This window comes from Ursus arctos, unplaced genomic scaffold, assembly GCF_023065955.2.
Source record: "Ursus arctos isolate Adak ecotype North America unplaced genomic scaffold, UrsArc2.0 scaffold_19, whole genome shotgun sequence".
In the NCBI taxonomy this organism is placed as follows: domain Eukaryota; kingdom Metazoa; phylum Chordata; class Mammalia; order Carnivora; family Ursidae; genus Ursus; species Ursus arctos.
This window is the reverse complement of record NW_026622863.1, coordinates 36,040,292-36,181,901: the sequence shown is the minus strand read 5'-3', so window position 1 is coordinate 36,181,901 and position 141,610 is coordinate 36,040,292. Positions and strand designations below refer to the sequence as shown.

The window sequence follows — 141,610 nt, the reverse complement described above, 5'->3', positions numbered from 1 at the left end:
CCACGGTCACGCGAACGCCCGCACCGTCCCTCAGTGGCAGCGTGTCTCTGTGCTACAGGGCTAGACACACTCCTGGTTACGTGGATATTTCCAGATCACCGACGAGGGTGGGAGATGGAGTAGCTACCTGAGCCAGTTCTGGCCCCTTTTTGGGGTGGGAGATGGAGTAGCTACCCGAGCCAGTTCTGGCCCCTTTTTGGATACACCCTAAATGGTCTTTGTGTGCCTTTCCACACAGGGATCCCTGCTGCTCTCCCCGGGGGCACAGCAGCTGCTGGCACGCGCCCCCAGCCCTGAACAGAAAGTCCCTTCCATCCATTTCCCCATAGTTTCAATCTCAGCTGTGGACTCCCAGCTCCCAGTGTCCTCTCCAGGGCAGACCTTCCCCTGAACATCTTCATTCATCCAGCTGCCACTGCACACAGCCGCCCACACGTCCAGTAGGCGTCACAACCTTTCCATACCCAAAACCAGTCCGCCTCCTCACTTCAGCCCCTGCCCTGTGTTCCCCAGCTCCGTTCATGGTACCAGCGTTTACCCTGGTCGTTCAGGCCAAAAACCTGGGTGGGATCACGTTTCTTCTTCCCAGTCTGTCAGCACGTGCACGCCCCCGAATCCAAGTCACCACCATCTCCCCTGGATTCCTGGAGAAGCTGCCTAACCCTCTCCCTGCTGACGCACTGCTTATCCCCCAACCGGCCAGCCAGAGGGAAGGTCTTATACCAAACCTCGGGCCATGTTTGTCTTCTGCTTCCTTACTGTGATCAGAAGGCCTCTCCGACTCTGCTGAGCACCAGGTCTGACCACATCGGCCTGCTTTCTGCTTCTCGCACATCAGGCTTGAACCCACCTCGGGGCCTTTGATTTATTCCTTCCCTCTGCCCAGAGTTCTGTGTGTTCACAGACTGACGGCTTCTCAGTATTCAGGTCCCTACTCAGATGTCACTTCCCCCGAGGGCCTGCCATCACTGAAAGTGACCTTCCCCCCCATTATCTTGTGTTTTTTCTTCTTAACAGTTACCACTATCAGAAAATGCAGTCATCTGATTTGGTACACATTCCCCTCCTACTGTTAGAACATCAGCTCCTTGAGAGCAGAACCTAGAACAGTCTTGTTCACTCCCGTGCCTGGCACTGACCTCGGACAGTGCCAGGCACATAGCAGGTGCTCAGTGAATGTCTACAGGACACACGGGGGCATGGGTCAGGATTGCTGAGGGGCCGTTCGTCCCACTCACTGCTCCACAGCCTGTAGCAAGATTCCATTCTGGCCAGAGTTTGGGAGGTCATGGGAAGGCCATGGTGGACAGGTGTTCCTTCAGATCCCATCCGTGAGACTTGGCCCGGTGCCAGCAACTTGTGAGTCTTGGTGGTACTGGATATACACGTGATCTTGGCTCTGTAGTCCTTCCCAAGACCCCAGTGGCTGCAGGCCCTCCAAAGGACACCTTGTCAGAGCAGCCCAGAGGCTATAAAGCCACAGGCAGGGGATTGGGACCTTGAGTTCTCATGCACTTTGGTCCCTGGCCAGCTGAGGAGCCCCTCCCCCCTGCCCCCACCTAGCTAGCTGTGCGGCCCCCAGCACCACTGAGGCTGAGGCCTTGAATGCCCTTTTCCTTTGCAGTCACAAAATCCAAATGCCCCTCCTATGTGGGTGTTACAGGAATCCTTCTACAGGAAACAAAGCACGTCTTCAAAATCCTCACCAAAGAAGACCACCTGAAAGGTGTGTAACCGTGTCTCGGTGTTGTGGCCTGCGGCCTACCCGGCTTTGTCAGCCCTCTCCTCGTGGCTTCAGCGGCTCAGTTTGGTCTCTCACATCAGCAGAGATTGCAGATGCCTGCTGACCGTACATTCCATGCCTGCCCAGAACACCCTCTGCCCCCACGGCTCTCCCAAAGGCAGCATGGAGCCCAGCCAGCAGTCACAGCCAGATATGACAGGAGGAAGGGCTGCGTGGCTACGCTTGCAGATACTTGGGTCTGTTTCCATGCCTGAGGCCTCCCCTGCCCCAAAGCCGCTGCTCTCCAGAGCAGTCGACAGGACAGACAAGGGAGCTAGGGTAGTGCCTGTCCCTGGAGTTCCAGGATCTTGCCCTTTCTGCTGACCCTTGGGGTTCCAGGAACGCAAGTGCGGGCTCACCCTCTGGGTGGGCCAGAGCTCATTGTTCTAGCAGAGACGAGCGTACGCAGCCGGTCTGTCGAGATTTCCATACCCCTTGCCTGCAAATCTGAGATTGCGAAACCACAGTGGGAGGTTTTTGTTCCTTTAGTTTTGGAGTTTGGTTTTTCTTGCTGCTTCCTTCCGTTTCCCTGTATATTCTTGTCTCATTTTAAACCTCAGAAAGAGGTGTCTAGGTGTCCTCACTGAGTGTAAAGCCATGAGTCTGTCTGAAAATTATATGGGAAGACCTGTTTCTAGCACTTTTTCTGGGAGTTTGGCTTAGAGCCTTTGACCCTGAAAATTAGGTGTTGAGTTATATTTAAAATCTGAATAAATCGGTCATATGGCAGAATAATACCCTGTAATCCCGGTGCTGCTAAGCTTTGTGGATCCCCGTTTCTTACTAGCTTATGTTCTAATACAGATATTCTAGGAATAGTATTATGCATCAATGTGAACTTAAGGATTTTTTCCTTGTCCTTTTTCTCCTGGGTTTTTTGGTTTGGTTTTTTTTTTTTTTTTTAATTATCCCCAAGCTAAACTGTGTGTTCACAGTGGAAATTGATGGCTTCATTTCCTACATTTATGGAAGCAAATTCCAGGTTCGGTCAAGTGAGTGATCTGTCAAGAAGTTCAAAGCCAAGGGAACAGTTGACCTGTGAGCTGTTTGCCGTGGACCCAACTGTTTTGACCCCAAGCATCAGGAACACCTGAGTGCCCACATGTCAGCGAACAGATGGCCGGGTCGGTTCTGGTTCTAGAGCCCCCCCCAGCCCATTAGCACCAGAGTTAGGAACAATTCAGCGTCCGTATTGAGCAAAGAAGGCCGGGAACAGAGGGATGTATGTTTTTAGGTGATGACGGGCGTGTTCTGCTCCCGTGAGAGGAAACCCTGGCAGGATACACACAGGTTGCCCTGACTGGTGCCAGTGTGAGGTTTTTATTTTTTCCTCATCCTCCTCTGTGTCTCCTGAACGTTCTGTGATGAATCCGTGGCTTATGTAATAATAAAACACACGTGTCGGTGTAAGAGGCTCCTGGCGAAGGCCCGAGCCCTGCGGCAGAGCCAGGCCGGAAGGGAAGCGGCCCGAGGCTGAGCCTGGCGGGGGGCCCCACTTCTGCCCTGTAGACAGAACTTACCAAGGGCAGGGGCTCGGCCCATCTGAGGTGTTGCTTTACATCACGACCCCTGTGGAACTCTGGGACCGAACGGCGGTCTCCTGTACTGTCACAGGAAAGTGCGGAGTGAGCAGTGAGGTCGCAGAGGGGCTTTGGGCTCATGGGCTCTGGAATGAGCACTGGGACGGGCCTGGAGGCAGGCTGCCCGGTCAGGTGCTGCTCCCCATGGGCGTTCGGTACGCGGAGCTTGGACGACAGAGCCTTCTTGATCCTGTGGCTCTTGGGCTCCAGGGCAGGTCAGCTGACGGGGAACAAGACTGCAGCTCTTTCCAAGCGCTCACATCCTAGGAGAGCCTGAGTCCCCAGCAGTGGCAGCTCCGCTGGTCCCTACTGCCCCCTGCCGCCAGAAGCCTTGGCTCTTGGGTCTGAGTCAGCCCACGTGGCATGTGCCTATGGGCCACTAGGGGAGGGGCTCGCAAGCAGCCCTGAATGGGGATGGGGCTTCCAGTCTGTGGTGGTTGGAAAGCCGCATGGCTCAGAGGGACCGACGGCTCTGTTCCTTTGAGAAGTTAGTGTCTGCCTACCGGCCAGGTGAGGCAGAAACGCTGCTGGGAACAAACCGGCTGCAAATCCGTGAGCTTTTTCTTTTGCTCCAGGAGAAGCAGCAGCGCAGGACACTGGCCTCTGTCCGTGTGTCCCGCTGGCCCGCACTGGAGGAGAAGAGCCCTGGGCCAGGAATGTAAACTCTGACTCTGACGGGGGCACAGGAAGGCCGCGCTGGGTGCCGCTGCGCCTCCCAGAGCCTGGGGCTGCACCCGCGTCCCTCCGTGCGGGCTCCATGGCTCGTCAGGTTGGTCCAGGGCCGGCTCGGATGCGCTCCTGCTGCCGCCGTCACGGCCTGTGCTGCAGGTCTCAGATCCCAGCCCCACCGGGGACAGGGCAGCGGGCCCGGCCACCGAGCCCTGTACTCTGACAGCCTGGTTTTGCCACAGTGGACAGCCTCAGTGCTCACTCCGCCCAGGGCCTCACCACCTCTCAGTGCCCGCATGGAGGAGCTCTCTCCCACTCATGCCAGGAGGTGCCAGGGATGGGCAGTGTAGCAGGCTCATGCCCGTGGGCAATGGAAAACCAGCTAGACACACTCTGGGCCCCTGCATGTGGGGTTCGGAAGGAGCAGGGCCACCCCTCCCGGCCTGGCAAGCAGGAGGAGAGCAGGGGCCGGGGGCAGTATTCGTGGGATTCTGTTCCTCAGACTCATGTGTACGTGGGCATATGGAAATCGGGCTGGGACAGACATCCCCAAAGATACCAGCATCAGGATGATGGGCGGGGAGAACTCTCCTTGTCTATGACATTCATTGTTTTGCCTGGAGAATGTCTTTATAAATAATTTAATCCACTCGCCACAGCTGAATTCCAGCTGGGGCTGCTCCCTTTTTTTATCGCTTATATCCTGGGAGTCCAGAAAGAGCCCTGAGGTCCCGGTCACCCCATCATGGAGTCTTGGGCCCCAGATGCATGGAGGAGGGTTTTGGTGAGAAGGGTTGGGAAGAGGTAGAGCCAGTTATGGCACAGACACAGATGTGCCCTGGAGGTTGGACCTCTATTTTTCTCTCACCTGGGTCATATTCCAGCCCTTGAATAGAGCACCCCCACCACCAAGGGGCAGAAAAGTTGACACCTGTACCTTGGTTTGGGAAAGGGGGTCTACCTGTCCTGGTTTCTGAGCTCCCACAGTTATAGCCATAGGGGGCACTGCTCCAGAACATTCTGACTGTCCTCTGCAGAGACTGGGATGGCCGACCTGGGTGGAACTTGGCCTGCTCAGGGTGACTGCCCTGAGGAAGTGCCCCGCCTGACCCCGGAGGAATATTTGGAGACTATCAGACACGTCAACGCAAGTTCTGATGACTCTGACACCTTTCCTTCCCGCTACATGAAAGGTGGTGTGGATGTTTGAATCAAGAATGCCTCATCGTCGGATTTCCCCTGGCTAACATCTAGTTTAATCTAGTGGTGTAAAACACTGGGAAAGGAGCTCATCCGGCAGACCTGTAAGCAGAACTCCCAATTAACCAGCACTTCTGCGTGTCCACACGACTGTGAACGGCCTCGTGACCCCAGAGATCAGCCCGCTCTTGGAGCATCAGCTGAATTATCAGCAAAATATTCTAAAAATTCCATCTGTGTTCAGTCAGCTGTTGCTTATATCACTGGTTGGTCGGTTTGTTTCTGGAAATGGTTGCACAGTCCAGATCCCCTTGTGTTGTGTTAACATGGCAGCCGTGAGTGCCCCGAGCTGCTCCTTCGGGGAGACGTGTGCGGGAAGGTGTCCTCGAAGTGTGCTCTCGTATTCCCAGCACTCCAGGACTGCGAATCGTGGCTGCTGACCGGAAGGGACCTTAGGTTCCTATTTGACAAACAAAGACACGCGTCGATTCGTGGCGATGAGTTCATCGATCCAACCATGAATAAGAATCGAGAGATGGCCTGAAACAGGCCTGATCCCAACGTCCAGTTAGAATGGAGAGGGGCGTGTGTGTGTGTAAGGGGTGTGTGTGTGTGTGTGTGTGTGTGTGTGTGTGGAAGGTTCAGTGGGAGTTTGGGGTCTCTGAGTGTGTGTGTAAGGGGGTCATTGTTGTGGGTTGATGCATGGACACGTGGTCACTGTATGACTCACCCCAGGTCGCCATGCCACCACGCACAGAGTGGCTTAAACAACAGACATTTCTTTTTTTTTTTTTTTTTTTTTAAAGATTTTATTTATTTATTTATTTGACAGACATAGAGACAGCCAGTGAGAGAGGGAACACAAGCAGGGGGAGTGGAAGAGGAAGAAGCAGGCTCATAGCAGAGGAGCCTGATGTGGGGCTCGATCCCATAACGCCGGGATCACGCCCTGAGCCGAAGGCAGACGCTTAACCGCTGTGCCACCCAGGCGCCCCAACAACAGACATTTCTGTCCTCACAGTTCTGGAGGCTGGAAGTCTGCAGTCAGGCACGTGGTCGCTCCTCGGTGCACACACGTCCCTGGTGTGTCTGTCTCTGTGACCTAATCTCATCTTGTAAGGACACCAGTCAGATTGGATTAGGGCCCCCAGTGGCCTCAGTGTAACTTAATCATCTCTTTATGAAAGGCCCTGTCTCCACACACAGTCACATTCGGAGGTACTTGGGGGTAAGGCTTCAGGGGAAATGGATGGAGGTACCCCAGGTCCATTCAGGCCTTCAGGGTTCTAAATCAGGACCTGGACGTAAGGGCCTCTTACAGAATGTGTTTGGTTAGGAACCAGATCAGCAAACTCCCTCCTAACATATTGGATGGAATTTATCTAGATAGACCTCCTCCAAATAAAAGGAAACACAGGCCATCCCCGTCAAAGGGGACAGAGTCTCTATCTCACTGTTCCTCCTAATAGATGTGGGGACTTCACCCTCATTTCCCAGGTTAATGGGAATAACTGGAGCCAACTGTGGTTCTTCTCCCTCAGGACAGGGACTTAAGGAATATTCCCAAGTAGCTGCCGAAACTCCCTTTGTTTCAGGGACATTCCTTGTCTTCTCTGGACTGACATGGATTCATAATTCCACTTGTTGGGGGGAAACTAAAAACCCCAAACCTGCGTCTGCTCCTCTGGCAGAGCTGGCATACTTGGGGATTGGGAGACCTCTTTCTCTGCCCTCTGTGGATTTTTACCCGCCTCCATCCTTCCATGGGACACCTCATCTCTTATGCCTGCCCCTCCCCCACTTCCTCTTTCTGCACCCCCTTGGGTGCAGCCTGTTTACCTGGCGGCTATACAATCCTCAGTACCTCTGGCACCATTGAAGCTTCCTCCTCCCCTTCCTGTCAAGGAGCTCAAAGCACCCCCGGGACTTCATACCACTCACTTCGGTTTCCCCATGTGTCCCAGGTAAAAAAAATTGACTGTGGGGAACAAATCGGTTATCTTTTAAGTGGACCTAGGTGAAACATGTGGCATGTAAACTAATTTAAGTTTGTTGGTTTAAGATAGACCCATTTTCAGCATTAAATATGAAACATTTATTCTACCTAGGTTTGCTGAAGGTCAAATAAGGCCGTGTTATCTCTTGGAATGTGTCAATAATGGTGGGCAATTTTATCTGTCTCAGAGTTTTCATGGGTCATTGCTAGGCTAGCTTTCAAGGTCTTTGGTAACCTGAAACTTTAAAGTTTTGATTGGATGATCAATGGGATTGAATTCATTGGACATCTAGGTCTTTTCCAAATAGAATGGAGTGCTTAAGCTTTGACTACTGAAAGTAGGTTTGTGGTTTTGGCTGATTATTACAGAGAACGTAAGGATGTTCAAGTCTTGGAAAACATGATCTGTGCTTAATTGATTCATTAGTTTGCCATCTAAAGAGTTCTGGCATATCAGTTCACAATTGGTTCCTACTTGTTTTCACTGGAGACTAAGGTTTCTAAGAGTTAAAATTCTGCTAAATGTAATAAGGGAAGCAACTCTGTAGGTATTAAGAAAGATGTAAGGAATGGAAATACATTTTTGTTGAAGGAAAAAAGAAAGTAATTTTGTCCTAAAATGAGACTGGCTGTTCAGAGAGAAATGGCTTGGGACAAAATCTGAATGCAAGGAAAGTAGTAGAAGGTTTTGTGAAGGGAAATGTTTGGAAAGGAACTTTATATGCCATCAGGATGGACTAAAGTTGAAATGAATGGATTTTTAAAATACACTGGTATAAGTTTAAAATTCTGCTTTTCTCTCTGTTCAGAAGTCAAGTTTCATGGATTGTTGGTCTGCTCTTGATGAGAAAATGTAAACAAAGGTTTTTTTCTCCCTCTGCTTAGGAAAACCAGTTTCTACGTTTTGTCTTTATCAGGTTTTGATTACTTAGTTAACACTTCTCCATATTAAGGGAGCTAAGTTTTGCTAACAACTATAGAACCCTAACTATTTGCTTTAGAATCTCTTATTGTCACCTTGCTTAAATAAATAATTAAGTTTTAAGTTTTGTATCATCGGTAATCCTATTTAGGCTTGTGCTTTAAAAACTTTCTAAGGATTTTTTTAAAACTTCCTGGATTTAAATTGTAAATGAAGTGTTTTTGACGAGCTGGGCTTGTTTATTTGGTATGCTAAGTTACTTGGAGAGCACTGTCAAACAAATAATAAGCCCTCAGTTCTGTTTGGCTAAATGCTTTAAGTATTCTAGAGAATATATGCAATTCCTGAAGTTTTAACATGTTCTGGCATAGGGTCATCAGTTGATATTCTAATTATTGAAGTGTTGTGAGCCACGGAGATAACTGAATTTCCTTGCCAGCTATATTGTAGCCTCTCATCAGATCTTTAACCGTGTCCATTTTTAAGTCTTTTTCTGTTTATAATTATTGTTCTTATTCTTTTGCTAAATGTGTTTCATCTTCAAGGAGATTCTTAAAAGAACTTAAAAAAATATATAGATATTTGATACCTTTAAAATCATTCAACTAAAACTGATAATTTCTGGTGAGCCTAGACTGGAGACCAGGGAACAGTGACCTTCTAGGAACTGGGAGCCTGGTCCATGGGGGACAGGCTGAGAGCTGCCTGAGGGACCGTGGTCTAGAGCTTGCCTGGAAGGACGCAGACAAGGCTGGGCCATCAGGAGTGAGTCTTTCTGGACAGGAAAGGTGGGGGGTGAGTCTCAGGGAATCTTTGGAACCTGGAAAGACTCTGAGGTCCTGAGTCCTGCCCAGCAGAGGCCCTGAGGCTGGTGATCAGAGGTGACCCATTTGCTGGGCCCACCTGTTGAATCAGACCATCTGTTCATGGAGAACCAGGAGGCATATGAGAGCCTCCATTCCCTCCCCAAACTCCCAGGTCTCTCCTAAGAACACAGCACTACACCACACATCGGGCAAAGCAAGCAGACCCGATCCTCAAACACCTTGGTATCTGGTGACATTGACAACCCTGTACAAGAGAAAGATACATGTCAGCCTGTCCTAGGCCCTGTGCCGGCTTTGGGGGGGTGACACACCTTTTTCAAGCCGTACCCAGTCCCTGCCCCCAAAGTAGGCTCCGTGTCTGGGGTAGATGAACAGACTGTCAGTGACAAGGTGGGAACATCTGTGACACAAGCCAGCTGTTGTCAAGTGCTGGGGAGGCCAGAACACTTCTTTGAAACCTTCATCCAAACCTTCTTCCTATGACCTTGAAGCCACGCCCACAGTAGGTGTTTCCAATGTTTTGTTTCAATGTTCGCATGTTGAGTGCCAGGCAGACCCAGCGAGGCAGGCAGGGTGGGGGTGGCATCCCTGCGGCACAAATGTGCAAAGAGGGACACGGTAAGAGCCATGTAGCACCACCTGCAAAGCGCCCCCGGCCCAGCTGCCCAGCCTCGGCCTGAGGACTCCAGCCACTGCCGGGGGGGCGGGGGGCAGCCTCCATATTGCTTCCAGGTGGCCCGGGACAAGGCCTGGTGACCTGCTGCTGGGCCTCCCTGGGCTGCTCCTGCCTTCCCACAGCCACCGCGGCCAAGAGCGCCAGAGCCTCGGAGTCCTGGGCCCGAGGACCGTGTGAGCCACAGAGTGGCTGGCTTCCTGTCCATGCCGTGAGGGCCCCCGGTGTGCGGTGCTTTAAAGCTTCCAGCAGGTTCTGCTCCGTAAATGTGTGCCTCCAAACACCAGACACGTTACAATTACCATTAATACAAAAAGGATTTGTCTTGGTCTCTGTTCTCCCCACCGCCTGAGCAGAAACTACTTTCAAGCCCGGGACAGTCACATTCTCTCCTCAAGTCGGAGAATTGGCAAGACTCCCAGGGTCCTGCCCTGTCCTGCTATGGATTTAAACGGGATGTTCTGGGTAAGAAATAACGAACTACCAACTTGACAACTCTGCAGTGCTTTATTGTTGGTTTGCTTTCAATTCTCCTTTCTTGAGAGAGGTAAGATGGCAGAGGAGTAGGGGACCCTAATTTCATCTGGTCCCTGGAATTGAGCTAGATAGCTATCAAATCATTCTGAACACCTGCGAACTCAACCAGAGATCTAAGAAAAGAATCGCTGCAATTCTACAAATAGAAAAGTGAGTACTTTTTGCAAGGAGGAGGTGTGGAGAGGTGAATCTGAGGCTATGTATTACAAGATAATACATAGGAGCCGCAGGGAGAGGGAGCCTCTGAAAGCCAGGTGATACAAGCAGCAGAGTCCAGAACTGGGACTTTGAGAAGTCTGTTCCGGTGGGGGAGGTCCCTGCCTGAAAGGCGCTCGGGTGGTGAAGCTGGACGGAATCCCAGGTGGGACAGTGTGGTCTCAGGATCCCCCAGGTCACAAAAAGAATGTTGGTGCCTGAGTGCAGCAGTGTCCCCAGGCATTGGAGCAGGGATGCTGGCTGCACAAGGAGACCCCAGGTGTGAGCTTTCTGCTGGTGTTACCACAAACTGTGAGTCGCTGCACAGCTGGGCAGCTGCTCTCCAAGCAGGGGCCTAGCAAGTGGCAGAACCCCGGCAAGGCCCCTCCCACCCTCCCCTGGGAAGAATGGTAGGAATCCATGACTCAGGAGTCTGTAAAGTTTGGAGACTCAAGACGGGGGTCTCGTGCCTGACATAACAGCTCTCGGTCACAGGCTGGGTGAACAGAGTGTGGAAGGAAATAGGGAGAAAACAGTGATTGACTGCTTTTCTGTGAGGGCTCACTGAAGAGTGGAGGGCAAGAACTTTCAGCTCTGGGTCTGGAGATTGGGGCGCTGCCATTTTCATCCCCCAAATCGGTGCTGAAAGCCTTCAGGGAACAAAAGCCACATAGAGGAATCCAAGGCTGCTTCCACTGAACCCAGCACCCTGACAAGGGTGGTGCAACTCAGCAAAGACAACTGAGAATCAGTGAACAGCCCCCCCCCCCCCAAGACCAGCAGGAATATCCAGCTAAGACCAAGTTTACCGATGACACAGAAGTGCAAAACTCCAGCACTCGGGGAAAATAGTGTATAATATTCCTGGTTTTTCTCATGATTCTTTAGTCTTTCAGTTTTAATTTTTTTTCCTTTTCAGCTATTTCTTGTCATATAAACTCTTTTATTTAAGTCTTTTTTAATTTTTGTGTTTACACATACGTTATATCTTTTTTTCATTTTTCTTTCATTGTATTCAATTTTATTTTTGTATAAGTTTTTCTTTCCTTACAATTTTGCGGTCTAGTTTCTTCCAACAAAGTGACCCAAATACACCCAGGATCTAGTTTATTGTTCTGTTCTGAACACCTTCTGTTTGATTCTATTCTTTTTCTTTCTTTTTTTCTCTTTTGGTTTCTGATTTCTTGTTTTGTTTAGTGTATATATTTCTGGAGTCATTTTTGCTATTTTTATATTTTGTTCTCTCATCTATTCTCCTCTGGACATAATCACAAGATGGAAGAACTCACACCCCCCCCCCCAAAAAAAAGAACAAGAGGCATTAATGACTGCCAGGGATTTAATCAGTATGGATATAAGTAAGATTAGTCAGAACTAGATTTAAAAACGTTGATTGTTTTTCAAGTCCAGCTGGTATCTGGCTGGATGTGAAAAAAGCATAGAAGACACTAGAGAATCCCTTTCTGGGGAAATAAAATCCAATCAGGTCAAAATCAAAAAGTCTATTACTGACAGGCAGTTAAAAAATGGAGGCTCTAACTGTTAGGACATATGAGGCAGAAGATAGAGTCAGTGATACAGAAAACAAAATGATAGTGAATAAAGACACTGAAAAAAAGAGAAAGGATCATGAGGGAACAATTAGAGAGATAAGTGATACCATAAAGTGAAACAACATTAGAATAATTGGGATCTCAAAGGAAGGGGGGGGACAGAAGGTTTATTTGAGTAAATTATAGCTGAGAACTTCCTAGATCTGGGGAAGAATTTCGGCATTCAAGTCCAGGAGGCACAGAGAACGCCCACAAAATCAATAAAAATAGGTCAACACCTTTACATATAAGAGTAAAGCTTGCAACTTTCAGAGACAAACGGAAAATCTGAAAGCGCCTCAGGACAAGAGGTTCTTAACCTACAAGGGTAGAAACATAGGGCTGGCAGCAGACCACCCACAGTGACCTGGCAGAACAGGAAGGATTGGCATGATATATTCAGGGTGAAAAATGGGAAAAATAGGGAGCCAAGAATACTTTGTCCAGCAAGGCTGTCATTCAAAATAGAATGGAGGGGAGATAAAGACCTTCCAGGACAAACAGAAACTACAAGAATTTGTGATCACTAAACCAGCCCTGCAAGAAATATTAAAAGGGATCCTGTAAGTGAAGAGAGAGCCCTAAAGTAACATAGACCAGAAAGGAACAGAGACAATACACAGAAACAGTGATTTTACAGGTAATACAATGGCACTAAATTCATATCTTTTGATAGTTACTTTGAATGTCAGTGGGCTAAATGATCCAATCAAAAGACACAGGATATCAGATTGGATTTAAAGAACAAGACTTATTGATATGCTGTCTACTAAAGACTAATTTTAGACCCAAAGACCCTTCCCAATTGAAAGTGAGAGAGTGGAGAACCATGTATCATGAAAATGGACATCAAAAGAAAGCTGGGGTAGCAAACCTTATATCACACAAATTAGATTTAAAAGCAGAGACAATAATAAGTGATGAAAAAGGACACTCTTATCACAAAGGGTCTATCCGATAAGAAGATCTAACAATTGTAAATGTGTATGTCCCTAACTTGGGAGCAGCCAAATATATAAACAAATTAACAACAAAATTAAAGAAACACAGGGATTACAATAAGAGTAAGGGACTTTAACACCCCACTCACATCAAGGGACAGATCATCTAAGCAGAACATTAACGAGGAAACAAGGACATGGAATGACACACTGGACCAGAGGGACCACACAGTTATATTCAAAACATTTCATTCTAAAGAAAAGAACACACCTTCTTCTCCAGGGCACATGGAACACTCTCCAGATTAGATCTGGGTCACAAATCAGGTTTCAACTGATACCAAAAGATTGGGATTATTCCTGCATATTTTCAGACCACAAGGCTTTGAAACTGGAACTCAAGCACAAGAGGAAAGTTGGAAAGAACATAAATACATGGAGGTTAAAGAGCATCCTACTGAAGACTGAACAGTTCAACCAGAAATTAAAGAAGAAGTGAAAAATTCATGGAAACAAAAGCAAATGAACACACAACTGTTCAAAACCTTTGAGATCAGCAAAGGTGGTCCTAAGAGGGAAGTACATAACAATGCAAGCCTTTCTCAAGAAACAAGAAAAATCACAAATACACAACCTAACCTTACACCAAAGGAGCTGAAGAAAGAACAGCAAGTAAAGCCTAAATCCAGCAGGAGAAGAGAATTAATAAAGATTAGAGCAGAAATCAATGAAATAGAAACCAAGAGAACAGTAGAACAGATCAACAAACCTAGAAGCTGGTTCTTTGAAAGAATTAATAAGATTGATAAACCCCTTGTTAGACTTAGCAAAAAGAAAAGAGAAAGGACTCAAATTAATAAAATCATGAGTGAAAAAGGAGAGATCACAACCAACATCGGGGAAATACAAAGAATTATAGGAATATATTATGAGCAACTATATGCCAACAAATTGGGCAATCTGGAAGATAAAATGCATTCCTGGAAACTTATAACCTTCCAAAATTGAAAAAGGAAGAAATAGAAAATCTGAACAGACCTATAACCAGAAAGTTGTTAAAAATCTCCCAAAAACAAGAGTCCAAGGCCAGATAGCTTCCCAGGGGAATTCTACCAAACATTTAAAGAAATAATACCTATACTTCTGAAGCTGTTTCAAAAAATAGAAATGGAAGGAAAACTTCCATAATCGTTCCATGAGGCCAGCATTACCTTGATCCCAAAACCAAACAAAATCCTACCAAAAAGGAGAATTGCACACCAATATCCCTGATGAACGTGGACACAAAAATTCTCACCAAGATACTAGCGAATAGGATCCAATGGTGCCTTAAACAGATTATTCACCACGACCAAGTGGGATTTATTCCTGGGCTGAAAGGATGGTTCAGCAATCACCAATCCATGTGATACACTATATTAATAAAAGAAAGGAAAAGAATCATATAATCCTCTCAATTGCTACAGAAAAAGCATTTGACAAAAGACTGCATTCTTTCTTTTTTTTTTTTAAGATTTTATTTATTTATGTGACAGAGAGACAGCCAGCGAGAGAGGGAACACAGCAGGCGAGTGAGAGAGGAAGAAGCAGGCTCCCAGCGGAGGAGCCCAATGTGGGATTCGATCCCGGAGCACCGGGATCACGCCCTGAGCTGAAGGCAGACGCTTTAACGACTGCACTACCCAGGCACCCCAAGACTGCATCCTTTCTTGATGAAAACACTCCATAATGTAGGAATAGAAGGAACATACCTCAATATCATAAAAACCATCTATGAAAAGCCCACAGTGAATATCATTCTCAATGGGGAAAAACTGAGAGCTTTCCCCCCAGGTTAGGAACAGGACAGGAATGCCCACTGTCGCCACTGCTATCAACATAGTACTAGAAGTCCTAGCCTCAGCAATCAGACACCAAAAAGAAATAAAAGGCATTCAAACTGGCAGAGAAGAAATCAAACACTCACTCTTCACAGATGTCACAATTCTCTATGAGGAAAACCCAAAAGACTCCGTTCTAAAAGTGCTAGAACTCATACAGCAATTCAGCAACGTGGCAGGATACACAATCAATGCACAAAAATCATTGCATTGCTATGCACTAACAACGTGACTGAAGAAAGAGAAATTAAGGAACGGATCCCCTTTATAATAGCACCAAACCCCATAAGATACCTAGGAAAAACCCCAACCAAAGAGGTAAAGGATGTGTACTGTAAAAACTACAAAACACTTATGAAAGAAATTGAGGAAGACACGAAGAAATAAAAACATTCCATGCTCGTGGATTGGAAAAATAAATATTGTTAAAATGTCTACGCTGTCCAGAACAATCTATACATTGAATGCAATCCCTATCAAAATACCTTCGACTTTTTTCACAGAGCTGGAACAAATAATCCTAAAATTTGTATAGAACCAGAAAAGACCCCGAATAGCCAGAGGATATTGAAAAAGAAAAACAAAGCTGGGGACATCACAGTGCCTGACTTCAAGCCCTATTACAAAGCCGTGATCATCAAGACAGCATGGAACTGGCACAAAAACAGACACACAGATCAAAGGAAGAGAATAGAGACCTTAGAAACGGACCCTCATCTCTATGGCAACTAATCTCGACAAAGCAGGAAGGATTATCTAATGGGGAAAAAAAAGTCTCTTCAAAAAATTGTGGTAGTAAAATTCGACAGCCACAGGTAGAAGAATGAAACTGGACCATTCTCTTACACCATACACAAAGATAAACCCAAGATGGATGAAAGCACTAAATGTGGAACAAGACTCCACCAAAATCCTAGAGGAGAACACAGGCAACAACCTCTTTGACCTTGGCCTCAGTAACTTCTTGCTATACACGTCTCCGAAGGCAAGGGAAATAAAAGCAAACATGAACTCTTGGAACTTCATCCAGATAAAGAATTTGCACAACAAAGGAAACAGTCAACAAACCAAAAGACAACTGACAGAATGGGAGAAAATATTTTCAAGTGCCTTATCAGATAAAAGGCTAGTATCCAAAATCTATAAAGAACTTATCAAACTTAACACCAAAAGAAGGAATAATCCAGTCAAGAAATGGGCAGAAGACATGAACAGACACTTTTCCAGTGAAGACATAAGGGGCCAACAAACACATGACGAAATGTTCCACATCACTTGCCATCTGGGAAGTGCAAATCAAATCCATAATGAGATATCGCCTTACACCATTTAGAAGGGCTCAAATTAAAAATTCAGGAAATAACAAATGTTGGGGAGAATGTGGAGGAAGGGGAACCCTCTTACACATGGTGGGAGTGCAAACTGGTACAGCCACTCGGAAAACAGTATGGAGTTTCCTCAAAAAGTTAAAAATAGAGCTATCCTACAACACAGGAATTGCAGTACTAGATATTTACCCAAAGATAACAAATGTAGTGATGAGAAGGAGCACCTGCACCCCAATGTTATAGCAGCAATGTCCACAATAGCAAACTATAGAACGAGCACAGATGTCCATCAACAGATGAATGGATAAAGAAGACGTGGTATATGTATATACAATTGAATATTACTCAGTGATGAAGGAAGGAAGGAAGGAAGGAAGGAAGGAAGGAAGGAAGGAAAGAAAGAAAGAAAGAAAGAAAGAAAGAAAGAAAGAAAGAAAGAAAGAGAAAGAAAGAAAGAAAGAAAGAAAGAAAGAAAGAAAGAAAGAAAGAAAGAAAGAAAAAGAAATCTTGCCATTTACAATACTGTAGATGAAACTAGAGGATATTATGCTAATCAGAGAAAGACCATTATCCTATAATTTCACCCATATGTGGAATTTAAGAAACAAAACAAAGGAGTATAGACAAAGGGAGGGAAAATGAAAACAAGATGAAATCATAGAGGGAGATAAACCATAAAAGACTCTTAACTGTGGGAAACAAACTGAGGGTTGGTTGAGTGGAGGGTGTGAAGGAATGGGGTAACTTGCTTTCAGGCAGTAAGGAGGGCATGTGATGTAATGAGCACTGGGTGTTATGTACAACTGATGTATCATTGAACTCTACCTCTGAAACTAATAATACACACTATGTTAATTAATTGAATTTGAATTAAAAAAAATAAAAAATGGTGGCTTTAGCTATGTAGTACTCTCCTCCAGAGCCTCAAAACACCCCTGCCAAATCATATTAATGATAATCAATTGTGGTAACCAGTCTCCAAGAGAGCTTTCAGTGATCCTCCCCTGTTGTATTCATGCCTTTGTGTAGTCCCTGCCATAATGACAAATCCTGGACTGAATGACCCATAGGATGTTGAGGAAGTGATGGTGGGTAACTTTCAAAGCTAGATCATAAAGAGATGTGGCTTCCGCTCTGTGTCTGGCATCATTTCCTCTGGAGGAAGCCCACTGCTTTGTCATGAGGATGCTCAGACAGCCCTCTGGAGTGGCCCATGTGTGGAGAAGCTGAAGCCTCCAACAGCCATATAGGTGTGCCATGGTGGAAACCCATCCTCCAGCCCCAGTCGAGCCTTCACATGACTGCAGCCTCATGACAGAACGCCAGCTAGAACGACCCAGGCAAAGCATTTCCAAATTCCTGACCCATAGAAACCGTGAGATGTATGAGACCATTATTGTTGTCTTAAGTCACTAAGTTTTGAAGTAACCTGTTATGCAGCCATACTCACAGATAAGGTGATGTGGTGTTGATTCTTGATCCAACCATTGACATTTCCTCAGTCTGGTATAAATTTTAGAAAAGGAATGTTATTTCTTATTTATTTATTTAGCATTTTTTAAATTATGTTATGTTAGTCACCATACAGTACATCATTAGTTTTTGAAGCAGTGTTCCATGAGTCATTGTTTGTGCATAACACCCAGTGCACCATGCAATACGTGCCCTCCTTAATACACTTCACTGGGCTAGCCCACGCCCCAGCCCCCTTCCCTCTGAAACCCTCAGTTTGTTTCCCGGAGTCCATAGTCTCTCATGGTTCATTCCCCCTTCTGTTTACCCCCATTCGTTTATCCCTTCCTTCTCCTAATGTCCTCCATGCTATTCCTTTTGTTCCACAAGTAAGCAAAACCATATGAGAATTGTCTTTCTCTGCTTATTTCACGTAGCATAATCTCCTCCAGTTCCACTCATGTTGATGCAAATGTTGGGTAATCACGCTTTCTGATGGCTGAGTAATATTCCATTGTATATAGGGACCACATCTTCTTTATCCATTCATCTGTTGAAGGGCGTTACAGCTCCTTCCACATTTCTGCTATTGTGGACATTGCTGCTATGACATTGGGGTGCATGTGGCCCTTCTTTTCACTACATCTGTATCTTTGGGGTTAATACCCAGTAGTGCAATTGCTGGATCATGGAGTAGCTCTATTTTTAACTTTTTGAGGAATCTCCACACTGTTTTCCAACGTGGCTGTACCAGCTTGCATCCCCACCAACAGTGTAAGAGGGTTCCCCTTTCTCCACAACGTCTCCAACATTTGTTGTTTCTTGCCTTGGCCATTTTTGCCATTCTAACTGGTCTAAGGTGGTTTCTCAATGTGGTTTTGATTTGAATTTCCCTGATGGCTAATGATGTTGAACATTTTTTCATGTGTCTGTTAGCCATTCATATGTCTTCATTGGAAAAGTGTCTGTAACTATCTTCTGCCCATTTTTTATTTGATTATTTGTTTTTTGGGTGTTGAGTTGGAGAAGTTCTTTATAGATCTTGGATACCAGCCCTCTATCTGTAGTGTCGTTTGCAAATATTGTCTCCCATTCTGTGGGCTGCCTCTTTGTTTTGTTGACTGTTTCCTTTGCTGTGCAGAAGCTTTTTATCTTGGTGAAGTCAAGCAAAAAGTTCATTTTAGCTTTTGTTTCCCTTACCTTTGGAGACATGTCATGAAAGGAGTTGCTGTGGCTGATGTCAACGAAGTTACTACCTATGTTCTCCTGTATGATTTTGATGGATTCCTGTCTCACATCAAGATCTTTCATCCATTTAGATTTTATCTTTGTGTATGGTGTGAGGGAATGGTCGAGTTCATTCTTCTGCGTATAGCTGTCCAATATTCTCAGCATCATTTATATGATATCTCGGATAAAAACCAAACCAAAGAAGTAAAAGATCTATACTCTAGAAGATACAGAACACTAATGAAAGACATTGAAGAATACACAAAAAGATGGAAAAACATTCCATGTTCATGGATCGGAGGAATAAACATAGTTAGAATGTCTATGCTACCCAGAGCAATTTATACTTTCAATGCCACCCCAATCAAAATACCAATGTCATTTTTCAGAGAGCTGGAACAGACAATCCTAAAATTCGTGTGGAACCAGAAAAGACCCCGAATTGCCAAGGAAATGTTGAAAAAGAAAAAAACAAGCTGGGGGCATCACATTACCAGATTTCAAGCTATACTACAAAGCATGGTACTGGCACAAAAACAGACACGTAGACCAATGGAACAGAATAGAGACTCCAGAAATGGACTGTCAACTCTATGGTCAACTAATCTCTGACAAATCAGGAAAATCATCCAATGGAAAAGAAGACAGTCTCTTCAATAGAAAAGGAATTTTAGAAAGTGTTACAGTTTTTAAAGTCGCAACATAAAACCTTAGCAGTGAGCTCACTTTGCAAATACGCTTCAGAGAAGCCCCTTAGCCTCCAGCTCCTTCCCAGGACGTGGCTGCCCCGAGCCTCCTACAGAGATTCTGGAGCTTTCCCTGCAAGAAAAGCAGGCTGAAGAAAGTGAGAGCTTGGATGGTCTAGTTTATTCCCACAGCCAAAGTGGACAGCAAGGGTTGGCTATCCGGCTCAGAGGACAGAAGCTGGGATCCGGCTGGGAGGAGACCACCCCATCGCCCACGGGGCATCCTGCTCTGGGCTGAACTATCTCCATAATAAAGGAAAGGAAGGCTTTATGTTATGTAAATAAAACAAAAATTCAGCCGCGATTCATTTTTACTGAAATGGCATGCCAATTACTTACTGGAACTTAGCAGAAAGCAGCCTGGTGAAAACAATGGTCCTTGGGAGGGCGCTCACAGTCCTTAAAAAACCCACAAACACGACGTTCCACTGGCGTTTCCTTACTTGTCCGGTGCACACCGCGCTGGCAGAGCCCTTTGCCTTGCTTGCTTTGCGGAGGTGGGAGCAAGTGTGGCGCCCTCCCAGGCTGCAGCCTATGGGCCCGGGGCCTTTGTTTAGGGGTGAGGCAATGCGGGCTCCCTCCACCCTGGACCATGGGGGTGCAGGAGCTGGGGTCACTGCCTGTGTCTTCCCCAGAGTGTCTGCTGCATCACTGGGAGCCGTGTGTGTGGGCTCACAGTTGCTCCCAGTGTGTGGGTGCTGTGACCTTTGAGGTTCCTGGAGATGCTCTGAGGAGCTTACTTGAGAGAAATCCCTTGGCTCTTCAGATCGCTCTCCGCACGTCGCAGGCTCTGGCAGGGCCGCCACCAAGGGTACCGAGGCATAGGCCTCTGATCACCGGGGCAGGGCGCTGTGGGCCCTGCTGCCCACCGAGCTAGGCGGGCTCTCACCTTGGGCTCTGCTATAGCAAAGCCTGATGGCAACTGAAAAAGAAAATCCTGTGGTGGGGATTTCGACCAAGGGAGGGGAAGCGAGTGCTCAAGGGCAGGAACCTGCGGGAAGCTTGGTCATGGTCAGAGGAAGGGGCCTGGTAGAAATGGCTCCTGGGAGTGCAGGATGCTCTCTCCGAATCGATGAATTCCTCACCCACAGAAACTGCCAGAGACGATATCTGTTTATCTTCCCAGACCTTCACCCCAAGTCCCCGTACTCCTTGAGTACTGAGGCGAGTGGAGCATCATTTACCCCAGTGGATAAGCACCTGTGGGAACAGGGTGAGTCTCTGCTCTCATAGCAGAAAAGGCATGTGTGCCAAGAGGACCCCTTTCCCTGGTGGATTCCATCCTGACGTCAGGCACGTACTTCCCCAAGGCAATTGAAATTTTGGGGTGGACGGCCAGCTGTGGGATGAGAAAGGGGGTAGAGGAGACGGCGAGGCCCCAGGGGCCTTCCAATGCTGCTGAACCTCAAAGGAATGCTTTGTGAATTCCAAGGTGCCTCTCTTCTAGGCGCTCCAGCGATGGGATTGTTTTCATGTTGGAGAATTCCCGGAACATTCTCCCGTCTGCTTATCTCCATACGCATAATGAGTGTGTGTGTGTGTGTGTGTGTGTGTGTGTGTGTGTGTGTGTCCCCCAGCCTCCCTGCCTTCGAAGCACTCAGCACGCCCAGGACAGTACCCTCCGATCCATCACTGCTAGAGAGTGTGCTGGGGGAGAACAGAGGTTTGGAGTTTTGCTCTGATTCTGTTACTAACAGTGTAACCATGGACAGTCCTTTCCTCTCTCTGTTTCTGGGGGGGCCCAAGAGATCATCTGGAAAACAGGGCGCCTAGAGGATTTGAGCTCCAGTTAGTCAGACTGTGATTGGGGAGACGCGGCTTTTCCCAGGACCCATGACCTGTGCCCCCATCAGTAGTCTGGGCTCTAAGCTGAGCGTGTGTTTCACCGGGACGTGTGGAAGTGGTGCTGGTCTCACAGGTGGTTCTGGTTGTGTCGGAGCGTGTGGGCAGGTATCTGGGAATGTTCATGGTCCTTAAATCCTTTCATTGCAGAGAAGGTCCCCTGGGCCTAAAGGTTGATTTGATATCCAAGATTTGTGGTGACTTCCTGGCCATCGTGCCGGAGTCAAGGAACATGTTTCCAGAGTCAGGCTGGGCTTCCAACAGCTCAGGGTCTGAGGCCAGTGAGTTAAGGGGAGGGACCTGACCCCTCCCTCCTCCCCTCTTCTCCCCACAGTGGATACCATCTGAAATAGCATATTACATCATTGACCTGTGCCTCAAGTGTCAGGGTCTCTATTGTATATTCACTAACGTTATTTACTCCTTGAAATACTGTGTATCAGGTCCATTCAATACAACATCTCTAGGTATTTCTTCAGCAATCAAAAAAATTCAGTGCTGTCCATTAAATTGTGTGCCCCCCAAATTCATCTTGAGGCCCTACGCCCCTGTGTGACTGTCTTTGGGGATGGAGCCTATAAGGAGGTAATGAGGGCTCAAAGAGGTCATAAGGTGGGGCCCTGGCGTTATAGGTTCGTGTCCTCAGAAGACACACCAGACTCGGACCCTCCCTCCTCGCCACAAACACAGAGAAGAGGTCCTGCGTGCCCACCGCGGGACGGCAGGCCTGCAAGCCAGACAATGTCTGAATGAATCCTGCCTTGCCAGCACCTCAATCCTGGGCTTGCAGGCTCCAGAACCAGGAGATCCGTGTTGTTCACGCCCCCAGGCCACGGTAACTTGTTAGGGCCGCTAGAGTAGACGAGAGCGCGCTCATGTGGATACAGCAACGGAGCCAGCGCGCAAGTTAACAAAACCATGGGCACCACGCGCTACCAGCACACACCAGAGGGACTCGCGACGGTCTGCACTGGAGCAGACACACACACAAACAAGCAACACCAATGCACAAAAAACCCCACAGTCTGCCACTGAACAAAGTCTCCAACACAGCAAAGTTTAAACCAAAAACCAAAAACAACCAAAGCAGCGTTAAAGTAGAAATTACTACGGAGAAAGAATTTCCAGCCTCTGAGCAATTTCAAATAAAAACTTCGGAATCATAATAGTGACTCTACCATCATTTTCTGTAATAAGATATCTATTATAACCGATATGACAATACAATAAAAGTCCTATTGTTCCAGAAACTGTATTCTAACTGAAACAGGATAATTATAGAAATAGCTGCTTGAGAATTGCATGTTCAACAGAACCACTGAAAATCATTCTTCTCAGACTGGAAATACGACTTCCAGGTACAGAGAGCTCTTCAGTGAGTTCTGATGGAAGACAAGGTGGGTTTTTTTCAAATATTCTATCGCAGCGTCACCTTCCAGAGCCCCTCAGGGCATCTGTGGCTTGTGTCCAAGGGCCCATCGGGCTCTGAGGTCCACACTTACTTGGAATACTAAAATCTGACGGTAGATCTTGAAGGACGACACCTCTCTATTCTTTCAACAAACAGATTTAAGGGCGAATCTCAGTTCTATCAAGTTCACTTTGTAAATTTAACTTGGAATATCAAGAGCAGCGGACCCCGGAACATTCTGCAGAGATCCAATCGTGTGTTGAAGACATTGCTGGTACCGACACTCTCCCTGCTTTGTCGTTGACAAGGCGCTTTCCCCTCTGATCCTCAGCTGTCCTCACAGCAATCCCAGGGTGCTGAGAACAAGGATTCCATCCTCATTTCATAGCCGAGGAAATTGGGGACTGTCTGGATGGAAGCAGGGGCAGGGGATTTGTCTGGAAAGCGCATTTGCACTGTAAGCACGCTGTTTTTACTTAGCTCGTCTATTTATTTGATGTGGCTTTGGGGAAACTGACAAAAATGACAAAGGAGTAAGTGGGAGGCCAGAGGGCCTGTGGGCTGTCCCTTGTCACCCACCCGACTCCTGACTTCTGACACTCCACGTGCTACCTGGGCGCTCCGGACTGGGAAGCTGGAGGAAATTCATGCAGCAGTGATGGTGGCTGAGGGACCAAGGGAGCATGCAGGGAGGAAATAATAATAATAACGATGATAACGCACCATGGCAAATATGCAGAGAGGGGCTGAGTGATGGCAAAGGGACAGGATAGCCATCTACGTATTTTTGAAGGCTATAAACACCGAGGAAGAGGATGAATTAATTATTAAGAAGAACAATGATGAAGCCCGGGACAGGCTCATTACCAGTCCCAAAGCCAGCCTGTCCGGCAACAGTCCTTGCAGAACAAAGCTCCCCCAAGACCAAAGGCAGGCATCTCGAGGGCCCCTCTGTGCATAGCGACTTTGTTGCCAGGCATGGGCTGAGCCTGCTAGTTCCCTTGTGCCAGCACGGACCGTGTGCATACTCACGTGCTTATCTTCGCAGCTCGTATTTGTTGACTACCTGGTGTTTGGGGTTGAATTGTGTCACCCCGAACAGATATTTGTAGTCCTAACCTCTGGTACTTGTAAATGTGACCTTATTTGAAAATAGAGTCTTTGCAGATGCAATCAAGTTAAGATGAGGTCTGTAATCCAATATGACCAGTGTCCTTATCAGCAGAGGGAAACTGGGGCGCTGACACAGACACACAGGGGGGATGCCATGCGATGACAGGTGCAGAGGCTCAGCTGCAAGTCACGGACTGCCAAGGAGCCGGCCACTCCCAGAAGCTAGGAAGACGCAAGGAATGATTCTCCCTCACAGATTTCAGGAGCTTGGACCTGCAGACTCACTGGCTTCGTCTCCAACACGGAGACAATAAGTCCTTTCTTAAGTCACCCACTTTGTGGTCTTTTGTTATAGGGCCCTAGCAAGCTAGTGAACCCCCCTGACATGTGCCCACAGTGCGCTGAACATTTCACATATGAAAGGGATGCACGTGTCGTGGGGAAAAGACTGGGGGAAGGGGAGACCTCCTCCACCCCAGGCCCTCTGAGGAAGGAAGGGGGTCCTAGACCCACCATATGGCGCTGGAACCTCTCCTGACCCCAAACCCTGGCTCTATGGCTGCCTTGGGGCAAATGACTGGCTGCAAGCCTGGATCCAGATCCCTGGGAACCCTGAAGCACAGGACTGTGGAGCCTCGTTACAGGTAACTTAAAATAAAAATAACACTGACCGTAAGATTAGTTTTCAAAATGACATCAAGTTTACTCATATGCTTTCATTAAGAGGTCACAGGGGTTTCTGTGTGTGCGATCTGGATGTGGGCTTATCCAGCCCTGGGTCTGGGGGGGATTATGCTGGAAAAGCCATATAAGTTAGGAGCTGGCTAACTGGAACTCTGGAAAACGTGGGGTGGGGTGGGGGGACAAGGTGCTGGCCTCAGAGGGCCCCATAGTGCCCAGGCTGCACTCCCTCACATCCAGCCTCTGCCCCAGTCCACACTCATCTTAGATGGACCTTGCACCTCGCACCTTCCTCAAGCCTGGAGAGGCTTCCTGGGGACCCTGTCTCCTTTTGGTCTTGATTCAAGATCTCTGACCCTTAGGCCTGAGACACTCCTCCGTCCCATCAGTGGGCACAGGAGAGATTCCGGGGACCCTGGGCAGCCCAAGGTGCTAAGTTAGTGTTTGGTGAATATATGGGCCAAAGTCCACCGATGGCTTGTGAATGGAGCCTCGCATGCTGGGGATCCCGCATGCTGGGGGATTCTTGGACCCCCAGAATGGTGGATTGTGGATGGTGGGTTGTGAAAGTGGGGGTAGAATCTGATTTCCTGCCTCTCTGGGAACTTGAGGCTCACATTTGGGACTCTGGAGATGTTTTTCATTTTCACACCGTATGATATAAACAAGAATAATCTAGATCCCTACACATTACCTCCTTTAATCTTCAGGATAATCCTAGGAGAGGCACTATTATTGTTGTCATTTCCCAAATGAGGAAACGGAGGCATAGACAAGTCGAATGACTTTCCCGAGGTCACCCAGCCAGACCTCCAGATGGGAAGCATCATGAGAGCACTGTCTGGATGCTGGACCAGTGCACAGTCACCATGATGGGGATCCCGCTGTGCCCTGTCATTCACAGGACCCACTCTGCAGGAGGCCTGGCTGCCACTAGGAGACTGTGGTATCATGTGTTCCATTGCCGGGCTTCCGCGTGTGCAACCATCGTATGACTTATTCATGTCAGAATGAAGGTCCCAGGTTGCTGACAGGTGCAACATTGGCTGGACTTCTTACAGCTCACCTTCTCTGGGGGGCCCGACTTTGCAGTTTCTTTCCCTTCCAGCATCTTTCCTGCCCATCAGAACTCCCCTTCCCACCTCTGGGGGAGCCAGCAGCCCAATTCTTTAAGGAGCCGCCAGAGGGCGCTGCCCGCAGAGAAATGGGAGAATCTCCCCCAGGCCTGAGCCTGGAGGTGGTTGTCACCCAAACTCAAGCAAAAGCTCCTATTGGGAAATGGATGGGGTGATTCACTGTGCCCAGGAACCCTGGTGAATGCCCGGGCCCCTTTCTCACAATGAGGACAGAAGGGAGATGGAAGTAACAAAACGGAAGTAAACTTTAACAAAAGTGAAAGGGGACAAAGTTTCGGTCTGTAAGATAAATAAATGCTGGGAATCTACACAGCGTACTGCCTATAGCTACTCATATTGTATTGTGTGGTAAAGGTATAGTGAAGAGGGTAACTCTTACGTTAAGTGGTCTTACCACACACACACAAGTGACAATGACAATAGAGAGGGCGGGAAGAAACTTCTGGAGTGATGGATATGAGTATGGTGTAGATTGTGTTGATGGTCTCACTGGTTAACCCCAAACTCATCCGATATAGGACAAGACGTTAGGGTTCGAAGTTAGTGGCCAAGAAAGATTTCTTGAGACATCTTTGGTGCAAAAAGGTGGTTTTACTAAGCACAGGGACAGGACCCGTGGGCAGAAAGAGCTGCACTGGGGTGGTGAGGAGTGGCCCATTATATACTCTCAAGTTGGGAGGGGGTTAGGGATAGTGTAAGCCTCCCAAGTGTCATGGAAACAAGGTTTCCAGGATCCTGAGGGGGTAGCTATTGTTAGCAAATGTCATTTATTACTGTTTAGTTCAAACTCAATCATGAGACCCTTCAGATGGATATGGGGGGGGGCATATGCTTGGGGGATGACTGCCAACACACATCTTGGGGGGTAGAGATAAAGGAAGTTTTCAAAGGGACTTTTATATGTTAAAGTAGACTTACAGGGCCCTGGGGTTGGGCTAAGAGTGCCTTTGGCCCTCAGCAAAGTATCAGCTTTGAGGCAGTTGAGTCCATAGAGGAAGGTCACTCTGCCTTTTTCAAGGACTTGTCAGTGGGCTGTAGGTAGTAAGGAAATTTAATAATTTTTCTTCTGCCTTTGTGTCCCACCGCATCATCAAGTTGTATGTGTTAAATATGTACAGCTTTTTGTAAGTCAGCAAAATATATCTTTCTTTTAAAAAAACCACCTTACTAGGGCATGTATATACTGTCGTATATGTGTATGTGTGTGTATGTATGTATGTACGTGTGTGTGTGTTTATGTGCGTGTATATACATGGTGTGTGTATGTGTACGATGTGTATATGTGCGTATATATGGCATATATACCTCCCAAGTACTTTCCCGTTCAAGAGAGGAGAAAGAAGAAAACGAAACAAAAGGACTCTGGCAGTGTGAAAGAGGCCCATCGTCTGGGTGTGTCCGGCTTCCTGGAAAGCCAGGCAGAGGGCTGGTTACAGGGACGGCTTTGAGCCCGGTGGACCCAGATTAGAATCTGGACCCTGACACTCCCTACCTGGGTGGCCTCGGGCAGACCAACCTCTCTGCACCTCACTGCTCCTATGTGTAACATGGTAGTGGCCGCCATGCCGAGGTGGGAGGACGCTGTCAGGATTAGTGGTCTAGGCCATGGAAAGCCCCCAGAGCCCTTTTCAGATTTGACGTGGTTCAAGGCCAGCCCTTGTGCATGTGTGTGTCGGGGTGGGGGTGAAGGGAATCTTCTCCATAGTCCCTGCACCCCCCCACACCGCTTTCCCCCTCCCAAGAGGTTCCCTCACCTCAGCTTTGTCCTGGAAGCTGGACTTAAGTAAAGCCAGTGCTTATCTTTCAAACCCCACACCCAGAGGCCCCTGGTGCAGGCACCTGGAGGGGGAACAGCCTGTGTTGGATTGGGCCCATACATTCAGCAAACATGAACTTTGCATCTGGGACTTATCCAGGTCGCTGGGCTCTCTTCCGTGTGCACTGAGGGGAAGGAGGAGCTTCCTTAGGCCTAACGGTCAGAGATCCTGAATCAAGGGCCAAAGGGAGAGACCTCTCCGAGTTGAGGAAGGTGCAAGGGAAGCCCGTCCAGAACGTGTGCGGGCGGCGGTAGATCGCTGGCGGTGGGCACGAAGGAGCGCAGCCTGAGGGCCGCGGGGACTTCAGTCCAGACTCAGGAGCCAGGCCTAGACTCCGACCAAGAGGAGACACTCCGGCTGATTCCTTGGGCTAGGACCCCACGTTCTCGAGCCCCGGCCAGGCAACGGATGCCAGCGGCGCACTTCCTGGCAGCGGTTGCAGTAGAGGTAGCAGCCCAGGCGGCAGCGAAGGCAGGGTCACTGGCTATGGCAGCGGGGACCAGCAGGTGAGTGGGGACCGGAAGGCCCCCTACGCGGGTGACCCTGAAGACGGCCGGCGGCAGGGTCTGCGCTGAGGCGGGGGGTGAGACCTGGGGCAGGACGGGGCCAGAGAAGCTCAGGCCTGGGTCTCCTGCTCAATGTGGACCACGTCCCAGTAGGTGAAGGGCTCAGGGCGCAGTCGGGGCAGGGCTGAGGCGGGGCACCCAAGGCATGGTGCGGGGAGTCCTGTGAGCTGCGGAGCCACCCCACATTGTTAGGGTATTCATTTGCCACATGAAGACACTGAGGCACGGAGAGGCTGACGTCACGCCAGAAGTAAGCGGCAGCGGCCCAGCTGGGGTTAGAACCCGGAGCCGTGCTCAGGGCCCTGCACCCAGCACGGTGCCGCATAGTGACCCTGGGTGTGTGTATGACCTCCCCAGGTACCCACATGTGTGGGCCCTCCTCAGTAACCCCGGGGTGTGCGTCACCCTCCTCAGGGTCCCAGGCGCGTGGGTGGGGCAGGAGGGGTTACATATGCAGGACAGAATCCTGGAAGGATGCCCGGTGAGACAGCACCCCCGGCCTCCCCTGCGGGGTAAGTTAGAGATGACCAGGAATGGGGGTTAAGGATCTCAGAGGGGAGCATTCCTTTGCTGGGGACTGGTAGCTTCTTTACCTTTAGAAGACGAAGCAGGGAGACTCTGAGAGGCTGCAGAGTGACCTGTTTATGGGCCCCTGGGTGGGGAAGGTGGCCCTGCTAGGGCCTATGGCAGAGAGAAGGCAGTACCGGCTTAGCTTTGCCTCTGTGGCTACCGGAAGTTGGTCCAGGGGGACTCGCTCTTTTGATTTGTCAAGAGAAATCAGAGATCAGATGTATGTGAAATCTGATTTTCAAATACTAGCAACAGTTCAGTCTTAAAATGTCTGTGGGCTCATCTGACACTGCTGGTGAGGTCCACGTGAGCCCTTCGCACTGGGGCCTACAGAGCTGGGAAGACAAGGCTTACAAGAGCCAGGCCACACAGTGGAATTTTATAAATTCCAGCAGAGAAGCAGAAAGATGGCAGGCGAGCAAGATCACCCTGACTCCTTCAGAGGCTCTGCTTTTGTTTTCTTTTCTTTTTAAACAGGGTGCATAGAGGTCTGTGTTAGCTCTGAAGCCTTCCTCTCCCAGCTCTCTCACAATCTGCTCCATCTCAAAAAGCTGGGCTGCACTCTCAGGGATGGGCTCATGTCCCTCTTCCCCAGAACCTTGCTGTCATCGGCAGACCAGCCTGGTGGTGCAAGAAACCAGGGCTGCAAGTTGGTATTTGCCTTGTCTGTGGCTGGCAGATGGGCTTGCTGTGACCAGAGTCCGTGTTGTGGACAAATCTGATTCTGAAATAGGTGTGATATGGGGAGGGGAGGCCCCGTTCCCACCCTCTGAGGTCTGTCCCCATCAGAGTACTCTTCCTCCCTCCTCCCTCCTTACTGGCGTCCTTGTTGCTTACAGACAAAGGCAAGCTTGCAGTGGGAGGAGAAGCAGAACTGGCTTCCTTGTTCACTCTGGCAAGCCTGGAGAAGTCAGGAGGCCGGGGTTTTTAGCAAGGACTCAGGAGATGGGGTGACAAACCTTCCTTCCACAAGAGTCTACTGATGCTCTAACGTCTAAAATGATTCTCACAAGGAAATTAAACAGGTTTGTCTTGGAGTGAGGCAGCCACAATGCCACCTCTTCCTGTGGTGTGGAGCTATTAAACCCGGCCAGAGGTGGGCCACGTCCTCCGCTGCCCTCCCACACACCGTGACCCCTGCTGGCCCTCCAGTTCTGCAGAGCCCTGGGCTCCTGCCTTGTGCTGGGCTGCCTGGGCTGAGTGGAGGTTGGGAGTAGCCTTTGCACGATGATGACTTATTAGTCCCTGTGGGTTTCTAGGGAGTCATTCAGAGCCCGTGGGAAGCTAGGTTTTTAGATGCACAATAGAGTATGAAGTGGCTGTGTCCTGCCTCCTTGCCATGCATTTTCTTGTTATGCAGAAAGTGTTTCCAGGGTGCAGGTCCATAATCCTGCAAAAACCCTGTTTTAGGAGTGGTGTCTGGGCAGAGTGCCCTGGCTTGGAAGCCCGCCTTGCAGACCATGCTTGGGGTCTTCATGTGCCTGGAAATGGGGAGCTGACTGTAGTCTCCACAGGGGCCTTCCCAGAATCGAGCTTCGACTCCCCTTTTCCCAGCATAACTGGCAGATAGAAAGCTGCATATAAACCATATATAAACTATGCCACGAATAGATGTTTTACAAGAGGATTATTAGCTTTTTGAAAGGTTTAATTATGATAGTAACGCCTTTGGTTATCAATATTTGAAATACATTAGTATCTGAAAGAAAACTCATTTACGTAGCTTCACAGCACCATGGCTACTGGGTAAATCAAGTCACACCCTCCATCCCCTCATTTCTTAGTGACCTCTGCCATGTGCAGTCCCTTTGCTGTTGTAATGCTATCTGATTATCATGACCTTTGTGTGTGGATAATTCCTGACCCTCGAGTGGGCTCTCTTCCAGGGTGGAGGGGGCAGCGTGGACTCTGTTTACAAGGGGCTGCCGGTAGTGAGCAAAGGTGCGGGAAGCTCGGAGGTTTGTAGGCACGTCCAGGACACATGGGGCCAGAGCGGGGGCAGGCACCCTTGATTCCTTCTCCGTCCCTTGAGCACCCCTGCAGGGCCTGTCCCTCCATCGCCTCTATACTCCAATTGGTCAAACAGACACATTGGGGGAGGCTTGTTTGCACTTTCTGAACTCGAGCACCAAGCAGCAGATGTCCGATGTCTGGGTCATGCACTCATAGAGTCTTGCTGTCCGAGGTGGGGTTAGAGGCCAGCTGGAGGTTGTCCCCACGCAGAATCTCAGCCCACGCACGCGGGCTGCATTTCCCAAGGTCATCAGTGATTCGGTGCACTTGTGGAGAACCACGGATCTCAGAACACGGCAGGGGCCAGAGCACAGGACACGCCTTACCTCTGCTGGGACGGCAGAGAGGTCCTGAACCCTGACTGTGGTGATCCAGCAGACCCAGAGATTCATTCTAGGGGATCAGAAGTCTCTCCCAGGACTGGGAGGATGATTTTACATCAGAGGCTGCTTCTGGATTCTCCTTGGGTCAGAAAGAAATGTAACCAAGAGTTACTGAGCAACAGGGTCTGCCCCAACCTTTGTCCAGTTCCTTTAGGGACTGCTTGCAAGAAAGCGGAGTGATGGAAGGAAGTGCCCTTAGAGTCTTGGGTCCAGCCGAGGCCAGAAGGAGAAGCATCAGCTCGTGGCCACTTTGATTTTACTTCCGGGGCCTGTCAGGTGGCCCGTCCATGTTGTGGGTCTCCATGCCCACTGACCCTGGGGCAGAGTCCACCCTGCCCCAGCCCTGCCTGCCAGTTTCCCACCAGTGCAGCAAACAGTTTCCTGACCTCAGACAATTGTTCTAAGGTCATTGTTCTAAAGGTCCATCTGGCTGTCTATCGGAACACATGCAAAGTGTTCTGGAATTCTGTGCTTTAGTTTATTCTCTCATTGTCCCATCTTGCTAGCCCTCCTTAGGGTCAGCCTACCCCCGCCTTTACCATCCCCCATGCAGAACTGGACGGGCATTAGGAGTGGCTGCTGATAGAAAATCAGTGGTTGTCTCACCAACAGAATATTCATTTAGAGCCAACATGTCTGCAGGTCGCAGTGTTCCACACTCATACCAGGTACTTGCATCCATTCTGCCCAGACCTTTCCAGAATCCAGCTGGTAGGTGGGTTGTCTCATTTTACAGGTGAGGACTCAGACGCTCTGCTCAGGGTCACAGGCGGACAGGGGTGGGCACAAGGCCAGTGTGGTCATGGAGTCAGTACTTGCCCCCTTTCTGGCTTGGCACGAGCTCCGTTCCCTGTCCCATGACAGGGGAGTGGAGGCTGGGACGTCCTGCTCTCCGCCAGGCTCTGTGCCCTGGGGAGGCCTGAGGCAGCAGGAAGGGCGCAGACTCAAGAGAGGGCTCGCTTGCCTCACTAGTGATGACCCGCGGGAGCCTGGGGCCGGGCCTGCTCCGTAACCCGGCACAAATCAGAAGCGAAGCAGAGGGCAAGGAAGACCTTTCCTCCCTTCTGCGGACTGTGTTGCTTATGAACTAAATGCTTCCCGGCTTCGTCCGTGACAAGGACCCAACCACAGGGCTGGTGCCGTCTGTCCCGCGTATGGCAGAGCTCCCGTTCTCTACATGAGGACTGTTGCTCGGAACTCCAGCCAGAGTAACATTTGGGTGCAGGTACTCTGACGCTCATTAAAACTCTCCCTTTGAAATGCTTCCTTTGAGGCACAAAAAGAAGCCCCTCTCGGTAGATGACGTCATGAAGCTGCTCGGCTGCATCTCGGAGTACGAGGATGTGAAGGTGACCTACAAGTGCTCTAAGAAGGGCGCGACGATCGCAGGGTCTGTGGCCTTCATCGGTGGTCTGGTCGGAGGACCACTCGGACTAGCTGCGGGTAAGCGCAAGCTCGCGGGGACAGTCAGCTCGGGGGTGTTGTAACAAAGGCCTTTGAAACCACAGACCTCACAGAAGTCTCTGTCCTGTGGGAGATGTTGGTTGAGTTGAGATTGCTTCTGTGACATGATTTGTGTCCCTAATTCCTCCTACTGAAAACACAGGCTTCTGAGCGTGAAGGTCTCCGAATTGCAGGGCTTTCCAGCAAATGGCATCCATGTCGTGCAGACCTGGAGGGCGCCTCTCCCCTCAGCGATGTATCCGGGCATCTGAAGATGAAAGGGTGTCCTGGGTCCCTTGGATGGTCTCCTTCCCCGTCACCATGACAGGTCACTGCAGAAGGGAACCCGGGAGGAAGCTGGGTTTGCTGAGCACCCTCTAGGAGCAGACGCTGTCTGGCCATTTTACATGAGCTCATTCAGAGCGACTCACTATTCTGAAAGCAAACAGTCTCAGGCAGAAAAAGCACAAATATCCTAGAGGGGTCGTCCCTGCCCCCCGCTTTTACCCCCTGCTTCTACTTGACAGCCAGTTTCCAGCAATGAATGGAGGTTTGGCCCACTTTCCCATCATTCTTGGAGCCTGGAAGGGTTGCTTCCTCTGGCTTTGGAGCAGGAAGGGTTCCCGTGTGGTCTGACCCGTGGGTCAGGGCTGCTGCGTGGGCCTCACTTGAGGAGGGGCTGGGTTAGTTCTCCCGGGAGGTGCCTCAGATGGACCCTGCAACACAGGGAGCTTTGCCGCGTGTTCGGCTGCACTGGGCCCAGAGCATCACTGGACGCCGCTCTGTACGGGCAGCCTGTGCTGGCGACGGGGGAGAGCTCCCAGTCCGGCCTGCGGTCCTCCCACGACACAGGCTGGAGAGGTGATGGCCTATCTGCCCAGGTTGGCTTCTGCTTCCGGCTCCCGGCATGGCTTCCTGCTCTGCTCTGTGTTTCTGTGGCAGGACTGGCACACAGGGACATTCCGTGACGCAGAGGTCACACTGGGGAGTAAGTCATCGTGTGGGGACCCCCAGACCGTCCACCTGTCCGTGTCCCTTTGCAGCCTGTGAATGAGTGAGTCCTGACTTCAGCTTCTCAACATCCAATCAGCAGCCAGTGAGGGTGGAGACAAGGCCATTGCCTCCTTCCTCAGTGACAGTCTACATCTTTGTCCCCCCCCCCCCATCTAAGGTGCTCAGGGGAGGGCTTGATGGGATCCTTTATCATATAGCTGATCCCAAATGCCATTGTGGGAGCATGTATTTTATCTGGGTTGTGTCAGCTCTGGTGGAGAACACGATGTCTGCCAGGAGAACCGGGGGACTCGCTACTTGCAGCCCCTAGTCGTGGGCGGGAACATTGTTTTACCCAGAAAACCAAGGAATTTTCTCTTCTCCAAAGAGTGAGTAATTTGCTGGTCGATATTCCTGGCGACTTTTTGCATTAAGTGCTGCTCTAAATCAAATCTTGATGTTCTCCTAACGGTTTAGTGCAGATGAGGGCAACTCTGGGCTCTAAGCGCTTCGCGGGTGTCATGGGGAAAAGTTCAGTAAAACTTGTAAATGACTGGTTTTCCCTCCCCGAATCCTCCCTGCTTTTGGAGCAGAGGGGAAGGGTGGCCAGGGGCGGTGTTCAGCCTCCAGGGCCCGATGCTGGCCTGGGCTCAGCCCCAGGGGAGCTGTGTGCTCAGATGCCTCCACACTCGGCTTCCGGAGAGGGTGCAGGCGGGGGCGGCCCACACCTGGGTTCTCTCTGCCCGGGCTCTTTTCTCTCAAATAAACCTTTTATTCTGGAATAGTAGTAGAATTACAGACAAGCTGGCGAGACCGTGCAGAGAACTCCCGTGTATCCCTCACCGCTTCCGTTCCCCTGACGTTACCATCTTGTGTTACCAGGTGCCCTTGTCAAAGTAAGAAACCAACACCGATGCGTCACTACTACCTGGTCTCCAGGCTTTATTTGTACTTTGCCAGTTTTTGCATTACTGATGTGTTCCTGTCCCCGAATCCAGCTCAAGCTATCACAGTGCATTTAATCCTCATGCCTGCTTGGTCTCCCCGGGTCTGTGACAGTTGCTCAGACTTTGCTTGCTTTCATGGCCTGGGTAGTTTTGAGGAGTAACTGGGCAGGTATTTGTAGAATGCCTCTCTGTTTGGGTCTGCCTGAGGGCTTTCTCGTGCTTAGCCCGGGGTTAGGGACCTTTGGAAAGCTTACCGAGGACACAGGTGGACACCTGTCTCATAGCACCATTCCAGGGACGTGTTACATCCATAGGCCTCCCTGGCGATGTCCACCTTGATCACCTGGTTAAGGGGGTCTGTGCCAGCTTTCTCCACTGTGACATTAGTTTCCCCCTTTCCACGCTCTCCTCTTTTAGAGAGAGTCACTAAGTCCAGCCAGGCTGCATCTATTAATTTCTGATCATCGGTATTTAAAGCTCGAACTTTTTAGGGGTGCCCGTGTGGCTCAGTCATTTAAGCATTTGCCTTCAACTCAGGTCGTGATCCCAGGGTCCTGGGATCGAGCCCCGCATTGGGTGCCCTGGTTAGCAGGGAGTCTGCTTCTCTCTCTCTCTCCTGCTTGTGCTCTTTGTCTCTCTCTCACTCTCGCTCTATCTCTCAAATAAATAAAAATCTTTTAAATTTTTTGTTTTAAAAATCATGGGACATTTTTCAGGATACAGATCTGGCATTCCGTGTGGTAGCAATGGGCAGGCGAGGGGTAGCCACCGCCCCTTAGACAGGGACCCAGCTTTCCGTCACCCACAGGCTCACTCAGCCCTCTTCCCTCCTCTCAACCTTCTGCCTGCCCCCTAAAGGCCTTTGAGTTTGAGACCCCTGCCCAGGGCACCTTCCTGTAGCCGACCTGGACCCACCTGGTCACATAGAACTTTACGTTTACACAGGGCTTCAAGTCCCAACATCAGACACCTTACATTTGATCATAAATTTACACTTAAAAATAATGGTTACGCCTTTTCGGGGTCACAGGAAGAGAAGTAGTTGAGGAAGTTGTATTTGTAGTTACCATCACACAGCTCTGGAGGGCTGGCATGAGAAACTGTTGCTTCAGAGTGAAGGTCTTCTCCTCTGTCCCCAGGGTGCTTTAGCCAAACGATTTCCCTGGAAATTTCTGAAGTTCAGGGGCAAAAAGCGTATTATGGAGACAACTCAGCCTCACCACTGAGATGGTTCCCGTAGAAAACACACTTGCGTCTCTGCTCTCTGCTTTAGGAGGAGAGCGTGTGTGGGAAGCAGGAAACCCGCAGGCCCTGGAGAAGATTTCCGTTAGCACAGATGTGCGGCGGGAGAGGCTTCGCGCTGCATCTGTGAGTGCAGAGCTTAGGGAAGGCACGTTGGGGTTCAATATCTGAGCCAAATGAACTGAAGACCCCATAAACCCTCCCCCCCCCGCAAGGTGGGGTGGAGCGGGCACGAAGCCGAGCCGGTTCTGGCCACGCGGGAATGTGCCCACTCGTCCCGGCGGTGGACGTGCTTTCAGCAAGAGCCTGAGGCCATGATTTATGAATAAGGCCCAACTAATTGAACCTTCCTTGTTTTCTAGGGGGGGCTGTCGGGGGTCTGTTAGGTGCATGGATGACATGGGGACAGTTCAAGCCGATTCCTCAGATCATAATGGAGCTGACGCCTGATAAGAAGCAAAGGCTGTATAATGAAGCCACCGCCATCCTCAGGGACCTGGAGTGGGTGGACGCTGTGGAGCTGACCAAGCAGGTCATGGGCAATGAGTTTGTGAAGAAGCAGCTGCTGGCCCTACTGAGAAAGTTCCTCAAAGGCTAACTAAGGTTCAGTACATTGACTGCGAAGGTTCTCCTGGGAAGCGGGGGTCTCATTTAGAGGATTCTGCTGACCCACAGGGTGGTGGGCTGTTTAGACGGTTCTCCCAACTCATAGAAGGTGATTGGGGAGTTGGGGGAAGCCTCACCCATTCATTGCTCATGTGTTGGGCCCAACTGTTCCAGACCCAGGGGACACAGGGTCCTAGCTCAGAGGCCCTGCAGTGATGTCCCCTGAAGTCCCTCCCCTCGCCTGCCTGCCTTTATTCCTGGGAAAAACCCCAACCCAACTCCTGACCTGTTTGGTCAGACGGAGCAGGCCTTGCTGAGTGAAGCCACCCTGGACCAACTGGGTCCTGGGGTGACTGTGATGGGCACTCGGCCCGAGAGGGCAGTTGAGACCTGGAGTCCTGTTTCCCCCAGGAGGTGAAAGCACTTTCCTGGTTTTCCCCTCAGACTCTTCTCTCGGCTTTTCTGGTTTTAGTGTTCTTACTTCTGGGTCTCCTTGACAAAAATTTTCGTTTATTTATTTTTCAATAGGTAAAACCAGCCTGGTACTTAGAAGACTCCAGATGGTTTGAATGCAAAGGCAGGGCTTTCTCCAGCATGAACTCTGCCCCAGGCCCCTCCCCAGAGACAATCACTGTACAAATTTCTTGTGCATTCCTAAACTCGGTTTTTAAATAGTGTTTGAAAACCATTCATTTCCTTTTATTTCTCAGTGTTTATTGATGAAAGTTTAGGACAATCTATCCAAAAAAGGATGGTGAAACCACTACAAATTTTACCACCCAGAAGATCACTTTTAACACATTTGGTACGATTCATACACACCTTTTAATGCTATGTATGTCCATTTCCAGCATATTTACATTCTTCATGTTTAGGCCTCTTTAAATTCTTCTATCAATTAACATTATATAACATTTGTGATTTAATTAAAAGTTCCTTGTAAACATGTGTCATGGCTGTATACTATTCCATGCTACTTAGCCCTTTCCCTGCTGTGGTTTTCATTGCTGCAGTGAACAGTTTTGTGCTAACATTCTTTTCGTATTTTAGACTCTCATAGACTTTTGGATAGACTCCTCAAAGTGAAATGCTGGGTTAAGAAGTAGGCAGTATTTTTCAAGGTTCTTATATTCAGTCAGAATTCATTCTAGACAGTGATGTTGATAACTCGCTCTCCCTGCCACGGGGCTTGGGGTACACATCTCACTGCACCCTCACCAAGAAATAGGATGATAGTGTCTTAAGCCTTTGTGGATTTGATGGGTGACTACCGACATCTTGGTTTGGTTAGATTTCTCTGCTAGTGGGTGTGACAAGGCTGGGGTCACCTGCAGATCGCCATCTTCCCAGGTGGTGTTGAAAGCCCCCCAGGTCCCCGGGGCTGATTCCCAGCAGAGGGGGAGGGGCCCTGGCTTGAACAGAGGGCTGGCTGTGGGCTGGCCCCCTGTGGCTGGCAGGACGGTGGCTGAGTGGTGGCAGCGGGGTGGCCAGGAAACAGCAGGGGGCTGCCAGCAGGGCAAGGAGGCAGCTGAGGAGGAAGCCTTGGTGGGGGGACCCGGTAGTTATAGAAAGAAGCCATCTGTTCTGGGCCGGCAATTAACCTGCTTTGGGTGTTGATGCGACAGCAACGAGCAAAGGTGTTTCCAGGCAGATGGTGTATTTTCAGCTGGAATGAACTTTTTTATTTTTCTGTTTTTTGAGATGTCTGGCTTGGAAGTAAGCATGACTGGGGTGTGTTGCAATGCGGGGGGGCTGTCAGGACTGGGGCTCCAGGCTTAGAAGGAAGTGTCCTCTCCCCATTCGTTACTGAGAGGTGCCATCTGCTGGGCAAGTAGGGGCATCCTCCCCCTTTCCCTCCCTGCCTTCCTGGCTCACCTGCCAGCCCAGGATGTGGCTCCACCAGGAGGCCCTTTTATGAGTTCCCCTGGGGAGGGGGACTGGGGTCTTCCTGGGGTCTTAATAAGCCATGAACAGAACATCAGCCACATCTCCTGCCACCTTTTTTGCAGATAAACCAGACTGTGCCTCAATCCTGAACAATCAACATATGGCCATTAGGAAGTGCCAGGATTCGTCTACACCATGCAGGGAAGGGGGACCAACTGATGAGTTTTCAGTTGTTGGAGGAGGTAAATGGCTTTATTAGCCGGAGGAGGCTCCCTGGACGATTGTGGTAGCAGTGGGTCAGGAGGTGAAGCTGGGGCGGCTGTGGGTACCCCAAATGCTGGCAAGTAGAGGGAGCAGAAAAGCGTTTCTCTAAGCTATCGAGATGATGGCTGTTTCTTTAATTTGTGTGAGTTTTAAGGGAAGGACGTTCCTCATTCTCATCTACAATTAAGCAAGTTCCAGGTTAATATCCAGGCAGCATCTGTTACGTAACAATTACTTGGTAAAAATAAATACAAATGCTGGAACCTATAAGTGGCAGGGCCTGAGGAAGAAGACACCGCGCACACATGCAGACGGATGCTCACTCACACGCCAACAAGGCAGAGATGGGGATGGTAAGGGCTGGGCGGCTGCAATCGCAGATCGAGTGGCCAGGCAAGGCGTCCCTGAAAAGGTGAACATGAGTCAAGCCCTGCAGGAAATGAGGCAGATATTTGGGAGAAGAATATCCAAGGCAGATGAAGCAACAAGTGCAAATGCCCTGGGGCAACGGTGGCCCCAGCCTGGTGACGGAGCTGGGAGGACCCAGTGTGGCTGTTAGAAAGGGCGGGGGACAGCAGCTGGAGATGACCTAGAGGCAGGGGAGATGAAGCGGGGCCCGGTTTGTTGTGGTGGTTGGTTGTTGGTTGTGGTTTTGAGCGGGGAGTATGGGTACCAGGAGCTCAGTTTCCGAGTGTGAAGTTGGAGACCGAGCGGGCAGTGGTCCGGGAGGGACTGGAGCCAGGAGGGAAGTCTGGGCTGAGCCCCACAAGAAAGACAGGATGCGGGAGCAGCAGGGGTGGACAAGGAGGAGCAGCCGGCCAGGGCAGCAGCAGCGGTGAGCGTAAGGGGCAGCCTGCCAGACGCCGCCCAGGGGGTGGTCGGGTGGCAGGAGGACCGAGAAGCAGCCTGTGTTCAGTAACGCGGACGTCAGGTGTGGTGGTCACCTACAAGGAGGCCACCGTGATCAGAGACCATGTAGTGGGGCGGTGGGAGCAGGGGCTGCAGGAAAGCACCCAGAGAACGGGAGTCACCCTGGGGAATCAGCCAAGGAATGTCACTGCAAAGGGCAAGAGAGACATGGAGCGAGGGCTAGAGATGGAAAAGTTGCTTTTGAAACAGCGTCATTGGGATAAAATTCACATCCCATAAAATCCACCCACCCTTTAAAGTTTGCCATTCGGCGATCGCTAGTGTATTCGCAAGACTGTGCACCATCCCACTACCTAACTGCAGGGGCTTTTCACCACCCCAGACAGAAACCCCACACCCGTGAGAGCTCACTGCCCGTTCTCCCCTCCCCCAGTCCCTGACCACCACCCATGTCCCTTCAGTCTCTACGGATTTGCCTGTTCTGACATTTCACACAAGTGCAGTCCTTTACCATGTGCTCTCTTGTGACTGGCTCCGTCCACTTAGCATCTTTCCAAGTTGGTTCATGTTGTAGCGTGTATCCGAATATAATTCCTTTTTATTGCTGAATAATATCGCCTTGCATGTTTTATACAATGTATAGACCACGTCGTGATGGACATCTAGGTTGGTAACAATTTTTGGGCTGTTACAAAAAGAGGTGTTAATGGACACTCAATACAGGGTTTTTGTGGACGTGTTGTCAGTTCTCTGGGGTGCGTACCTAGGACACGAATTGCTTCTTTATATGGTAACTCTATGCTTAATATTCTGAGGAGCTGCCAAACTGTCTTGCAAAGTGGCTGCACCATTTTACGTTCCACCAGCAACGTATAAAGTTTCTGATTTCTTCCCAACCTCATCAATGCTTGTCATTGCCTTTTTTAAATTTTAGCCATCAGAGTAGGAAAAAAAGCAGCATCTCACTGTGCTTTGGATGACTAATGATGTTGAGCACCTTCTCGTGTGCTTACTGGCCATCTGAATATCATTTTTGGAGAAATGTCTATGCAAATCCTTCGCCCATTTTTGAACTGGGTTGTTTGTCTCTTTATTGTTGAGTGTGAGAGATCTTTATATATTCTAGATACTAGTCCCTTATCAGATACCTGATTTGTAATTTTTTCCCATCCTGTATTTTTTTTCACTTTGTGGATGGTGAAGAACAGAAGTTTTTAATTTGATGAAATCCCATTTATCTATTTTTTTGTCATTTGTGTTTTGTGTCATATCTACGAAACCACTATCGCATCATAAAGAGTTATTCCCGTGTTTCCATCTATGAAATGATCTATTTTGAGTTAATTTTTTATATGGTATAAGACAGGGGGTTGTCCAACTTCACTTTTTTCCACGTGGTTATACTCCTGTCCCAGAACCATCTGTTGAAAAGACAATTACTCCCCGTGTAATTGTCCTGATAACCTGTTGAAATTTTTCTTGTTTTTTCCTCTGGGAGAAATAACACAGGTGTGCTTGCAGCTGGGCACACCCTGCAGAGAGCTGGGAATGGTGATGAAAGGGAAGGAGGAGACTGACTGGAGCACTGGCCTCCAGAGGGAGAGGGGTCCCGAGTGGAGGGGCTGGCACAAGTCAAGGTCAAGGTCAGTGTGTAGTACCAGGAGGAGAGATGGGCACAGGTGTCAGCAGTGAACTTTCTCTGCTTTCCACAGTGACACAGGCACCAAGTCAGCACTTCAGAGAAGCGGCAGACGAGGGTTGGGAGCTGGCAGAAGCGGTGAGCCGGAGAGGACGTGGGCTGGGAAGATGCAGGGTATTTGCCGGCTACATTGCAGCCCCCTCTGAGCTTAGCGATGATGACCTGGAACAGGTGCAGAGGGAGAGAGTGGAGGGATCCGAGTCCTCGGAGGGCTCCCTGTGCTGGGGCAGAAGGACAAGGCTGGCTCCTAGTGGCTGCAGCAAGCCGCCCTCTCCTGAGGATGGTCACAGTCATCCAGGGGGGAGGTCTTCAGCCATGCAGAGGCCAGCCTGTCCTCTCAGGACAGGGAGACAATGCCATTGCCCCTCAATCAATTAGGGTGGAGAGGGAGTCACCAGTAAGTCCTGGACTCTCCCAGTGCCCCCTCTGTCTCAGTGGCCTGCGCTGCCTCCTCCGAGCCTTGATCTCATTGCCCTGGAAGCAGTAGGGTCCCCAGCACCTGCTACAGTCGGTCTTTCTCTTTATTCCCCTGTCACATGCACGTACGTGTGAAATTGCTGTGAGGTGAATAATGTGTGTGGCGCAGTCTACCGAATTTCATATACCTACCCGTGTACTACTTATTAGATTGGCTATGACATCGGCACAAAGGCCGTGTGACTCTGTCCCCGCTGCTCACACCAGGCCGGCTCCGTTCTCTCCTGCTGCCGTGAACAGCAGTGCTGCGAGTATCCTTACCTTCTTCCCATTGGAATGATTTTATGGCACTGTTTTCCCTGCAGAGAAATGTGTTGCCTGCAAAGTATATACAAAGTTATGGTTCCTGTGACTTTTTTCTTCAAGTCACTCTCCCGGCGGACGGCATCACCATGTACGTTCTCCACTGCTCCCTGTGCGCGTGCGCGAGCTCCGTGTGTGTGCTCCGTACACGTATGTGTGCACGTGCGTGCGGGTGCGCGTGCTCCGTGTGTGTGAGCATCCGTCTGCATGTGTGTGCGGTGTCTTCTTCCTCAGGCCCTGCCACTTATGGGTTTGAGCATTTCTATTTATTTTTACCAAGTAATTGTTATGTAACATATACTGCCTGGATATTAACCTGGAATTTGCTTAATTGCAAATGAGAATGAGAACGTCTTTCCCTTAAAACTAACACAAATTAAAGAAACAGCCACCATCTCGATAGCTTAGAGAAACGCTTTTCTGGTCCCTCTACTTGCCAGCATTTGGGGTACCCACAGCAGCCCCGAGGCTGCGAGTCAGCTGGCCGGACCCCAGCTTCACCTCCTGACCCACAGTGACCACAATCGTCCAGGAATCCTCCCCTGGCTAATAAAGCCATTTACCTCCTCCAACAACTGAAAATGCATCAGTCAGTCCCCCTTCTCTGTGTGCTGTAGACGAATCCTGGCACTTCCTAATGGCCACATGTTGATTGTTCAGGGTGAGACACATTCTGGTGTATCTGCAAAAAAGGTGGCAGGAGACGTGGCTGATGTTCTGTTCATGGCTTATTAAGACCTCAGGAAGACGCAGCCCCGCTCCCCAGGGGAACTCATAAAAGGGCCTCCTGGTGGAGCCACATCCTGGGCTGGCAGGTGAGCCAGGAAGGCAGGGAGGGAAAAAAGAGAGATGCGCCTACTTGCCCAGCACATGGCACCTCTCAGTAACGAATGGGGAGAGGACACTTCCTTCTAAGCCTGGAGCCCCAGTCCTGACCGCCCCCCGCATTGCAACACACCCCAGTCATGCTTACTTCCAAGCCAGACATCTCAAAAAACAGAAAAGTAAAAAAGTTCATTCCAGCTGAAAATACACCATCTGCCTGGAAACATCTTTGCTCATTGCTGTCGCATCAACACCCAAAGCAGGTTAATAACTGGCCCAGAACAGATGGCTTCTTTCTATAATTACCGGGTCCCCCCACCAAGGCTTCCCCCTCAGCTGCCGCCTTGCCCTGCTGGCAGCCCCCTGCTGTTTCCTGGCCACCCCGCGGCCACCGCCCAGCCAGCCACCGTCCTGCCAGCCACAGGGGGCCAGCCCACAGCCGGCCCTCTGCTCAGGCCAGGGCCCCCTTCCCCTTTCCTGGGAATCAGCCCCGGGGGCCTGGGGGGCTTTCAACACCACCTGGGAAGATGGCGATCTGCAGGTGACCCCAGCCTTGTCACACCCACTAGCAGAGAAATCTAACCAAACCAAGATGTCGGTAGTCACCCATCAAATCCACAAAGGCTTAAGACACTATCATCCTATTTCTTGGTGAGGATGCAGTGAGATGTGTACCCCAAGCCCCGTGGCAGGGAGAGTGAGTTATCAACATCACTGTCTAGAATGAATTCTGACTGAATATAAGAACCTTGAAAAATACTGCCTACTTCTTAACCCAGCATTTCACTTTGAGGAGTCTATCCAAAAGTCTATGAGAGTCTAAAATAGGAACAGAATGTGAGCACAAAACTGTTCACTGCAGCAATGAAAACCACAGCAGGGAAAGGGCTAAGTAGGATGGAATAGTATACAGCCATGACACATGTTTACAAGGAATTTTAAATTAAATCACAAATGTTATATAATGTTAATTGATAGAAGAATTTAAAGAGGCCTAAACATGAAGAATGTAAATATGCTGGAAATGGACATACATAGCATTAAATGGTTTACCGGAAACTTACAAAATGTGTAAAAAGTGATTTCTTGGGTGGTAAAATTTGTAGTGGTTTCGTTATTCTTTTCTGGATTGTTCTAAGCTTTCATCAATACACACTGACAAATAAAAGGAAATGAATTCTTTTCAAACACTATATAAAAACCGAGTTAAGGAATGCACCAGAAATCGGTAGACTGGCTGTCTCCGAGGAAGGGCCTGGGGCAGGAGTCCATGCTGCAGGAAGCCTTGCTTTTCCATTTGTACCATCCGGAGACTTCTAAGTCTTCTAAGTAACAGGCTGGTTTTACCTACTGAAAAATAAATGAAAATTTTTGCAAAGGAGACTGAGAAGTAAGAATAGTAAAACTACAGAAGTGGGAGGAGAGCCTGAGGGGAAAACCAGGAAAGTGCTTTCACCTCCTGGGGGAGACAGGACTCCAGGTCTGACCTGCCCTCTTGGGCCGAGTGCCCATCACAGTCACCCCAGGACCCAGCTGGTCTAGGGTGGCTTTACTCAGCAAGGCCCGCTCCCTCTGACCTGAAACAGGAGTTGGGTCAGGGTTTTTCCCAGGAATAAAGGCAGGCAGGCGAGGGGAGGGACTTCAGGGGACATCACTGCAGGGCCTCTGAACTAGGACCCTGTGTCCCCTGGGTCTGAAACAGTTGGGCCCAACACATGAGCAATGAATGGGTGAGGTTTCCCCCAACTCCCCAATCACCTTCTATGAGTTGAGAGAACCGTGTGAACGGCCGACCACCCTGTGGGTCAGCAGAATCCTCTAAATGAGACCCCCGCTTCCCAGGAGAACCTTTGCAGTCAATGTACTAAACCTTAGCCTTCGAGGAACTTTTCCAGCAGGGCCAGCAGTTGCTGCTTCACGGTCTCATTGTCCATGACCTGCTTGGTCAGCTCCACAGCGTCCTTCCACTCCAGGTCCCTGAGGATGGCGGTGGCTTCATTATAGAGCTTTTGCTTCTTATCAGGCGTCAGCTCCATTATGATCTGAGGAATCGGCTTGAACTGTCCCCTTGTCATCCATGCACCTAACAGACCCCCGGCAACCCCCCCTAGAAAACAAGGAAGGTTCAGTTAGTTGGTTTGATTAGTGCTCTTGCTGGGAGCACGTCCACCGCCGGGACAAGTGGGCACATTCCCGCGTGGGCCAGAACCGGCTCGGCTTCGTGCCCGCTCCACCCCACCTTGCTGGGGGACAAGGGTTTATGGGGTCTTCAGTTCATTTGGCTCAGATATTGAACCCCAACGTGCCTTCCCTGAGCTCTGCACTCACAGATGCAGCGCGAAGCCTCTCCCGCCGCACAGCTGTGCTAACGGAAATCTTCTCCAGGGCCTGCGGGTTTCCTGCTTCCCACACGCTCTCCTCGTAAAGCAGAGAGCAGAGACGCAAGTGCGTTTTCAACGGGAACCATCTCAGTGGTGAGGCTGAGTTGTCTCCATAATATGCTTTTGCCCCTGAACTTCGGAAATTTCTAGGGAAATCGTTTGGCTAAAGCACCCTGGGGACAGAGGAGGAGACCTTCACTCTGAAGCAACTGTTTCTCATGCCAGCCCTCCAGAGCTGTGTGATGGTAACTACAAATACAACTTTCTCAACTACTTCTCTTCCTGTGACCCCAAAAAGGCATAACCATTATTATTAAAGGTAAATTTATGATCAAATGTAAGGTGCATGATGTTGGGACTTGAAGCCCTTATGTCAATGGAAAGTTCTATGTGACCAGGTGGGTCCAGGTCGGCTACAGGAAGGTGCCCTGGGGCAGGGGTCTCAAACTCAAGGGCCTTCAGGGGGCAGGCAGGAGGTTGAGAGGAGGGAAGAGGGCTGAGTGAGCCCGTGGGTGACGGAGAGAGGGTCCCTGTCTAAGGGGCGGTGGCTACCCCTCGCCTGCCCATTGCTACCACACGGAATGCCAGATCTGTATCCTGAAAAATGTCCCATGATTTTTAAAACGAAAATTTTAAAAGATTTTTATTTATTTGAGAGAGAGAGAAAAAGAGCACAAGCAGGGGAGAGAGAGAAGCAGGATCCCTGCCAACCAGGGCACCCAATGCGGGGCTCGATCCCAGGACCCTGGGATCACGACCTGAGTTGAAAGCAGATGCTTAAATGACTGAGCCACACGGGCACCCCTAAAAAGTTCGAGCTTTAAATACCGATGATCAGAAATTAATAGATGCAGCCCGGCTGGACTTAGTGACTTTCTCTGAAAGAGCAGAGCGTGGAAAGTGGGACCCTAACGTCACAGTGGGGAAAGCTGGCACAGACCCCCCTTAACCAGGTGATCAAGGTGGACATCGCCAGCAAGGCCTGTGGATGTCACACGTCCCTGGAATGGTGCTATGAGACAGGTGTCCACCTGTGTCCTCGGTAAGCTTTCCAAAGGTCCCTAACCCCGGGCTAAGCATGAGAAAGCCCTCAGGGAGACTCAAACAGAGAGGCATTCTACAAATACCTGCCTGGTACTCCTCAAAACTACCCAGGCCATGAAAGCAAGCAAAGTCTGAGCAACTGTCACAGACCCGGGGAGACGAAGCAGGCATGAGGATTAATTGCACTGTGATAGCTTGAGCTGGATTCTGGGACAGGAACACATCAGTAATGCAAAAACTGGCAAAGTACAAATAAAGCCTGGAGACCAGGTAGTAGTGACGCATCGGTGTTGGTTTCTTACTTTGACAAGGGCACCTGGTAACACAAGATGGTAACGTCAGGGGAACGGAAGCGGTGAGGGATACACGGGAGTTCTCTGCACGGTCTCGCCAGCTTGTCTGTAATTCTACTACTATTCCAGAATAAAAGGTTTATCTGAGAGAACAGAGCCCGGGCAGAGAGAACCCAGGTGTGGGCTGACCCCGCCTGCACCCTCTCCGGAAGCCGAGTGTGGAGGCATCTGAGCACACAGCTCCCCTGGGGCTGAGCCCAGGCCAGCACCCGGCCCTGGAGGCTGAACACCGCCCCTGGCCACCCTTCCCCTCTGCTCCAAAAGCAGGGAGGATTCAGGGAGGGAAAACCAGTCATTTACAAGTTTTACTGAACTTTTCCTCATGACACCCGTGAAGCGCTTAGAGCCCAGAGTTGCCCTCATCTGCACTAAACCGTTAGGAGAACAGCAAGATTTGATTTAGAGCAGCACTTAATGCAAAAAGTCGCCAGGAATATCGACCAGCAAATTACTCATTCTTTGGAGAAGAGAAAAATCCTTGGTCTTCTGGGTAAATGATGTTCCCGCCCACGACTAGGGGCTGCAAGTAGTGAGTCCCCCGGTTCTCCTGGCAGACATTGTGTTCTCCACCAGCGCTGACACAACCCAGGCAAAATACATGCTCCCACAATGGCATCTGGGATCAGCTATATGATAAAGGATCCCATCAGGCCCTCCCCTGAGCACCTTAGATGGGGGGGGGGGGGACAAAGATGTAGACTGTCACTGAGGAAGGAGGCAATGGCCTTGTCTCCTCCCTTACTGGCTGCTGCTTCGATGTTGAGAAGCTGAAGTCAGGACTCACTAATTCACAGGCTGCAAAGGGACACGGACAGGTGGACGGTCTGGGGCCCCCCCACAGGCTGACTTACTCCCCAGTGTGATCTCAGCATCACGGAATGTCCCTGTGTGCCAGTCCTGTCACAGAAACACAGAGCAGAGCAGGAAGCCATGCCAGGAGCCGGAAACAGAAGCCAACCTGGGCAGACAGGCCGTCACCGCTCCAGCCTGTGTCGTGGGAGGACTGCAGGCCGGACTGGGAGCTCTAATCCAGCCCCTCCTCAAGTGAGGCCCACGCAGCAGCCCTGACCCACAGTTCAGACCACACGGGAACCCTTCCTGCTCCGAAGCCAGAGGAAGCAACCCTTCCTGGCTCCAAGAATGATGGGAAAGTGGGCCAAACCTCCATTCATTGCTGGAAACTGGCTGTCAAGTAGAAGTAGGGGGCAAAAGCAGGGGGCAGGGACGACCCCTCTAGGATATTTGTGCTTCTTCTGCCTGAGACTGTTTGCTTTCAGAATGGGGAGGCGCTCTGAATGAGCTCATGTAAAATGGCCAGACAGCGTCTGCTTCTAGGGGGTGCTCAGCAAACCCAGCTTCCTCCCGGGTTCCCTTCTGCAGTGACCTGTCATGGTGATGGGGAAGGAGACCATCCAAGGGACCCAGGACACCCTTTCATCTTCAGATGCCAGGATACATCGCTGAGGGGAGAGGCGCCCTCCAGGTCTGCATGACACAGATGCCATTTGCTGGAAAGCCCTGCAATTCGAAGACCTTCACGCTCAGAAGCCTGTGTTTTCAGCAGGAGGAATTAGGGACACAAATCATGTCACTGAAGCAACCTCAACTCAACCAACATCTCCCACAGGACAGAGACTTCTGTGAGGTCTGTGGTTTCAAAGGCCTTTGTTACAATGCCCCCGAGCTGACTGTCCCCGCGAGCTTACGCTTACCCACAGCTATTCCGAGTGGTCCTCCGACCAGACCACCGATGAAGGCCCCAGACCCTACGATCGTCGCGCCCTTCTTAGAGAACTTGTAGGTCACCTTCACATCCTCGTACTCCGAGATGCAGCCGAGCAGCTTCATGACGTCATCCACCGAGAGGGGCTTCTTTTTGTGCCTCAAAGGAAGCATTTCAAAGGGAGAGTTTTAATGAGCATCAGAGTACCTGCACCCAAATGTTACTCTGGCTGGAGTTCCGAGCAACAGTCCTCATGTAGAGAACGGGAGCTCTGCCGTACGCGGGACAGACGGCACCAGCCCTGTGGTTGGGTCCTTGTCACGGACGAAGCCGGGAAGCATTTAGTTCATAAGCAACACAGTCCGCAGAAGGGAGGAAAGGTCTTCCTTGCCCTCTGCCTCGCTTCTGATTTGTGCCGGGTTACGGAGCAGGCCCGGCCCCAGGCTCCCGCGGGTCATCACTAGTGAGGCAAGCAAGCCCTCTCTTGAGTCTGCGCCCTTCCTGCTGCCTCAGGCCTCCCCAGGGCACAGAGCCTGGCGGAGAGCAGGACGTCCCAGCCTCACTCCCCTGTCATGGGACAGGGAACGGAGCTCATGCCAAGCCAAAAGGGGGCAAGTACTGACTCCATGACCACACTGGCCTTGTGCCCACCCCTGTCCGCCTGTGACCCTGAGTAGAGGGTCAGAGTCCTCACCTGTAAAATGAGACAACCCACCTACAAGCTGGATTCTGGGAAGGTCTGGGCAGAATGGATGCAAGTACCTGGTGTGAGTGTGGAACACTGCGACCCGCAGACATGTTGGCTCTAAATGAATATTCTGTAGCTGAGACAACCACTGGCTTTTCCATCAGCAGCCACTCCTAAAGCCTCTACCAGCCCCTTGGGGGATGGTAAAGGCGGGGGCAGGTTGACCCTAAAGAGGACCAGTAAGATGAATAAACTAAACCACAGAATTCCAGGGCTTTGCATCTGTTCCGATAGACAGACAGATGGACCTTTAGAACAATGACCTTAGAACAATTGTCTGAGGTCAGGAAACTGTTTGCTGCACTGGTGGGAAACTGGCAGGCAGGGCTGGGGCAGGGTGGACTCTGCCCCAGGGTCAGTGGGCATGGAGACCCACAACACGGACGGGCCACCTGACAGGCCCCGGAAGTAAAATCAAAGTGGCCACGAGCTGATGCTTCTCCTTCTGGTCTCGGCTGGACCTAGGGCTCGAAGGGCACTTCCTTCCATCACTCCGCTTTTCATGCAAGCAGTCCCTAAAGGAACTGGACAAAGCTTGGGGCAGACCCTGTTGCTCAGTAACTCTTGGTTACATCTCTTTCTAACCCAAGAAGAATCCAGAAGCAGCCTCTGATGTAAAATCATCCTCCCAGTCCTGGGAGAGACTTCCGAGCCCCTAGAATGAAACTCTGGGTCTGCTGGATCACCACAGTCAGGGTTCAGGACCTCTCCGCCGTCCCAGCAGAGGTAAGGCGTGTCCTGTGCTCTGACCCCTGCCGTGTTCTGAGATCCGTGGTTCTCCACAAGGGCACAGAATCACTGATGACCTTGGGAAATGCAGCCCGCGTGCGTGGGCTGAGATTCTGCGTGGGGACAAGCTCCAGCTGGCCTCTAACCCCACCTTGGACAGCAAGACTCTACGAGAGCATGACCCAGACATCGGACATCTGCTGCTTGGTGCTCGAGTTCAGAAAGTGCAAACAAGCCTCCCCCAATGTGTCTCTTTGACCAAGTGGGGTATAGAGGCGATGGAGGGACAGGCCTTGCAGGGGTGCTCAAGGGACGGAGAAGGAATCAAGGGTGCCTGCCCCCGCTCTGGCCCCATGTGTCCTGGACGTGCCTACAAACCTCCGAGCTTCCCACACCTTTGCTCACTACTGGCAGCCCATTGTAGACAGAGTCCACGCCGCCCCCTCCACCCTGGAAGAGAGCCCACTCGAGGGTCAGGAATTGTCCACACACAAAGGTCACAATAATCAGATAGCATTACAACAGCAAAGGGACTGCACATGGCAGAAGTCACTAAGAAATGAGGGGATGGAGGGTGTGACTTGATTTACCCAGTAGCCATGGTGCTGTGAAGCTATGCAAATGAGTTTTATTTCAGATACTAATGTATTTCAAATATTGATAACCAAGGGAGTTACTGTCATAGTAAAACCTTTCAAAATGCCAATAATCCTCTTGTAAAACATCTAGTCATCATATAGCTTATATCTGGTTTATATGCAGCTTTCTATCTGTCAGTTATGCTGGGAAAAGGGGAGTCGAAGCTCGATTCTGGGAAGGCCCCTGTGGAGACTACAGTCAGCTCCCCATTTCCAGGCACATGAAGACCCCAAGCATGGTCTGCAAGGCGGGCTTCCTAGCCAGGGCACTCTGCCCAGACACGACTCCTAAAACAGGGTTTCTGCAGGATTACGGACCTGCACTCTGGAAACACTTTCTTTTCTTTTTTTTTTTAATTTAAGATTTTATTTATTGTTTTGATAGAGACAGCAAGAGAGGGAACACAAGCAAGGAGAGTGTGAGAGGGAGCAGCAGGCTTCCCGCCGAGCTGGGCCCGATGCGGGACTCGATCCCAGCACCCTGGGATCATGACCTGAGCCGAAGGCAGAGGCTTAATGGCTGAGGTGCCCCTGGAAACACTTTCTGCGTAACAAGAAAATGCATGGCAAGGAGGAAGGACACAGCCACTTCATACTCTATTGTGCATCTAAAAACCTAGCTTCCCACGGGCTCTGAATGACTCCCTAGAAACCCACAGGGACTAATAAGGCATCATCGTGCAAAGGCTACTCCCAACCTCCACTCAGCCCAGGCAGCCCAGCACAAGGCAGGAGCCCAGGGCTCTGCAGAACTGGAGGGCCAGCAGGGGTCGCAGTGTGTGGGAGGGCAGGGGACGACGTGGCCCGCCTCTGGCCTGGTTCAACACCTCCACACCACAGGAAGAGGTGGCATTGTGGCTGCCTCACTCCAAGACAAACCTGTTTAATTTCCTTGTGAGAATCATTTTAGACGTTAGAGCATCAGTAGACTCTTGTGGAAGGAAGGTTTGTCACCCCATCTCCTGAGTCCTTGCTAAAAACCCCGGCCTCCTGACTTCTCCGGGCTTGCCAGAGTGAGCAAGGAAGCCAGTCCTGCTTCTCCTCCCACTGTAAGCTTGCCTTTGTCTGTAAGCAACAAGGACGCCAGTAAGGAGGGAGGAGGGAGGAAAGTACTCTGATGGGGACAGACATCAGAGGGTGGGAACGGGGCCTCCCCTCCCCATATCACACCTATTTCAGAATCAGATTTGTCCACAACACGGACTCTGGTCACAGAAAGCCCATCTGCCAGCCACAGAGAAGGCAAATACCAACTTAAAGCCTTGGTTTCTTGTACCACCAGGCTGGTCTGCCGATGACAGCAAGGTTCTGGGGAAGAGGGAGATGTGCCCATCCCTGAGAGTGCAGCCCGGCTTTTTGAGATGGACCAGATTGTGAGAGAGCAGGGAGAGGAAGGCTTCAGAGCTAACACAGACCCCCATGCACCCTGTTTAAAAAGAAAAGAAAACAAAAGCAGAGCCTCTGAAGGAGTCAGGGTGATCTTGCTCACCTGCCATCTTTCTGCTTCTCTGCTGGAATTTATAAAATCCCACTGTGTGGCCTGGCTCTTGTAAGACTTGTCTTCCCAGCTCTGTAGGCCCCAGTGCGAAGGGCTCACGTGGACCCCACCAGCAGTGTCAGATGAGCCCACAGACATTTTAAGACTGAACTGTTGCTCGTATTTGAAAATCAGATTTCACATACATCTGATTTCTGATTTCTCTTGACAAATCAAAAGAGCGAGCCCCCCTGGACCACCTTCCGGTAGCCACAGAGGCAAAGCTAAGCCGGTACTGCCTTCTCTCTGCCATAGGCCCTAGCAGGGCCACCTTCCCCACCCAGGGGCCCATAAACAGGTCACTCTGCAACCTCTCAGAGTCTACCAGTCCCCAGCAAAGAATGCTCCCCTCCGAGATCCTTAACACCCATTCCTGGTCATCTCTAACTTACCCCGCAGGGCCAGGCTGAGGGTTCTGTCTCACCGGGCATCCTTCCAGGACTCTGTCCTGCATATGTAACCCCTGCAGCCCCACCCACGCGCCTGGGACCCAGAGGAGGGTGACACACACCTTGAGGTTACTGAGGAGGGCACACACATGTGGGTACCTGGGGAGGTCATACACACACCCAGAGTCACTATGCGGTGCGACGCTGGGTGCCGGGCCCTGATCGAGGCTGCGGGTTCTGACCCCAGCTGGGCCACTGCTGCTTACTTCTGGCGTGACGTCAGCCTCTCCGTGCCTCAGTGTCTTCATGTGGCAAATGTATACCCTAGCGACGTGGGGTCGCTCCGCAGGCCGCCCCACACCATGCCTTGGGTGCCCCACCTCACCCCTCCGCGCCTGCACCCTGAGCCCTTCACCTGCTGGGACGCGGTCCGCAACACAGGGGAGACCCAGGCCCATGGTTCTCCGGCCCCTCCCGCCCCAGGGTCTCCCCGCCCCCCGCCACCTGCAGGGTCGCTGGCACCGGGGCCCTTCCATTCGCTGCTCACCGTGGCGCCTTCACCACCGCCACAGCAACCACTGCCACCGCCACAGCCACCACCACCGCCACAGCCACCACCACCAGCTCCACCATCATCCCCACTGCCATGCTCTGTGCCGTCGTCGTCAACAGGTTCATGCTCTCTTCCACCACCTCCGCTACCATGGTCTTCCTCGCCCTTGCCACCACTGCCACTACCGCTGCCACCGCCAACACGGCCACTGCCGTCAACATCACCCTGTGCTGCTCTGGCGTCTTCGCCTTTGCCATGTGCTCCGCGGCCTTCCGCTGCCTGGCGGGGGCTCGAGAACGCGAGGTCCTAGCCTGAGGAATCAGCCGGAGTGTCTCCTCTTGGTCGGAGTCTAGGCCTGGCTCCTGAGTCTGGACTGAAGTCCCTGCAGCCCTCAGGCTGCGCTCCTCTGTGCCCATCGCCAGCGCTCTACCGCCGCACGCACACGCTCTGGACAGGCTTCCCTTGCACCTTCCTCAACTCGGAGAGGCCTCTCCCTTTGGCCCTTGATTCAGGATCTCTGACCCTTAGGCCTAAGGAAGCTCCTCCTTCCCCTCAGTGGGCAGGAAATGGAGCCCAGCGACCTGGATAAGTCCCAGATGCAAAGTTCATGTTTGCTGATCGTATGGGCCGAAGTCCAACATAAACTGCCCTTTCAGGTGCCTGCAGCAGGGGCCTCTGGGTGTGGGGGTTTGAAGGGCTCAGCGCTGGCTTTACTCCTAGGGTTCCAAGGGAAGGGGGAGTCCAGCTTCCAGGACAAAGCTGAGGTTGGGGAGCATCCTGGGAGGGGGCAGAGGTGGGGGTGGTGTGCAGGGAATACTTTAGAGGGAACACCCCCCATCCCGACACACACACACACAAACACACACACACACACACACACACACAAGGGCTGGCCTTGAACCACCTCAGATCTGAAAAGGGCTCTGGGGGCTTTCCATGGCCTAGCCCACTAATCCTGACAGCGTCCTCCCACCTCGGCATGGCGGCCACTGCCGTGTTACACATAGGAGCAGTGAGGTGCAGAGAGGCTGGTCTGCCTGAGGCCACCCTGGTAGGGAGTGTCAGGGTCCAGACTCTAATCTGGGTCCACCGGGCTCAAAGCCGTCGCCGTAACCAGCCCTCTGCCTGGCTTTCCAGGAAGCCGGACACACCCAGACGATGGGCCTCTTTCACACTGCCAGAGTCCTTTTGTTTCGTTTTCTTCTTTCTCCTCTCTTGAACGGGAAAGTACTTGGGAGGTATATATGCCATATATACGCACATATACACATCTTACACATACACACACCATGTATATACACGCACATAAACACTACACGTACACACATACACACACATACACATATACGACAGTATATACATGCCCTAGTAAGGCGGTTTTTTTAAAAGAAAGATATATTTTGCTGACTTACAAAAAGCTGTACATATTTAATACATACAACTTGATGATGCGGTGGGACACAAAGGCAGAAGAAAAATTATTAAATTTCCTTACTACCTACAGCCCACTGACAAGTCCTTGAAAAAGGCAGAGTGACCTTCCTCTATGGACTCAACTGCCTCAAAGCTGATACTTTGCTGAGGGCCAAAGGCACTCTTAGCCCAACCCCAGGGCCCTGTAAGTCTACTTTAACATATAAAAGTCCCTTTGAAAACTTCCTTTATCTCTACCCCCCAAGATGTGTGTTGGCAGTCATCCCCCAAGCATATGCCCCCCCCATATCCATCTGAAGGGTCTCATGATTGAGTTTGAACTAAACAGTAATAAATGACATTTGCTAACAATAGCTACCCCCTCAGGATCCTGGAAACCTTGTTTCCATGACACTTGGGAGGCTTACACTATCCCTAACCCCCTCCCAACTTGAGAGTATATAATGGGCCACTCCTCACCACCCCAGTGCAGCTCTTTCTGCCCACGGGTCCTGTCCCTGTGCTTAGTAAAACCACCTTTTTGCACCAAAAACGTCTCAAGAAATCTTTCTTGGCCACTAACTTCGAACCCTAACGTCTTGTTCTGTATCGGATGAGTTTGGGGTTAACCAGTGAGACCATCAACACAATCTACACCATACTCATATGCATCACTCCAGAAGTTTCTTCCCGCCCTCTCTATTGTCATTGTCACTTGTGTGTGTGTGGTAAGACCACTTAACGTAAGAGTTACCCTCTTCACTATACCTTTACCACACAATACAATATGAGTAGCTATAGGCAGTACGCTGTGTAGATTCCCAGCATTTATTTATCTTACAGACCGAAACCTTGTCCCCTTTCACTGTCGTTAAAGTTTACTTCCGTTTTGTTACTTCCATCTCCCTTCTGTCCTCATTGTGAGAAAGGGGCCCGGGCATTCACCAGGGTTCCTGGGCACAGTGAATCACCCCATCCATTTCCCAATAGGAGCTTTTGCTTGAGTTTGGGTGACAACCACCTCCAGGCTCAGGCCTGGGGGAGATTCTCCCATTTCTCTGCGGGCAGCGCCCTCTGGCGGCTCCTTAAAGAATTGGGCTGCTGGCTCCCCCAGAGGTGGGAAGGGGAGTTCTGATGGGCAGGAAAGATGCTGGAAGGGAAAGAAACTGCAAAGTCGGGCCCCCCAGAGAAGGTGAGCTGTAAGAAGTCCAGCCAATGTTGCACCTGTCAGCAACCTGGGACCTTCATTCTGACATGAATAAGTCATACGATGGTTGCACACGCGGAAGCCCGGCAATGGAACACATGATACCACAGTCTCCTAGTGGCAGCCAGGCCTCCTGCAGAGTGGGTCCTGTGAATGACAGGGCACAGCGGGATCCCCATCATGGTGACTGTGCACTGGTCCAGCATCCAGACAGTGCTCTCATGATGCTTCCCATCTGGAGGTCTGGCTGGGTGACCTCGGGAAAGTCATTTGACTTCTCTATGCCTCCGTTTCCTCATTTGGGAAATGACAACAATAATAGTGCCTCTCCTAGGATTATCCTGAAGATTAAAGGAGGTAATGTGTAGGGATCTAGATTATTCTTGTTTTTATCATAGGATGTGAAAATGAAAAACATCTCCAGAGTCCCAAATGTGAGCCTCAAGTTCCCAGAGAGGCAGGAAATCAGATTCTACCCCCACTTTCACAACCCACCATCCACAATCCACCATTCTGGGGGTCCAAGAATCCCCCAGCATGCGGGATCCCCAGCACGCAAGGCTCCATTCACAAGCCATCGGTGGACTTTGGCCCATATATTCACCAAACACTAACTTAGCACCTTGGGCTGCCCAGGGTCCCCGGACTTTCTCCTGTGCCCACTGATGGGAGGGAGGAGTGTCTTGGGCCTAAGGGTCAGAGATCTTGAATCAAGGCCAAAGGGAGACAGGGTCCCCAGGAAGCCTCTCCAGGCTTGAGGAAGGTGTGAGGTGCAAGGTCCATCTAAGATGAGTGTGGACTGGGGCAGAGGCTGGATGTGAGGGAGTGCAGCCTGGGCACTATGGGGCCCTCTGAGGCCAGCACCTTTTTCCCCCCACCCCATGTTTTCCAGAGTTCCAGTTAGCCAGCTCCTAACTTATATGGCTTTTCCAGCATAATCCCCCCCAGACCCAGGGCTGGATAAGCCCACATCCAGATCACACACACAGAAACCCCTGTGACCTCTTAATGAAAACATATGAGTAAACTTGATGTCATTTTGAAAACTAATCTTACGGTCAGTGTTATTTTTATTTTAAGTTACCTGTAACGAGGCTCCACAGTCCTGTGCTTCAGGGTTCCCAGGGATCTGGATCCAGGCTTGCAGCCAGTCATTTGCCCCAAGGCAGCCATAGAGCCAGGGTTTGGGGTCAGGAGAGGTTCCAGCGCCATATGGTGGGTCTAGGACCCCCTTCCTTCCTCAGAGGGCCTGGGGTGGAGGAGGTCTCCCCTTCCCCCAGTCTTTTCCCCACGACACGTGCATCCCTTTCATATGTGAAATGTTCAGCGCACTGTGGGCACATGTCAGGGGGGTTCACTAGCTTGCTAGGGCCCTATAACAAAAGACCACAAAGTGGGTGACTTAAGAAAGGACTTATTGTCTCCATGTTGGAGACGAAGCCAGTGAGTCTGCAGGTCCAAGCTCCTGAAATCTGTGAGGGAGAATCATTCCTTGCGTCTTCCTAGCTTCTGGGAGTGGCCGGCTCCTTGGCAGTCCGTGACTTGCAGCTGAGCCTCTGCACCTGTCATCGCATGGCATCCCCCCTGTGTGTCTGTGTCAGCGCCCCAGTTTCCCTCTGCTGATAAGGACACTGGTCATATTGGATTACAGACCTCATCTTAACTTGATTGCATCTGCAAAGACTCTATTTTCAAATAAGGTCACATTTACAAGTACCAGAGGTTAGGACTACAAATATCTGTTCGGGGTGACACAATTCAACCCCAAACACCAGGTAGTCAACAAATACGAGCTGCGAAGATAAGCACGTGAGTATGCACACGGTCCGTGCTGGCACAAGGGAACTAGCAGGCTCAGCCCATGCCTGGCAACAAAGTCGCTATGCACGGAGGGGCCCTCGAGATGCCTGCCTTTGGTCTTGGGGGAGCTTTGTTCTGCAAGGACTGTTGCCGGACAGGCTGGCTTTGGGACTGGTAATGAGCCTGTCCCGGGCTTCATCATTGTTCTTCTTAATAATTAATTCATCCTCTTCCTTGGTGTTTATAGCCTTCAAAAATACGTAGATGGCTATCCTGTCCCTTTGCCATCACTCAGCCCCTCTCTGCATATTTGCCATGGTGCGTTATCATCGTTATTATTATTATTTCCTCCCTGCATGCTCCCTTGGTCCCTCAGCCACCATCACTGCTGCATGAATTTCCTCCAGCTTCCCAGTCCGGAGCGCCCAGGTAGCACGTGGAGTGTCAGAAGTCAGGAGTCGGGTGGGTGACAAGGGACAGCCCACAGGCCCTCTGGCCTCCTAATTACTCCTTTGTCATTTTTGTCAGTTTCCCCAAAGCCACATCAAATAAATAGACGAGCTAAGTAAAAACAGCGTGCTTACAGTGCAAATGCGCTTTCCAGACAAATCCCCTGCCCCTGCTTCCATCCAGACAATCCCCAATTTCCTCGGCTATGAAATGAGGATGGAATCCTTGTTCTCAGCACCCTGGGATTGCTGTGAGGACAGCTGAGGATCAGAGGGGAAAGCGCCTTGTCAACGACAAAGCAGGGAGAGTGTCGGTACCAGCAATGTCTTCAACACACGATTGGATCTCTGCAGAATGTTCCGGGGTCCGCTGCTCTTGATATTCCAAGTTAAATTTACAAAGTGAACTTGATAGAACTGAGATTCGCCCTCAAATCTGTTTGTTGAAAGAATGGAGAGGTGTCGTCCTTCAAGATCTACCGTCAGATTTTAGTATTCCAAGTAAGTGTGGACCTCAGAGCCCGATGGGCCCTTGGACACAAGCCACAGATGCCCTGAGGGGCTCTGGAAGGTTACGCTGTGATAGAATATTTGAAAAAAAACCCACCTTGTCTTCCATCAGAACTCACTGAAGAGCTCTCTGTACCTGGAAGTCGTATTTCCAGTCTGAGAAGAATGATGTTCAGTGGTTCTGTTGAACATGCGATTCTCAAGCAGCTATTTCTATAATTATCCTGTTTCAGTTAGAATACAGTTTCTGGAACAATAGGACTTTTATTGTATTGTCATATCGGTTATAATAGATATCTTATTACAGAAAATGATGGTAGAGTCACTATTATGATTCCGAAGTTTTTATTTGAAATTGCTCAGAGGCTGGAAATTCTTTCTCCGTAGTAATTTCTACTTTAACGCTGCTTTGGTTGTTTTCGGTTTTTGGTTTAAACTTTGCTGTGTTGGAGACTTTGTTCAGTGGCGGACTGTGGGGTGTTTTTTGTGCATTGGTGTTGCTTGTTTGTGTGTGTGTCTGCTCCAGTGCAGACCGTCGCGAGTCCCCCTGGTGTGTGCTGGTAGCGCGTGGTGCCCATGGTTTTGTTAACTTGCGCGCTGGCTCCGTTGCTGTATCCACATGAGCGCGCTCTCGTCTGCGCTAGGGGCCCTAACAAGTTACCGCGGCCTGGGGGCGTGAACAACACGGATCTCCTGGTTCTGGAGCCTGCAAGCCCAGGATCGAGGTGCTGGCAAGGCAGGATTCATTCAGACATCGTCTGGCTTGCAGGCTTGCCGTCCCGCGGTGGGCACGCAGGACCTCTTCTCTGTGTTTGTGGTGAGGAGGGAGGGTCCGAGTCTGGTGTGTCTTCTGAGGACACGAACCTATAACGCCAGGGCCCCACCTTATGACCTCTTTGAGCCCTCATTACCTCCTTATAGGCTCCATCCCCAAAGACAGTCATATGGGCTTAGGGCCTCAAGATGAATTTGGGGGGCACACAATTTAATGGACAGCACTGAATTTTTTTGATTGCTGAAGAAATACCCAGAGATGTTGTATTGAACGGACCTGATACACAGTATTTCAACGAGTAAATAACGTTAGTGAATATACAATAGAGACCCTGACACTTGAGGCACAGGTCAATGACGTAATATGCTATTTCAGATGGTATCCACTGTGGGGAGAAGAGGGGAGGAGAGAGGGGTCAGGTCCCTCCCCTTAACTCACTGGCCTCAGACCCTGAGCTGTTGGAAGCCCAGCCTGACTCTGAAAACATGTTCCTTGACTCCGGCACGATGGTCTTAGCTGCCAGGAAGTCACCACAAATCTTGGATATCAAATCAACCTTTAGGCCCAGGGGACCTTCTCTGCAATGAAAGGATTTAAGGACCATGAACATTCCCAGATACCTGCCCACACGCTCCGGCACGACCAGAACCACCTGTGAGACCAGCACCACTTCCACACGTCCCGGTGAAACACACGCTCAGCTTAGAGCCCAGACTGCTGATGGGGGCACAGGTCATGGGTCCTGGGAAAAGCCGCGTCTCCCCAATCACAGTCTGACTGACCGGAGCTCAAATCCTCTAGGTGCCCTGTTTTCCAGATGACCTCTTGGGCCCCCCCAGAAACAGAGAGAGGAAAGGACTGTCCATGGTTACACTGTTAGTAACAGAATCAGAGCAAAACTCCAAACCTCTGTTCTCCCCCAGCACACTCTCTAGCAGTGATGGATCGGAGGGTACTGTCCTGGGGGTGCTGAGTGCTTCGAAGGCAGGGAGGCTGGGGGGGGGGGGGAAACACACACACACACACACACACACACACACACACACACACACACACACACTCATTATGAGTATGGAGATAAGCAGACGGGAGAATGTTCCGGGAATTCTCCAACATGAAAACAATCCCATCTCTGGAGCGCCTAGAAGAGAGGCACCTTGGAATCCACAAAGCATTCCTTTGAGGTTCAGCAGCATTGGGAGGTCCCTGAGGCCTCGCCGTCTCCTCTACCCCCTTTCTCATCCCACAGCTGGCCGCCCACCCCAAAATTTCAATTGCCTTGGGGAAGTACGTGCCTGACGTCAGGATGGAATCCAGCGGGGAAAGAGGTCCTCTTGGCACACATGCCTTTTCTGCTATGAGAGCAGAGACTCACCCTGTTCCCACAGGTGCTTATCCACTGGGGTAAATGATGCTCCACTCGCCTCAGTACTCAAGGAGTACGGGGACTTGGGGTGAAGGTCTGGGAAGACAAACAGATATCGTCTCTGGCAGTTTCTGTGGGTGAGGAATTCATCGATTCGGAGAGAGCGTCCTGCACCCCCAGGAGCCATTTCTACCAGGCCCCTTCCTCTGACCACAACCAAGCTTCCCGCAGGTTCCTGGCTTTAAGCACTTGCTTCCCCTCCCTTGGTCGAAATCCCCACCACAGGATTTTCTTTTTCAGTTGCCATCAGGCTTTGCTATAGCAGAGCCCAAGGTGAGAGCCCGCCTAGCTCGGTGGGCAGCAGGGCCCGCAGCGCCCTGCCCCGGTGATCAGAGGCCTATGCCTCGGTACCCTTGGTGGCGGCCCTGCCAGAGCCTGCGACGTGCGGAGAGCGATCTGAAGAGCCAAGGGATTTCTCTCAAGTAAGCTCCTCAGAGCATCTCCAGGAACCTCAAAGGTCACAGCACCCACACACTGGGAGCAACTGTGAGCCCACACACACGGCTCCCAGTGATGCAGCAGACACTCTGGGGAAGACACAGGCAGCGACCCCAGCTCCTGCACCCCCATGGTCCAGGGTGGAGGGAGCCCGCATTGCCTCACCCCTAAACAAAGGCCCCGGGCCCATAGGCTCCAGCCTGGGAGGGCGCCACACTTGCTCCCCCTCCACAAAGCAAGCAAGGCAAAGGGCTCTGCCAGCGCGGTGTGCACCGGACAAGTAAGGAAACGCCAGTGGAACGTCGTGTTTGTGGGTTTTTTAAGGACTGTGAGTGCCCTCCCAAGGACCATTGTTTTCACCAGGCTGCTTTCTGCTAAGTTCCAGTAAGTAATTGGCATGCCATTTCAGTTAAAAGGAATGGTGGCTGAATTTTTGTTTTATTTACATGACATAAAGCCTTCCTTTCCTTTATTATGGAGATAGTTCAGCCCAGAGCAGGATGCCCAGTGGGCAATGGGGTGGTCTCCTCCCAGCCAGATCCCAGCTTCTGTCCTCTGAGCCGGATAGCCAACCCTTGCTGTCCACCTTGGCTGTGGGAATAAACTAGACCATCCAAGCTCTCACTTTCTTCAGCCTGCTTTTCTTGCAGGGAAAGCTCCAGAATCTCTGTAGGAGGCTCGGGGCAGCCATGTCCTGGGAAGGAGCTGGAGGCTAAGGGGCTTCTCTGAAGTGTATTTGCAAAGTGAGCTCACTGCTAAGGTTTTATGTTGCGACTTTAAAAACTGTAACACTTTCTAAAATTCCTTTTCTTTTGAAGAGACTGTCTTCTTTTCCATTGGATGATTTTCCTGATTTGTCAGAGATTAGTTGACCATAGAGTTGACAGTCCATTTCTGGAGTCTCTATTCTGTTCCGTTGGTCTACGTGTCTGTTTTTGTGCCAGTACCATGCTTTGTAGTATAGCTTGAAACCTGGTAATGTGATGCCCCCAGCTTTGTTTTTTCTTTTTTGACATTTCCTTGGCAATTCGGGGTCTTTTCTGGTTCCACACGAATTTTAGGATTGTCTGTTCCAGCTCTCTGAAAAATGACATTGGTATTTTGATTGGGGTGGCATTGAAAGTGTAGATTGCTCTGGGCAGCATAGACATTCTAACTATGTTTATTCTTCTGATCCATGAGCATGGAATGTTTTTCCATCTTTTTGTGTATTCTTCAATGTCTTTCATTAGTGTTCTGTATCTTCTAGAGTATAGATCTTTTACTTCTTTGGTTTGGTTTTTATCCAAGATATCATATAAATGATGCTGAGAATATTGGACAGCTATACGCAGAAGAATGAACTCGACCATTCCCTCACACCATACACAAAGATAAAATCTAAATGGTTGAAAGATTTTGATGTGAGACAGGAATCCATCAAAATCATACAGGAGAACATAGGTAGTAACCTCGTTGACATCGGCCACAGCAACTTCTTTCATGACATGTCTCCAAAGGTAAGGGAAACAAAAGCAAAAATGAACCAAGATAAAAAGCTTCTGCACAGCAAAGGAAACAGTCACCAAAACAAAGAGGCAGCCCACAGAATGGGAGACAATATTTGCAAACGACACTACAGATAGAGGGCTGGTATCCAAGATCTATAAAGAACTTCTCCAACTCAACACCCAAAAAACAAATAATCAAATAAAAAATGGGCAGAAGATAGTTACAGACACTTTTCCAATGAAGACATATGAATGGCTAACAGACACATGAAAAAATGTTCAACATCATTAGCCATCAGGGAAATTCAAATCAAAACCACACTGAGATACCACCTTACACCAGTTAGAATGGCAAAAATGGACAAGGCAAGAAACAACAAATGTTGGAGACGTTGTGGAGAAAGGGGAACCCTCTTACACTGTTGGTGGGGATGCAAGCTGGTACAGCCACGTTGGAAAACAGTGTGGAGATTCCTCAAAAAGTTAAAAATAGAGCTACCCCATGATCCAGCAATTGCACTACTGGGTATTTACCCCAAAGATACAGACGTAGTGAAGAGAAGGGCCATATGCACCCCAATGTTCATAGCAGCAATGTCCACAATAGCCAAACTGTGGAAGGAGCCGAAACGCCCTTCAACAGATGACTGGATTAAGAAGTTGTGGTCCATATATACAATGGAATATTACTCAGCCATCAGAAAGGATGATTCCCCAACATTTGCATCAACATGGGTGGAACTGGAGGAGATTATGCTACATGAAATAAGTCAAGCAGAGAAAGACAATTCTCATATGGTTTTGCTTACTTGTGGAACAAAAGGAATAGCATGGAGGACATTAGGAGAAGGAAGGGATAAACGAATGGGGGTAAACAGAAGGGGGAATGAACCATGAGAGACTATGGACTCCGGGAAACAAACTGAGGGTTTCAGAGGGAAGGGGGCTGGGGCGTGGGCTAGCCCAGTGAAGTGTATTAAGGAGGGCACGTATTGCATGGTGCACTGGGTGTTATGCACAAACAATGATTCATGGAACACTGCTTCAAAAACTAATGATGTACTGTATGGTGACTAACATAACATAATTTAAAAAATGCTAAATAAATAAATAAGAAATAACATTCCTTTTCTAAAATTTATACCAGACTGAGGAAATGTCAATGGTTGGATCAAGAATCAATACCACATCACCTTATCTGTGAGTATGGCTGCATAACAGGTTACTTCAAAACTTAGTGACTTAAGACAACAATAAAAGTCTCATACATCTCACGGTTTCTATGGGTCAGGAATTTGGAAATGCTTTGCCTGGGTCGTTCTAGCTGGGGTTCTGTCATGAGGCTGCAGTCATGTGAAGGCTCGACTGGGGCTGGAGGATGGGTTTCCACCATGGCACACCTATATGGCTGTTGGAGGCTTCAGCTTCTCCACACATGGGCCACTCCAGAGGGCTGTCTGAGCATCCTCATGACAAAGCAGTGGGCTTCCTCCAGAGGAAATGATGCCAGACACAGAGCGGAAGCCACATCTCTTTATGATCTAGCTTTGAAAGTTACCCACCATCACTTCCTCAACATCCTATGGGTCATTCAGTCCAGGATTTGTCATTATGGCAGGGACTACACAAAGGCATGAATACAACACGGGAGGATCACTGAGAGCTCTCTTGGAGACTGGTTACCACAATTGATTATCATTAATATGATTTGGCAGGGATGTTTTGAGGCTCTGGAGGAGAGTACTACATAGCTAAAGCCACCATTCTTAATTTTTTTAAATTCAATTACTATGTTAAGTGTGTATTACTAGTTGCAGAGGTAGAGTTCAATGATAAATCAGTTGTATATAACACCCAGTGCTCATTACATCACGTGCCCTCATTAATGCCTGAAAGCAAGTTACCCCATTCCTTCACCCCCTCCACTCAACCAACCCTCGGTTTGTTTCCTACAGTTAAGAGTCTTTTATGGTTTGTCTCCCTCTATGATTTCATCTTGTTTTCATTTTCCCTCCCTTCCTCTATACTCCTCTGTTTTGTTTCTTAAATTCCACATATGGGTGACATCATATGATAATGGTCTTTCTCTGATTGACTTATGTTGCTTAGCATAATCTCCTCTAGTTCCATCCACAGTATTGTAAATGGCAAGATTTCTTTATTTCTTTTTTTTTTTTTGATTGCTGAGTAATATTTGATTGTATATACATATATACCACATCTTCTTTATCCATTCATCTGTTGATGGACATCTGTGCTCTTTCTATAGTTTGGCTATTGTGGACATTGCTAATATAACACTGGGGTGCAGGTGCTCCTTCCCATCAGTACATTTGTTATCTTTGGGTAAATATCTAGTACTGCAATTGCTGGGTGGTAGGGTAGCTCTATTTTTAACTTTTTGAGGAAACTCCATACTGTTTTCCAGAGTGTCTGTACCGGTTTGCATTCCCACCATGTATAAGAGGGTTCCCCTTTCTCCAAATCCTCCCCAACATTTGTTGTTGCCTGACTTGTTAATTTGAGCCCTTCTAACTGGTGTAAGGTGATTTCTCATTGTGGATTTGATTCCCATTTCCCTGATGGCAAGTGATGTGGAGCATTTCGTCATGTGTTTGTTGGCCCCTTATGTCTTCACTGGAAAAGTGTCTGTTCATGTCTTCTGCCCATTTCTTGACTGGATTATTTCTTCTTTTGGTGTTAAGTTTGATAAATTCTTATAGATTTTGGATACTAGCCTTTTATCTGATAAGGCACTTGAAAATATTTTCTCCCATTCTGTCAGTTGTCTTTTGTTTGTTGACTGTTTCTTTTGTTGTGCAAATTTTTTTATCTGGATGAAGTTCCCATAGTTCATGTTTGCTTTTATTTCCCTTGCCTTTGGAGACGTGTATAGCAAGAAGTTACTGAGGCCGAGGTCAAAGAGGTTGCTGCCTGTGTTCTCCTCTAGGATTTTGGTGGAGTCCTGTTTCACATTTAGAGCTTTCATCCATCTTGGGTTTATCTTTGTGTATGGTGTAAGAGAATGGTCCAGTTTCATTCTTCTACCTGTGGCTGTCCAATTTTTCCACCACAATTTTTTGAAGAGACTTTTTTTTTCCCATTAGATAATCTTTCCTGCTTTGTCGAGACCAGTTGCCATAGAATTGAGGGTCCATTTCTGAGGTCTCTATTCTGTTCCATTGATCTATGTGTCTGTTTTTGTGCCAGTTCCATGCTGTCTTGATGACCATGGCTTTGTAATAGGGCTTGAAGTCAGGCATTGTGATGTCCCCAGCTTTGTTTTTCTTTTTCAATATCCTCTGGCTATTCGGGGTCTTTTCTGGTTCTATACAAATTTTAGATTTATTTGTTCCAGCTCTGTGAAAAAGGTCAATGGTATTTTGATAGGGATTACATTCAATGTATAGATTGTTCTGGACAACGTAGACATTTTAACAATATTTATTCTTCCAATCCACGAGCATGGAATGTTTTTATTTCTTCGTGTCTTCCTCAATTTCTTTCATAAGTGTTTTGTAGTTTTTACAGTACGGATCCTTTACCTCTTTGGTTGGGGTTTTTCCTAGGTATCTTATGGGGTTTGGTGCTATTATAAAGGGGATCCGTTCCTTAATTTCTCTTTCTTCAGTCACGTTGTTAGTGCATAGCAATGCAATGATTTTTGTGCATTGATTGTGTATCCTGCCACGTTGCTGAATTGCTGTATGAGTTCTAGCACTTTTAGAACAGAGTCTTCCGGGGTTCCCTCGTAGAGAATTGTGACATCTGTGAAGAGTGAGTGTTTGATTTCTTCTTTGCCAATTTGAATGCCTTTTATTTCTTTTTGCTGTCTGATTGCTGAGGCTAGGACTTCTAGTACTATGTTGAATAGCGGTGGTGACAGTGGGCATTCCTGTCCTGTTCCTAACCTAGGGGGAAAGCTCTCAGTTTTTCCCCATTGAGAATGATATTCACTGTGGGCTTTTCATAGATGGTTTTTATGATATTGAGGTATGTTCCTTCTATTCCTACATTATGGAGTGTTTTCATCAAGAAAGGATTCTGTCTTTTGTCAAATGCTTTTTCTGCAACAATTGAGAGGATCATATGATTCTTTTCCTTTCTTTTATTAATATAGTGTATCACATTGATTGGTGATTGCTGAACCATCCTTTCAGCCCAGGAATAAATCCCACTTGGTCGTGGTGAATAATCTGTTTAAGGCACCATTGGATCCTATTCGCTAGTATCTTGGTGAGAATTTTTGTGTCCACGTTCATCAGGGATATTGGTGTGCAATTCTCCTTTTTGGTAGGATTTTGTTTGGTTTTGGGATCAAGGTAATGCTGGCCTCATGGAACGATTATGGAAGTTTTCCTTCCATTTCTATTTTTTGAAAGAGCTTCAGAAGTATAGGTATTATTTCTTTAAATGTTTGGTAGAATTCTCGTGGGAAGCTATCTGGCCTTGGACTCTTGTTTTTGGGAGATTTTTAACAACTTTCTGGTTATAGGTCTGTTCAGATTCTCTATTTCTTCCTTTTTCAATTTTGGAAGGTTATAAGTTTCCAAGAATGCATTATATCTTCCAGATTGCCCAATTTGTTGGCATATAGTTGCTCATAATATGTTCCTATAATTCTTTGTATTTCCCCAATGTTGGTTGTGATCTCTCCTTTTTCATTCATGATTTTATTAATTTGAGTCCTTTCTCTTTTCTTTTTGCTAAGTCTAACAAGGGGTTTATAAATCTTATTAATTCTTTCAAAGAACAAGCTTCTAGGTTTGTTGATCTGTTCTACTGTTCTCTTGGTTTCTATTTCATTGATTTCTGCTCTAATCTTTATTAATTCTCTTCTCCTGCTGGATTTAGGCTTTACTTGCTGTTCTTTCTTCAGCTCCTTCGGTGTAAGGTTAGGTTGTGTATTTGTGATTTTTCTTGTTTCTTGAGAAAGGCTTGCATTGCTATGTACTTCCCTCTTAGGACCACCTTTGCTGATCTCAAAGATTTTGAACAGTTGTGTGTTCATTTTCATTTGTTTCCATGAATTTTTAACTTCTTCTTTAATTTCCAGTTGAACTGTTGAGTCTTCAGTAGGCTGCTCTTTAACCTCCATGTATTTATGTTCTTTCCAACTTTCCTCTTGTGATTGAGTTCCAGTTTCAAAGCCTTGTGGTCTGAAAATATGCAGGAGTAATCCCAATCTTTTGGTATCAGTTGAAACCTGATTTGTGACCCAGATCTAATCTGGAGAGTGTTCCATGTGCCCTGGAGAAGAAGGTGTGTTCTTTTCTTTAGAATGAAATGGTTTGAATATATCTGTGTGGTTCCTCTGGTCCAGTGTGTCATTCCAAGTCCTCATTTCCTTGTTAATCTTCTGCTTAGATGATCTGTCCCTTGATGTGAGTGGGGTGTTAAAGTCCCTTACTGTTATTGTATTGTTATCCCTGTGTTTCTTTAATTTTGTTGTTAATTTGTTTATATATTTGGCTGCTCCCAAATTAGGGACATACACATTTACAATTGTTAGATCTTTTATCAGATAGACCCTTTATGATAGAGTGTCCTTTTTCTTCACTTATTACTGTCTCTGCTTTTAAATCTAATTTGTGTGATATAAGAATTGCTACCCCAGCTTTCTTTTGATGTCCATTTTCATGATACATGGTTCTCCACTCCTCACTTTCAATTGGGAAGGGTCTTTGGGTATAAAATTAGTCTTTAGTAGACAGCATATCAATAAGTCTTGTTCTTTAAATCCAATCTGATACACTGTGTCTTTTGATTGGATCATTTAGCCCATTGACATTCAAAGTAACTATCAAAAGATATGAATTTAGTGCCATTGTATTACCTGTAAAATCACTGTTTCTGTGTGTTGTCTCTCTTCCTTTCTGGTCTATATTACATTAGGGCTCTCTCTTCACTTACAGGATCCCCTTTAATATTTCTTGCAGGGCTGGTTTAGTGATCACAAATTCTTGTAGTTTCTGTTTATCCTGGAAGTTCTTTATCTCTCCTCTACAGAATAGAATTTTGAATGACAGTCTTGCTGATAAAATATTCTTGGCTCCCTATTTTTCCCATTTTTCACCTTGAATATATCATGCCAATCCTTCCTGTTCTGCCAGGTCACTGTGGGTTGTCTGCTGCCAGCCCTATGTTTCTACCCTTGTAGGTTAAGAACCTCTTGCCCTGAGGTGCTTTTGGGATTTTCCGTTTGTCTCTGAAAGTTGCAAGCTTTACTCTTATATGTAAAGGTGTTGACCTATTTTTATTGATTTTGTGGGCGTTCTCTGTGCCTCCTGGACTTGAATGCCAAAATTCTTGCCCAGATGAAGGAAGTTCTCAGCTATAATTTACTCAAATAAACCTTCTGTCCCCCCTTCCTTTGGGAATCCCAATTATTTTAATGTTGTTTCACTTTATGGTATCACTTGTCTCTCGAATTCTTCCCTCGTGATCCTTTATCTCTCATTTTCTCGGTGTCTTTATTCACCATCATTTTGTTTTCTATATCACTGACTCTCTCTTCTGCCTCATATGTCCTAACAGTTAGAGCCTCCATTTTTTAATTGCCTCTCAGTAATAGACATTTTTATTTTGACCTGATTGGATTTTACTTTTTATTTCCCCAGAAAGGGATTCTCTAGTGTCTTCTATGCTTTTTTCACGTCCAGCTAGTATCTTTACAATCAATGTTTTTAATTCTAGTTCTGACTAATCTTACTTATATCCACACTGATTAAATCCCTGGCAGTCATTAATACCTCTTGTTCTTTTTTGGGGGGTGAGTTCTTTCATCTTGTCATTATGTCCAGAGGAGAACAGATGAGAGAACAAAATATAAAAATAGCAAAAATGACTCCAGAAATATATACGCTAAACAAGAAATCAGAAACCAAAAGAGAAAAAAGAAAGAAAAAGAATAAAATCAAACAGAAGGTGTTCAGAACAGAACAATAAACTAGATCCTGGGTGTATTTGGGTCACTTTGTTGGAAGAAACTAGACCGCAAAATTGTAAGGAAAGAAAAACTTATACAAAAATAAAATTGAATACAATGAAAGGAAGCCAAAATGATGAAAAGATATAACGTATGTGTAAACACGAAAATTAAAAAAGACTTAAATAAAAGAGTTTATATGACAAGAAATAGCTGAAAAGGAAAAAAAATTAAAACTGAAAGACTAAAGAATCATGAGAAAAACCAGGAATATTATACACTATTTTCCCCGAGTGCTGGAGTTTTGCACTTCTGTGTCATCGGTAAACTTGGTCTTAGCTGGATATTCCTGCTGGTCTTGGGGGGGGGGGGCTGTTCACTGATTCTCAGTTGTCTTTGCTGAGTTGCACCACCCTTGTCAGGGTGCTGGGTTCAGTGGAAGCAGCCTTGGATTCCTCTATGTGGCTTTTGTTCCCTGAAGGCTTTCAGCACCGATTTGGGGGATGAAAATGGCAGCGCCCCAATCTCCAGACCCAGAGCTGAAAGTTCTTGCCCTCCACTCTTCAGTGAGCCCTCACAGAAAAGCAGTCAATCACTGTTTTCTCCCTATTTCCTTCCACACTCTGTTCACCCAGCCTGTGACCGAGAGCTGTTATGTCAGGCACGAGACCCCCGTCTTGAGTCTCCAAACTTTACAGACTCCTGAGTCATGGATTCCTACCATTCTTCCCAGGGGAGGGTGGGAGGGGCCTCGCCGGGGTTCTGCCACTTGCTAGGCCCCTGCTTGGAGAGCAGCTGCCCAGCTGTGCAGCGACTCGCAGTTTGTGGTAACACCAGCAGAAAGCTCACCCCTGGGCTCTCTGTGTGCAGCCAGCATCCCTGCTCCAATGCCTGGGGACACTCTGCACTCAGGCACCAACGTTCTTTTTGTGACCTGAGGGATCCTGAGACCACACTGTCCCACCTGGGATTCCGTCCAGCTTCACCACCCGAGCGCCTTTCAGGCAGGGACCTCCCCCACCGGAACAGACTTCTCAAAGTCCCAGTTCTGGACTCTGCTGCTTGTATCACCTGGCTTTCAGAGGCTCCCTCTCCCTGCGGCTCCTATGTATTATCTTGTAATACATAGCCTCAGATTCACCTCTCCACACCTCCTCCTTGCAAAAAGTACTCACGTTTCTATTTGTAGAATTGCAGCGACTCTTTTCTTAGATCTCTGGTTGAGTTCGCAGGTGTTCAGAATGATTTGATAGCTATCTAGCTCAATTCCAGGGACCAGATGAAATTAGGGTCCCCTACTCCTCTGCCATCTTACCTCTCTCAAGAAAGAATTGAAAGCAAACCAACAATAAAGCACTGCAGAGTTGTCAAGTTGGTAGTTCGTTATTTCTTACCCAGAACATCCCCTTTAAATCCACAGCAGGACAGGGCAGGACCCTGGGAGTCTTGCCAATTCTCTGACAAGAGAATGTGACTGTCCCGGGCTTGAAAGTTTCTGCTCAGGCCGTGGGGGGAACAGGGGCCAAGACAAGTCTTCTTTTTTGTATTAATGGTAATTGTAACGTGTCTGGTGTTTGGAGGCACACATTTACGGAGCAGAACCTGCTGGAAGCTTTAAAGCACCGCACACCGGGGGCCCTCACGGCATGGACAGGAAGCCAGCCACTCTGTGGCTCACGCGGTCCTCGGCCCAGGACTCCGAGGCTCTGGTGTGCTTGGCCGCGGTGACTGCGGGAAGGCAGAGGCAGCCCAGGGAGGCCCAGCAGCAGGTCACCAGGCCTTGTCCCGGGCCACCTGGAAGCAATATGGAGGCTGCCCCCCGCCCCCCCGGCAGTGGTTGGGGTCCTCAGGCCGAGGCTGGGCAGCTGGGCCGGGGGCGCTTTGCAGGTGGTGCTACATGGCTCTTACCGTGTCCCTCTTTGCACATTTGTGCCGCGGGGATGCCACCCCCACCCTGCCTGCCTCGCCGGGTCTGCCTGGCACTCAACATGCGAACATTGAAACAAAACATTGGAAACACCTACTGTGGGCGTGGCTTCAAGGTCATAGGAAGAAGGTTTGGATGAAGGTTTCAAAGAAGTGTTCTGGCCTCCCCAGCACTTGACAACAGCTGGCTTGTGTCACGGATGTTCCCACCTTGTCACTGAGAGTCTGTTCATCTACCCCAGACATGGAGCCTACTTTGGGGGCAGGGACTGGGCACGGTTTGAAAAATGTGTGTCACCCCCCCAAAGCCGGCACAGGGCCTAGGACAGGCTGACATGTATCTTTCTCTTGTACAGGGTTGTCAATGTCACCAGATACCAAGGTGTTTGAGGATCGGGTCTGCTTCCTTTGCCCGATGTGTGGTGCAGTGCTGTGTTCTTAGGAGAGACCTGGGAGTTTGGGGAGGGAATGGAGGCTCTCATATGCCTCCTGGTTCTCCATGAACAGATGGTCTGATTCAACACGTGGGCCCAGCAAATGGGTCACCTCTGATCACCAGCCTCAGGGCCTCTGCTGGGCAGGACTCAGGACCTCAGATTCTTTCCAGGTTCCAAAGATTCCCTGAGACTCACCCCCCACCTTCCCTGTCCAGAGAGACTCACTCCTGATGGCCCAGCCTTGTCTGCGTCCTTCCAGGCAAGCTCTAGACCACGGTCCCTCACGCAGCTCTCAGCCTGTCCCCCATGGACCAGGCTCCCAGTTCCTAGAAGGTCACTGTTCCCTGGCCTCCAGTCCAGGCTCACCGGAAATTATCAGTTTTAGTTGAATGATTTTAAAGGTATCAAATACCCATATTTTTTAAAGTTTTTTTTTAGACTCTCCTTGAAGTTGAAACACATTTAGCAAAAGAATAAGAACAATAACTATAAACACAAAAAGACTCATTAACTTCAGTTGGACAGTACAGTGATTCGAGCGCTTCTCTAAATTACTGTGTGCTCGTGACAGGTGTGCCATTCATCCCCAGCACCTGCTCCCCTCATCTCCCCACCCCTCCCCTCTGGTAACCATCAGTGTGTTCTCTATAGGTAAGAGTCTGTTTTTTTATTTCTTTGTTCATTTGCTTTGTTTTCTAGATTGTACTTATAAGCAAAATCATATGGCATTTGTCTTTCTCTGACTTATTTCACTTAACATTATACTTGCCGGGTCCATCCATGTTGCTGCAGATGGCAAGATCTCATTCTTTTTAAAGATTTTATTTGAGAAAAGGATGAGGTAGGAGGGTGCAGGGAGCAGAGGGAGAGGGAGAAGCATGCTTCCCCTGAGCAGGGAGCCCGAGGCTCCATCCCAGGACCCTGCGATCATGACCTGAGCTGAAGGCAAGCATTTAACCGACTGAGCCACCCAGGGGTCCCAAGATCTCATTCTTTTCATACGTAATATTGTTGAGACGCCTGCGTGGCTCAGTCAGTCAAGCGTCCAGCTTTTGATTTCAGCTCGGGTCAAGATCTCAGGGTGGTGAGATCAAGCCCTGCATTCCTTGCACGCTCTTTCTGCCCCTTCTCCCTTTTCATGCACGCACGCTGTGTCTCTCATAACAAAGGGGAAGATCTCATTCTCTTTATGGCTGAGCAATACTCCAGTGTGTGTGTGTGTGTGTGTGTGTGTGTGTGTACACACCACATCTTCTGTATCCATTCATCTGTGGATGGACATGGGGCTGCTTTCATGTCTTAGTTATTACAAATAATGCTGCAGTAAACACAGGGGCATAAATCTTCTTAAATTAGTGTTTTCATTTTCTTTGGTTTCTCAGAAAGTTAAAAATAGAATTACCACCCAATCCAGGAGTCCCACTACAGTGTATTTACTCAGTTTTTATCTTTGAGGGATGGTCTTATGGGGTCAGGTCTAAGAACTCTGCCTAATCCTAGATTCCGAAGATTTTTCCCCCCATTTTTCTTCTGGTTTTGATCTGTGGCTCATTTTGAGTTAATTTCTGTGGAAGGCGTGAGGCTTGAGTCGAGGGTGCCTCTCGCGGGTGTTCCAACACCATCGACTGAAATGACAGTGTTTTCTTCATTAATTTGCTTCCAGATTGTCGTCCAAAGCCACGAGATTTCCTTTCTGGGGGAACGGTTTAAACGACGTCGCTGTCCTTACAGGTTCTGGGACTGGTCCGGTCACTGCGGGTTAGTGGGTTGCAGCAGTTTGTGGCGGTCGAGGAACTGGTTTATTTGCTTTACCTCGTTGAATTTCGGTGCCTGAGAGTCTCGGTATTACTGCTGGAGCATCGAGGGGGCGTCGTGGTCAGCCACCTCCGTTCCTAATATTGGCAATTTGTATCTATTTCCTTTGGGTAAACCTCTAGCCAGACTGGCCATTTTACTGATCTGTTCAAAGAACTAGCTTTTGATTTGACTGTTTCCAAATCAAAAATCCTTGATGTCACTGATTTCTGCTCTTTCCTATTTTTATTCTGGTGAATGTCCCTCTGCCGCTGAGGGACCAGAGTTCTATAAATAGGAGTCAAGGTAAGTTGCTTAACGGTGTTCAGATCTGCTATATTTTGATGAAAAGATGGTTTACATTTGTGTGTAGTCTGATTGACCCGTTTTTCTTTATGGTCACAGCATTCTGAGTCTTCGTAAGATTTCACCTGTCCCTGTTACTCGTTGTTACCATTTTATCTTCTACACTGACCACTCACGTCGGGCTGTTTTGCATGGTGTCGTAGTCAAGGATTTCTGTATGGTATTTATTAAGGATTAAGAGTACATTTTGATGTTGTTACTGTAAGTATCAGTCGACCCTGGTTGTCCTTGATTATTTAAGGGGCAGCACGGTGCTTGGAGGGGCCCCTGACTCAGAGCCCCAGTGCAGCAGGCCGTGTGCTCAAGGCTTGGCAGCTGCTGGGCGAGTATCACCCCTGCCTGAACGGCTTCCTCTCCAGGCAGCCCGTGGTCATCTCGTAGGGGTGAAACGCGTGCGTCTCCTCATTTAGCTCTGGTGTCACTAGCCGGGGGGTGGGGGGAGGGACGATAGTGACCCCAGGCCATGCATCTTCCTTCCAAGGAATCTGAACTTCGCCTGGGAGCGGCAGGGGTTCACGTGGATGCCCCTCCCCCTGGTCTGGCCCAGGTGTCACCACCCCAGGCAGCCGGTTTGGGGCGAGAGGGTTACTTTTCCGTGTCAGTTTGGCCAGGCTGTGGTGGCCGGCTCTTTGGTCACATACCACTCCAGCCGTTGCCGTGAGATATTTTTTAGGTGTGCTTAACATTTCAGTCGTTGGCTTTGGATCATGCAGTTTGCCTTGGTAACGTGGGTGAGCCTCAGCCAATCAGTTGAAGGCTCGAGAGACAGCCCTGGGATGCCTGGGAAGGAAGGAGTTCCAGGTCAGTGCGCTCCGGAGCCGCCAGCCCCTGCAGTCGCGTGAGCCGGCCTCTTAGAACAAGGCTGTGTTCCTCCCTCCGCTCATAACTGGGGGTGGGGGTGGTGGTTACAGCTGCAGCCTCATTTCACGGACGCGGGGCCTCCACTGCTGCTCCTCTGCGACTGCCGCCGTCCCTGCTTCGCGGTCTCTACGAACAGTCCTGGGGCTCCTCCTCGGGCAGCTGGGAAATGCTCCGGGTCCCGGGGCGGGAAGGCCCTTTACTGTTCACCTTGGCAGATGGGGTCTTGGTTCAGGCTGCCCAGGGTGGGACCGTTGTCGCCCAGGACGTGGTCATGAACAACAGGCTGTGTGGGTTTCCAGAAGTGGCCTAAGGCTTCGCACCTGGCCACGCGGGGGGAGCACGCTACCAGGCGCAGCACGCCACAAAACGCCGCAAAGCCCCCTCCTGACGACTGCGGAGACGGGGCCTCCGAGTGACCAGGAGCCCCCGTCTTCCTCACCCCTGGGCTGGGGCACAACTATGGAGGCAGCCACGGTTCATACAAATCACTGCGATTTAATAAATAGCGAGGTGTTTCAGCGCGGTCTGCTCCCAGCCCGTCGCAGAGCCCGGGGGAGAGACGGGGACGGACGCAGGCCCGGGCTTTCCAAGCAGCAGAGCCCAGTGAGGGGCCGGCTGCACGGTGTCCTAAAAGCACCCCTCTGCCGCGGGGCTGGGGGAAGGGCCACGGTCACGTAAAAATATAGATTTACGGATTTTACACAGGTGGGGTCCACTAGATGTCTTCTGGGGGAGTCTGGGCTTTCTTGGCTCTGGCAAAGAATCTTTCACATAGTTTGAGGAGCTCTGAGAAAATGAACACGGAGGAGGCCAATCCAGTTAAAAGCAACAAATCTGCAAGAAGGTCAAAGGAAGAAAGGAGTCAGCACAGGTTGAACCCCACTGGCCTCCCGCTGGACTCCGCCCGGCACAGGGGCTGTGCCCGGCCGGGCCCCTGGGTGGCTGCCAGCCAGCGTGCGGGAACCTCGGCCCGGAGCTGCCTTCCCCCCGTTTGTCTTCAGTCACTGAGACCCCAGAGGTGAGTGGGGAGGACCCGGGGATTGAGGGCCAGACCCTTCCCTTCCCGGGAGCAGATCTCCTCAACCCAGCGTCCTAAATGCTGCCGAGCCAGCCCCACCAGGCCGCCCGCTCTTTCCGGGTGGTTCCGGGCTGGGGCGGGGGGGTGTTAACCACCTCAGCTAGAACAGGACCCTCACCCTCCTCCCACCCGTCCTGAGGGCAGACGCCCCGACCCCTGCATCGGGCGCCCGGGGCGGCCCACCCTGACTCATACCCTGGGGTCAGGGGAAGCTCTGGGGATTGACCCACTGGAATCTTACTGTCAGAACCTTCCCTGGCACCCTGTTGCCAACATTTCAGTACAAACATGGTGCCCAACCAACCATAGGCAGGGCATTGCCTTTAGATCTGGGAAAGCTGCCTGGATCCCCTGTAGAGAGGAACAGCCATTAACGTTTTTACTTCTTGTCTGTGGCTGTAGGGCATGCAGCGGGGACCCACGTGGACCCTGCCGCTAGATGTGGGGGAGGAAAGAGTGGACAGTCCCATCTGGCTCAGACCTGTGCCCTGACCTGGGGATGTGCCCCATCCCTGGCCTCCCCACCCCACGCTCACCCTGGGGGGCTCCCACCCCACAAGGGGCCCGGGTCCCTGGTGCTCTTCAGGAGACCTCCTCCCCCTGGCCTTCCCTTCTTCCCACTTCCGCTGACGGTCATCTCAGCCTGAGGCAAAGGAGGCCCGGATTCTACACAGGGCAGGTGTGCTCTGTGTTCAGGACAGCCGTGGGCATTGTCATGTCTCTCTCAGCGAGAACTACGAGGTGGCTTGCTCCCTGTCCTGAGGTAAGTGGGTGTCCACGGCCACTGGGGGCAGACTGAGGCCAGACTGTTCCCCACCACGGTGCAGCCCCGGGCCTTGCTGGACGTGCTGTGTGTGCCCTGAGCCGCCGGCCTTGGGACAAAGAGGCCAGGAGGCCGTGTCCCCTCCTGCCCTTGGTGGCCCTCCTGACGGAGGTGTGGCTTCCTCTGGTTCCCCGTGTGCTCATGCCCCAACACCTCGCCCTCCCCCCCAGTGCCCACCATAGTGTGCAGGCAGAAGGGGGGGCAGGTGCCGGCCCCCACTGCCCCTCCTCACGTCCCCTCCCACTCACCGAGCGCGCCCAGGTTCTCCGTCTGGAAGACCTTCTGCAGGGGTGGGACGTAGATCACAGCCAGCTGCCCCAGAATTGACCCAAGCACCGAGTACAGGAACATGGGGTTCCGGAGAAAACCGATCTCAAATATCAACTTTGTCTGCAGGAGGAGAAGAACACGTGTCAGCTGCGGCACGTCCCCGGCTCAGCGCTGCTTCCAGAGGCACCGAGGGCCTCGGGCCCTGGCCACAGCCCTTCTCGCTGAGAACAGGATGGGGTCCCGCAGGGAGAGGCGGAGAAGGCAGCCCGGGGCTCACCTGAGAGCGGCAGGTCAAGGCGTTGAAAAGGTCGAAGAACACAAAGCAGGTGAAGGTCATGGTCGTGGTGCGTGGGGTGCTGGCCTTGTCCGCGGGGATCTGGAACAACGGGCACGGGCTGAGCGGGTACCTAGAACTCGCCCTGCACCTAGAGCCGCAGGGAGCAGGAACTCCAGCCGGGGCCGGAATCGCCCGCGGACAGCAGCCTTACTGGGAACCGACCAGAACCTTCCCTCGGTCCGGAGGAGCTGGTCTAACAGGGAACACGTGGCTGATGACCACCTCCGCCCCAACCGCAGCTGGAGAGGCCAGCAGCCCTTCCTCAGGAATTTCGGCTGCCCCCCCACACACCCGAGCAGAAACCTTGCACAGCTAAAGGGACTGTCCCTTCCTCCAGCAGGTGACATTGCCTCCTGGAAGGTGACGGTGCTACAGCCGCGTCCACTGAGCAGAACATCCTTGCCTCCAGGAAGGCAGGGGACGGAGACCCACTGCGGCTCCGGCAGAGGCCACCCCCTCCCCGGCTGCGGCGCTGGGCTTGGACCTGGAGCCACAGGGGAGACGGACTCACATCCTCACCTGAGCTTCCCCCTGCCTGGGGAGCTGGAGGTGAACCCTTCCTGCCTGGGCTTGTCTGCCGGACCAGGGTTCTCCCCAGACTCCCCTGGGGGGGCAGGAGTTAGAGCCCGACTCTGGAGTCCTGGGGGGGGGTGTCCAAGAATCTGGATTTCGTATAAGGTCCCGGAGGGGCGGAGGCTGGGGTGGAGACCCTGCGCTGAGGGCCGCTGTGTGAGCCCAGGAGGGCCTGGGTCCCCTTCCCCACCAGGTGGAGCACACAGGCTGGATGGAGGGAGGGATCCTCACCTTCCCTGGCACGTGAGAATCTGGGAAAGAGCAAGGCTGCTCCTCTGGGGGTGAGGCTAGAGAAAAACTGAGACGCTGTGGGGCCCAGTGTCCCACCCCCTTTGCTGCACATGGCGCCTGCCTGGTCCTCCAGCCTGAGCACTGCATGTGGACACAGGGGCCACCAAAAGGGGACCCAGAAGTTTCTGCAAATAATCCCCTCCAGGGAATAAGAACTTCCTTTCAGTAGATTTCAGACTGTTCCCCGGTGACAACAGCCAGCAGCGTCAGGCCCCCTTTAGAATAAAATCTCATTTCTTTTCCACACCTAGGAGGCTTCCTGTCCTTCCGCCCCATTCCCCCTCTGCCACGTCAGCTCCTGGCCCCCCGTACGTGTACACGTGTCTCCCCGTCCGAGCCTGAGCACCAGGACCCTGACCGTCCACACCCGCGGCCCCGAGTCTCCCACCCCCGGCTGAGTGAATACCGGCTGAGCGAGCGCGCGCGGACCAGGCTCACCTCTTTCCAGAAGATAAACAGGGTCCCGCTGATGATGACGGCCGCCGACAGGAGGATCTTCAGGATGAGGGCTCTACCGAGGATGGTGTCCTTGACGTTCCGCGGTGGCTGCTGGAGGGTGTCTCTGTCCACCGGTTCTACGCCCAAGCTGCTCGGAACACGACATGGGGCACCCTGACGTAAGCCCCTGGGAAGGGTCACTTCAGACAGCCGGGCAGCGGTGGGACAAGCACCTCTGACGCGGGTGCTGACCTGCCAGGCTCAGGTCAGCTCCGCGGGCACCACCAGGGGAGGACAAGCACCCCCAGGCTTTCCCCGCGAGCTGGGGCTTACGGGGACTTCTCTGTCTGCGCTGGAAGCCTCCCCTCCCATCCCCTGCCCCCTCCCTAACCGCCCAGCGCCTTCCACGGTGCACCCCCCCCCCCAGCCTGAGCCTCACGGGCAGCCATGCCCTCCCCCATCCCTGAGCACAGTGAAGGAAGACCTCCCCCAGGGCCGGGCCCACCACCGTCCTGGAACCACCCCGGGTCCCCCCTCATGCTCAGGTAACTTCCCTCACAAGGGGACCCCCAGCGGGCTGGAGAAATGGGATCCACGCCCTGCCCACCACAGAGCCCCCCATTGACTGAGGGACACCGGCCTCCGGCAGACTGTGAAGCAGCAGGACTGGGGCTAGACGAGCAGAAGGCAGTATGGGGGGCACTGAGGAAACGGGCTGGGGGGGCCCACTTCACTCCTGGCCCCACTCCCAGCATATTAAATAGGTACCCTCCCGCTGGGCAAAGTAGGACTCTGGCCCCTGGCAGCTGTAACTGGTGATACTGAAGTAATAACACGTACTATGTACCAAATACGTAACGATCAGATGGAACAGTATGTGCTGTGTGCCCGAACACACCGGGACGCCTCCCCTGCTCACGGGGGTCTGTCTCCCCGACTCCAAAGGCCATTCTTTCTCCTGCACCGTTCAGCTAGCCTAACACTCCCTTCTCACCCATCCATCCAGCAAGTAACTCACTGACCAGCTACTGTGTGTCAAGCACCGTGCTAGGAGCTGGGGTTGCTACAGGGAACAGAACCACAAACCTTGCCCAAGGGGAGATGGAGCATAATCAGATAAACAGGGACATGTGCATGTATTTTCTCCTCTGGGGAAAAATAAAGCAGGGTAAGGTGAATGAGCGCCAAGAGGCTGCTGTTAGAGTCATCAGGGAGGACTTCTTGGAGGTGGTGACCAGAAGAGAGGGACTGAGCCATGAAAGCTGCCCAGGGAGAGCATCCCTCACCGACCCTGGCTGCCCACGCGGGCGCTTCCTCCCCTGCCCGGGGCATGCCGCGGGCTGTCTTCCTCCCCACGCACCACTCTCAGGCTTTCTCGGACTCCTGGGGACAGTGACTGTTTGCACCCGCCCTCTGTGCCGGGGCCCGAGGCTGCGGCGGGGGGCAGCCCGCGGAGTCTGGTGGAAGTGGCGCAGTCCCCAGCCAGCCCAGCGCCTCACCTCTGTGCCGGCGGCCCGTCCATGATGATGTTGACCCACAGGATCTGCATGGCGTTGAGGGGGCTGGGCAGGTTGCACACGGTGGACAGAGTGATGAGGCTCAAGGCGGAGATGCTCCTGCGGGGCACACACACGGCACGGTCGGCGGTGCCCACCGGACGCCCGCGCAGCCCGACGGCACTGGGAGCCGCTGGCCGTGACTTACGTGCTCAGCTGAAACCGGACAAAGTTTTTGATGTTATGAAAAATCCCCTTGCCTTCCTCCACCGCGTTCCTGCAAGACAGGGGAAAGTGTTCATGCACAAAGAGGGGCCGCTGGAAAGGTGCGGGCACCTCCGTTAGCTGCTAAAGGAAGCGATGGTGTCACCAGAGATGGCCTCGTGCTGGGGCGCCCCCTCCTGTTTCCCCTCGCGGCTCAAGGACACGCGTGTGGAGGAGGATATGTCCTGACCGGCACCCTCAGGTGCGGGGGACTGGACCGCAAGACACCATCCCCCTTCTGCCCCAAACCTGAAGATGACTCTCCCGCCCGAGCCCGGGACTCCAGCAGCACCCGCCTCGGTGATTCACCCACCGGAGGCACAGCGAAGCCAATCGAACCTGCTAGTTAGACGCTGGGGCACGGCCAGCAGGGGGAGTGAGGAAGCTGAGATCATCATCTGTGGTATTTTTAGAAAACTCTGCAGAAGTCCTTTAAAAAACCTGATCTAGAGTCACGAATGCAGAAAACTGCCTCACCCTTTTTTCTACTAAAATTTTTTGCAAAAGAACTGAAATTACAGAATTACTTATTAACTGCATCTTATGGCTTCCCCACCCCCCCCAAGGAAAAGCGCCAGGCATTTCTGCCATTAAAACACCACCTATGGAGCAACTTACATGATGGCGGAGAAGTCATCGTCCACCAGGATCATGTTGGCAGCCTCTTTGCTAACGTCTGTCCCCGTCTGCCCCATGGCGATCCCGATGTCCGCCGACTTCAGGGCGACCGCGTCATTCACCCCGTCCCCTGTCATGGCCACGATCGCCCCCCATTCCTGCAAAGCCTTGGGAAAGAAGAGGCAAGTGAAGGCTGCAGCCCCTCCAGAACCTTCCTTCGCCCTGGATGCTCTGCCTCTCCCACCACATGGCCAACAGCAGAGGCCCCTCTCTGGAGTCAGCTGGCTGGAGTCTGAATCCCAGCCCCCCCGCCTGCACCAGCTGTGGGAACTGGGCAAGCCTGAACCTCTCAGCCTCAGCTTCTCCATCTGCAAAGTGGGGGCAGCTGTCCCCCCGTGAGAGCTACACCAGGACCGCAGGTGTGAGGCTCATATGTGTTGTCCATCTCCATTAGCAAATACAAGTCAACAACTTACCCCTGAAACCACACGGTGCCCAGTAAGTGTTAATGTTTTCTCTTAGGAACAACGTGCATGGAGATTTGCTCCCTAGAACTAACCGCCCCCCCCCAAATAGCATAGAGGATAAAGCAGCCCAGAGCTGCAGAGCACATCTTCAAAGCGCACACGTGGGAGGCCTAGCAGAGCAGCAGGGCCCTCCCCCCCCCGCACGCGCAGAAAACCACACCCACTCTCTCCCGGGCACGCGCTGTGAGGCAGGCGCTCCACCGTCTGGCCTCCTCTAATCCCCTGACGTCACGCATACTACTGCCCATTTACAGATGGGGAAACTGAGGCCTGGAGAGAAGTAACAAGAATGATGGCAAAGAGCCCTCGGCTAACAGAGGCTAACTGCTTCCTATCGTTCCCTCTGCACCACCCAGTTCCCGCTCCTGTTTTGATGTGCAGGGCAAAGGTCACCCCGTTCTCCTCCCCCCAGTCTGAGGATGGCCCACGCTCCCAGCTTGGGCCCTGGACCAACCCCCCGGAGCAGAGTCCCGCCATCGTCCTGGCCCTAAAGGACAAATGAGGTGCACCGCGTACCTTTATGATTTTGAGCTTGTGCTTTGGGCTGGTCCTGAAGAAGACAGACACCTGGATACAGAGGCACCGAAGAGCAGATTCTGTGAGCTTGGAGCTGAAACTCTCCCCCCTGCCCCCCCCACGAGACCCCCTGGGAGGACCCCACCTTCCCGACGCAGTCAGCCAGTTCTTCCTGCTCCATACCGTCCACCTCCTCCCCGGACATGGCTTTCAGCTTCCCGTTAAACAGGCCGATGCTCCTGCCTGCGGGGTGTGGAGAACCCTCACTGCCCGCTGGCTCCCAGGCCCGAGACGCGCCCGCCCCTCGCTCCACCTGCCCGACGCCACCCCCTGCCTGGGCCACACACAGTGACAAGAAGAAAAGCACGATGGCCACCATCCACTGAGCACCGGCCATGTCACATGATCTCAACGCCATCCACGGAATTTAATGGCAACAGAGGCCTTGTTATCCCTGCTTTAAAGGTGAGGAAGGGAGGGAAGGGACTTCCCCGAGGTCACAGAGCTGGTGAGGAATGATGCTGGAGCCAGATGTGGTTTTGTCTGATTCCAGAGTCTCTGATCTTCTCTCGGGGCCGGGTGTCTTGCGACAGAGCGAGGAGCAAACCAAGGTGTGACACCCTCCTACAGCAATAAGTGCAGTGACACGAGGAGGGCCGCTGGCCCTCTGTGGGTGAAGAGCCGAGAGGTCCAAGTGGCTCAATGACTTGCCAAGGGCACAAGGCTTGGCAGAAGCCAGTCCGGAAGTGAACACGGGGAATGACGCTGCCCAGGAAGGGAATTAGCTCGGGGTGAAAGCCCCCGGGGCCGTGGGAGGTTGGCGGCGGACACGAAGGCTCTGCCCCCTCCAGAGGACCTGCCGACATTTTAGGGCCAACCGTGTGAAGGCGGAGCGCCGGTCGTGGGAGCTCACGGTCACTGTGCGCGGCCCTGCCGAGGCTGGTGGCGGCCCCACCCCGGCCCTGCGCCCCACCGGCTGCCCGCCCCCCGCTTACCTATGGCGGAGGCGGTCTCCAGGCCATCTCCCGTTACCATCTTCACCGACACGCCCGACTGACTGAGCACCCGCACCGCCTCCTTCACGCCAGCCCTCGGGGGGTCGATGATCCCGACGAGCCCCAGGAAAGTCAGCCTCCCCAGCTCGGGCCCAGAAGCCAGGGCCAGCACTGAGGAGAGACCAAGAGCCACAGGGGGCCCACCGGGGGCCGTGAGTCCCCAGGCAGCAGGGCCCCTCCGCGTCCCGGTCCTCATCTGCCTGCGCGGGCCAGCAGCTCGGCCGGCTGGCCCCGGGACAGGCACACAGACACAGCCTGACCAGTGGCAAGTAAGACTCCAGTCCGCTGGTGGCATACATCCCCACCGCACCCCAACCAGAGGGGCCAGCTGGAAGTCTGCGAGCTGACTCTTCCGGCCTCCGCTATGGCCACCTGCCCTCTTAGGGGAGCAGCTGCCGGGGAAGAAAACATGCAGGAGGGCACTACGGGTGACAGGCGCTGTCTGCTGGCTTGTCCTGGCCTTGACTCCTGGGGACCAGTGCTCCCAGGGGGGGTGTCGTGAGAACTGAGCTTACTTTGTCACCTTCCCGATACTGGAGGGGCCGTGGCCCCGAGCGGCGGTGCAGGTGCCTTCCTCCCTGCCCCAGCGCTACTCTCCCCGCCCTGCTAGCTCCGGCTCCGTGGATCGGGACGCCGTCACCTTGCACGCTTGTCAGCAAGCCGCTAGCAATCTACCACGTCTGTTTCCTGACGGGGAAAACCAAGGCAACTGGCACCCAGCCCAAAGCGTCTCACTTTCCCCACAGAGAGAAGACAAGGGTTCCAGAGTGTTTTTAAATACTTTCTCTGCCTGTACAGGCTGACACATGGCGCTCTGGGAAACGTGAGCTTTCATGTTCAGCTCGTCAGGGAAGGCGCTGTCCCTGGTGCAGAGAATTAGAAATGGCCAAGGAATGAAATGTCTGCCTTGATTTCAAAGAGCTTTGGGTTTTCCTGACAATAAGCACTGAGCAAGAAGACCAGTCAGGAAAATCCGTGTTTCTGGTACACCTCATTCATCTGTCTTAGAAACGTCAGGAGGGAGGCGCCAGCTTTTCTCACACACACAAGCTGCGTCTGGACTAACGGGTGTCATGTGGTGGCTGGGCTGGGGGGCTGCCTGTCTTTCATCTGCCCATTCATTCCACGCTTGCTTTACTTTCATTGCACACCGCCCGACTGCCGTTGTGATCGATCCCCTTACCAAGAACCCTGCATTAACGCACTCGAAAAGTCAGTGTTATGCTCGAACTTAAAGCTCGGGGCTGGGGACCAAAGGTACTGACCACGCAGGCCAAGCGAGCCCATCCTCTTCTCCTCCTGCTGGCAGAAGGACCTCTGTTGGGGTGTCAGTGGCAGGGAGATGCCTCCGTTGTTGTACATGGTGCAGTAATTAATCACTTCTTCAAAGGCCCCCTTCATGAAGTAAATGTCTTCCTGGTCCTTGGAAAAGAGAAGAAAGTCCACTGTCAGTGGAGGCTTCGGCTTCTGGTGACCATCACCCTGTGCACACAGAGATGCTCGCGGCGGGGCTATTTCTAGTGGACCGCTATTGCTTACCAACACGGGACAGGGTGAATTACAGGAGAGCCTCATGACAGAGTACCACATGGGCCACAGAAGGATTGAGGCTGATCTTTGATCCGCACCCGACTCTGTGAAGTCCCCTTGCTCATGTCAGTGAGAGCATCCCGTGCATTTCGTGAACCGGTCATACCCCAGGCACTGGTCGCCTTTTTGTGCGGACTCCCGCGCTAGATGTCTATTTCACGGGCAGGTACCTTTCTGTTTGGTTCACCCCTGCACGTGGCTCATAACAGGGCACCCAAACAAGCCCCTAACCGTTTTCCTGCGTATTTAAGCTCTGTCTCCTGTAGACGGTAAGCTCCGTGCAGAAGGTGCTATGCCCGTGTGGGGCACACTCTGTCCCCGGAATTAGCAGAGAGCCTGAATGCTCCTGGCGGGCAGGGAATGAGCTTGTGTGAACTGATACGGAAAGATGTCTAAGACACCACTGTAAGGGGAAAAAAGCAAATTACAAACACTATACAGCATGACCTAGTTTTAAAACTACCACTCCATGTGTTGCTATGTGCATATTTAGAACCTGGAATATTCCATCCCAGACTGTTGGGGGGGGGGGTGAGGGGTCAGGAGAGAAGAGGGGCAGAATTATAAGGAGCTCCCATTTTTAAAGTCACATTTCTATAATTTATTTCAATGAGAATATATTACCATTGTCTTTGGGGAGAAAAAAAAGATTTGAAGGTATAAAAACATATTAAAAATGTGTAACCCCTTTTAAGCAGAGACGATTCATACACTCATCCACTCGTGGCAAAGGCCTGGAATGAGCTGGCCAAGGCACCCACCGCCCGGAACAACAGAGAAGGAATCTTAGCACAGCAAGATGTGACAGGTTCCAGGGAGAGTGGGAGAGAAGTAAACAGCTGGAGGAAAAAAGGTGGAAAGCAATACAAAAACCTTAAAAGAAAAACAAAAACCCTTTGATTGTAGAGAATCTGGAAAGCTACAGCAGGGTAAAAAAGAAAAGGGGAAAAAGAAGTCGGCTGTCATCGCCAGCCAGGGACAGCCATGAGGAGTTCAGTGTGTGTTCCGCTGGTCCCTCAAAGGAGGCGCGCACACACATGCGTGTGTATGTGCACACGTGTGATGCGTGAGCTCACCGTTCACACCACCTGTGCTGGGTGCTGGGATGCTGCACCCCCCGACCCCCCTCAGGAGGGAAGGACTGTCCCCACCTGAAGATCTTGGCGCCAGGATGTGAAGGAAGGACCCCAAGTTAGCAAGGGGGTCGCTGTTAACGGTGGGAGCGTGCATCAAAATTCCCAGCACACACGGGTTACTGGCTCTACTCCTGATTTTCTTTTAAAAGATTTTATTTATTTGAGAGAGAGAGAGAGATTGCAAGCTGGGGGGAGGAGCAGAGGGGGACGGAAGGGGAGAGGAAAGAATCTCCAGCAGACTCCGTGCTCAGCGTGGAGCCCGACACAGGACTCGATCTCATGACCCTGAGATCACGCTCTGGGCCACAACCAAGAGTCAGACACTTGACCGACCGACCCACCAGGCGCCCCGCACTCCTGATATTTCTGACTCTGAGGTTCTGAGTGCAGCCGGAGAATCTGCATTTTAAACAAATTCCCAGGCGATGCCGCTAGTCCAGGAAACCCTCTTTGAGAACTACTGTTTCAGACAAAAATCTCAGGAAAGAACCCAAGATAATCAAACATCTCATTGCTATCAACTGTATTTTCATGTATTTGAAACTTCGTAGAAGCAGCCAGGAGCTCTAAACGCTTGATGCCTGCGTTTTCCTCTCTTTGGGGTGTAGGGAGAGGGCAGGAGGGGCGGAGGGGCTCACCTCATTCTTGCGGCTACATTTTACTGCTGTCCACTTCTGCTCCGAGCTGAACGGAATCTCTTTTTTTCTCACGTACGCATCTTTGATATCACGTAAGTCCATCTAGGATAGTAACATGCAGGCTCCCAGTGAGTCACCTAAACCAATCTCCGTGCACAGCTCAGTCCACTTAAATTATTCATTATTCAAACCATTTCCGGCAGATGAGAAATCCAAGCACTGAGCTCACAGAGAAAGGCCTTTTGCTTTCAAATGAATGTCCCGCCCGGGAAAAAAAAAGGTATCGATTCTTTTGTTCAGGGACAGAACCCCTCGCCACCCCACCGCCCACCCCTTCGGTACCCGGGGGGTAGCCGTTCTGCGCGTGGCACTGGGCACAGGGTGGGGCATTTCTGCCAAGTCGCAGACTCGGTCTGACCTCAGAGCGCTGCAATCAGTCGAATGCACGAAAAGGAAGGGGTCTTTCCTGGAAGGGGCTCGGGGGCCGCCAGGAAGGTGGCATTCCTGTCTCCCCAGCACCTCCATAGGGTCTGAGCCACAGGGTACCCGAGGATTCATATGGGGATTGCTAGGAAGGCTGGCATGGAGAATGTTCCAGAGCCACATGGCATGTCAGTGACGGCCTGAGGACGTTTGGGGCCACTCTTTCCCGTATTACTAAGCTTCCCCCTTCCTCATCTGCTCAGACACGAGCTCGAATTCTGCCACTCAGTCAGCCCCCAGGGCAAGAACTCCCGGCGCAGGGTCCCTACCTTCATGGCCAGGGCGATCAGCGCCCCTTCTGTGGGCTGTCCCATCACAGCGTTCTTTCGGATGACGGCGTTGTTGGCCACACAGCCTGCCTGGAAGGGAGGCATTTCCGAATGTCTGTCGTTAATGTTCGAAGCTGGCACCCCTTGGGGTCCTGCTGAAGACTTGACCCATTTTAGGGGCGGGGGCTGGGGTGGGGGTGAGGAACAAAATCCAGCGGAGTCCCGCTCTTCCGAAGAAACACCGGAAATACTTGCCGGCTGCTGAGTGCCAGCTGTCACAAGGCCCTCGTGAGGTGGCATCATGGGGGGCGGGGAGGCTGGGGTGATGGGGCGACCGCTAATGGGTACGGGTTTCCGCTTGGGGTGATGAAGTGTCCTGACATTAGGTGCAGCGGGGGCTGCACAACTTGGCGAATGTTCTAAAACCACTGAACTATACACTTTAAAGGGGTGAACTCCATGCTATAGGACTTAATGTCTCAATTACAAATGATAACTAAAAAAGACAGAAACAAACACACACAAAGAGTGTGGGGGTGAATCCCGGCTCCCTCCCTCACTGACGGGGCGATCCCGGGCACTCTGGTCTCCTCTGTGAGCCCGTTAGACGACGTGTGGATGCGGACCTCGAGGGCTCCGGCGTGTGGGAGGCACGAATACGGCGAATATCTCGCCGGATCAACAACGAAAGCAGGTGCACTGTCCCACATTCGATGAGCACTTTCTCTAGGCAGGCGTCCCTTTAAAGCCTCTCCAGCGGGCAGGGAGGAGGACAGAGGCTCCAGCTCTTCTCACCTCCTATGTTTCCACCTGTTTCGGGGCCACTGGGACACCTGACCCCTGGGGCATGGCCCAGGTGTCACCGAGAACCAGCTGGCCCTTTCTTCAGAGAGGATCCCACCAGCTCCTCTTAAATGCGTATTTCCACAGTGGGGCTTTGACACTCACCTCTACTAATTTCCCCACCGAGACGTTGCTGAACTCCTTTATCACTTCCTTTGAGGGTAACAGACAGACAGTCCCTTTGCCGTTATACCCCACTCCGCTGACCTGCAGGGTGAAGCCAGAGACGTTGTCACCACATGTCAATAATACACTCCCCCCGTTGTCCCATCATCTCTTTTCTGGGGGACCCAGCCCAGGGGCAGAATCCTGCCCACGAACAAGGCTTCAAGCATGAGGATGTTCCCTGCACGTGGTGCATTCATCAGAAAACCTCACTAAGCACCAAGCGCTAGACATTGCAGAAACCTTCCTCAATGGGACATTCAGCAGCCAGGGAAAATTATGGTTAAGAAAACGAAGTGATAGCACAGAAGAGAGCTTATGTTCTAGAACGGAGGGAGGCAAACCTTCCCTTAGGGAGCCAGATAGCAGATAATATAAGCCTTGGCAGCCCACGCGATCTGCCACGACCACAGAGCTGTGTGCCTGGGGCATGAAGGGAGCCATTGCCAGACAACACGTAAACCACAGGGGGTGGCACCTTCCAGCAAAATTCTATTTACAAAACAGGCGCTGGCCCGTGGGATGTCACTGTTGACCCCTTCGTCTGGAAGTTTTGTGAAAAACCTCGAAGGATAGAAAACGGCATGTTCAGGGAGCTTACAGCTATGCCAGAGGCACGGGGGAGAGACTGAAAGACCAAAGGGACTGTCATGGTTAGTTCATCCCAGGCGGTTACGGGCGACTGTTGTTTCGGTTCTGTAGTATGTAATGAGCTTATCATTAAAAGATAACCGCAAAGAAATAAGGTTGGCTCCCTTAACTCGGTCATGCTCCTTGCTGCAAACTGTACGATAACCCATTTTTCTTTCTTCCTTATTGCTTTCTAGAAGATTCCGTGTACTTTTAGGAAGGAAAAGGGCTGTCTGGCACCGTGTACTGCAGTGTGGGGCTCACCTCAGCATGGAGCCCATCAGACGTCACCAGCTGGGTGACGGTCATCTCATTGGCAGTCAGAGTCCCTGTCTTATCCGAACAGATGACATTGCAGCAGCCTGCCACGAGACAACCCCAGTGCAGAGGGAAGAGAAACCATCACCATTCATTCTCAGGCTAATGAAATACCACAGCCGAACCACCACCCCTTCAATCCCATTTACAAGACTCCAACCCCAGAGTCCTTTACCTAAGGTCTCCACGATTGGTAACTTCTTCACGATGACGCGCTTCTTGGCCATCCGCAGCACTCCCAGGACCAGCGTCACCGTGACGACAATGGGCAGACCCTCGGGAATGGCAGCCACAGCCAGGCTGGATCAAAAGGCCAGACAGGTCACCTTTAACATATGCACTGAAGGATGACATGAATCCCAACTGGGTCGTCAACACTTTGACCCAGTGAGGCATGTCTCTGGTGTCCCCAACGTCCCTGGTCTAGTCTCTTGTTCCCAATCCCATGATGCACCTGTCTCCTTCAGCATCCATGGCTCTGAGTTCTCTTGCTGCAAAACCCTGCTCTTGGGAATGGACCTCCCCTATCAGACATCCACACTTTAGCATAAATTAGTCTCTCCGTTGCTTTGCCTCTTTAAACACTTTTGCACTTAAATTACTGTTATTTATTAAAGAGAAAGGTCTTTGGTTTCTATGAAAGGAATTTCCAGAATTAGGCAGTAAGTAGAAAATGGAATTTTTTGGTTCCGAGGGTCCTCCCTGAGTAAGGAAGGTAAGGAAGCCAGACAAGGAAATTAAGGTTGAAAAAGGTAGAGTGGCAAAGCTGTGCCTTTGACTATTGCAGCAGAGCTGTTTGGGTGTCTGTTCATTTCATCATTATCCCTCCAACTTTCTGTACCATGTGACCCCACCCTCCCACAGCCACAGCTGATTGGATCAGAAGAGAACATGTGACCCCAGCTGACCCAATGAGCTTCTCTCTCAGGAATCTGAATTGGGATAAAGTGTGTGGATCCCCTCTTGTGGGCAGTGTGCCAACATGGGATGGGATGGTAAGGAGGGGCTCTTTCTGCCTCAAATTTGGCTCCATAACATCATGGCGGACGGATTCCCTATTCCACACCCCTGAGCAGGCATGGATGAGGTAATGGGCTGGTGTGGGGCTTCCCTCTGACTTCCAGCCAGTGGGGGATGCTGAAGAGTTTTGGGGCCAGACTGGAGAGGGTGCCTCTCTGCAGTGGGTGAGCACCGCCAGCCACGCCCCCCCACGGCTCACCCTCTGCACCAGGACATCCAGCAAAGCCCGCAGGCATTCAGCAAATATTTGCTGGACAAACAGATAGGAATGAGTGAATACAGGCACACCTCAGAGGTACTGCGGGCTTAGCTCCAGACCACCGCAATAAAGCCACCGTCCCAATAAAGCGGGTCAAATGAACCTTTTGGTCCCCAGCGCACATAAACGTTATGTTTACGCTGCACCGTCATCTATTAAGGGCACAAGAGCATCATGTCTAAAAACCCAAAGTATATCATTTAATTTAAAAATACTTCATTACTAAAAAATGCTGACAATCATCTGAGCTTTTAGCACACCGTGTCACTGATCACAGAGCACCACGAAAAATAACAATGAAAAAGTTTCAGATCTTGCGAGAATTACCAAAATATGACCGGAGATGTGAAATGACCTAAAACTATTGGGAAAAAATGGCCCCAATGGACTCGCTCGACACAGGGGTGCTACAGACCTTGACGTTGTGAAAAACGCAGGATCTGCAAAGCACAATACAACGAGGGTCGCCTGCACACATACGGCACCGGCCCAGCGCACAGCGAGCCTCCGACGGGCCTCCATCATCAGGAAGCCCGGCTGCGTCACACACGCCTATCCTAGTTCATCAAAGCCAAGACATGGCTGACGGTGAAGGGCGCGTTATCTGTACCGCCAGAAAGAAAAAATACTGCCAATTAACCGTATGGTGCAGTCTGACCTCAAAGAAGTTAAAGTGTGAAAAAAGAAAGTGTGTCTCAGAATCAAAGAAACATGGTCCGTGAATGCTGGCCTCTTCTCCGGAAACAATGGAGCATTCAGAGGCAAGTTACATGAACCAAGATTACTGAATTTGGTCAGGCGACTGTGCCTGGTTTCCATGGTGACAGCAAGAAGGCTTCCTTGGTTTTATGGCACCGTCTGACAAGACGAGCTGAGCAAACATTTGCGGAGGGCTAGGGCGAGGACTTTCCCCATAGGGTGTGGGAAGGGCGTGTCTGCATGTACTTGGATGCTTGCATAATAATAAAAAATTAACCCACAAACTAATAAAGATTAGCGTAGACCAGGAAAAGCGAGTATATTTTGGATCATGAATGTTCGCTGAGGCAGAGGGCATTAGGATGAAGTGTTTAAAAGAACAATTCTCCTGTTACTTCTTTTGGAGACTCTCCCTTACTAGCTGTCCTGCTATATCTACCTTCTGATTCAGTGATTTCGAGCAGGTGACTCCGCTTAAAATCATCTTTTCAAAGTCACAAGTGAAACGGACAGAGTAAATTTTCTCTGGCAAGCGTACCACGGACTAGTGGGAGAAGTGAGAGGGAAGGGACGTGGAGACCGGGGACCGGAAGGAACCAACAGGGATGGACATGGGGCCTTTTCTGTCATTTCCTTGGGAATACTGAATAGTCGTCTTGGCTCATGGAACTTTCTGTGGTTTATAAGATGGGAATGGAATGTACCATTATTTCGGGGAGGTTCTCAGGCGTCACAGCCCCTGAGCGCGCTGCCGGGGCCCGGGCTCCTCTGCCCCTCCACCACCACCCCTGCGTCTGATGGCTTCGTCACCTGAGCACTCCTGCCGGGGGCTCAGCCTTCTTCCCTGGCCCTGCCTCTTGCAGGAGCCCCAGCGGGGCCCCCACTTAAAGCAGCATTAGCACCCCAGGGAGCTTGTCAGGAATGCAGAGTCTCAGGCGCCCCCAAGAGCCACCGAGTCAGGGCACTGGTGATGGGTGCTGAGCAAGCTTTCCCCAGGACCTTCCGTCCTCGGGCTCATGTCGGAGACCCTTACTCTACAATGACCCACTCTTCCAGGATGCCCATCCTGGCCTCAAACCCCACATTCCACAGCCAGCTGCCCACGCCCCCGGAGCCCCCTCTGGGCTGCAGCCAGCTGGGGCTCACAGCCCTGTCACCTCCTGTGCCTATGTCAAGAATGGCCAACACGTTTCCGAAAGAATAGTAGCGACAGCCCAGCATGCCATGTGGAGGACTCTGATGACATTATTTAAAATCAGGAGGAAAGGGGCCCATAAGTGGCTAGCGATATGTCCCCTGACTCCACTGTGTGGTTCTGCTCACGGAGCCCAGCCAGTCCCTCCTGGGGTCCCCAGATGCCCACAGCTCAGTCCCACCTCCCCACTGAACCCCTTCCCGCCTTCTCCAGCAGGCTCCTCCTCGTCTCCGCTCCCACCCCTCAGAGCACCTTCCCCGGCTACCTTCCCAGGACAGGTCTTTTCCCACCTCCCTTTACTCTCTCTGCAGTTGTTCCCTTTGTAGCCTTCATTGTAAGTTGCGATTATCTCATCAACGTTCACTTGACTTGTTCACACTTACTTTCCCCGCCAGCCCGCAAACTCTGATCTGGCTCCGTCACCCTGGGTGACGCAGACAAACAGTGAACGGGCGCTCCACTAGTATCTGCAGGGACAAGGCCAGTGGCCGGGGGCCGGTGAGGGGTGGCGGCATGCAGGAGAATTCCTGTCCTGCCCCAGAGGCTGCGAGGGCACCGCCACGCGGAGTAGGCTGGCCTCCACTCGGTTTAGGCCAATACATTTGTCAGAGCCACAGGACCAGGGAGTGGAAGAGACAGGCTTCAAACAAACCCGCTGCATTCTCGCCCAGGGCCAGGGTCCTGCTCCCCCATCGGCCCACCTTCCCTGCCACCCTGGTGAGGGGAGGTCGGCGCCGTGCCCTTACCTGACCCCGATCGTGAACATGCTGAGAAGCTGCTTCCCTTGCAGCCAGCCAGTGAGCATGATCAAGCCTGGGAAAGAGACCAGAAGTGTGCGTGTGCACGCACGTGTGTACACACACACACACACGCACACGCACACACACGTACGTCCTCAGACATGCAAATGTGTTTCAAACGCATTCCCTTAAAAGACTTTCAGGAATAGATGCGTAAGGCGACGAGTAAGAACCCCAAGTATTGTAACTATTCTCCTGTTTCTTCTTAAGACCTTCCGCACCTGCAAAAAGGGATGGTTTCACTTCCTCAGGCAAGGACCAAGCCAGTTCAAGAAGGAAGTGATCAGCCAGTTAGTTAATCTCCGGCTGTTTACAAATATTTACAGATAATTCCCACACTCTCCCCAGGTGCCCCATGTGCAGGGACGCCCCCCGAGGTCCGGGATGTGGCAGATGCCAGTTGCTCCCGCGATGCGCAGATGGGCCCGTTTCTTACAGGATTGATTGCCGCGTCCACCATTAAACACATTCCCTTTTTCCCTTCCCTCCCTCATCGTTCACCCAGTGTTTCCTAACAGCAGGCACGGTGCGAGGCCCAGGACACGCGGACCCTGCCAGAGAGGGACCCTCGGGTCAGAGAAGGAGCACGAGTCACGCTGGGACCCGTGAAAATGCACACGATGTTCTGGCAATGGGGAAAAGCTCTGGGGTCCCAGTGCCCGTATCTGTAAGGTGGGGATAAGGACCATGACTTCCTCGAGGACTTGTTTCAGGACATAAGATGCAACAGTCTGCTCGAAGTGCTCGGCACAGCTCCTGCCCACGGCAAACGCCTGGAGGCTTGCTGCTGTTGCCTTTGGCGTCAGAAGAGGCAGGAAGGTGAGCAGAGTCGCCCGGTGGGCCTCGGAGGACTTGCCAAGGAACAGCAGCTTTCTGTCGCAGGGGACGGGGAGCCAGGGCAGGTTCTGTGCTGGGTAGTAGTGGTGTGTGCATGTGTGTAGGGGGTGTGTGTGTGTGTTGGGGGGGGTGGTGTCACAAGATCTGATTTGTTAGGGTTTTTTCATACAGTAATCAGTGGCAGTAGGCAAATGAAACCTCAGCTGGAACCCAAATGAATCCAGATGCAGAGACTGGAGGGGCAACTCTATTAGAAATAGGGGGTGGGGTGCTGAGCCTGCAGCCCCAGGCCCTGGGCTCCGACCCCACCGTGGGGGTCCCTGCTAGAAGCTGGAGCGTGCCCACGGGCCCCCCAGGGGTAGCAGTGCCCATCACTTCCCAAACCCACACTCAGTGACTTCAATACGTGGGTGGTTTGAAAGTGGCCACGTGGAGGGTATTTACACCACAGAGCCTGGCAGACGTTTCTCTCCCGGGAAAGCTGGTTCTTAAGCACTGCCCAGCCCACCACAGCTTCCCCGCATCTCCCCCGTGGGCCCTGCAGGGATGGACACAACCCAGTTCCAAAATGCCCACTCTGCTGGAGCAGCTCTCAAATATTTATTAAGGGCGCCTGGGGGGCTCAGTCAGTGAAGAGTCTGCCTTCGGCTCAGGTCATGATCCCAGGATCCTAGGACTGAGCCCCACGTCGGGCTCCCTGCTCAGCGGGGAGTCTGCTTCTCCCTCCCTCTGCCCTTCCCTCTGCTCGTGCTCTCTCTCAAATAAATAAAATCTTAAAAAAAAAGAAAAAAAGAATATTCTTTGCTTGTGGGCCATACAAAAAACATGTGGCAGACTCAATTTGGTCCAGGAGTCATAGTTTGCAGTCCCCGCACTAGAGAGCACAAGCGGCCTCCAGGCAGAAAGGACTGTGTGGGCATTCCACTCTCCCAGAGAGGCCCAGTCAATATGCAACCCCAAGCATGGTCAAGGAAAGGCAACGCACTGGCCTCTTTCCCCACCTGTCCCCATGACGGCCATCAGGAATCTGTCACAGTCCTCCTTGCCACCAAGCAGAAGCATGACCTCAAAATGCTGTCACAGCTCAGACCCCAACTAATCGAGATCAGACTTGGCAGGTTAAGATAAAACCCATCTTCCATTATGACTTCAGGACAAAATAGGGTGGGAAGGAAGGAAGAAGGCATAGAGCTACGTCCAAACAGTAAGGCTAGCGATTTAGCCAACTCTGAGCACTTAAATCCAAAGGTGAAATCTGGAAAGGTGACTAGACGCTGGAATTTTGGGAAGGGATGCCCAGTGAAGGGCGAACAGGTCTGTTCCCAGCACAACAGAATTGAAAGCCCAGACTCCAGACCACATCCCCTTAACCTCTCTGCTAAATTCACTACCTTTTAGAAGTTGCAAAGGAGTGCAGGTCCCCTCCATGCCTTCGAATATACCCTTTGCTCTGCCTGGAATTCTGGATTCCCTCTTTTTTCACTTGGCAAACTCCTACTTATCCCGCAAGACCCAGTTTAATGTCACCTTCCCCTTGGAGCTTTCCCAACTCTCCCCCTCAAGATTAACTGCTACCTTCACATTTCATGTTTGTTCATGTGTCTGTCTCTTACTGGCCTGGGGTCCTTCAGAGGGGAGAAGCTGTGTTTGACCCATCTTGGTAGCCCCTGACCTGATCCCAGTGAGCAGCGTGTCATAAGACACTCGGTAAATGAATTCATGCGTCTGCGTGGCCCAAGGACAACAAGTGTTTCTAGGAGGGAGAGCTCTTTCACGAACTGTCTCTGGCTCCACGGTTTTAGGGAGAATCACTGGTCCCACCTCTCATCACTGCCTGTGCTATGGGCAGTGGTTTGTTGGCTGGTTCCCTTATTAACTCGTTGACTCAGCAAGTGTTGATCGAGAATGTGCCATGGGCCAGGAGCCCATGGATCCTTAAAGCTGGGCGTGAAGAACAGAGAATCAAAGCCAGAGCTGGAGATGGCAGGAAGGAGCCGGTGAAGGGGCCAGGGCGGCCCCATGGGGATACGCAGGCTTAAGACCTACATTTGGGTCCGCAGCGTCATGTTGACGCTGTTCGGTGTGTTGCCGACGGCCTAGAGGCATAAGCCCAGGCACAGCCTGCTCGGTGGCGCAGAAATATGGCTGGGTGCACCGCTGAACCACACCTCCCAGTCTCCTTTGCGGTTAGGTAGGCCATGTGACTCCATTCTGGCCAATCAAGAATGGGCCAAGGTGATGACCTCACTTGCGGGCCCGTGCCTTAAACATTTCCCACACAAGCCTCTGCGTTCCTGCATTGCCCACTTGCTGGATGAACAAGTGAGGAGAACGGCCTGTCTCTGAGGACCTGGAGGCTGAGAGAGCAATCATACGGTAGGGGCCCGAGACCCTGAGCTGGTGTTTGGAGGGGACCTACCCAGGAAAGCCACTCAATCAGGAACGTGCCCACGGACTGTGGTGTGAGCAAGAAACACACCCTGACCGTGGGAAGCCATTACAATGTCAGGCTGCGTGTCACAGTTAGCCTGGGCTAACACAGAAACCTCTTGGTGCCATTAGAGTCTCCAGTCCCATCCCTCGGTCCTCACCCAAGGGAGCAGCAAGATATTTGAGAAACAGCCATGGCTGCTCAGGACAGCTCCCCTCCGTCCCCCGGATCCAGCGCGGACGCTCCACTCACCAATGACGCCAAACGAGAAAAGCGTCAACTGCTTCCCCAGCTTGTCCATGCTTTTCTGTAGTGGGGTTTTAGGCGTCTGAAAGGACGAGAACAACGGGTTTGTGAGAGGAGACCCCAGTAGCTTCTGCCTGGCTTTTTTGTATCTTGAGTAGAGTGATGATTCTACAGGGGGGCACGTATATAAAAACTCACTGACCTCTACACTAAGGTCTGTGCATGTTACTGGCTATAAGTTATATCTTGGCAACAAACTCCTAGTAGATGCTGTTCGATAAATTTTTAAAAGCGTGAAAAGTGTGCACCCGTATTAACCACATCATCCTCGTTCCTAAGGAGGGGGCAGGGCTGGTATCAGTAGCCGAGAGCGATCTCAAACCCCAGCCTACAAGAAAACCAAAGCCCCCACTGGCCCTTACCTCTTCAGCCTGCATCATCTTGAACACTTCTCCGAACTGGGACCTTTCCCCTGTTCCAATCACGACTCCCTGCGTTCGGGAGAGAGGAGCGTGAGGTCTGAGGCTGGAAGCCCGCTGGTGAGGGCGGCCAAGGTCCCCGGGGCTTACCTGCCCCTTCCCGTACTGCACCAGCGTCCCCATGAAGACGATGTTGCTCAGAGCAGTGAGGTCCCCTCCGCCCGTCAGCGGGCCGTCCGTCTTACTGCACGGCTCGGCTTCTCCTGTGAAGCTGGACTCGTCTACCAGGAGGTCTGTGACCTAGAAGGGGAAAAGACAATGGACTCTGCCCCTTCAGCCTGAGAATGGATTTTAAAAGCACAGAACGGATCATTGTTCCCCTGTAAAACTTCTCAACTGGGAAGAGTGTCCTGTGCATAAGAGATCGTGCCCCTGACTGCCAAGAATGAGTCCTGAGCATTGGGCATCTACACGGCGGGCATGCAGCTCCAAGCAGAAGACGTCCCTCTGCTAGGACCTGGAGTCGGGTTGTAAAGGATTTTTTGCCTGGATTACCTGTACTGACCTGGCAGGATACTCAAATGAAGTCTTTCCTGAACCAACTCCTAAGACTGTATTGGCAGGGAAAAAAAATTAGATTCCTGGGGACCATCCCTGATATTAAGGGTCACTTCTAAAATCACAAACGAGAAGCCCCTGAGTTTGATACGGAATTCAGGAACTTCAGATAGTTTCCTTAGGCGCATTGAAGAAAGCCTGCATGCTTAAATTTGAACGTGATCTTTAGGCTCTGAGAAGTCACTTTCATCTTGCCAACAGATCAAAATGACTGGTCTGGCATTGACCATGTCGAACAGACGGGTGGCCCGGGAGATGCCTTGGGAGACAGCTGGAGCTGCTGGTCCCCAGCGACTCCAAGCACAGGTGTGCTTGCCTTTCCTGAACCGCTGTCTTCCAGAGACGTTGGCTCTGATGACTGGTTTGGAAAGTATTCAAAGCACCTGTGCCTTTCTCCAGACATTCCACGTCCTGCCCACCTCGGAGGCCCCCACAATCCACGTCTTTGAGCATCACTGAGCCAGGTTATTCAGTGACAGCCTAAGGTTACGTTAACACCAGGAATCACACATGGGCACAGTGCATGTGCGCACGCGCACACACACACACACACACACACACACACCAGGAAAGGAAGGAGGTGATGACATTTCCAGAACTTCTATGATGTGCTGGGCCCTGCGCCAAGCACTTCACAAGGCCTATCTCTTAGTCTCTACACCCTCCACGAAAGATGCTATTGGTTTCTCCATTTTACATATGGGGAAACTGAGACATGGAGCAATTAGGTAACTCGCTCAAGTAACTTGCTCAAGGTTATACAGCTGCTTCGTGGCAGAGCAGAAGTGTGAACCAAGGCTCTGGTTCCAGCAACTGCACTCTCAACCATCTTGCAAAACTGACACAGACCCGGTAGGTATCACTCAAGAGGTGAGTCCCCTGCAGCCAGAACTGTGCCAGATACTATGGAGGATATAAGGGTCCAGGGTGAGCTCTGCCCCTAAGGCCTTGTCATTTCAGCAGAGAAGACCAACTTCGAGAAGCCATCTTCCTACAAGCTCACGAGAGAACAGTTAGATCGGCACTATTCAAACAGGGGCTGGTGAGTTCTCTACACTCTCAAATTTAAAAAATTCATAACTACCTTTTACAAATACGCACCCTGTCATGGGATCCCAGGCCCCATGGATGATAAGAGCTGCCCCTTGAATGTATAATACCCATCCCCCCCTTCCTAACAGAACCCCCACTGGGAATCGTATTGGGAGTTGTGGGTGGCCATGTCCCCCCGCCCCAGTGTTATTTCCCAGCCTCCCTTGCAGCTCAGTGTCTCTACCTTCTGGACAACGGGACATAAGAAGTCACTGACGGTCCTGGGTAGGATCTGTGGAGGTGGCTGAGCTGACAGGCCCTCTTCACCCTTCTAGCTCCTCCTCCTCCCTACCTGGGCCTTCGTTATAGTGGCTCCAGAGCCACGTTACAAGCATGGAACGGCAGAGTGAGGGGCTGGGAAAAGCCCTGGCCCTTTGTCCCACGGTGGAGCCACCATATTGGCTCCGGACCCTCCACTTCTGGTCTCTCATGAGAGAGAGGAGGGAATCCCTGGCTCATTGAAGCCTATATATTTCTTACTCTATTAACCACAGACACAACTACCAACGGAGTTTGTGTTGTTTTTTATACCTTTAGGACATCAAGGGCAAGTCAAAGGACTTCCTGGAGTGGCTCCTAACACAACGAAGGAAGAAATGGGAAGACGGAGTCACCCGCCACCACCGGCTGCCGACACCACAGACCGCAGGCAGCAGAAATCGGCACATACCCATGGAAAGTAGGGATTTGGTTTCCAGAAAACACTGTCTCATGGGACATGATGATAATTTGAGTAAGTTGTGCTTACTTGGAAATTTTGGCTTAGGTTTACAGTTGCATAAAGTTTGAAGCACATGGAATTTGTACCTAACTTTATGTCTGTTCACATTTAAGTAACTCCACAATAAAAACAGGAAGTCAACAGTGGGAAGGGAACCCCTCCATTGACCGAAGCCGGGAGCTGTAATTATTAAAATCTGATGTTCTTGTCAGATCTGATCTGCAGCTTGGGAGTGGGGAACAGGAGGGTGGAGCACTTGGGTTGGGGGGATAAGCTGAAAGAGGAGAGTTCCTGGGGAATCGGGGACTTGAAATGGCTCTTGAAGGATGAGCAGACGTTTGGTGAGTGAATCAGGCAGGGAAGGGAAAGAAGGCAAGGTGGGGGGTTGATGATGCCTGAACTTGGTAATAACACGCTTGGCCAAAGCAACTGAGAGGAGGGCGAGGCAAAGAAAAGACCTCTCTTCTCCCAGTACCCCACCAGCATTAACAGGACAGCAGCCCAGTGTGCTGAGCATAGGCACCAATTCACCCTCTTTGGGGTAAGATTCTTGGGGGCCGGGGTGGAGGGCTGCATAATGGGTACTGTCCCTGGTGCTGAAGCCACGGCAGGATGGAGAGCTGTCCGGGGCCACGAGCAGCACTGAATGGAGGGGACACAGGCAAGAAGACAGGAGCTTTGGTCCACGTGGAGCAGAGCACTTGTGGAAGGTGTGGTTGAACTCAACTGCATCTGGCATCGGTTAAGAAATTTGGATAGTACCTTATAAGTAATGAGGAGCCAGGAAAAGTCTTGAGCAGGGAAGAGAGGTGAGTGAGATGACAAAATCATGTTAGATGTTGGAAGAGGTAGCCAGCTGCATTGGGATGGGAAGCCTACAGTCCAAGAAATACAGCTCGAGCACGACAGAGGAAGGCTGTCGATGAGGGGTGGCAGTGGGCATGGGCAGTGCAGCCAGCCCGGAGGAACAAGAGAACTGGCAGTAAGCGGAACTAAGCAGGCATGTGGAAACAGGCAAAGGTCACTAAGACTCAGAGCTTATTCTGGTCTACAGAACATCCTTCAATTCAGCGTATTTAATCCTGAATATATTTCATTAAATTAAGTTGGGATTGGCAGGAATCTTACAGGTCGAGGCTCAGTCAACACCGAACCTTCCAAACCAAGATATGAGCTTTAACTCTTCCTCGGGTTTATTTGTTCTGTTTTTAAATTCCAACACCTTGATTTCTTTTCCCCACCTAGTGAAACTGGTTTTCATTCTGACCACCAGAACTGTAAGAGAGCACATCTGTGTAGTCTTCCACCACCCCGTATGTGGCCATTTGTTACAGGAGCCCTAGGAGACACATACAGGGAGGAAACCCGGATGGAGAGAAAGGGAGCTGGAAAAAGTCAGAACAGCTGATCGCAGGAAGAGAGCACACAATGTGGGTGGTGACAGACGTGGGCTCTGCAGCCCAAAGACCTGAGCTCAGATCCTCCTCCCCCACTTAGGGCTGCATGACCTCAGGTGGGCTGTTCAGTCTCTCCAGGCTTCTGTGTCCTTGTGCTAAAGTCAGAAAATTGAGTGGTGTTCCCTTAAGGTTGTTGGGAGATGGAAGGAGGCAGTTTCTACCCAGCGGTTAGCACACACCTGACTTTATATATATATGCATTAGTTCTCTCCAGTGGAGAGAAACAGAGGGCGGCAGGGAGTAAGGGGGAGTGTCTGGACCAAGAAGAACAAAGCTGGCTGTGTGCATGTGTGTGTGCACGGGCATGTGTATGTGTAGTTTCTGGTGACCTCCCAGGCACCATGTCAGCCGAGGGGGCGAGTGGAAAACAGTCTAGGCACAGAACCCACACGATACCAGTGGCCACCCAGAGGAGGCTGGGCCTAAAGACAATTGAGGGCTCTGGTCACTTCCTGCTCATGTGCAGACAAGACTCCTCCTGTCCCTCACACCCAGCCAACCTCCCACCTCGGAGACAAAGCATTACTTGGAGCCCTGACAGATGCCATTCAATACCCTTTTCATGCCAGAAGTGGGAGAGGAAAAAGAGTGAGCAGTGACCCTGCTCCACTGGCTGGTTCAAGTCAGCCTTCCCCCAGGCCATGACCTTTCTTAATTATGGGAACACAGAATGTTTTGTGACCCCCACACACAATGCAAAAAGTGCTAGTATTTGGTTGACTTATTTTAAGAACGTTCTTGAACCTACTGTTTCCTGGACTTAAATAGCTTTACAGTATATATAAAGCTCTCCTGAGTCTCAGAATTTAATAGCTGACACAAATACCCCGCTGTGAATAAACAAAGCTACTGACTGTTCAATGGCGTTGTGCAAAACACCAAAAGGGAAATCTGCAGTGTTTGGCCTGTGGCCTGGGGAAGAGGGCATCCTGGGGTGTCAAGAGCAGGTCCGACTGAATTTAACATAAGCAGGGCAGGAAGAAAACGTGTTGAAACAGAGAGTTACCTGGGGGTTGAGAGCTGTTTCAGGGACTGCTGGAGAGCTGGGCAAGGGAGCACAGTGCAGCCACTGCTGATACGCAGTGACCGCTCACGTCACCCCGGGCACGGGGCTGACTGTGTTGTGGGTCTTACTTCCTCAAGGTGGAACCAACGCTATCCCCTTTCATAGATGTGCAAACCAAGGCCCAGAGCAGCCAATCCGTACCCAAAGTCCTACGCTGGGAGATGCAGGGCAGGGATGTGAAACCCAGGGCGGCCCCTGATCTCCAACACGTGCCCGTCGCTCACCTGCGTCGGGCACTGCTCTGAGCACTCTCCGTCTATGACGTCATGTAATGCTTAGTCACCCTACAGGCACGGTCATCCCCCATCTTACAGATGGGGAAACTGGGGCACAGACAGGTTAAGGAACTTGCTCCAGGTCACCCAGCTTGTGAATGACAGGCCCACGGTTCAAACTCAGGCCAATGCCCAGCCCCAGGGCACTAACCACCTCGAGGCACAGCCTCTGGGTAGCACCTGTGTCAGACACATGTCCTCCATGTCGGCTACCCAGCATCTGGAATGCACCCCACAGATGGGGACTCCTCACATCGGGAGGCAGAGCCCACTGCTCTGTGAAGGCGACAACATCAGAACTTCCTTGTGGGTGTGGGCTGGCCCCTGGAGAAGGGCTCCTCTAAGGGGACCCATGTGCCCTAGACTTGGAGTCAGACCCTGAATGCTCGTGCAGGGGTGTGGGGCGTAGAGGACGGTGAGGAACCCATTCTGCTGAGGGCAGGGGAATGGCACGAACCTGAGAGAGAGCTCCCCGCCTGCTCACCCCGGGCCCCCGCCCTGTCGGGAGATCTGAGAGTCAGGGGCAGAGGGCTATGGAAGCCCACATGTCTCTCTTTGCCCTTCCCCACCTGCCCTTCCAGGCCAGCGTTTTCACAGCATGCCAACAATCCTACAGTTACTTCCTGAAAACACATTCTCTGGAAAGAAATAAACCCGGGAGATAACCTGCGCCTAATCCTTTATCACGGAAAGCCTTAACTCTTTAGTATTCTTGGAAGCTTTCATAAAACAGATTACTCCAGCAACAGATCCCTCTGACCTGGACTTAACCTTTTCTCAGGAATCCGGGATTATCTCCGACAGCCTCAGGGATTGTCCTGTGAGCCTGTGATGCCCAGACACCCACAAAGGTCAGGGAAACAGCTTGCCCCCCACCCAATGTCCCCAGACCACACAACTGTAAAAGCTTGGGCTACGAGTGACGTCTTCATGGCTCTGCTTCCCTCCTCGTCATTCAGCAATCTGGTATCTCCTCTTTCTGACATCAGAATAGCTGTTTCCAGAAGCAACTCTTGCCTCATTTCTCAGCCCCAGCCTGGTTTAATTTGCTACTGCAGCCTGCTGTAAACCAGAAACTCATGTCGCCAAATTTGTTAGGGTTTTACTGAAAATGGGAATAAATAATTTATGAAATACAATTTGTGTGTACAATGAGCTTGCTTGCTAACTTCATGCCTTGCGTACGTGCATGTATGTGTGTGAGCACGTGTGTGTGTGTGTGTGTGTGTAAGCGACAGAGAATGCCTGCCTCGGATAAGCTGAGTGTCTGCATATCACACAAACCAGGGTGCGGGACTCCTCACCTCAGTGAGACGGATGTCTGCAGGGATCCGGTCTCCGATTGAGAGAGACACAATGTCTCCGGGAACCAGGTCTCGTGCAAGCAGATGCTGGAGTTTTCCTTCTCTTATGCTGCATTTGAAATGGAAAAAAGTGAAAGCACATTGATCACAACCCATTTTTGCATACTTTAATAAACTTGAGTAAAGAATAGAGAATCACACCTTCTCTTTCAGTTTTGGACAAACCCTTGTGCCTTTATGGTTTTATTATATTTTAAATTCACATACCCTAAAAGACTTGGAAAAATGTGTGGCTTCTGGGAGACCCTGCGCCTCATCTGAAAAATGGGGCTACTAGGACTATTTACCCTGCCTGGAAACAAGGCGGAGCCACATGGCCTCCAGAAGCTTCTGCAGGTGTAGGTCAGCAGCTCTAAAGCTTCCTTAATGGAACCAGTAGCTAGCAGCACTTCTGTCCTCAGAGAAGACAGGACACTGGCAAGGGAGAGCCGTCTCCAGCAATCAGCACAGAAGAGTCTCATCAGAGCCAGGGCAGGGTTGGAGGAGCATTCTGAACGACCAAGAACCCTGGGACCTCCTTTCCTACCGGGCCCTGACCCCTCCTCCCGGCTGTGCCGGGAACAATGCGCGTGCTTCTGTGCACAGACTCCAATGGCAGCCCGCCCCCCGCCACCCTCCCCCCCCCCCGCCCCCGGCGCTGCAGCCCCCGATGGACTCCCGCCCCACCTCTGGCCCTCTTCGATTTGTCCCCTACCTGGTGGCCAAAGAGCTCTTAAAACACAAAAAATCAGGTCACAACTCCGTCCTGCTCCAAATCTCCAGTGGCTTTCGATGACCTTGGACTCAAACCCAGAGGCCCTGCTAAGGCCCCCTTGACCGGGACCTGTCTCCTCCCCCGCTCCTGCTGCTCCCCCCTCAGGCGATCTCTTTCCTGTCTCACGGTCTCTGCCAACCTTGCACGTTGAAGAGGACATTCTCCTCTTCTTTGTTAACAGAATTCTCTCTTGTTCAGATAGCCACCCTTTCCCCCAGAGCTGTCTGTTCTAGGGAGGGGGTCCTGACCAGCTAAGACCATCGGGGTGATCCCACCCCCTCCCACAACTGGCTTAGACCCAGGCACGGTCCATAGTGCTGGGTTTTGAGGCATGAGTGGACATTTGCCGGGGGCTCGAGAGAAAGGTTTCCTCGTTCTGTAGACAGACAGACACACGCACGCACGCACGCACACGACCTCTTCTTCTGTTGGAAGAAGTCTGCCTCTGATGCCTGGAGCTGCGGCAGGGGTCTTGGGAGCACTAGGGGAGCCAGCCAGAGAACAGAGCCGACAAGCTGAGGACGGCAGAGTGACGAAATCAAAGGACCCGGTCCTCGGTGCCTCCTCAAACTAACCAACCACACTGGCCCTCCCACCTCACGTCCCTTGCCAGGAGATGACACGATTTCTCCAGTCTGGGTGGCTGAGCTGTCCCTGCAGCCAAGAGCACCCATCAGACATGCTGTTCCCTCAGCTCTTTCCCCGGCTGGCTCCTTCTAGTCCTCAGGTCTCCTGTGCAACTGTCAGATAGCACAGCCTGCTCGGCAGCTCTTCGGAGCCATTCCCGCTCTTCCACCGCGTGCCATTACATCTCTGGGAGGGTTTTCTGTGCTTCGGGTTTGGGGGGCCATTTTGGCTTTAACGCACCTGCCAAGTCCAAAGGCACCTTGCTCCTTCCCTTTATTATCTGCCTCCCCTGGGGGGAGTGTGAGCGCCCCCTTGCCTTCTGGTTCACCCACATCCCCCTGGCACTCTCTCTCCTGGCACACAGTAGGCGCTCACTAAAGATGCACTCAGTGCCACAGGACGGAGGGAACCAGGAGGGGCCTGCGTGACAGCGGTCTCTTCCGGCTGCTACGACAGGCCTCCGATGCCGAGCCAGAGGCTGCTCGCCTTCAGCGCCCTGCCCGCCTGCCGGCCACCGCCGTCCTTGAACATGAAATCGTCCTTCGGCAGTGACTTCCGGGGACAATAATGCCTACTATTCACCTGAAAGGCCAAGACTTGATATTTAAACTCAGGATCAGATCCTCAAATCAGGTAAATCATTTATGCTTCTCTTTGTTCGTGTGAGGACGTCACACATCCCACATCTGGATTTCTGACCGCCTTGTTCGTCTACTTAGTAAGCCCAGACATTTGTAGTGTCCCCAGGGAACCTTCTAGAATCGACTCACCTTCTCTCACGCTTTCACATCATCCTCTTTTTGTCTCTGTTACTCATTATTCTCTGCCTTGTGTTACACACACACACACGCCCCTCGCTTGCTGGCTCCGTGAGAGGTGGGACTCATTCCACTAGATCTTTCTATCCCCAGCTGTGGGGCGCACCTGTGTCATTTATATCTAAATATACGTGAAGGTTCTTCTCCAAACATCGTCTTTCAGGAAAGAGAGTTACCATATGTTTAAACCCTTCCGAAGCCCTAGGATCGTGAGATACTTTCCTACTGTCTTTTGAGCAACACGTGCATATCTGGGAAAGACATGTGGCCCCCCAGCAGCCTCAGCAGAGCCGGTCGGGGGAGAGGGCGCGTGGAGCTTTTCTGACATCAGTCTGTTTCTACAAGGAGAGTAAGCATGCGGAGTACTGGCTTACTAGACACTAAATGCAGAAAAAGCCGGGCCCCAAACACTTTCTCCCCTGTGTGTGCGGCTCCTCTTCCCGGGAGCGGCCGCCCCAGGCGCTGCTCTAAGCCTCCACCGTCCACGAAGGCAGCCACGAGCCCCCGCTGGCAATTTACGCTGAGGGAGATGAAGCACTCACTCCCCCAGTCACCCCAGCGACACCAAGTCCTCAGTGGTCGTAGTAATGGTGCCACAGTGGACAGTGGGGATTACAGAACATCCCAGAAAGTTCTAGCACACAGCACTGTAGTTTGGTCCTTCCTTTCTCCTTTGTAAACCTTTTTGGGGAGGGCTGTGTGGTAACAGGAGGTGCCGTGGAAATGTCTAGGCAGGAACGAGGCCGGTGGGGCTGCGAGGCGAGGCACGTGACCGGCTGGAGGTCACCCTTGCACCGTCTCGCCCCACAGCCCAGCGGCCTGAAGCCTTGGCCTGTTCCACACCTGCATCGCCAGCTCCTCATCCCCTTTTGGAGAATCTAATGCAACCTCTGAATGCTCTCTGCAGGAAAAATGGGCACAGCTTTGCACACCATACCACCCTCTTCCCAAAGCCATTCCCGCCATGTGTGGCCCCAGCCCAGGCACCCCGATTAGACCCTGATGAGAGACTCAAGGCCCAGAGAGGTGGAATGACATGACCAAGGACACACAGTGATCTGCTGCAGGGCAGATGCCAGGTCTCTCGCCCCCTGGAAAGACATGGTCCTCCTCCATCACGCTGCAAGGGACACAAACTTTGCCAAACTTTTGCCAAACTCACCAGCCCACTGGCTCCTCTGATGAACCAGAAAGTTCCAGGGAAACTGACTTACCAGTTACATTCAGGAGGAACCAGCTTGGTCAGCTCTTCTAGTGATTTCTCGGACCTGTATTCCTGGCAGGTGAACATGGTAATCAAGGGTGGGAAGTCCACACCGTCACATCCGGGTTACCCCAACCAAGACCTCAGGAACTAATTACACACCTGGATGAAGGCGACAGTGACCACGATGAGCACGGCCTAGGGAGCAAATGGGGAGGGTGGAGTCAGCACCCAGCTGTCGGGTGAGTGAGTGATGAGCCACGGAAGGTGGGGTGCAGCACCTCACCTTTCCATATAAATTTCCTTTCTTCTTGCAAAACAAGCACACGTAGATTTATAAAACAGATGAGCACCCCCCCCAAAAAAACAGAACAAAAAAATCATCCCAAATTCTGGCATCCGAAGGTTCACATTTTAGGGTACCCTTCTAGATTTTTCCACAGAGACATAAAACACAGGATCCTATGGTACAGACATATTCTTTTATAAACCGCCTTTTCACACAATATATTGTAAACATCATTCCATATCAGAAGGTATGGACGTAGCTTCGGCCTTTTAAACAGAAGAACAAATACCATTGCTTGGAAGGAGCCTGCTTTTGTATTTTAAAAGAGCACATGACAGATGGAGGGAAGCAGGAATGACGGTCATCAAAAGGTATTCAGTAGGAGCCAGATATAAAAGGTCATATACTGTATGATTCCATTATATAAAACACCCACAGAGGTCGTAGAGACAGAGAGCAGACTGGGGGTTGCCAGGGCCTGGGAGGGGTGGGGAGGGGGAGGGGCCCCCTCTAGGGCAATGAAGTATTTTGGCCCTCGGAAGAGCTGTGGGTTGCACAACGTTGTGAACGCACTAAATGCTACTGGATTGTACACTTTAAAATGGTTAATTTTTTAATCATGTGACTTTCACCTAAATTAAGAAAAAATTCTTTTTAGAAGGGTGCTCAGTGGTTACGTCTGTGGAACGGCTTACAAACCACAGCTCCTTCTACTGCATGCACAGCGGGGTCACGAAGAGGAGTTCACTGCCACGTTGTTCCCAACAGCAAGGAACTAGAAGCCCCCCAGGTATCCGCCAAGGCAGTGATGGCAAAATGACCGAGGACACCTCCATGGGGGGCAGAGAAGGACAGGGGATTTGCTTTCTTTCTGCTGTATTTCCTGTTTTTTTTCCTCTACAGCCACACTCTTTTTCTTTGCATAATAAAACAGGCGAAGACTCTGCAAGGCCCTTGGCCGTGGGGTCTGGGAGCCGGCGCTGCCCCCCACACTCACCACGGCGATACTGACGGCGTCCTCGTACTCCTTCGTGAGGACGCTCACCAGGGCGGAGGCCAGGAGCAGCAGGATCAGGGGGTTCTTAAACTGCAGAGAGAACACAGGGCAGCGGGGTGGTGGGGGTGGGTTCTTTTGTTTTTGCTCAGGGCCGGGCTTCCAGGCCAGCACTACAGGGACCCCAGGGCTCGGGAGGAAGACCGCCCCCTCCAAAGGTTCTCCTCCACCTGAAATCCCACTGTGCAGTTTCACAGACACTGGCTCCCGGGACTCATTCAACATTGTGCCTGTCCAGAGAGCAGCCCTGGCCCTGCATTGGAGTTCTTGGTCTCACCCTGCCACGTCTCCATGACACTCCAGGTCAGGACCCAGCCCCTCTGGTGGCTTGCCAGCTCTGGTCCAGTGTGGCCAAGGGGTCCCCTTTGCTACGCCAGCTCCCAATGCCATGTATTCCAATCACACCAACCTGTTCCCATAACTGCCTCTTGGGGCTCCGATGATGTCCTTCCTGTGAATGGGTGCCACAGAAACTTCCCAAAAGGATTTTTACCTTATTGCTTTATGTATCTACTCCCACATTTCACACATCTATTACATGGTATAGTAGCTCATGTTACAGACGAATGAAAGGAAACGTAACGCGAACACACAAAAGCAGGAAGAGGGAGAGTGGGCCAAAGATCAGGATCAAAGTAAGAATTAAATTATCGATATGCAAGTCCTATTTTCAGGGTTTCACATGGGGCTGCACACTTGGCCTTGAGCTTCCCAGCAGCCAAGGCAGAAAGAGAAACATGATCAGATGTGTGATTCATGCTACTCACGAACAGAAGCACGTCAATATCATGCCAGTGTGGTGCATGAAGGGATTTAACGCCCCTTACTCCCCACCCCAGACTTGCTGTGCTTCATCTCCTCTGAAAGAGGGACAGGACACTTTGTGGTCAGCTCACCAGCAGCCCCGAGTCAGCCACGGCATCTGTTTTGAATCGTCAAGACTGAGCAACCTGAAGACATTCCACTTTCTTAGCTACGATTTTTCTATGATTGTATCAAGATCTTGAAATGTGCATCAACGTTTCTGAGAAGGACCTTATTCAATCAGCTACAGGCTTCTCCTGAAGGGTGAAGACTTCTATATACGAGTAAACTGTCAGTTAAGTTTGTGGGCTTCGTAAACCACTCCGTGGGCATGAAGTTACAGATTAGAAAAAGGCCTTAGATTAAAACAGTTTAAGGGACACGTCACCCAAAAGCAAAGGGTAGGATCTGTTCACACTCTACTTGGAACAAATCAACTGTAAAGAGGCATCTCTGAGGCATGTGGGGAACACGGACTGTGGACCCGCCACCTGAAGTGGACCAGGCCAATGAAGTGATAACGTACTAGCGGGACAAGAGCATTGCTGCTATGGTTTTAAAAAAAAAAAAAGCAAGAAAAAGGAAATGTCCTCTGATGATAGAGATACATAACAAAGGACAGACGGCAAAAGGATTCCGTATCCAGAATTTGTTTTAAAATGCTGCAGAGAAAAAGGGAGGGATAAAAGTGGGCCATATGAATGGGTAATTATTGAAGGCAGATAATGGGTATGTGGGGGTCATTATATCGTTCTCTCTACTTAGGCATAGTTCTGAAATTTTCCCTAATGAAAGACTGAAAGAAAGGTTTTGGCCAGTGACGTTCTCACAGCATCTGACAGCGCTGGATGTGGGCGGGTCTGGGGGAGCTGGCAGAGGGAGGGGTGCACTCGGCACTGCCTGGCAGAGCTCCCGGCCAAGGCCACACACTCGCCGGTGGAGGCGGACACACCCTTTCCCCAGAAATCCAGGGAGGCTGAAGCGCAAGAGCAGAGGGAACATGAGCTCGGGAAAGCCCAGCGGACGGTGCATTACGTCAGGGCTGCTGCGATGAATGACCGCAGCCTGGGGCTTGAAACAACGTAGGCGGCGTCCCTCTCACTCCCAGAGGCCAGAACTCCACATGAAGGTGTGGGTAGGGCCGAAGTCTCTCTGGAGGTTCTGGGAGAGAATCCTTCCTGCCTCTTCCAGCCTCTGGGGGTGGCCAGCCGTCCGTGGTGTTCTTGGCTTGTAGACACAGCCCTCCAGTCTCTGTTCTGTGGTCACATGGCCTTCTCTTGCCTGTGGGTGTCTCCATGTATCTCCCCTCTTCTTATCAACGACACCAGGCATTGGATTTAGGGCCACCCCAACCCAGTAGGACCTCATCTGAACTAGTCACATCTGCAAAGACCTTATTTCCAAATAAGGTGCTATTCTGAGGCTCCAGGTAGATGTGAGTTTGAGGGGGACACTATTCAACCTAGTACAGAGAGGAATGCCTCAGTCCAGGAGAGCTTCGAGTAAGATGTCATTTCAGCCCTGAGCCCATCACAGGCTTGCCATCCGGTTGGATAGAAGTGAGGTGAGAGACGTGCAAACAGGGGCCGAACACCCAGCACACATCAGCACCCAAATTCTCCAGGCCACCTTCTGAAGCTCAGTTAGCCTTACAGGAGCCTGGCCTCTCCTGCCTCAGGGCCTTTGCAGTCCCCCCCTCCTGCACATCCTTCCTCCAGACCCTTACATGGCTCCCTTCTTCACTTCTTTCAGGTCTCTGCTCAAAGATCAGCCCCTCCGGGCACCAGTCAAACGGCTCCGCTGTGATCACTTTCTAGCACCTGTCCTGTCTCATTTCCCCCCACCACCACTCACTGGCTGATGTATTATGTATGCAGCTGTCTGTCCGTCTTCCCAAAAGCAGAAAGTTGGTCTGGCTGCTGTTCTATGCGCAGTGCCTAGCCCATAGCCAGGAACATAAAAAGCATTTACCTAGAATGAATGAGTGAATGAAGCAGCGAGCACCCATTTTTAGGTGAGGAAACTCGAGGCTTGGTGGTGTGGGAACTCCTGCTCAAGGTCACATAGCAGAGCAGAGATCAGCACTAGGTCCGTCCTCCCTCAGGTGCAAGTCTTCCTGTCCAGGTCACTTCCATAATGCCACCTGGCTCCCTGCCCTCCCCTCCCCTCAGACTACACCCACCTGGGACTTTGGGAGCAGCGGGACTATCTCTGGACAACAGGTCCCTCCAGCCATGGGCTCAGGGCTAGCGCAGGGGTGTGCAGTTCTGGCTGGGGCCACTGAGTGCTGGGACCAGGTGCTGGTCTCTAGCCAGACCTGGACCAGGTGCCACTTTGAACCCCAATTCTGATCCCACGGGCTCAGCCCTCTCCTGAGCTGGACCTGGGCAGTTCTTCAACACTGACATCACCAGTCCCCTTCCTTCCCCACCTTCACACCATCCCCAGCCCCTGCCCAGTCTCATCCAACACAAACGAGTCACCGTGAGTCCCAGCAAACAGGTGCCCGACCCAAGGCGAAGGTCCTACCACATGTGCTGCTCTGGCCGAGGATGGCTGGACTCTTCCTGGCTCGGGGCCCTTTGAAGCACACACATAAAGGGAGACAGGCAGAAAGCGGGTCTGCCGAAGCCTTCCTGGGTGGGGGATGGGCAATACACTGGATCCACAGTAACAATAAAGCCAACCGACATTTATGCACCTCCCACGTGCCCTGCTCTGTGCTAAAGGCTTCAGCGGCACCATTGCTTAGCCTCTTCCTAACCCGACCACACAGGTACTGTTCGGTATCCCTGCTGGAAAAATGAGGGACCTGAGACTCTGAAAGAAACTGAACTGTCCCAAGGATTCTTGTAGGTTAGCCTGATCCAAAAACCTGTGCTCTTAACCGCTATGCTTCAATTAGGGCCAACTGGTAGACATGGCATGGGGGGCACAACGTGTATTAAGTCCTTAACATGCGCTAAGTTGTGCTCGTCTCTTGTAACACTCAGAACGGTAGGTATTTATTAGACCCATTTTCTAGACAGGGACAACTGGGGCTCAGGGAGGTTCAATAACTTCCTCAAAGTCACAAGGCTAGAAACTGGGATTTGAACCCTGGTGGCCTGATTCGAATCTACCTCTGCCTTATGATTCTGGGGCAACAGGTCTTGGGTCAAGCTCAGGTAGGATTCCTAATGGTGATTCTCTTGAGACAGAGAAGTAGGGCTGCCTTGTGGGGAGCTCCCTGTCACTGGAGGACGTGGGCAGGATAATCCTAACATCTGGCACAGAGCAAGCGCTCAACCAACGTAAAGAATTCATAGGTGTGCACAGACAATTTTCCATACTCGTTGAGGATGGAAAAACACGGCCATCGGGAGCAGCCTTCCAATCCTGCGAAGATGCCCACAGACGCACCCCTGAACTGACAAGGCTAAGATGAATAAGCAGGTTCCCTGCTCTAAGAAACTGAAGAGATCTTATTTCTGGAAAGGCCCGGGCTGGAGTCTGTAGGAGTTTTAACAGGGTAAGAGGCAGAAAGGAGGATGGCTGCAGAAACGGGAGAGCGGACCTGGCAGAAGAGGCTGCCAGAGCAGGGCTGACCGAGGCCCAAGGGCAGAAGGGAGACTGTCCATCCCCACCGCCTGGGTCAGCTTGCTTCCCTGAACTGCAGCTTCCAGGAGCCGCCGCAGCTGCCTTCCAACCCTGGGGTTCCGGGAAGCTTTTGGGCTGGCTGGAGCCACCTGTGCACCCAGAAGCTGATTTTGGTGCCAAATGCGTCAAGGAATCATAGCCCCTGCGTGCAGAGACCTGACCAATGAGTGGCGTGGGGACTAGAGTAGAGGAGATCTTGAGGATGCTGCAAGGAGGGCTGTGATTGGTCCCTCACCAACCAATCATGAAGCTTTAAACGCTGAGCCAATAGGAAGGCAGCTGAAGCCTGGGGGCAGCCCAGGAACCACAGACTGGAGGGACAAGAGTCAGGGATGCGAGGGAGTTCAGGAGACCAGGAGGGGAAACCGAGGCAGTCTGAATGCCCTCGGGTATCTGGGGTAGTCAACCTGCTAACTGAGGTTTCTGAACAGATACTGGGTAGGTGGTGGGTGTGCTAACTTCTAGACCACAACTTGCAGCCATGTATATTTCACCTTTTTCTTTCCTCCTCCCAGTGGCTTCTAGGCATCCGACTTGTGTGCAAGCCATTCGGCACAGTGCCAGCACCGAGAGCAGAGGCGAGGAAGGGCAGGAGCTCTGCAGCCAGCTGGCTGGCCTTACCCCCTAGCATGCCACTTACTGCCGTCGGACATCGGGCTCCAGATGCCAGACTATAGGACAGCCAGTTAACTTTGCATTTCAGACAAACAAGGGACATTTTTTGGTTATAATTATATTCCATGCAACATTTGGGACATACTTATACTAAAACAACAACAACAACAACAACAAAAACCGTACTTATCTGAAATTCAAATTTAACAAGGCATTCTGTATCTTTATTTGCTAAACCTACCAACCCTACACAGCCTGGGGGAAATATTTCAACTTCTCTGTTCATCCTCCTCATCTCAAAATGAAGATTAAGAGGAAGATGAAGTGAGTTAATGCTTACTTATTTACTCACTCAGCATGGTGCCCAGCATTTGAAAACCCCCCAATGAAGGAAACAACTATTACTCAAGCTCATGGCTGCCCGGGTACTTACTGATCTACTCATGGCCACCCCTCCTGCTGGCTAAAACCAGCCTGAATGAGCAGGGAGCCTTCTTTATCTTTGTACCCCTGCACACCAAGACTGGTCCAAGGACACCCCCAATCAGTATTTAAAGAATGAATGATTATCCCGCCCTCTCCGGTTTGCACGGGTTCATGCAAGGGATGACACCTACCTGATCGAGATACTTCTTCCACACCGGTTCGGTGTGATCAGCGACAAACTCATTCCAGCCGTGGACCTGCCTCCGTTGCGACACGGAGAACTCGGACAGCCCATTTTGTAAGTCCACCTGGAAGGACACAGTTAAGCACAGGCTCACTGATGGGCCCTAAAGGACCAGGGAGCCCACCTCACAGAACTCCCACTTCGGAAGCCAGCCACTTCGAACACGGACCAGGAAATCGGGCTGTCCACAAAGGAGAAGGAACTTGTTCAAAGACCCCGAGCAAATAGGAACAGAGAGAGAAGGAACACCCACAGTCCAGTTCTTTCTCAACTAGACTGCACTTCTGCCCCCCAGCAGAAAAGACCACCTTGAGCCTAGATTTCAAGAAGTGGGGTTGTAGTAGGAAATTCCAGAAACATAGAAATGCTTATATCTTCTTCTTTAAAAAAAAAAAAATAGGCCTAGGGAACCCGAAATGGTACAGCCGCTATACATCACAGTATAGGGATTCCTCAAAAAATTAAAAATAGAATCCCCACATGATGCAGGAGTTACCCTTCTGGGCGTATAGATACCAAAAGAAGTGGGTCTTGACGGGATGTATGTGTACCCATGTTCACAGCAGCGCTATTCTTTTTTTTCCCCAAAGATTTTTATCTGTTTATTTATTTGAGAGAGAGAGAGAGGGAGGATGTGAGTTGGGGGGGTCAAAGGGGGAGGGAAAAGAGGGGGAAAGAATCTCAAGCAGACTGCCTGCTGAGCGTGGAGTCCAACGACGCAGGGCTCCATCCCATGACCCTGAGACCATGACCTGAACTGAAACCAAGAGTCGAGTCAGAGGCTTCACCTACTGAGCCACCCAGGTGCCCGTAGTAGCTTTACTCTCCATAGCCAAGCGGTGGGAGCAGCTCAGGTGCTGTCGGTGGCTGGTACACCAGTCCGGAGAAGGCGGGCTCTACGATCCCACTTACCTGAGGCGGCTTCAGTAGTCAGATTCCCGGAGGTGAAGAGGAGGAGGTGGGTGCCAGGGGCTGCGTAGCGTGCAGTGGGGAGTTACTGTCTCATGGGGACGGAGCCTCCGTTGTACGAGATGCAAAGAGTTCTGGAGGCTGGTTGCACCAAATGGGCTCAATACTCCTGAACTGTACCCTCAACAATGGCTAAGATGGCAAATTTCATGTTGTACATTTTACCATAATTAAAAATTAAAAAACACAATAGGAAAAAGGCCCCTCCTTAGAAACTATTAGAAATTATTGTATCGTACGTACATCGTGCCAGATACAATTTCAAGCCCTTTACACAAACTAATATTAAATCGATAATTATGTAAGCCAACCTTGTTATTCTGCCTGCAGCAAAGGTATCCTCGTTTTTAAAAAGTCAGCAACAAGAAGGCTGTACGGGGTGAAAGAGGTGACAGGGAAAGCTGAACTGATTTCTAGATTCATTTCAAAAGAGAAAGAAAACCAAGCTCATTTGCTGGACAGGGAAGACATCTAGGACAGGCAGGGCTATTTCCTTCCCTTAATACTAACAAGAAGGACTTGAATTTAAACAGATGTTTGAATTATTCTCAAGAAAAGGTTGGCATGATGGGGCACCTGGCTGGCTCAGTCAGTTAAGGGTCTGACTCTTGGTTTCAGCTCAGGTCATGATCTCAGGGTCATGAGATTGAGCCCTGCATTGGACTCTGTGCTGAGTGTGGAGCCTGCTTGGGACTCTCTCTCTCCCTCTGCCCCCCCCCCCTCTCTAGAAAGAAAAAGAAAGAAAGAAAGAAAGAAAGAAAGAAAGAAAGAAAGAAAGAAAGAGAGAGAGAAAGAAAGAAAGAAAGAAAAGGCTGGCATGAAACTGATTTCCAACTGTCTTGAGATTGTGGCATACGGATTTTTACTTGCTTTCCCAAAGTGTGGTGGGTTATGAGTACATGTACACACACACGCACATATCACTGTGTTGGCACAGTTTTCCAAGTAAATTAAAAACAGACGGCAAGCAACGTTCTTTAGCCTCAAAGAAGAGCTTCATTGAAGGAAGGTTTTGCTTGGTGGTGGTGGTGGTGGTGGTGGTGGTGTGTGTATGTGTGTGTGTGTGTGTGTGTTGTCTTGCACTGGCCAGGAAGTCAAATTCACTTGAGAAACATGTAAGGATTTGGTTTCAGTAATTGCAAACACCTCGGATTATAAAAGAGGAAGTGTGTGAACAGGGGGTGATTAAAAGTTTGAACTTTCAGGCCAGACCACGTGGATTCAGGTCTCACTCCGCTCCTTTGGAACCGCATGGGTTCCCCTGTTCTCTGAAACAGAAATAAGCACACAGAGATTCGGGAGGGTGCCTGTCCTCTGGCAAGGGCCCCATGAGTGTTGGTTCCATTGACAACAATGATGCTGACAGTCCATGTGGGATATCAGAACAGTTCAACGTCAGCAGCATTTTCTAGCAATGATGATAAAACTGTCTAATTTGTGTTGCTTTCTTCTGAAGCTAAAAGCCTTACCACACTGGCATCAAAGGCAAATTCAATTCTTACATAAAATGCTTTGGCCAAATCCTCTTTGTGGCATTTGCTTGCCTCCTTGGGTGACAGAGCTACAACTGTTTTCTCTTTCTCGATGGCTTTCAATTCACACTGTCCACCGATCTGTGAAAGAAGCAGGATTGAAGTTAAGTGAATTGCAATTTTGTACTGATATGCTGTTTTCAAAGTATAACAGACACAGAGAAAATGCACATATCTTAAGCGTACAGCTCAAATTCCCACAAACTGACCCATATAGCCAGGCTCCAAATCATGAAACAGACATTACCAGCCCCTAGAAGCAACTCATGCTCCCCTCCTACCAGAGGAAGGGTGATGGCTGTCATGGTCTCTCTGTCACCATAGGTGAGTTTGGCCAGGTTTGAACTTTATATATAAAAAGTAACCTGCAATGGCTACTCTCCCATGTCTGCTTCCTTCCACTCAGAGGTGTTAGTGAGATTCATGTATGAGTTGCATGCAGGGATGGTTGCTAATTTTCATGGCTGTTTAGTATTCCATGGACTGAGTCTATCACAATTTATTCATCTGTTCTACTCTTGATGGACCTTTGGGTTGTTTCCAGTTGTTGCTTATTACTGATGCATCTATTTTGAAGCAAACTTATTTAACAGAATAGGAACGCACCAAGCTGACAGAGCAGGGCAATAACGAACAGTTAGAATCCTGATTCCTGAACTTCTGGGATCTCAGTCAAATATGTGGTACATTGTAGAGGAAGCTCCCCGATCATGATAGCTGATATCACAGCCCGTTCTGTGTGTCACTTGCAATAACCCAAGGGAAGGGGGGGGAACCCAGCTGAATTCTGGGTATCTGGCAGGCCTGGGAAGCAGCCATATGAAATACCTGAAGGGCACAGGAAGACATGATAGCACAGGAGATCTCAATCAGGAAAATGCTAAGTATTTTTGCAAAGTGATTCCTAGTATTCCGATCCCTCAGGACATGATAATCATCTTTTCCTTTTCCAGCAGGTTCTCAGGCACTGGGAAGGAGGAAGGGGAGTGAGGCAGTGGCCAACTTCTTCCTTCAGCTAGAATAGAGATGGCAAATTCCCCCTTTTCCTTCTTGCCAGCCACCCCCCACCCCGTCCCCAACAGGGTCTCCCAAATGCCTTGTTGCTTAGAAACGCTCTGCCAACCACATCCACTTCCTGGGATTGTTCTCGCTTGTGCCATGACCAGGAAGCATAGCCGTGATTACATTCAATAGGCACCCCCAATTTTCACGAGCTCTCCGTAAATCAGCGTTTAAGAGAAATGTGCATCACAAAATGAGACAGATTTTTTTTTTTTTTTCTGTTCACAAGCTCTGGTTCCATCACCCCAATGCAGACACTCCATTCTTGTTCACACCACACATGGACTTAGTCTTGCCCGGCTGGCTGGCTGTTCCTGGTCTTGCTGTTTCTTTCTGGCTGGGACCACACCCAATTCATTTTTTATATAGCATCTGAATGACCCAGAAAATCGTAAACCCAGTCCCCCTGCCCCGCCAGCACCCCACACACATGCATCATGCTTGAAACACTGGATAGATTCTAGTTGCTGTCAGGATAAAACCCACGGTTTTCCATACGGCTGCAGCAGACCCCACCTCATGCCCCCCACCCCAGCTAAAACTAACTCTTAGACCCAGGAAACACAATGCTGCCAGTTGGAGGAGTCCTGTGTCTTCCAGGAATAGGTCACTCCAGGGCTCCTGCGGGGGTCCTGGTGGCACATTCATGGCCACGACACTGTGCTTTAAATCAGGGGTTCTCAACCAGGGGCAACTTTGCCCCCAAGAGACTCTGGCAAGAGACCTGTTTGGTCATTACTGGGGACAGGGGTGCTACTGGTATCTGGTGGGTAGAGGCCAGACATGCTGCCAAGCATTCTACATGCATCGGGCATGCAAGGAATGGTATGGCACAAAACCTCAGTAGTGCAGAGGGTGAGAAACCCTGTGGCAGACAAGGAAGGGTCATTCTGTCTTGATGTCTTCCCAGGCCAGATCGGTCAGCCCACTCTCCCCTCTCAGCATCCTGACCTCACCCTGATGGCACCTATACAAGTGCCAGCAAGAGATTATCACTGAAATGCCTCTATCCGTGGACAGTGCAGCCACTCTGCAGGGTGGGGACCAGTGCCTGGGACTCGGGGAGTGTTCCACAAGCATTTCTCAGTCAGACTGCAGGACGCCAGTCGAAAGGCATGTGCCCTCAGCTCCACTGAATGGACGACTAGATGCATGCTGTCAGCCACAAGCCTCAGCTTACCCTCACCATCGTGCTGCCCAGGACACAGCCCAGCTCCACTTCCTAGCATGTCACCTCAGGCAAGTGACAACCTCTCTGATCACAATTTCCGCATGTGCACAAAGGCGACGATGATGCTTCCCTCATCGTGCTTTTGTAGAATCAGGCAAGCACGCGTGCGTGATGGGCTTGATGCAGCCAGACCCGACTCCTTTCTGGGCTACGCATCGGAGACGTAGGCTCTCACTTCTCTCATTCACCACAGTGGAGCTTAGGAAGGAGTTGTCTACACTCGCCATCGCTACCTTCTGGCCTCCCATCTCCTTCCCCACCCACTTCCACCAGCCCCCTCCTGGTTCCGGCGCTGTTGGGGCTTGGCTAGGACTTTTTTTTTTTTTTTTAAGATTTTATTTATTTATTCAACAGAGATAGAGACAGCCAGCGAGAGAGGGAACACAAGCAGGGGGAATGGGAGAGGAAGAAGCAGGCTCATAGTGGAGGAGCCTGATGTGGGGCTCGATCCCGGAACGCCGGGATCACGCCCTGAGCCGAAGGCAGACGCTTAACCGCTGTGCCACCCAGGCGCCCCTGGCTAGGACTTGAACACCATCCATCAGGGCTCACTCTGTCTCGCTGCGGGGCTGTCAGTTTTGGAGAGTGGAGCCTGTGGATCCAGGGCTGAGCGCGTGCCCCCCGAGCCCCACCTGCGTGCGGGGGACCCTTGCCTGGGACGCTCACACGTGGCCAGCTCATTCCCTCCGAACACACACTCGTATGCATCCATCCGGTGAGAATCCCAGCGCATCCCACTGCCATTAGAGTGGCTCATCCTGACTGAGGTCAGGCGCTCTCTCTGGGGCGCCCCCGGTCCTCGCTTCCCATAAACCTGATGGGGGGGGAGGCACCTCTTCCTTCTCCTTTATTCTCTCTTTTTAAATTAAGATGAAATTCACGTAACATGAAATTAACCATCCGTGGTTAGAACAATTCTGTGGCATTTAGTATATTTCCAATGTTACGCAGCCACCACATCCATCTGGTTCCAAGACTTTCTCATTCCCGCAAAAGGAGAGCTGGGGTGCACCATCAGTCACTCCCCTCTGCCTCCCCCAGCCCCTCGCTGCTGCCACCCATCTGCTCTCTGTCCCCAGGGATTTACCTATTCTGCATATTTCATGTAGATAGAATCACACAATATGTGATCTTCTGTGCCCCGTGGGTGATCTCCAAAGTGTTGTTTGCCCACGGCAAACAGACCCACGCGGGCCTGCCAGGGCTGGTGACAATGTGGGGCCTCCCCAAGCCCTAAGGAAATGGTCTGGAACCTAATGACTTAGAGTGTTCTTAGGGTGTTTTCTCTAAGCAAAGATGGTTCAGAGCTGACATTTAACCTAGCAGTGGCTTCCAGAGGAGCCACCAAGAGCAAATATGACATCTGCTGAAAGATGAGTTGGCTGACAGAGTGAGCTGGGAGCTCACTGCAGGACAGGTGCACACGTGGCACCTTGCAGGGCAGCCAGCCTCCCCTGAGCCAGAAGCCAGGCTTTCTCTGCCTTCCCGTCCAGCTCGGGGGATTCAGTTCACTGCAAACACTTACAGAGTTAGACCCCAGTGATTGCTTCCCTGTTGAAAGGGCTTAGACATTTATTTCTTCAAAATATTTGTCCAGGGGTGCCTGGGTGGAGCAGTCGTTAAGCGTCTGCCTTCGGCTCAGGGCGTGATCCCAGCGTTCTGGGATCAAGCCCCACATCAGGCTTCTCCGCTAGGAGCCTGCTTCTTCTTCCTCTCCCACTCCCCCTGCTTGTGTTCCCTCTCTCACTGGCTGTCTCTGTCAAATAAATAAATAAAATCTTAAAAAAAAAAAAAAGATATTTGTCCAAAACCTTCCCCGTGCCTCCATTTCCCCCTCTGGAAAGTGAGGGTTTTAATAGCAGAGACTCATAAGCTTCCGGGGGGCCAAAAGAAAATCAGACAGAGAGCCTGAGCGCAGCATCTGGTCCCTGAGAAGCATAAGTGAACAGAAACCATGCGAGTGTGCCAAACATTACACGGGACACACGTACAGAAAACATTACTCTTTATCAGAAATGCAAATGCAACTGGGTATCTGGGCAAATCTGGCAGCACTGGGAAGGAAGAAGTCAAGAGACACTCATGCCCCAGGTGGCAGAGTCGTGATGGGGACACTTCACTCTAGAAAGGAGACAGGCAGGGGTGCAATTCGGAGTTGGAGGGGGGAGCTCAGGAGCTGTGAGAAAACCAGCCTTGAAGAAGGTACAGGAGTGAGTTCCCCGGGAGCGGAGAGGGGACCGCCTGGGCTCTGGAAGAAAAGGCGGGAAGGTGCCAAGCAGAGGAAATGGTCCAGTTGGGGAACCCCAAGTGCTGTGAAATAGTGACAGAGTGGGGCTCTGACGGGTTTCAGAGGGAAGGATGGAGCCAGAGAGGAAGTCAAGGGCCCAGGGAGCCACACGTTCCTGACTCTTCAAGAATTTCACAGTATGGGTGGATGCAGTCACTGGGCTCAAGGCGCTTGGAGAGGAAGAATGTAAGGGTCACAGTAACCCAAGAACAATCAGGCAGCCAGGGTCATTTGGGGGTGACATTTGAGATGAGGGGCAAATGACCCAACTCCATGCAAATGCTTCCTTCTTTCTCAGACTTCTGCAACGGCCTCTCCTAAGGCATGTATCTGTGAATTACTGGGTTATACATTAGCCTGTGGTCCTTAACACATTGTCCTCAGGCCAGCATCAGCCGGAACGTGTTCGAAAGGCAGATTCTCAGGCCCCACCCTAGATCTAATGGATCAAAAGCTCTGGGCATGGATCCTGCCCTCTGTGCTTTAATGAGTTCTCCAGGGGACTGCAACACACTCCAAAATTGGAGAACCACTGGGATCTTGTAAATACATTGCTGTGGCCTATCCCCAGGCCAACTAAGGAGTGGGGCTCAGCCAGCAGGAGTCCAAAAAGCCCCAGGTGATTCTAATACGCAGCCAGAGCTGAGATGAGGATACATAGCTGGGAGATGCACTCACAGGGCACTCCTATAGAGTCTGGTTTTAAGGGGCCGCCATCTTGGAGATCGAAGGCCATGGCCAATGGACCGAGCACGAGGTTGGGAGAGCTGGGCTGAGAGATGTAGAATCAGTTCAAGCAGGGAGGGTTCCTTCTGCTTCCTGGGGGAGGGGTGAGGATGAAACCTGAGGCAGCAGGTGCCCCCACATCCTTCTAGAAGTTGGGCAGACAAGAGAAGGAGATGCCCAAGGAAAGCGTGGCTGAGAACAGCTAACAGGTCATGAGGATAAAATATCACCCTAGCACAAGACATAACACAATAATGCAGCAGACAGAACAGCTAACAGTCTGATATCAGACATCCTGCCCAGCATTCGACATCCACAATGCCATTAAATCACCCTGCAGCCCTTTGAGGTGGGTCCACTTTTCATCCCCATCCCACAGATGAAGAGATGGCTAAACTGGCCGCCTCCTGGACCAGCAATTTGTCGCTTCATAAAACACGAGGAAACATCTTGGCAGGAATTGTGCTGAGCAGAGGACAGAAGGGAGGAGGCACATAGAGAAACATGACTTTCTGGAACCCCTAAGGGGAGTAGGGGCAGAGGTTGGTGGGAACAGGGGAGAAGCTGAGCCTGAATGACGCCCCCCAAGAGACGCCTCCGTTCTGATCCCTGGAGCCTGTGACCATGTGGCCTCACATAGCAAATGGGACTCTGCAGGTGTCATTAAGGAGGTCTTGAGCTGGGGAGGTGACGGTGGATGATCTGGGTGGGCCCCAGGTGCTCACAGGGTGCTTGTAAGATGGAGGCAGGGGGTGGAGAGGAGATGTGAGGACAGAAGCAGGGCGTGGGGGGGGGGGGTGACAGGATTCCCAGTGCTGAAGGTGGAGGAAGGTCCACGAGGCAAGGAATGTGAACCACCTTCAGAAGCTGGAAAAAGGCAAGGTAACAGATTCGTCCTGGAACCCCCAGAAGGAATGCAGCCCTGCTGACACCTTGATTTTAACCCAGTGAGACCCGTGTCAGACTTCTGACCTCCAGGACTGCAAGACGATGAACTTGTGCTGTTTAAGCCACCAGGTTTGTGGTCACTTGTTACAGCCGCCCAAAGACCCTGACGCACCAGCCACCATGGGCCCGACAACGAAACCATCGTCTGAGCTCCCAGACTCCCTGTTCTCCCCACAGCCAGCACGTCGCGGATCTGCCTGTCCACCTCCCACACCAACCGGCAGCCTCACGGAGGAGCGGCCGCTCATACCCAGCGTACTCCCAACCGAAGGCACAGTGCTGCAAACAAAAGGTGCTCAAAAACATTTGTGGGAGGGAGGGAGGCGGGGAGGGAAGAAGGGGCACACAGCAGAGCAGCGTGGAAGGTCTCCATACCCCCAGACGCCGGGAGCCACGCCAGATCCAGGACAGGAGGGAGGGCTGCCAAGGACAAGAGCCTGTGCGGACGGCTAAGGGGGCAGCAGCTGGAAGGTACAGTCATGCGTTACAGAATGCGGGGCTTCGCCTTGGTGGTGGCCGAGCAAATGCCCTGTGCCGTGGCCAGTGCCACCGGCCTGAGCCTGTGCTGAGTCTCCCCTCTTCAAGTGAGCCCTCGTTGGTCCCCTCATCCACTCCCCACCTTCTCATGGTATGCGAGAACCTCAGGAAAGCAGACACAGTCCCTGCCCTAAAACGAGAAACTACACAGCAAGGTGGTTTGAAAGAATAATCAGAACAATTAGGAAGAAGAGAAACCGTAAAAGTATGAGAAGAAATCACGGACTATGTTGTTTTGTTTTGTTTTAAATCTCAGCATGAAAAGGACTTTCTGAGCACCAGACAAAGGCAGATGCCATGAAGGAAAAACCTGATGAATTCACTGCACCACAACAGGGTTGTCTTCTGGGAAGCGTGCTACAAGGTCCGAGGACAAACGCCACGCTGGGGAAAGTGCCGGCGGTTCCTAACGCGGACGATGACTAATTCCGTGCACAAAGAGCTCCGACTCATGAAGCAGCAAAAGACCACCAGCTCATGTTTTTAAAAAATGGACGAAGGTTATTAACTAAGGGTTCCCAGCAAGGAGGCGATAACTTTGAAATGTAAAAAGAGCATCGAACCCCTGAAAACCGAGTGCGTCTGAGAACGGCCCGAGCGTGCCAGCCTTCGCCTGTCTCCTGGGGCAGGTGCAAGTCTAGCACGTGGTGCTGGGGGCAGAGCTTTCAGAAGGCAATTTGGCAGCATCAGGGTCTAAAACTGCCCAGTTCTAGCAATCTCTGTTTTGGACTTACTAACTGCAGGGTAGTACCTGTTCGAAATCGTCCACGGCAATCCTGTCTACAGCAGCCGACTACTGGAAACCCCCGTGGCCATGAAACACTGTGCTGCCATCAAATCAGACCGTGAAAGCTTTTTATTTACCTGTATGGGAAATCTGAAACACGTACTGAAGTATAAGCTACACACGGTTGCATGCGCAAATATTAAGTGTGCACCTGGGTGCCTTCCTGCATACGTGGGCACCTGAGCGACCCCCACGCCGACGCAGGGGAGAAGCTCTTTGGCACCCGGAAGGCTGCCCCATGCCCACTCTCCGTCAATGGCCCCTTGGAAGATGAGTCTTATCCACGTGGACTTACTCTATTTTGGAACACCAGAGAAATAAATATAAACCATACAAATGTCCTCTTGTGTCTGTCTCCTCGTACCCAGTGTTACCGCAGCGAGATTCACCTGAGTTGCTCCGTGAACAACCGTGATGAAAAACCGTAATCCATCCTCTCTTGTTGCCCTGTCCCATTTCAAGTATCCCACTGATCCAATATGCCACAATTCACTTAACTATCTGCATGTGGTTGGGCATTTCGGTTGTGGCTCGTTTGGTCTATTATCCATGACACTTCCACCAACAGTCGTGTGCAGGTCTGCAAGCAGGCGCAAGCCCTCGTTTCTCCCAGGTGGGATGCTGGGTCATTGGCACACGTGCCTGGAGTGATTCTGGACACTGCCAGGCAATTGTCCCAAGTGGTGGTCCCATTAACAAGAAAAGCAGCAAAGGTGCATGATACCGTGAGTACTAAGTGAGCCTACAGATCATGCAAAGGGAAAGGAAACCAGGGCTGGTTGCCTTTGGGGCTGGGAAGGGGGTGGCTAGAAGACAGGGCAGCCAGAGACTCCGAAGGTACTCCCGTTTGCATCTTCTTGAATCTTGAGTCACCAGTTTGAATGGCTGATTCAAAGGGGGAATGGCGGTGCAGACCAAGCGTGGGGGGCAGAGCCTGTGCAGGAGGGGAGGGGGCTTCCTAGTGGAAGGAGTGCTGGAGAATCCAAGATCACACAGACGCTCAGGCAGGTGGGGAGGACAAGCCCCCTGGGATGCACAGAGCAAAGGCTGGCTCACATGGGGACGCTCACATCGGGGAGAAGGGAGGCAGGCAACCCCACGGGGCCTGCCCAGGACTCTTTCATGTTAAGGGGAAACAGTCCTGAATGAGCAAACTGGGTGGAGGGAGTGCTGTCTGCCCAAGGACTCACTGATCTGGGCTCTCTTCTACCTCCCCCAGCTGCCAACTGTGCAACCCTCCACCAGGCCCTTGACGTCCCTGAGGCTGTCTCCTCTGTAAGACGGGAATCATCACATCCCCACACCCTGGACTGCGGAGGCAGGGCTCTTAAATTCCAGCCTCAGGTCAACCTGGGTTCCAGATGCATTTTCCAGTCCCTGAAATTCTATCTAGGCAGTGTTTGCGATCTGTGTGTGGGGGATGGCGGTGTGACCCCACCCAACGAAACACTACCCATAGGACAGAACAAGACACACGGAGCACGCATCTTTTGTGGCCATTGGATGGCCAATGTGGTCAGGGACCCGATGAGGAGATGCCTGAGCGAGGTGGTGGCCAACGTGACCGGGGGCCACCAGGAAGGGGAGGAGACTGGGTACATGCAGGGCAATTGTGCAATAAGTAAACATACCACCACTCTCACTGGGGAAGGGAGTGATGGATCTAGAAAGAGCTGGCACCAACCTTGTGGTAGCCACTGGATTGGATGGAATCGATGCATATATTTATAGTACGCACACACACAGAGAGCTATAAACGCGGATCTCACAGTGTGCACACACATACACACACCCCACCCCCTGGGAGGGCCCAGCAGCCACAAACCGCAGGAGCATGAGGACACACTGAGTTTTATCAGAGCTTGATTTATAACGACTGTTCTTCTACTAAAAAGAGCCAAGACTCCTGGGAGAAATGCCTGCTTCCGGGGTTGGGGCAGGGAAACGATCAAATGAGCCCAGACTTTCTTGTGATGCCAGGAAGCAGGGACATGCTCAGGGACATGCTGGGGGCGCTCATCTCTGGCAAGTGGGAAGAAAATCCAGAAGACACAGTGGAAGCTCCTATTCGCCATTTCTGGGACATCAAAATAAAAACAGTTAACAAATGTTGGCACACTTCTTTAAACAGGAACTCATGAGTTCACGGTAAGATGGACGAACGAATGAATGCATGAATGGATGGAGGAATGAGCACACGGAGGGGCAGCTCTCCCTCCTCCCAGAACACCAAGGAAGAAAGGAGCGAGCAACGGAACTAGAAGATGGGCAAGTAATCGATCCGGACGGGGACCATCCACGGACGCTAGAACCACAGAAACAGGGTACTGACACAGCCTTCACATGACTCTCTGTGAAACACTTACTAACTACAACGGGGAGGTCGGTAACTTTACGCAAGAGAAAGCTGAGCGGGAGGAGTTGGGAGAACTCTGGCACCCAGTACACATTGGCTGCCCGGGGTCCCAATTCCCGGGACAGCTGTGTAACCCCGGGCAACCTGCTGCACTCCCCAAACCTCAGATTTCCGCAGGGATTTTTTTTTTTTTTTAAGGATTCAAAATAACATGGTGCACCCATAGATGTTCACTGGAACATTCTTCTAAAAATTAAAAAAGAGGAAACCATCTAAATGCCCATCGGTAGGGGCTGGGTTACATAGAAACCCCTATGTAGCCAGTGAAGAAGAATGTTCTCTATCTGTATATACTGCAGGGGCATGGAGAGGCTGGAGAGGTTGCAGATGGTGTGCACAGTATGATTTTATGTCTGTTTTCTTAAAGAGACACTATGTAATTGTATGTAAATAATAATTACTGAGATCGGGGGCTACCCTAAATGCTTTGCTCATACTGAATCATTCCCTTCCACAATGGATCACTGCAGTGAATACCCCGTTGTACAGAAAACCAAGGAATTTGCTGGGGGAGGGGGGCTCACCACCGGCAAGTGGCAGAGGAGAATTTGCACGCAGGTAGCCTGGGCTGCCGGTGTCAGTGGTCAGGTGTCAGCCTCTCAGGAACCGCATAGCAAAAGGGGCCAGGAACCCCAAGCAAACAGTCATCTGATTACTGCAAACTGATTAGACATGAACAGTACTTCCCTCCACCCCCCACCGAGGAGCAAAGTGGGAGCAAACAAGTGCCCAGTGGAGGAGGAATCCCCTCTTGTGCACATTTTTATTGTGGCTTATGAAGAAAAAAAAAGTTTAGAAAGGAAAAAGAGGGAGGGAAGGAAAGAAAAATATGTATAGTTCCTGGTTCATAAAAGATAGTCAAAGAATAGCAACTAATATTAGCATATTTCAATGATCAAGGAAGGCAAAACTATCAGTCACATTGCAACGCTGGAATGTGGGGGAGGGAGGGACAGAGAGAGGGACAGCTGCAGGAAGGGGATTCCTGAAACTGAAGAATGAGACTCTGCAGAATCCCCCTGGTCAGATACCTCCCAGATCAGAGGAGGGAGGCCAGCTTGGCTTGGAGAAATCTGTAGTAGCTTGAGTACAAGTCTCAGCAACCCAAAGCCCTGCCACCTCCTCCAGGAAGTCTCCCTGGATTACACTTAGCAGTAAAGTCTTTACTGCAGCAGTAAAGTCCCCACCACTCCCCCACACACAGGCTGTGTCCAGTCCCTGTTTTACATGTGTTTTCCTTCATGGGGCTTATCCCCCTCTGTAATTCTATACATACTACTAAAATTATTTGAGAACTATGTGTCTATCCCACCAGACTGTAAGCTCCACTCAGTAGGGTCAGTGTTTTACTCACTACTTCATCTCCAGTGCCTCCAAAAGGGTCTGGCAAACAGGAGGATGACTGTCCAAGGAATGAAGAAGCTAATTGTTCAGAGCAGTGGTTCTCAAACCCAAGTGAGCATCAGACCCACCCGAGGGCTTGTTAAGACTCAGAATGCTGGTACCAGACTGTGTCTAGAGAAAAGCTAATCTACAGAAAGAATGGACAAAAGCAGGGGACAGCCAGAAGAATAGTCTGTGTGGGGGCTGAAGTGGGGGAGAGCAAACAGGAAGAACTTGTTAGCATATCTGACTACTGACTTTATGCCCAGTGACCCCCAGCAGGGCCAGTCCCACGGGCGTGCTCAGAAGGCCGTGTGCTTCACGCAAGGCCCTGCTGTCGTCCTCTTGAAATTCTTGGTCTTCCTTTTGCACTGGGGCCCGCACATGATGGAGCCGGTCCTGCCCCCACCACTGAGCTCTTCTCTGGGCACAGGGCTGCACGCGCAGCCCAAGTCAGACAACAAGACAGTGACAGATTCTTAATAAAAATTACTGTCACTTTTTGAACTAAGCATCGCACCGAGAGTTTTAATAAAAACTATCACTTTTTGGATGAGGCATATGCAAAGGATTTTACACAATTCTCATTTATTCTTTTTTAACGACTACATTCACCGAAGGAAGGCAGACAGTGAGCCAAGAAGCGTGCGGAACACTTGCACTGACCACCTCATCCATCTGCTCCACAGAAAGCCAGCGACCCCCGCGATCAAGAATCACATGTTCTACCGACTGAGCCAGTCAGGAGCCCCTAGACTCTCTTCTAATCAATAGAACACGGCAGAAGTGATAGGATGTCACTTCCAAGGTCGGGTTATAAGAAGCCTGTGGCTTCTAGGCTTTTATGGATGCCTTCTCAATCTCTCTTGGATCATTCGCTCTTGGGGAAGCCAGCCGCTGAGCCATGAGGCAGCTCTGTAAACGGGCCCATAGAGTCAGGGTCCAAGGCCTGCAAACAACCGTAAGAATGAGTTTGGAAGTGAATCCTTCCCCCCTTCCACACCATGAGCCTTCAGATGAAACCACAGCCCCAGCCAACAGCTGGACAACAACCTCATGAGAGACCAGAACCAGGAGCTTCCAGCTGAGCTGCACCCAGAGTTCTGACGAAGAGAAACCACGAGATGAGCATTTGTTGTTTCAAGCCACTGCATTTTGGAGTAATTGGTTACACAGCAACAGATAACCAATATAACCATTCGACATCAGTGGCTGAGTTCTAAAAAAAAATCACTAGTCATGTCAAAATTCAGTTGCGACATTTGTACTTTATGATTTTACTATAAACTTAGTTTGATTTCTTGAGCTGCGTTGTACGCACACAGCTACATTTATTCCAGGTTTTATGTTTATACTTCTTGAAGTCACCTTTTGATACAAACAATTTAAGACACCACTGGAAGGTTGCCGTATGTTGCTTCAGGAAGAAGTCCTATCTTGCTGTATTTTGAGAAACACGAAGGATGTGTGTGTGTCTCAGAAGTCCGTCCTGTGCACTGTCTTCCGGCAACCCAGGTGTGATCTCTTGGAAATGCAAATCTGATTGTGTCTGTTTTGTTTATTGCTTTCCTAATGTTTGGTGCATCTGTGAATGAGTGAATGATTGTCATGACCTGATTTAAACCCTCCAATAGTTCCCCGCTGCTCTAGGGATAAAGCCCAAATTCTTCATGGTGGCCCAGAGGCTTTTCGTGGTTCACCTCTGCAACCTCATCCTTCTCACAGCCACCCCTGCCCCTCACCCCCTCTGCCCAGAATGGCCATGACTTCTGTCCCTCTCCCAGCACGCTCCTCCTGGTCTTTGCCACTCTTAGGAATCTTAAACATCCCTCCCCCTCCCGGCTGTTGCATACCTGCCGGTAAACAGTCAGCCGTGCTCTGAAGTTTGGTACCCATCTCTGCCCACCAGCAGAGCGGGGAGTGTGCGCATCTCCTTCTACACCCCACCCCTGCCGTGCAGCATGGGCCTGACACGCAGCAGATGCTCCGTGAATCTGGGCTGAATGAATGGGTGACCACGCCATGAGTCTGCTGGAACCCCATCTTCCCCTTGGAGAGCCCCAGGAGGATGAATCAGTTCACAACCAGGAAGGCAGCACGGGGTGGAGCCGCACCAGACTTGGTTAAGAGATGGCAGCTCTGAGGGTCAAAGATAACTTCCCTGGAGTTGGCACCGAGTCATCGGGAAGCAGGAATTTCTGGTCCAACATTCTCCTCACCCACCATTCAGGTTAACACAGAGAAGGTTTACTCCAGTAGTTGAATTAAGAGGACCTCTCAAACCCCCTCCTTGTCGTGACACTGGAAATACGGCAAGAACGAGGCATCTTCAGAGCCCTGAGCACTCTGCTTAGAATCAGCCTCTGATGCCGCTAACTGGGTCCTCCCTGGCCCCCGCCTCGACCACGTGTCCCCTGCCTGGCCACTCTGCTTTCTTGTTCCCATGATATCCCAGAGCCCTGGATCTCCGATTCAACATCTCTTGGTTTCTCCATCACGTGGGGGCCTCCCCCACGAACTGTGTTTTGTACACCGCTGTACCCTTACGCCTGGCCCCACCTATGAGCCTCCATGTCCTCATCTGTCATATGATTAAAATAAAACTGACCTCGGCACAGAGAGACCCAAAAGAAGACACAGCAAGTTCTCGGTAATAATTAGTATCATAAGTGAGGTGGCTGGGCAAAGTGGCGGGGGGTTCGGGGGCTGCCCAGAACAACGCATTCAACAAATGCTCCTCAAAGACAGTGACGACTCTTGCAGAAATGACCGCCGTGAGCACATTTGCTTCTTTTTCCATTCTTCTTGGCAAAAAAAGGTTCAAACGGGGGGAAGTAAGTGTGAGAACAAAGGAGGATCAGTCTCTGAGTTGAGCTGGTGGGAAACAGTTCGCTTCCCCCCCATCACACCCCCAGCTCCTTTCATGCAATCTCCTGGGCTTGCCCCAGGAGCCTTCCGAGACAGGACATTTTCTCACCCAGGCTTTGCTGCCTGCGACCTGGGTCCCCCCTCTCCCCCCCACTCCCCATGGCCACGTCATCCACCATGCACCCTTCAGGGTGCTTCCGAGAACATCTAGGTCCACGACCAAGTGGGTGAGCCACCCACATACCTACAGGCGGGCTGAAGGCCTGTCATTCCCTTGAGGACCCCTCGGAAAAGATCTGGAGGAATGAAGTCCACTTTGGTGCAGAGGTCAAATTCACCCCAGCATCTCTGGTCATGTTACATCACCCTCACACCGGGCACACCTGGACACCTGAACATCTTATTAAATCTAATCATAATCAACTACACATCAGGGGTGCTTGAAAAAGACCCAGCTTGACGAAAAAAACAAAAGTCAGAAAGAAAGACCAACAAAAAGTAACGTAGAAAAGGCAACAGTATTGGCAAACTGACTTCAAACTCCTTTAGCAGAACTCAGGGCATGACATGCAGGTAGAGAAATCAATCTCAGAAAGACAATCAACCTCTACACCCAATCCGTCTTGAACCCACACGTCACTTCAGAAACAGAGGATGTGAGAACTGCTAGTTACACAGCCCTGTGGTCCTATCACCCTAGTCCCAGAATTCTGCTAACCTTCAGATATAAAACCCTATTTTTTTTTAACGCACAAATATTTAGGAATCATACCACCAAACCGTTTTGACTAATTTTCCTCCCAAAGAACGACAACAAATAGTTTAAATCAAGTTTTTTTTCCCATCTGATCTTTTCCATTAAAAAGTAAATTTAACTGGGGGGGGGGGGAGGCACCTGGGTGGCTCAGTCGTTAAGCGTCTGCCTTCGGCTTAGGGCATGAGCCCAGGGTCCTGGGATCAAGCCCCGCATCAGGCTCCCTGCTCAGTGGGAAGCCTGCTTCTTCCTCTCCCACTCCCCCTTCTTGTGTTCCCTCTCTAGCTGGCTGTCTGTCTCTCTCTGTCAAATAAATAAATAATATCTAAAAAAAAAAAAAAAGTAAATTTAACTGGGAGGCTTCCCTTCCCCAGACGGCCATGGCAAGGCTGTATTCTCCTGGGCTCGCCCAAAGCACTCTTTCGGGAATTTTATTTTTGAATGACTGATTAGGCTGAAAAGAAAAAACGTGCCATGTCCCCGAGATGCTTTTGCAGGAATTCAGTGCTCTCTGCTCTCATATCCTGCAAGATGCAAAGCTTGTACTCTTACAAAGCTACGAAGAAAGTCGCCGGGTCATCCACTGACTGACCCTGGCTTCACCAAGTGGAAGAGCTTTTTTGGACAGCTTTTTCATTTCAGCCGCTGAAAAACTCCTCGCCCCAACCCTCCCACACCTGGGGCCTGATAATCCTGTTGATTTCTCCTAGAGGGTCCCCTGGAAGTTGCAAAGTCAACATACAAACCTAAGTGCTTTCCAAAACTGTTCAAGATGTAGGAAGCAAAGCTGGGAGGCCTGGCTGCTCTTTACCCGATTTCCACCATTATTACTATTATTGCTAAAGCATTTTCCCCAGGCGTTTCTGGTTTTGCGCTTTTTTTTTTTTTTACATCACTTTAATTTTTTGTTTTTTTCCAATTCAAGTAACTTAAAAAAAAAAAAAAATCCATACAGCAGCCTGAGTGCGGAGACCTAGGAATTTAAATTCTCTGGGGTCAGAGAAACGTAGGTGAAGTTCCTAGCTGTGTCGTTTGCTAGCTGGGTGCGTCTTAAGGGACACATGAAACCTCTCTCTGCCTCAGTATCAAATCCACAAAATGGGCTGTCCTAAGAGGTTAAATGGCGCGAGCCCAGCTCAGGGCAGAAACGCGAGCTGGCGTTGCTAGGAAGACGGCTTCTTTCTAGAGCCAGGGGCAGGAGGGCGAGTTGCTGGAGTGCAGCCCGCAGCCCGCGGACGGGGTCTTGGGGGAGGGTGGGGTGCTGTGGGGCGGAGGGGCAGGTCGCCCAAACTCACCAAGATTTCCAACTCGCTCCTCTCCAGCGGCTCGTACAGGTGGCCCGCGCCCGAGAAGGCGAGTTTCTGCAGGAACTGAGAGAAGCGTCTTTCGACCATCGTGACCAGGCGGAGCCCCCTAACTCGGCCTCCCGTCCGCCGACAGCCGCTCCTGCCCGCGTCCCTCGGTCCCTAGCGTGGCCGGGACTGGCTGCGCGCGCCCAAACCTCCAGGGCCAGGCCTGGGTTACCAGGTAGCCGCCTACCTGCCCGGCGCAGGTGGGGCCCCGCCCCCGGGGCGGAGCGGAGCGGCCTGCCCGGCTGCACCCGGCGCACCTGGCCCCGCCCCGGGGGCGGGCAACGGGCTTCGCTGCGGAGTCTCAGAGCTCGGGCTGTTTCCCAATCTTGCCCAATCCTAAGAATCACCTGGAGCGAGGGGTGGGGTGGAAGTGGGCGAGCGGACGCTTGTTGAAAATGCGGATTCCCGGACCTCGCCTTACCCTGTGTCACTGGGTCTGGAGCCGGTCGGGGAGCTGGACTGTAACGAACTCGCGGTGGTTCTCAGGAGGGCAGCGGAGTGCGGTCAATCCTAAGGCGCTGGGAGCGCCGCCGACAGGCGCTGAGTCACACTCCTACCGATGCTGTGCGGCTCCGGACGAGCCACGTGGCCCCTCGGAGCCGCGGTTCCTTGCCTGTAATTGAAGACTAAGATCTCACCCCCAGGGAGGGCCCTGGGAGTGCATCTCAGGATGGGGAGGAGAGCTTGAGGCCCCCACCCCCTGTGGGTTCCGTGTGGGTCTTGGATGATCTCTGAGCCCTTCATTCTCCTTTCCAGAATGGACTCCTGCACTTGCTAACCATGGGACCTCGGCCAGGCGTCTTACATTTTCTGGGTCTTAATTTACGGATCTGTAAAATACCCACCCTGATAGCACTTCTTTCCTAGTGAAATGGAGGGTATGTTGGTGGTATCATTATCATCACAGGGAAGTTGCCGGACTCAACTGGCTCCCAGAGTAGATGCGTGAATGTGCCTCCAAGTGGATGTCTGGAAACTGTAAGGGGCTTTGGCTCCACGTGGTACTGGAATCCATAACAAGACCCGCCACTTAGTAAGGAGGTGGCTTTGGGGAAGGCTGTGCCTCGCTGTATCTCAGTTTCCTTACCTATAGAGTGGGCTTCTTAACTATAACAACTATAGGATGTGACATGGGTGTTTGTCCATTAAATTGTGCTGCCCTTTTTGAGCAAATATATGCCACCTACCTCAACTCCCCACTGTGTGTCTACCTCAGCTATGTTCCAACAGACAGGTGGTTCTGCTGGCCCTTCTTGTTTCTCCTGCCTCTGTCCCTTGACTGAAAGAAAATGGGCTACCAGCATCATGCGGCGTGGCTCCACCAGTTTCAACAAAGGCCTAAGAATAGAAAAAGCAAAATTCTGGCACAAGTCAGTCCAGATTTTAATCTCAGCCTTGTTCCTTCCAAATGCATAGCCTTGGGCACCTTTCTTCACTTCTCTCCACCTCAGTTTACTCATCCACAAAATGGGTGGCACTACCTACCCCTGAGTAGGGTGCCAGCAGGAAACAGGTGGCACCTTCAAACTGAGTGATTTGTGGAGAGTTTGGTAACCTACTTACAAAGGTGTGGGCAGGGTGCAGAGAAACATGAAGGGATTGTGCAGCTGCCCAAGATTAGCAACAGTGAGAGATCGCTACCATCCAAAGCCTGGAAGGCAACAGGAGGAAGCAGTTACCCTGAGAAGGTAGCTGTATGGAGCTGAGAACTTCAGTGGAGGGAAACAGAATGGAAGCCACAGATGCAGACTCTTGGGCTGAGAATCCAAAGAAGAAGGCAAGAGGGTGGAGAGAGGGTTTGGGGGAGCAAAGGGGAGACACACGGAACCAACCGCACAGTCCTGTAATGTTTGCATAGGTAGACTGCCTAATAGTACTATCTAGTCCCTGACATAGTAGGTCCTAGGAAATTTTATTACTAATATAAAAGATACATGGGAACTCAGCTCATTTATTTCTCAGGTCCTTTCCAACTGGCATTCCAAGATTTTGAGATACTACTGGATCCAGGGAGGAAAAATACCTTGTTGGCATAGAACTTCATGTTCTCCCAAGGGTGTCAATCAGGCGTGGTTGCTCCAGGGGGTACAGCCTCCATGAGCAGGGAGTGATGTGTTGGCCAGGTGCCTTTCCCTTTAAGCCCAACCTCTTGGATCCCATCACAGTGGCCTCTGCTCCAGCTCAGAGACGTCAAGGCTAGAATTTGTGGATCAGGTTTAAAAGCTTTCAGGAAGGAAACTCTGGGTGGAGGTTATTGTGGAAGACCTGGACCTGTTGGCATGAGAAATAAAAATGGAGTGGGCCACAGAGAAAGCAGTTAAAGTAATGTGACTGGAAGCAGCTGAATGGGTACCTTTAGGCTTAAGTTTATTTAATTTTCGTTTTTGTTGCATTGTGATTAGCCTGCATACATGTCTGCTAATTCTCTTAATGTGTTGAGACTTTGCGCCTGGTCTTTATGCAATTTTTGTAAATATTTCAATGGCTCTAGAAAAGTTGGTCTATTCTTTGTAAAGGTTTTGGTAAAGTGCGCTCTTCTATGCAAATCAGTTCTGTATCTATTCATTCTAACTTTCTGGTGACATTGTTCATGTCCTTACTTTTGACTACTTGATCTGACATAGGAAGAAAATGAAGAGTTTAAAATTTCCCAGTCTAATTGCTTTCCTGTCCATTTATTTCCTTGTATGTCTGAATTTCTGCTTTTTGTATTATGCTTCCCTGTTGGTTAGTGCATATAATTTACCTGTTCATGATGACTCTTGTATTTGTTTAATGCCTCCTGTATCTCATTAAAACATACCCCTTAAATTCTACTTTGTAGAGTTACTGTTGCCACTGTTTCTTCTCCATGGCTTAAGTCTGCACGATCTAAACTTGGTATCTTATTTTTATCTGTCTTGTTTCATTTCCCCCTAGCACGTAAGCTCTGTGAGAGCAGGGGACTATGACATCTTCATTATTATGTGTCTGCTCAGTATCTGCCATGGTAGATAATGTTCCCGCAACATGTTAAATTCCCCCCAAATATTTATTCGATGTATGTCTCTCTCATAAACTGTAGCTCATTGAAATTTATTCTTAATCTGAGATTATTTGCTTTAAAATGGGGAAATGTATTGTGTCTACATTGTTATAGCTGTTACCATTAGACTGACTTCCATCACCCTCATTCATGTTTTATTTCCATGCCATTTTGAGGCAAGCATTCTGCTGTTTGCTGTCATCTTTTACTTTGATTTCAGAATAAACATCCCATCAGGAATCTGAAAGTGTTTCAGTAATAGAGACAAATATTTATACCATCTATTTTTATTTCTTTTTACAATGTAAAGGAGGTTTTTCATTTTCATTTTTTCCCCTAACTTTTGCTTTTTTTCATAATCTTAGTAATTTAATCTGATTACATAAACCTTTTTTTTTTGTCTTGTTGTTGTTGTTGTTGTGTGTTCTCCACTTTCCCCCAGAATCACACTTGCTTTTTAAATTTGTTTTTGAACATCCATTCTTAGCTCCGTCACTTTGTTTGGATTCCATGATCATTGCCACTGACTTCAAGATTGTTTCCTTCAAGAGTTTTCTTTCTGCCCTCAGCTGGCCAAGTTCTAGAGTCTACTCTGAAGGAATCAAGTCAGGCAAGGTGGTTTGCTGGGAAACCTTCTGAGTTTGTAGCTCTAACAGTGATGCCCGTGCTTTGGCTGGTATTGAGAGTCAAGGGCGGGACTCAGCCAAAAGCATCCAGCCTTTCCTGAAATATCTGCTCTGGGCACCTTGAACAATGAGGTCACACTCTTCAACTCTCATTCACTATATGAAAGTGGTGTCATTTCATTTCCATAAATTATCTCCCAACAATACACCCTATTGGAAAGATGTGATGCAATCCCAAGGCACCTGAAACTTATTTGGTAATAAACCTTACTCACAAATTACACGGTTAGCATTTTGAAGGCATCCTTTTCCGAAAGGGTACACCATACAGAGGGTATTGTATGGCGTGTGTATGCATGTGGGTGTGCATTTAGTTTTAAGAATGAGTTTGAAGTTATGGCTCCTTATGTAAACCCTCAATTCTGTTTGTCTTTTTAATGGCCATGTACACAGACAATAATATAATCATTTTATAGGTGAAAAAATTGGAATTTAGGGAGGGGAAGTTAATTTCATTCATTCAGCAAATAGTTTGAAGCACCTCTTATGCGGCCATGGACCCCTGAACACAAAAGACTATTCCCTCACTTTTGTATTTTCTCTCCTAGTAGGTGTGATAGGCTGCAAAGAAATTGATGTGTAACGTAGTGTCAGGCAACGAATGTAGTGAGTTGAGTAATGGCCACCCCAAAGGCGTAAGTCGCATCCTAACCCACAGAAACTGCGCATGTAGCCTTATTTGGGAAAAGAGTCTTTGAAGATATCATTAAGTTAAGGATCTCCAGATTGACTGGGTATGCTGTAAGTCCAATGACTGGTGTCCTTCCTTATAAGAGACAGAAGAGGAGGGGGTGGCTGGCTGGCTCAGTCGGTGGAGAGTACAACTCGTGATCTTGGGGTCATGAGTTTGAGCCCCACTTTGGGTGTAGAGGTTACTTAAAAATAACTTTTTAAAACTCTTAGAGTGAGAGAGAGAGATAGAAGAGGAAAGACACAGACACAGGGAGAAGGCCACATGAAGATGGGGCAGAGGTGGGAGGGACGTAGCCACAAACCAAAGCACATCTGGGGCCACCAGAGGCTAGAAGAGGTGAGGAAGGATTCACACCTTGAGACTTTGGAGGGAGAACGGCCCTGCCCACACCTCGGTTTGAGAGGATCAATTTCTGTTGTTTGACCTGCCCCCCCCCCCCACCGCCCAGTGTGTTTCTAGGCGGGGTAGGGACTGGAGAGTGAGTGGGGCTCTGGTTGCTAGTGTAGGCAGGAGAGGTAGCGATTGAGCAGAGGCCTGAATAAGGTGAGACGTGAATACAGGGACAGTACTCCACGCAGAGAGAAGGCACAGAGCCAAGGCCCAGGGTGAAAATGCGCTGAGCATGTGTTGTCACAGTGAGACCTGCTTATGTGAAACAAGTCACACGTTTGCACCAAGACTGTGGTTAAACACACACACACACACACACACACACACACGGCCTATTTCCAGGCACTGTTCAGGTCACACTCTCCTTGTTACTTCTTCCATAGTCATTTCCCAAAATGAGGGGAAACGTTGGCTGAGTACTTCCTACGGCTGCAGGCATTTCTGGGCTTCTGAGGGACTTCATTTCAGAAGGAGGGAGCAGGCAAAGCCCCGTGGACCAGGACACCAGGTGCTAAATAAGTGTGCCTTGGGACTTGCTTAATCCCAAGAGGTGAATACATAGCACAGAGGCCACAGCTCCTCTTACTACACACCCTCCCCGTTGGCTGGGACAGGCCTGGGAACTCTTGCCTACGATTGTTCAGACCTGGCACATGAATAAAGCTATTTACCAAAAGATTTCCAGAAGAGGAAGGAATGATCTCGGGCAGTGAGAATCATGGAACCTTCTAGAAGGTTCCATATGCATGGTATGGCTGAAAGGGAAGATTCCTGTGTGTTCAGTCCATCATTTACACTAGGGTTGGCTCTTGGTGTTGTATATTCTGTGGGTTTTGACAAATGTGGAATGTCAGGAATCCACCATCATAGTATCATACAGATGGTTTCACTGCCCAAAAACTCCCCTGTGCTCCACCTTCCCTCACCCCAAACCGCTGTACACTACTGATCCTTTCACTGTTTTGCTTTTTCAGACTGCCTTACAGTTAGAAATTTTACTCTCCTTCAAAATCTCTTCTCATTTAAAAGATTCAAGAGCAGGACGCCTGGGTGGCTCAGTCGGTTAAGTGGCTGACTCTTGATTTTGGCTCAAGTCATGATCTTGGGGTCGTGGGATTGAGACAGGCATCGGGCTCCATGCTCAGTATGGTGTCTTCTTTAGAGTATCTCTCCCTCTCCCTCTGTCCCTCTGCTTGCTCTCTCTCTCTCTAAAATAAATAAATCTTAGAGAAAAAAAATTCAAAACCATTCAGACCTGTCACCCAGAATCAGAGAATTTCAGTCTGAGGCAAAAATGCCCAAGGCCTTCCATATCTCCACTCACCAGCTTCTTCTCCCCATGGTCACTCGGAGGTGACCACCCATGTTTAGCTGGGATGGTCCCAGCTCTAGCACTGACAGCCCTGGCATCCTGGAAAAGCCCTCAATCCCAGCACAGTTAGCTCCCCTCCCCCCACCCCCGTGCTACCCCGTTTTCCTCAGTTAAAGTCCCTACCCTTACACACCATGGTAGGGCCACCAAGCCCTGGCCCCTAGCTCTCTCTCTACCTCCCCAAGCAGGCCCCTCTCCCGGGCCCCAGGAACGGGCACCTCCCCGGCAGCCTCTGCCGAGAATACTGTCTGGAACACTCCCCAGGAGCTCCCTCACTCCAAACCCTCACCTCACTAACACCGGCTCACCCTTCAGGTTTTTTTTTTTTTTTTAAGATTTTATTTATTTATTTATTCGACAGAGATAGAGACAGCCAGCGAGAGAGGGAACACAAGCAGGGGGAGTGGGAGAGGAAGAAGCAGGCTCACAGCAGAGGAGCCTGATGTGGGACTCGATCCCAGAACGCCGGGATCACACCCTGAGCCGAAGGCAGACGCTTAACCGCTGTGCCACCCAGGCGCCCCTCACCCTTCAGGTTTTAACTGATGGGGGCTTCTCCCGAGAGGCCCCTCTTGATTCCTGGACCAGGTGAGATGGGAATCGGGGGCATCCCCACCCTCCCTGCGGATCCCACAAACTCACGGCATGTTATTACATTTATGAGTTTCAAGGAAGGTGCAGAGTACAAACAGCCCAGATACCCGTCCGCGGAGAGGGGATGGATGGACAGAATGTGGCAGATCCATGCAATGGAGCAGTATTCGGCCATAAACAAGGAAAGAAGTACCAACCATGCTTCAACGTGGATGAACCTGGAAGATTCGCCGAGTAAAGGGAGCTAGCTCCAAAAGGCCGCACAGCTAAACTCCATTCCTATGAAATGTCCAGAACGGGCAGATCCATAGAGACAGACAACACATTAGTGGTTGTCAGGGGCTGGGAAGAAAGGGAAATTTGGACATAATAGAGTTTCTTTTTGGGGAAACGATAATATTCTGAAATAGAGGGGGATGGTCACCAGACTTTGTGAATATACTAACCCACTGTTTTGCTCACATTAATGTGGTGGAAATGGTGAATTTGATGTTACATGAATTTTATCTCAATAAAGATGTATATTAAAAGGAGACACTGTATGGAAAATGAATGAGTTTATATGTAGTTAAACTGGGAAACCTGATCGGAAGTTAAATGAACAATTTCTATTGGCTTTTTGATATAATAAAAAGAGTTCAAAGTTCTCGGTGACTCCCTTTGAAAACTCCTAGGGCTCCAGGGTTCCCAAGGGAGGTTGTGCCTGAAGGTGGGCGGGGGAGTAGTTCTCAGTGAAGTGGCTGTTGGAATGGGCCAGAACCTTCCTTTCCCTGGTTTGGTGCAGCCTGGCCTGGGCTCATTTCCTGAGGGTAAGAACTTCAGGAGGGGCTTGGAATCCCTGGTAGCCAGCGGGAACAGAGGGGATGGTCTTCCTACTCCCATTGGGGCTCCCCCTGCACTCAGTCCTTTGCACAACATTCTGAGTGACCCTGCAAAAATAAACAAACATCCGGGTGTGCCCCTCCCCTGCTCGAGCCCCCCTAGCCTCGGCTCATGCAGATGCTGTGGGCACTCCCCTCGAAGTGCAGCTTGCTTACTGCAGCTCTTGGCATGAAGGGTTTTACTTTGGCAGGCCGCGCCAGAAATTGGGGTTAATGCCCCGGGCCAGGGAGAGCCTGGAGGACTGTCCTGGCAGTTTCCCAAGACCCTTCCGAAGGATCAGGATCCAGTTGCTCACAGGGGTGCTTATGCCGAGCACACACCCTGTATCATTGTTCTCTGCCTCTTCTTCCCAGAACTTCTGTTTCCTGTGGGGTCACCTCCAGAAACCTTGGGACCTCACCCTGGGCTCTAGGAGCCCTCACAGGAACATCGGACTTCTCATACTGGCTTCTGCCAGCAGCCCCAGCCGCACCCTGCCTCCTGGCTCTCGGGGTCCCTCCACAGAACACGCTCTCCCCCCAGCTACCCACAGGGACTCCTCTTTCTTCCATTCAGGCCCGGGCTTGAGCCCTTCCCCAGAAAGCACCCCCCACCACCTCATTAAAGTGTTCTCCACATTGTCCCGCTGCCTGTTCGCTTTGTAATAGTTCATCGAGCACTTTGTGTACTTTTCTCTAAGTAAATTTTGCTTCAATAAAAAATTCTGTTAAAATTTAAACAAAAGCAGATGAAAGCTTAATGAGAAACAAGATATTGACACAGTCTTACAGCATGTCCCCACAAGATCCTTATTAATTACAGAGGGAAACTGGTCCCATTACAAGGGAGGAAGCTGGCCGACCTCACCTTAACAGAGGGACCAGCGATGGGACAGATGACATGGCGTGACCCTGGATATGATGTACCAAGGAAAGTGATCTTCGGGGCTGGGTAGTCCTGCTGAAATGCTTAACGTGAACCCTACCATGAGGAAATATCACACCTGAAATGATGGAGATCCAAAGAAACAAATGACTTGTACTCTTCACAGAATGTTCCGGATCAGGAGACACTAAAGAGTTATAACAATCAAATGTCATTGTGATTCTGGATCAGATCCTGGGCCTCGAGGGGGGAAAGAGTCTTTATCTTTTGCTCTAAAGGACATTAGGGGGACCATCAGTGAATCTGAAGCAGGCGTGCAGATAATGGTATCAGATGATGTGAATTTCCTGGCTTTGCACTCTTTGT

At 50.8% G+C, this 141,610-nt stretch overlaps 4 protein-coding genes across 5 annotated transcripts in view; 2 read left to right on the top strand and 2 right to left on the bottom strand.

The window, feature by feature from the left end:
• Positions 1 to 8,761, top strand: part of LOC113249399 (ribonuclease P protein subunit p29-like) — an 11,565-nt gene extending 2,804 nt beyond the window's left edge. Inside the window, 2 exon segments of the mRNA XM_044380942.3 lie at positions 1,625 to 1,726; positions 3,939 to 8,761. Coding sequence (XP_044236877.1) covers positions 1,625 to 1,726; positions 3,939 to 4,255 — 419 coding nt within the window. The 3' untranslated portion in view covers positions 4,256 to 8,761.
• Positions 8,762 to 27,664: 18,903 nt separating this feature from the next.
• Positions 27,665 to 37,262, top strand: LOC113249945 (protein C19orf12 homolog). Its single transcript, XM_026491383.3, has 4 exons — positions 27,665 to 28,057; positions 32,357 to 32,526; positions 36,071 to 36,311; positions 36,843 to 37,262. The coding sequence occupies exons 1-3, from the start codon at positions 27,960 to 27,962 to the stop codon at positions 36,304 to 36,306; spliced, it is 504 nt and encodes a 167-aa protein (XP_026347168.1). The 5' UTR covers positions 27,665 to 27,959; the 3' UTR covers positions 36,307 to 36,311; positions 36,843 to 37,262.
• Positions 37,263 to 43,564: 6,302 nt separating this feature from the next.
• Positions 43,565 to 53,261, bottom strand: LOC113249641 (uncharacterized). Of its 2 annotated transcripts, none has more exons than XM_057314541.1 (4): positions 52,729 to 53,261; positions 48,130 to 48,299; positions 44,510 to 44,746; positions 43,565 to 43,989 (listed from the first exon to the last, which is right to left on the bottom strand). In XM_057314541.1, exons 1-3 carry the CDS (start codon positions 53,148 to 53,150, stop codon positions 44,511 to 44,513), a joined length of 828 nt encoding a protein of 275 aa, XP_057170524.1. In that variant the 5' UTR covers positions 53,151 to 53,261; the 3' UTR covers positions 43,565 to 43,989; position 44,510. The 2 variants fall into 2 exon arrangements, with proteins under 2 accessions (XP_057170524.1, XP_048079990.2); XM_048224033.2 differs by having other exon boundaries at positions 43,565 to 43,986; positions 52,729 to 53,255.
• Positions 53,262 to 72,636: 19,375 nt separating this feature from the next.
• ATP2C2 (ATPase secretory pathway Ca2+ transporting 2) lies at positions 72,637 to 132,859 on the bottom strand. Its single transcript, XM_026490733.4, has 27 exons — positions 132,681 to 132,859; positions 116,357 to 116,467; positions 113,833 to 113,949; positions 108,101 to 108,190; positions 106,977 to 107,012; positions 106,825 to 106,886; positions 103,352 to 103,460; positions 96,969 to 97,118; positions 96,822 to 96,890; positions 96,406 to 96,481; positions 92,832 to 92,898; positions 89,088 to 89,212; positions 88,859 to 88,956; positions 87,905 to 88,006; positions 86,957 to 87,046; positions 86,205 to 86,306; positions 84,106 to 84,262; positions 82,781 to 82,951; positions 81,931 to 82,028; positions 81,786 to 81,836; positions 80,743 to 80,909; positions 80,069 to 80,137; positions 79,864 to 79,980; positions 78,365 to 78,512; positions 77,003 to 77,101; positions 76,704 to 76,845; positions 72,637 to 75,388 (listed from the first exon to the last, which is right to left on the bottom strand). The coding sequence occupies exons 1-27, from the start codon at positions 132,777 to 132,779 to the stop codon at positions 75,270 to 75,272; spliced, it is 2,841 nt and encodes a 946-aa protein (XP_026346518.1). The 5' UTR covers positions 132,780 to 132,859; the 3' UTR covers positions 72,637 to 75,269.
• Between the last annotated feature and the right edge of the window lie 8,751 nt (positions 132,860 to 141,610).

Bases quoted from the DNA above. Each gene is read 5' to 3' on its own strand.
- ATP2C2 (XM_026490733.4), bottom strand. From the start codon at position 132,779: ATGGTCGAAAGACGCTTCTCTCAGTTCCTGCAGAAACTCGCCTTCTCG. The intron at 96,891-96,968 runs GTAAGCCCCGGG...TCCCGAACGCAG, and splicing joins TGCAGTACGGGAAGGGGCAG to GGAGTCGTGATTGGAACAGG. The intron at 82,029-82,780 runs GTAAGCGGGGGG...CACACCCCGCAG, and splicing joins GGAGACCGCCTCCGCCATAG to GCAGGAGCATCGGCCTGTTT.
- LOC113249641 (XM_057314541.1), bottom strand. From the start codon at position 53,150: ATGGGCACAGAGGAGCGCAGCCTGAGGGCTGCAGGGACTTCAGTCCAG. The intron at 48,300-52,728 runs GTGAGCAGCGAA...GCTTCCTTTGAG, and splicing joins GCGGTGGTGAAGGCGCCACG to GCACAAAAAGAAGCCCCTCT. The intron at 44,747-48,129 runs GTAAGCGTAAGC...CTTGTTTTCTAG, and splicing joins ACCACTCGGAATAGCTGTGG to GGGGGGTTGCCGGGGGTCTG.
- LOC113249945 (XM_026491383.3), top strand. From the start codon at position 27,960: ATGCCAGCGGCGCACTTCCTGGCAGCGGTTGCAGTAGAGGTAGCAGCC. The intron at 28,058-32,356 runs GTGAGTGGGGAC...GCTTCCTTTGAG, and splicing joins ATGGCAGCGGGGACCAGCAG to GCACAAAAAGAAGCCCCTCT. The intron at 32,527-36,070 runs GTAAGCGCAAGC...CTTGTTTTCTAG, and splicing joins ACCACTCGGACTAGCTGCGG to GGGGGGCTGTCGGGGGTCTG.